The sequence below is a fragment of the Indicator indicator genome, chromosome 3, assembly GCF_027791375.1.
Source record: "Indicator indicator isolate 239-I01 chromosome 3, UM_Iind_1.1, whole genome shotgun sequence".
NCBI classification, from domain to species: domain Eukaryota; kingdom Metazoa; phylum Chordata; class Aves; order Piciformes; family Indicatoridae; genus Indicator; species Indicator indicator.
Genome location: NC_072012.1, coordinates 10,077,573 through 10,213,220, shown reverse-complemented (window position 1 = coordinate 10,213,220; position 135,648 = coordinate 10,077,573). Strand labels below are relative to the sequence as shown.

Below are 135,648 nucleotides of genomic sequence, written 5' to 3'. Positions count from 1 at the left end.
GCCAATCAGGAAGGAGCAAGGTGCCAATGGCTGCCCAGGCCTCACTGCCAGCCCTGATCCGCAAGAAGCGGGACGGGCACCGGCTGGAGGAGGCTGAGATCCAGAGCTTCGTGAGGGGCATCACCCAGGGCACCGCGCAGCAAGGACAGATCGGTGGGTGCCAACGGCTGGTGGGGCACGGGGTGGGTGGCACAGCCCAGGGACACAACACAGGGCAGGTGACAGAGCCCAGAGATGTGCCATGGGGTGGGTGGCACTGCCCAGGGATATGCCACAGGTGGGTGGCACAAAGACAGGCCAAAGGATGGGTGGCACAGCACAAAGGGCATGCCAAGAGGTGGGTGGCACAGCCCAGGGACATGGCACAGGGTGGGTGGCACAAAGACAGGTCACAGGGTGGGTGGCACAGCCTAGGGACACATCGAGGGCACAGGGAAGAGGCAGGAAGGGGAGGGTGGCAGTGGAACATGGCTGGGGGGCACAGAAGGGCACAACATGGCACAGGGGAGACACAGGTGGCACAGACTCAGGTAGAGGGGACATCACCAGGGGATCTGGCATGGGGACATGGCAAAGGCTGGCACAATGGGGACACACAGGGGAAGGTGGCCAGGGCAGGGTGGGCAACGGGACATGGCAGTGTCCTGAGCAGGGGACATGGCACAGGAAGCTGGCAGGTGACTCAGCCAGGGGCACCGCACAGGGACTGGCACAGAACATGCCATGGCAGGCACAGATCGGGGGGTGACATCGCAGGGGACCTGGCATGGGCACACTGCTAAGGCTGGCACAGCGGGGGCCACGCAAGAGCAGGGCGAGCAGCTGCGGTGTGCAGGGTGGCACCGCCAGCCCCGGGACGCGGCAGAGGGTCCCGGGCAGGACACGGCGGCAGGAAGGGGGAGATCGGAGCTGGCCGGGTGCCGCCACGGGCCGTGTCCCCAGGTGCCATGCTGATGGCCATCAGGCTGCGGGGCATGGACATGTGCGAGACCCTGGCACTGACGCGGGCGATGGCAGCCTCGGGGCGGGCACTGGCCTGGCCCCAAGCCTGGCACGGGCGCCTGGTGGACAAGCACTCGACGGGGGGCGTCGGGGACAAGGTCAGCCTGGTGCTGGCCCCCGCGCTGGCCGCCTGCGGCTGCAAGGTGAGGGGGGCACCGGGGCACGGCTGGGGGGCGCCGCCGTCGCCCCCTGCGCCGTGCCACCCTCCGTGCCCACCCTTGCTGTGCCCGCAGGTGCCTATGATCAGCGGGCGTGGGCTGGGGCACACGGGAGGGACACTGGACAAGCTGGAGGCCGTCCCCGGGTTCCGAGTCGGTCTGAGCCCTGAGGAGGTGAGGGATGGGCACCGCCACCCTGGCACCCGGCAACATTGGCACCTAGCCACGCTGCCGCCCACCCACGTTGTCACTCAGCTATGCTGTCACCATGCCGCAATGTCACCCAGCCACAATGTCACTTTGGCATGTTGTCGCCTTGTCACACTGTCACCTTGGCACACTGCCACCCCGCGGGTGTTCTGGGCTCGTAGGGACTGGGGAGCTCCGAGGGGGACAGGGGACACTGGTGGGTGCGGGATGGGACAGGGGATGGGACTCGGGAGGGGACATGGGATGGCAGAGAGGACAGAGGATGGGACACAGGAGGGACAGGCGGATGGCGGAGGGACCCGGGAGGGCACCTGGAGTGGCAGAGGGGACAGAGGATGGGACAAGGGATGGCAGAGGATGGGACAAGGGATGGCAGAGGGACCCGGGAGGGGACTTGGAGTGGCAGAGGGGACCCGAGAGAGAAGAAGGGATGGCAGAAGGCACCCGGAATGGGACAGGGATGGCATATGGACCCGGGCGGGGACGGGAGGTAGCACAGAGGACACGGGATGGGACTTGGGATGGCACAGGGGATGGCAGAGGGCACCCGCGCTGGGAGAGAAGATGGCAGAGGGGACGGGGATGCCACAGGGGACAGGGGATGGCAGAGAGCACTCGGGGTGGGACGGAAGACGGCAGAGGAGGCAGGGCTGGCAGCAGGCACCGGTGCCACGGCAGATGCGGGATGCCCTGGAGCGGGTCGGGTGCTGCATCGTGGGGCAGAGCGAGGAGCTGTGCCCGGCAGACCGGGTGCTGTACGCGCTGCGGGACGTGACGGCCACCGTGGACAGCCTGCCGCTCATCACCGGTACCGGGGGGGGGCACCGGGGAGGGCACCGGGGGCAGGGGACAAGGCAGTGACCGCTGGCACAGCCTCCATCCTCAGCAAGAAGGCGGCGGAGCGGCTCTCGGCGCTGGTGCTGGACGTCAAGTACGGGGATGCCGCGCTGTGCCCCACCAGGGACAATGCCCGGCAGCTGGCACGGAGCCTGGTGAGCCCCGGGCACCCATTCCTTTCCCTTCCCTTTTCCATCGCCTCTTCTCCTCTTTCTTTCACCTGCCCTTTCTTCCCGTCCCTTTCCCACCCCTATCCCAGTCTTATCCGTGCCCCTTCTCTTACTTTCCCCCCGACCCCTCCCCGGCCCTGGCCCATTCCCATTCCTTTCTCACCCGGTCCCTGCCCCCTTCCCATCCCTCCTGTGTCCTTCCCTTTTCCCTGTCCTTCTTCCTGTCCCTTTCTCTGTTCCTCTTTCATCCCTGTTCCTTCCCTTTCCCTTTCTCACCCCCGTCCTTTCCTTTTCCTTGTCCCATTCCCATCCCTATCCCTGTTCCTTCCCTTTCCCTGTCCCGTTCCCATCCCTGGCCATCCCATTCCCGCCCTCCCCCCCACTCTCGCTATCCGCAGGTGTGGGTTTGCTCCCAGCTGGGCTTCCAGGGCTCGGCGGTGCTGACGCCGATGTCGCAGCCCCTGGGCCGCCGCCTGGGGCACTCTCTGGAGGTGCTGGAGGCTCTGGAAGCGCTGCACGGGAGGGGGCCGCCCGACTTGCGCCATCTCGTCACCATGCTGGGTATGGGGGTGGAGGGACACACACAGCTGAGGAAGGGGGAGTCCCCCTGCACCCCCCCCCCCCCAAAGCCTCGGGGGGCTCTCTGCACCCTTGTCAACCCTAGACCCCCCAAAAGCCTCGGGTTCCCTGTGCCCCCCCCCAGCCCTGCACCGCACCAGGTCCCTGAGAACCTTCTCGGATTGCCCCCCAAGCCCTGAGTCCCTCATGGCTCTGGGGACTCTCCCTGTGCCCCCCCTCAGCCCAACACCCCCTATGGCACTTCCCTGTGACCCCCTTCACAGCCTTGGGGTCCCTATGCCCCCCAGCCCTGCATCCCTCCATGTCCCTAAGAACCTTTTCTGATGACACCCCTTCCCCCAAGCCCTGAGCCCCTCCATGGCCTTGGGGAACTTCCCTGTGCCCCTCCCCAGCCCCGAAGCCCCCCTGGAGCCTCAGGGTCCCTCTTCCCCCCCCAGCCCTGCACCCTTCATGGCTCTGAGGACCTTAACTGTGCCCCCCAGCCCCCAGTGCTCCCCTATGTACCTTCCTTGTGACGCTCCTCACAGCCTTGGGATCCCTGTTGTGTCCCACTCCCGACACTGAACCCTTCATGAGGACCTTCCCTGCCCCCCCCCAACACATGACCCCCACAAAATCCTCAGGTTCCCTGTCCCCCACCCCCCCAAACCCCTAATGGGCCTGGGGACTTTCCTTGTGCCCCCCAAACCCAGACACTGCCCCACAGCCTTGGGCCCCTGTGCCACCCCCTGCAACTCCAAGCCCCACCAAAGCCTTGGGGTCCATGTATGCCCCCAGCCCTGAGCCCCTCATGTCCTTGGGGACCATCCCTGTGTCCTCCTCCCCAGCCCTAGAGCCCTGAAAGCCTGGGGGTCCCTGTGGCACCCCCCACCCCTGAGGCCCTTCCCTGTCCTTGGTGACCCTTCCTGCGCCCCTCCTCAGCCGAGCATCCCACTATGGTCCTTTCCTGTGATCCCCCCCCAACCCCAACCCTAGACCCACCCCCAGTCTTGGGGTCCCTGCACCCCTCCCTGTCCCTTCCTTCTGACCCCAACCAATTCTGTCCCTACCCCAGACCCCTCCCAGTTCAAAACACCCCAACCCACCCCTGCCAAACTTGTCCCTGACCTCCAGCTCCCCCAATTACCACACCCCAAGTTGGGGCATTTTGGCATGCAAAGGGGGAGGGCTGTGTTTTGGCGTGCAGAGGGTTGTTGGGGTGCAAAAGGGGGCTGGGGTTCATTTTGGGATGCAGGGGGGAGGGCATTTAGGAGTGCATGGGGGGGGTGGGTTGAGGAGCAGGGGGGTGTTCTGGGGTGCAGGGGAGGTGAGGGAGCATTTTGAGGTGCAGAGATAGATGGGAAGCATTTTGGGGTGCAGATGAGGGGTGCCCAGGCCCTGGTACCAGCCAGTATCCTGCAGGTGGTCTGCTGCTGTGGCAGTGTGGCCTGGCGAGGAGCACTGAGCAGGGCCAGCAGCTCCTGGGGTCAGCACTGGACAGTGGCTCAGCCCTGGCCACTTTCAAGGCCATGCTGGAGGTCCAGGGAGTAGCCTCCAACATGGCCCAGCTCCTCTGCACTGGGACCCCTGCCCAGCGCTGGCAGGTCCTGGGCCAGGCCAGCATCCAGGAGGAGCTGAAGGCACTACAGGGAGGTAAGTGATGGGCTAGGGGGAGCACCCCAACTTCTACCCCTACCCTGTACCCCTTGTAAGCTTGAGGGGGTCCCACAGGACCCCCCAAACCTTCCTCAGGGCTGCCTGCTAATCTCCCCCCCACAAACCTCACTCCCTGAATGTGTCACCTTCTGGGGTGACCCTAGGGTCCCTACCTGCCCTTCTCCCCAGCAGCAAATCCCTCATACTTCAGGCTCCCTAAAACCCACCCACCTCTGACCTCCAACTCCCTGTCTGCACCCCCAGCCCGACATCCCCCATATTTGGAGTCCTCCAAATACCTCATACCCCTCAAGCTCCCTGCCCCCCACACCTCATTCCTACATCTGCTCACACCCCAAACTCTGTAGCCCTCCATCTCCCTGCCCCATTCCCAAAGCCAACTCCCCAAACTCTGCATACCTCAAGCTCTCTGCCCTACACCCCCATTCCCAAGGACCCTCAAGCTCCCTGTCCCATCCCTAAGGCTCCTCACCTCTCACCCCACTTTCACCCCCCCTTTATCCCAGGTTGGGTGCAGCAGATCGAGGCCCTGCCTCTCGCCCATGTCCTCCATCGCCTGGGAGCCGGCCGGGAACGGGCCGGAGACTCCATAAACCACCGGGTGGGAGCCGAGTTGCTAGTAACAGCGGGGCAGCGGCTGGAGGAAGGTAACGGAAAGGAGCCTTGTCGTTGTTGCGGGGGGGTGGAGGGTCGGGTCTCTGAAGGCTTCAACCCACAACGAGGCCTTTGCCCTCAGGCGACGCCTGGCTGCGGGTGCACCACGACGGAGGCCTGGATGAGGAAGGGCGCAAGGCCTTGCAGGCCGCGCTTTGCCTGACCCCGGAGCCTCCTTCTAGCCCTCCTGAGTTCATCACCGAAACCATTTTGCCCACTGGGTACATGCCCGAAAGCGAAGATATACACCCACTTCCGGTTTGATGAGCAGCCACTTCCGGTTGGGGTAATTGGCGCATGCGCAACTGGCGCACACAGGGAGAGCGCAGCACGTATGGTCACGTGCGCCTTAAACCCCACCCTGCCTGCGGCACTTCCGCTGCCGGCGCTGCCGGCCCCGCGGGCACCGGCGCTCGACGGGTAGGCCCCGGAAGGGTATAGGGAGGGAGTTAAAGGGAGCCTGGCACCGGGACGGCGGGGTCAGAGGGGAGAAGGCACCGGGGGCCTGCCATGAGGGATCGGAGGGCGCCGGGCAGCAGGGGCAGGGGTGCAAGCGCGCTGCGGGCTCTGGCGAGGTGTCAAAGGACACTAAGCGATCGGGTGGCACCAAGGGGTCAGGTGGCACTGGAGGACTGGCCTGAGGGGTCAGATGGCACCAGAGGGCTGGCACAAGGCCTCCAAATAACCCTTGTGCCCCTCTCCTCACCCCTTCTCCTTCCCCACAGCCCCACCATGTCGGTGCCCCGCCGCCCGCTTCCTCTTCGCCCTCTCCTCCTCCTCCCCACCACCCCGCGCCACCCTCTGCCACCCGCCCGCCGCCTTTCCAACCCCACCTCCACGCCGGGCGGAGGCCGGGTAATGCCATTTTGGGGCCGCGTAGGCGTGGTGGCAGCGGCGGGGACGGCGGCGGGGGCGGCCTGGTGGTACCTGAGGGAGGAGAAGGAGCGGCGGCGGCGGGCGCGGCGGCAGGAGGAGCTGCGGACGCTGGCACTGGGCCAGGGGGATTTCCAGTTGGTGGATCACACCGGCAGAGCCCGCCGCAAGTCAGACTTCCTGGGCCGCTGGGTGCTGCTCTACTTCGGCTTCACCCACTGCCCTGACGTGTGCCCGGAGGAACTGGAGAAACTGGGCAGGGTGGTGGAGCTGCTGGAGCAAGAGGATGTGCGGAAAGGCACCCAGAAAGGTACCCTTCCCCCCATCCAACCCCTCTTCATCACGGTGGATCCGGAACGGGACAGCGTGGAGGCCCTGGCCCGGTACCTCCGAGACTTCCACCCCCGCTTGCTGGGATTGACCGGGAGCGCCGAGGCAGTGCGGGCGGCGGGCAAAGCCTACAGGGTCTATGCCCAGGCAGGGCCCCCCGATGCCAGCGGGGAGTACTTGGTGGATCACAGCATCATCCTCTACCTGCTGGGCCCTGATGGGCTCCTCCTCGACTACTATGGCAGGGCCAAGAGTGAGGAGCACATCGCCCGCAGCGTGCGGCACCACATGGACACCTACCAGCCCCTCCCCATGCCCACCCAGGGGCAGAAAAAGTGATGGTTGGCACCTGATTGGCACTGCCTCGGGGCAATAAAGCTGCTTGGGACTCACCCCAGGGGCATTAAAACTGATTGGGATACCCCCAGGGCATTAAAACTGGTACTCCTCTGGGGCAGTAAAAGTGATTCACACCACATGGGCACCTACCAGCCCCTCCCCGTGCTCACCCAAGGGTAGAAAAAGTGATGACTGGCACCACCTCAGGGCAATAAAGCTGCTTGGGCTCTCCTTCCAAGGACAATAGTGATTGGTATCCCCCCCCCAGTGCCATTAAAACAGGCACTTCACCAGAGCAATGAAGCTGCTTGGCACCACATGGGCACCTACCAGCCCCTCCCCAAAATAACATCCCCCTCCCACCTAAACGGCTTGTGGCACGCCCTCAAAGCACCCCCTCTGGTTCTAGGGAGAGTGCCAACCTCAGAAACGACCCCCCCACGATGGTGCCAAGGGGCAGGATGTACCCAGTAGGTGGGTGAAGGGATACCCTGTGGTCCTCCCCAGGAGGGTCCTCTGGAGGGACACCTGTGCTGCTCCCCACCCCTTCTTCTCAGAACCATTGAATGGGGCAGGAGACCTCTGCCCACCCTGTGCCACCGCCTGTGCCCCCCAGGACCATTCCATGGGGCAGGAAGCCTCCTGCTTACCGGGCAGAGCCTTTCCCAATGTTTTTTTATTCCTGAGGTGGGGGCATTATTGTGGAAGGGTGGGCAGTGGAGGGGGCTGTGGAGCAGGCTGGTGGCAACTGGAGGTCCTGGAACCGCTGGAGGGGCTCCTGGTGGGGAGTCAGCGCCTTCAGCCGCAGTGTGTCCACAGCCTCCTCCAGCCCTGCCTCCTGTGCCAGCTCCACCACCGAGTCGTTGGCCTGGGGGGCAGAGAGGGCACCGTGAGGGGCACTGAGGGCTGGCAGAGCTGGGGGGGACATTAACAAAGCTTGGAGTACTGGGGGGGGTAAAAAGGGGCACGGGGAGGGGCACTGGAGAGGGGACGAAGGGGGCATGGTGAGGGGCACTGAGGGCTGGCAGAGCTGATAAAGCTTGGCGTCACTGAGGGAAGGGGCAAACGGGGCAGGGCAGAGCTCTGGGGGCACTGGGAATAGGGCAGAAAGGGGCACAGTGAAGGGCACTGGGAGATGGCAGCACTAGGGGGGCACTGGGTGGGGGGTGCTGGGAAGGGGGCATGGTGAGGGGCACTTGGGGGCTGGCAGGGCTTGGGGGGGGCACCCCCATACTCACCAGCTGCAGGGCAGCCAGCAGGTACCTGCTGACCTTGAAGGGGGGCATGCCGCGCACCAGGCTGGCAAAGGAGTGCCACTGCCCCAGGGGCTGGCACTTCTCTGCCAGTACCACCCCATAGCTGTGGATGTCGAAGTGGGCTCGCTCCTCCTGTGGGCACCAAGGGCTTAAGGGGGCACTAGGGGGGCACTTGGACCCCCCAAACCCCTGCCCATAAGGGTCCTTTACCCTCCCCAGCCCCTTACCCACTGATATCCTTTGCCCACAGGGATCCATGCCCACCCCTGCCCATTCTGTCCCAATCCCCCTGGCCACCCCAGACCCTTGTCCCCAGGGGGTCTTGCTCACTCCAGACCCCAGCCCCCTGCCCACAGGGGTCCTTGTCCACTGGGGCCCCCTTGCCCACCCCAGACCCTCAGCCCTCCTGCCATGGAGGGACCCCACCCCAACCCCAGCCCCAGGGGTCGCTGCCCACTTCAGCCCCTTACCCACTGTTGTCCCTCACCCATGAGGGGATCCCTGCCCACCCCAGCCCCCTGCCCATGGTGGGGAGGGGTCCCTTGCCTGTTCCTGCAACAGGGGCCTGATCCTGTCCTCCCAGCACCGCAGGTTCTGGGACAGCTCCGTCTCCTGCAGGTACTTCTGGGAGTTGGTGATGAAGAGCTCCTGTGGGAAGGGAGAGGCGGGGGGAGAAGGCAATGGGGATCAGTTGGGGGACACCCCTAAGCCCCCTGCTGTCCCCCCAACTCTTCCTGCTGCCCTCTCAGACCCTGCCCTGCAGCCCCCCAAGCCCCCAAACGGTACCCACCACGTTCCTGCGGACCAGCTCCTCGTAGCTCACGTCACGGGCCGGGGCTGTGGGAAGGCAAAGTGTCACCAAACAGGGGACAGGGGACAGCCCCAAGGACAGGGGGACAGGGCAGGAGGAGTTGAAGAAGGGGTAGAGCAGCTCCCCCCCCTCACCCAGGTCTTCTTTTGCCAGCTCCTCTGGCCTCTCAGGTGGGAGCATCTCATGCCCCAGGAAGTCACCTGTGGGGAGAGGACAATGTCTCAGTGCCACCCTCCTGGGGACAAACAGCACCCCCCCAACCCACTCAGGACCCCCAGTTTGGGGTGGGGGTGCAGATTTGGGCTGCCCAAGTTACCATTGTCCCCCTCACAGTCGAGCCCACGCTCCTCCTCGGGCAGCTCCAGCTCATCCTCAGCCTCCTCCAGCTCGTTCTCTGGTGGCCACAGTGACTCCTGGGGCACATCAACCCATGAGGACCTCCCCAGTGCCCAGGGAGGGGGCACAGAGGTGCCCAAGTGCCCCCTGGTGCCACCTCACCCGTGGGTGCTGCAGCTTCTTCCACACCGCCAACCGCTCCTTCTGCTCCTTCCAGTAGAACGTCTCCAGATCTGGGGGGACACTGGGGAAGTTGGGGACCCTCCAAGGCCCCCCCAGATGCCACCCAGGGAGGTTGTGGCCACCAATCAGGGCAGAAGGAGATGTCTGCAAGGTGTCCAACTCACCTGCAAAGGTTGGACCTTTCCTCTTGGTTCTTCTGCCATTGCTTCTGTCATGGTCTGGAAGAACCAGAGAGGGTTAAAGCCACCAAGGGTTAGAGGTGACAACCCCATGGGCCCTCCTGGGGACACCAACCAGGCTAGCAGCATTCTGGTGGCATCACCACAGCATGGTTATCACCTCTAGAGCCACCTCCAACCCCTCAAAGGGCCCCCTGGACAAGGGACAAAGCCAGGGGTGAGATCTGGGGACACCAACAAGGACAACAAGGAAATGAGCTGGCACCACTCCAGTGGCACCACCCTGTGGTGGTCACCTCCAGAGCCACCTCCCACCCACCAAAGGTGCCCTGGAGAAGGGACAGCCACGAGTGAGGAGATCTTGGGTCACTAAAGGTGTCCATCTCCTGCTTGGTGAAGGGCATGGAGCTTCTGGGTAAGCCCAGAAGGACCAGGATGGGGATGATGGTGGCCACGGGACCAAAGCAACCACTGAAGAGGGCCAGAAGTGGGACACCCATGGCAGAGGTGGGGATGGAGAAGGGGTTTCCCAGCTGGATCATGGGGGGGATCCCACAGGGTGCATCATGGCCAGGATACTCACAGGTTGCAGAGAACCACCTCATGAAGTCCTGGAGCTTCCTTGGGCCTTTCTTCTTCCTCTTATACCCAACCATGTCGTTCAGGCCAGGTGGCACCAGGAAAGGCCTCCCTGGAACCAAGCCCATGGTCAGAACCACCTCTTGATGCTGTTCCAACATCAACCTGGTCACCCCTGAAGGTCCTGGATTCTCTTCCCCAAGCTGCTTCTTTCCATCCCAAGGTTGGGACAGAGCCACCATGGCTCAGGGGACACTGAGGGACAACTGGGACCTTCCCAATCAGGCTGTGACCTGCCCCAGAGTAAACCCAACCCCGAGGAGCAGCCCCTTGGTGCCACCAGCACCATCACCTTTCTTGAAGGGCTTGTCCTCAGAGTCAGCAAAGGGATCCAGGCTCTGCCAAGGGTCCAGCTTCTCCTGGAAGAGGAACAAGTGGAGATGAAGCCACCAGAGGTCCTTGTGCCACCTCAGGGTGGGCACACAGGGGCCATTTGGCCCAAGGGGTCACCCCAACAGTGGCACAGGGGAGGACAGGGACATCTTAGGCAGGCATGGAGAAGCTCTGGACCTACTCCAGGTCCTCTCTACCTTGAGGTGGGTCTTGGGGTCCTGAGCAGGGGCTGGAACCTGCAGGGCATAGCCCTCGGGCTGGGGCAGGCTCTAGAAGCAATGGGACAAACTGGTGAGGTCCTGGGGAAGGAGGTGACACTGTCCCCAAGGGCCTGGCACTGTCCCCAAGGGCCTGGCACCCACCTTCTGTGCGTCCACGCGCTGGGAAACAGCTGGGGGCACCTCCATGGCATCATCCTCAGGGCTGATGTCATCTCTGATGTCATCATCAGGGTCTGGGGGGACATCAAATGGGCTCCAGTCTCTCCTCAGCCAGCCCTTCCCCATCCTCCCAGACCCTCCTCATCATCCCAGTTCCTCCCTGCCCCTCCCCATCCTCCCAGTCCTTCCCCATCCTCCCAGTTCCCCCTCACCCTCCCAGGCCCTCCTCACCTTCCCACTTTCTCACCTTCCCAGGCCTTCCACATCCTCCCAGTTCCTCCTCCCCCCCCCCAGTTCCTCCTCCTTCAGTCCCTGCTCACCTCTCCTCATCCTCCTAGTCCTTCCTCACACTCCCCCTCCCAGTTTCTCCCCACCTTCCCAGTTTGTCACCCTCCCAGCCCTTCCTCGTCCTCCCAGTTCCTCCCAGTCACACTCACCTGTCTCCCCAGAGAAGCCCAGAGCCTGGACAGCAGCTCCCAGTTGCTCCCTCACATCCCCAGGTCCACCAGTTGTTGACCCTGCTGTGAGGACAGAGGGACATCAGCAGCCACCCCACCCCCAAGCACACCTTCCCCACCCCCCAGACCAGTCTCTCCCAGTACCTTCCAGCCTGCAGGCTGGGGAGAGGCTGTAGGGCTCCAGCAGGAAGGCCCCAGAGGCATGGAGGGTGCAGGTGTTCATCCGGAAATCCCAGCGGCTGGCCAGCAGCTCCCCCTTACAGCTGGGAATGGTGGGGAACAGTCAGGGGAGGGGGGACCCCAAAACCAGGCCCACTGGGAGAGGGGCTCCAGGGCTCCCACTGGATCTTCTCTGCTTGGATTTCCCAGCACGGCCCCAGCTTGTCCTCTCCCACCAAGCCTCTTCTAGGCACCATTCCCAGTAGGATTCTCCCATGGAATGATGCATCCCTGCTGCTGCCCAGTCTGAACTGGGAGGCACTGGGAGGGCCCAGGGCTGTCACCTCAGCAGGGGGTTGTTCCTTTTCTCAGTGTCATCTGCTGGCACCAGGCACATGGGGGTCAGCGGCATCAGCTCCACTCTCTGCGGGCAAACTGGGATGGGGCCACTGGGAAAACTGGGATGGGGTATGGGGGGGTGCTGGGAAACTGGGATGGGGAACAGGAGGGTAGTGGGAAACTGGGATGAGGCATGGAAGGGTGCTGGGAAACTGGGATGGGGAACAGGAGGGCAGTGGGAAACTGGGATGAGGCATGGAAGGGTGCTGGGAAACTGGGGAGGGTGCTGGGAAACTGGGGAGGGTGCTGGGAAACTGGGATGGGGCACAGAGAGGCCACTGGGGTGGAGCCCGGGGAGGGAATTGGGAACACAGGATGGAGCCTGAGGAACTGGGATGGAGCCCAGGACGCTGGCATGAAGCCCAGGGAGAGAACTGGGAAACTAGGATGTAGCACAGGGAGGGAACTGGGAATGGAGCATGAAAAGAGGGCACTGGGAATATGGGATGGAGCCCAGGGAGTTGGGATGGGGCTCAGGGAGGACACTGGGAATATGGGATGGCACTACCCAGGTGCCCCCATGCCCCCAGAGCCCTGATCCCATGGGATTCGCCCTGGGAAAAGGGAAGCAGGGCCAGGAGAGGAGCTGGGCTCACGCTGGGCTGTTGGTCCCTCCTCAGGTCCACGCTGGCCTGGCTACTGTCCCCAATGTCATCCAAGGACAGGAACGCCTGCAAGAGACACACCACTGCCACCTGCCCCACTGCCACCACCCTGCTGCCACCAAGGGGTCCCAAGTAGGGGGCAGAGACCAGTTTGGGAGCTACTGGAGCAGGGCCAGGAGTGTAGGAGGGCAGGAAGGGAACAAGTGCCAGCCCTTAGGGACAGGGACCTTGGGGACACAGAGGCCTTAAGAGGACAGGGATCCTGGGGCACAGAAACCTTAGGGAACAGAGACCTGGGGGAACAGGGACCTGGGCCACCCCTCACCTCCTCCTGCTCAGTCCCACAGGTGATGTCGGCGTCCTTGCCATCAGGTCCCACGGAGCAGACCTGCTTCTGCCTCCTGGATCAGGGAGGAAAACCTTGGGATCAGGAGCAGCCCATGCTGGGAATGAGAAGCTGGAAGAGAAATGGAGCCAGGAGGCCTCCAACCCTGCCTCTTGCTGTGGTGGCTTCAAGTGGGACCAGCCATGGGCAGCAGAGAGCAGGGACACCATGGGCAGGCTTTGGGAACATCCATGGAGCTTCATGTTGCTCCAGCTCAAGAGGAGCTTCTTTCAGACCTTCATCCTTGACCTCTTCCAACAAAAGTGAAATGGTTCCACAAATCCCACTGTGGTAGGGTGGGAAGGGACTGCTAGAACTCATCCAGTCCAACCCCCCTGCTCCAGCAGGGTCACCAACAGCAGCTTGCCAGGAGCACAGTGTCCAGGTGGGTTTGGAAGCTCTCCAGAGGAGACAACTGCACAACCTTTCTGGGCAGCCTGCTCCAGGGCTCCACCACCCTCACAGCCAACAAGCTGCTCCTGATGGAACCTCCTGGGTTACAGCTGGTGCCCCTTGCCCTACCACTGGACACCACTGACAAGAGTCTGGCCACATCCTCTTGCCCCCTACCCTCTTGCTCTTGGTGAGCATTGCTCAGATCCCCTCTCAGGCTGCTCTGCTCCAGGCTCAACAGCCCCAGGTCCCTCAGCTGCTCTTCCCAAGTTCTCCAGACCATTCTCCTTCTTCAGAGCCTTCCCCCCAGCTTCGTTGTCCTTCTGTGGACCTGCTCCAGCCCCTCAATGTCCTTCTCAGAGTGAAGGGCCCAAAACTGACTCCAGGATTCAAGGTGTGGCCTCACCTCCCTTCCCCAGTCCCACTGGCCATGCAAGGCCCTTCCCACCACCTCAACAGAAAAGCAGCAAGACAGGGCTGGAGTCTCCCAGGTTCTTCTCCAAGCCTCAAGCCCCAAAAAGCTGCTTCTGGAATGTGTGTGAGGAGAACTCCACTCACTTTTTGTTGCAGATGAAGTCAAGGACTTGGCAGACCATCTGGTAGAGATGTTCCACCTGGAAAAGAACAACCAGAGCCTCAGTGAAGGAGGAATAGGTCCCAGAAGAGCTGCTCCAACTTCTTCAGCAGGGATGGGACAAGGGATGAGGGGGCTGAGCTGAGATTTAGATAGGAGAGAAAGGAGATGTTCTTCATTATGAGGACAGTGAGATGTTCTTTGTGATGAGAGGTTGGAGATGCCCCATTCCTGGAACCACTGCAGGTCAGGTTGGCTGGGGCTCTGAGATGGCCTTTGAAGGTCCCTCAACCCAACCAGTCTGCAACTCAGGAGGTAGAACCTCACATTCCTTCATTTCTAGCACTCATTGTTGTGTCCAAGTCATTCTGAGCCCCACGGTGCTCAGCTGAGGGCCAGCAGGACAGGGCAGGGTGACAAAGGAAACATGAAGTGGCTGTCACCTTCTTGCTGTAGATGGAAGCAGATCCCTGGATCACCAGAGCAGCCTCCACAAAGTTCATGGTGGTTTTGCCATTGTCAAAGGAGATGCAGATTTGCTCCAGCTGCAGAAGACACAGAAAAAGGAAAATGACCCAGCAAAGCCCAACTGGAGCATGGGGACAGGGAGAAGGTTGTCAGCCCACAACGTCCCCATCTGATGGGCTGTAGGACCCCTCCTCACCTCTTCCAGGTACTCCCCAAGCTGGGCAGCCACATCCACCTCCCAGTTCTTGGTGAGGTCCCGAATGGGCTGCAGGAGGTGCAGGAAGCGTGACTCCACCTCCTCCATGGTTGGGAGCCCAGCTTTGGCCAGGGAGAGGCCCACAGGTGGAATCCAAGGGTGCAGGAGACCCAGAGCCAGGCACAGCCGAGGTGGGGTTGAGCTCAGCTGGACATCCGCAGAAAGGGAAGATGGCAGCCGTCAGGGGACCCTGAATGGAGTTGGTTGGAGGAGAACTTTGAGATCATCCAGTCCAACCAGCAACCCAGCAGGTCACTACTGAACCAGGCCCACGCCCCAGACCCAGCCTGAGATCCAGACCCTAAACCCAGTTGCCAGGCCAAGACCAAGACCCCAGACTCAGATCAAGATTCAGGCCAAGACCTGGACACCAGACCCCTGGCTAAGATCCAGCCCCCAGGCCAAAATCCACACCCAGGCTGAGATGTAGAGCCCAGACCCATCTCAAGTTGAAATCCAGACCTGAGGTTGAGGTCCAGACTCCAGACTAAGACCCAGCTGGAAATTGAGATCCAGATCCTAGACCGAGATCCAGACCCCAGACTGTGAGATCTGAACATGTAGTGGTTTGAGCTAGTCCCTAGCTTAAGGTACTAAATACTGGGGGGATCTAATTCAACCCAAAACAAAACCCCAGAGCCAGACCCTCAAAAAGAGACCGAGACCCCCAACCCGAAGCTCCCAGCCCCAAGACCCCCCGACCCTAAGGCGGGATCCTCCCAGCCCGCCCCGCGCCCCCAGCGCGTCTCTCACCAGCCACTGCTGTCGCCTTCGCTTCCTGCCGCCATTTTGTTTTTCCCGCCCGACGCGACGCGCGGGGGGCGGGGCGCGGTGGCGTCATTCCGCACTGGGGGGGGCGTGCTGACGTCACGATGCACCCGCGGAGAGGGGTCCTTAGCGTGGCGCCGCCGCCGCCCCGTGCTAAGGCTTTGACGTGCGGACGCAGCGTACGTGCTGACGTCGGCGCTCGCTGGCGGGGGTCTGCGGCGCTGCTGCTGCTGCTGCTGCTACCGGTGCCATGAGGGTCCCTCCGGTGCGGCCGCGCTCCCTCTTCCTCACCGGGCTGGCTGCCGTTTATCTCGCTGCCTTCGCCTCGCTTTACGTCCAGATTCCCGGTAACGGCAGCAGGGAGGGGTTGGGGATGCGCTGCGAGGCCGCTAGGCCGCTAGGTACTGGTGGTGTGGGGCGGGGGGGGGTAGGCCGCACCGGGGGCAGACCCTAGCGGGGGCAGGCCTCATTAGAGCACCTCAAACCCAGCCTGTCCGCCCGGTTTTCCCCGTTATCCCCTTGAGTGGCTTGGCCCGGCTCCACCTGGGTTTCTGCCTATGGGTTCTGCCCATGGGGCTGCCTTCCCAGTTGGCTGGTGAAACTGGGAAGTTGGAGTGGGTGGGGGCCAGCTGGAGCCTCCTCGGCTGGTGCCTGAGTAAGTGTGAGAAGGGAGAGGGGCATCCCTGTGGGGCGCGAAGGGATGCAGAGGGGGTTCTCAGTTAAGGGTGAGGGAGAGGGAGGAGGTCGGGGTGGCTCCCCAGTTCTGCTCCCCATCCTTACTGGTCTGTACTGTGTTTGCCACGCCCCAGGGCTGTATGGCAGAGCCGGGATCCTGCCTGCCCGAAAGCTGCTCCGGCTCACTGGGAAGGGGTTCTGGGAGCAGCTGCGGGATTTTCCCACCCTGCTCTGGCTCAGTCCCTACCTGGGCTTGGATACTGAGCTGGGAATGGAGCTGCTGTGCTTACTGGGTGTACTGATGTCACTGGGAGCTGTGCTGCTGGAGCCACTAAGGGACTGTCTGCTCTTTGCCCTGCTCAGGATGTGCTATCTCTCCCTCTACCAGGTAGGAAAGTTGGGAATGGGGCTTGCAGGAGGGGATCTCAGGGCAAGGGATTTGAGATATTTGGGATGGGGTGAGGGTGAGATCCCTAATTTGCAATCTTCCCACAGCCTCCCAGTGCTCACGTTTCCCCTGTGGAGCTGGGGGAAGACACTGGCAACTCCCTCACTCATCTTGAGGGGGGTAAAATTCCAGCCCTATCCCATTTTTCCTGGGATAACTCCTCATTGATAAACACGTGGAGCTAATTCCCAGATTTCTGAGGACCCTTTTCCTGCTTCCCATGAGGATTCTTTTCCCCTGCCCAGCCCCAATTACCCCCTCCCATGCCCTTTCCCCCATCTCATGAGGATTCTGTGACCCTGCAACCCACAGCTGCCTTTTTCTACCTCCAGGTTCCCTCCCTAAACTCAAACCAGGCTCTAGGAGGGATCTGTAACCACCTCTCAGCCCCTTTTTCCATGGGATAGGTGTTGGGAAAAGGCCCCTGTCACCTCTGCTCTCTCTCCCCACAGGTGGGACAGGTCTTTCTCTACTTCCAGTGGTGAGTCAGCCCCACACTGACCCTTCTGGGGTGGGTTTTCGTGTCCTGGGAGCCATCCTGAGCCAGCTTGCCACCCTCAGGAGCTTGGTGCTGGTCATACTGGGGTAGAACTGGGTGAAGAATAGAGCTCAGAGGGATGTGAGCAGTGGGACAGGGTCTAGTTAGAGACCTGGAGCTTGCAGTGCTCCTCAGGGGTCAGGACTGGGTATAGTCTTGGTCAATGTCTTCATCAATGACCTGGGTGAAGGAACACTGTGGGCCCTCAGCCAGTTTGCTGATGGTGCCAAACTAGGAGGAGTGGTGACACCCCATCAGGTCTCTAGTGGGACCTGGCCAGGCTCATGAGTTGGAGAGAGGAACCTAATGAAGCTCACCCAGAGCAAGGGTAGGGTCCTATCCCTGGGGAGGAACAACCCCCTGCAGCAGTGCAGGTGAGGGGTGACCTGCTGGGAAGCAGCTCCATGCAGAAGGAATTAGGAGTGCTGGTGGACAAGAAGTTGCCTTTGAGGCAGCAGTGTGTCCTGGGGGGTGTGAAGAAGAGTGTGGCCAGCAGGTCAAGAGAGGTTCTCCTGCCTCTCTACTCTGCCCTGGTGAGGCCACACCTGGAGAACTGGGTCCAGTTCTGGGCTCCCCAGTTCCAGAAGGATTGGGCCCTACTGGAGAGAGTCCAGTGGAGGCTGGGAAGCTGCTGAGAGGCCAGGAGCACCTCTGTGAGGAGGAAAGGCTGAGAGCCCTGGGGCTGTTGAGTCTGGAGAAGAGCAGCCTGGGAGGGCATCTGAGCAATGCTCAGCAAGAGCTGAAGGAGATGTGGGGGGAGCAAGAGGATGTGGCCAGACTCTTGTCAGTGGTGCCCAGGGACAGGACAAGGGGTAAGGGGCACCAACTGGAAGGCAGGAGAAACATCTTGGCTTTGAGGTGGTGAGAAGACCACAGAGGTCTTGGAGTCTGCTTCTGTGGAGAGCTTCCAACCCCACCTGGCTGTTGTAGTCCTGGGCAAGCTGCTGTGGGTGCCCCTGCTGGATGGACTGGGTGAGCTTCAGAGATCCCTTCCCACCCCAGGGACAGTCTCCTGCTGGAAGCAGGGTTCCTGGCTGTGCTGGTGGCCCCCCTGCACCTGCTGAAGTGGAAGTCCACGAGCTGGCGTCCCCACGACGGGGTCACCTTCTGGCTGGTCCGCTGGCTCCTCTTCCGTCTCATGTTCTCCTCTGGGGTGGTGAAGCTGACCAGTCGCTGCCCCACGTGGTGGGGGCTTACTGGTAGGTGTGGGGGGGTCACTGGGAGGTTTTGGGGGCATCTTGAACCTCAGAGTGGGTTGGGAAGGGCTTGGTGGTAGGACTGCGAAGGGGTCAGGACTGGGAAGGTGTTGGGCTTGGGAGGGAATTGGGGAGGGCCTGGGAAGCTTTGTCACCTCTCTGCCACTTCTGCTCACCCTCAACCTCATTCCTCTTTGCCCCCAGCCCTCACCTACCACTACCAGTCCCAGTGCATCCCCACCCCAGTGGCCTGGTTTGCCCACCAGCTGCCCAGCTGGTTCCAGAAGCTCAGTGTGGTGGCCACCTACGTCATCGAGGTGCCCATCCCCATCCTCTTCTTCGCCCCCATCCGACGCCTGCGCCTCTTTGCCTTCTACTGCCAGGTGGGTGAGCACACAGGGACCTCCACCACCACTTTTGGGTGCTTTGAGACCCCTGGGTGCCCAAGTGTTGAGGGTGGTGGGGACCAGAGAGGTTTTGGAGTCTCCTCCTTTGGAGAGCCTCTGAATTCACTTGGACATTGTGCTGCTGGGCAAGCTGCTATGGGTGACCCTGCTGGAGCAGTTGACTGGAGGAGCTCCAGAGGTCCCCTGGCTCCCACCCACACTTCCTCTGGGTTCCCTGGGATGCCCCCCTCACCCTTCTTTGGGTGCCTTGGAATGCTCCTCCACCCCGTCCCAGGAACCACCCTCAAGATGCCCTCCTCACTTTGGGTGCTCTGGGACCCACCTACCCCTACCACCTGCCTTCCTTGGGGTGCCCTGGGACTGCACACACAACCCCCCCAACTTCCTTGGGGTGCCCTGGGACTGCACACACATCCCCCCAACTTCCTTGGGGTGCCCTGGGACTGCACACACAACCCCTCAACTTCCTTGGGGTGCTCTGGGACTGCACACACAACCCCCCCAACTTCCTTGGGGTGCCCTGGGACTGCACACACAACCCCCCCAACTTCCTTGGGGTGCCCTGGGACTGCACACACATCCCCCCAACTTCCTTGGGGTGCCCTGGGACTGCACACACAACCCCTCAACTTCCTTGGGGTGCCCTGGGACTGCACACACATCCCCCCAACTTCCTTGGGGTGCCCTGGGACTGCACACACAACCCCCCCAACTTCCTTGGGGTGCCCTGGGACTGCACACACAACCCCCCCAACTTCCTTGGGGTGCCCTGGGACTGCACACACATCCCCCCAACTTCCTTGGGGTGCCCTGGGACCCCCTCCCACACCCAGCCCTTTTTTGGGTGCCCTGGGCCCCCCCAGCTCCTCTTTGTGCACCCTGGGATCCCCACAGACTCGCCCCAGGACCCACTGGGCTAACTGGTGGTACTGGTTTGGTACTGGTGGCAGTGGGGGGGTTACCTGATGTCCTTTGCACCTACCCCCCCCCCAGCCCTGCCTTCGCTCCTCGCCAGGTCCTGCTGCAGCTCCTCATCATCCTCACTGGCAACTACAACTTCTTCAACATCCTCACCATCACCTTGGCCTTCTCCTTGCTGGACCAGGAGCACTTGGGGGGCTCAGGAAGCCCCAGCAAGAAGAAACAGAGCAATGGTGAGACCCCCAGGGGACAGATTTGGGGCAGGGGGGGATGGACAGCCCCTTTCTACCCTCCCTCAGGAAGGGAGGGGACAGGCTGCCACCTCTGGGTGGTTCTGGTTGCCCCCCCAGTTAGGTGCTGGTGGCTTGGCCATCTTGCCCAGCTCTAGGGTATGGAGGTCAAGTTGAGGGAGACCCCCAAACCCCCTTCCCCCCAGTGTTTAATGACTCCTCTTTGCCTCCAGCTTGGCCCCCAAGCTTCTTCTCTTTCTTCTCCACCTTGCTGGAGTTGACCACCTACGGTTTTCTCATCTACTGGACCACCCAGTACTTTGGTCTGGAGATCAACTGGGAGAAAAAGCTGCTGGACTCTAAAGTGGGTAGGTCCCAGCTGAACACCCCCTGCCCTCCTTGGTGGCTCCTTGCACCAGGAGAAGGTTCCTGTCCAACCTCCTGGGTCTCTTCCTGCTCCAGCCTTCACCTACCATGAGTTCACCACCTGGCTGGGGACGGTGACACTCCCACTGGTGGGACTGGGATTCCTCTCCCTGTCCTGGGAGATCCTCTTGGCCCTCTACAGGTGGGTGATGGGGGTGGTGGTGGAGGGGCCTGGGGTGCCCTAGGTACCACCCAGAGCCCCAAACCGCTGGTCCTGGCAGCCCTGATGGGTGTCACCCCTCACCCCTGGCAGGTCCCTCAGTGTCCCTGGGTGCTGCTGGAAGCTGTGGGCCACCCTCCAGTGGGGCATCTTCACCTGTGCAACCCTGGGGGTCTTTGCCATCAGCTTGGTGAGATGAGGGACATCTGGGGGCAAGGGGACAGCATGGGCACAGCTGGGCTGGGAGAGGGACACAGGGATGGCCTCATCCTGTTGAGGACAGCGAGATGGGGACGTGAGCATGGGGACAGAGACCCCATTCAGTGATGGATATGGGCTGGGGACACCTCATCCTGGTGAGGATGTGAGGATGGGGACCTTCTGGGGGACGTGGGATGGGGACACCTCATCCTGGTGAGGATATGAGGATGGGGACCTTCTGGGGGACGTGGGATGGGGACACCTCATCCTGGTGAGGATATGAGGATGGGGACCTTCTGGGGGACGTGGGATGGGGACACCTCATCCTGGTGAGGATGTGAGGATGGGGACCTTCTGGGGGACGTGGGATGGGGACACCTCATCCTGGTGAGGATGTGAGGATGGGGACCTTCTGGGGGACGTGGGATGGGGACACCTCATCCTGGTGAGGATGTGAGGATGGGGACCTTCTGGGGGACGTGGGATGGGGACACCTCATCCTGGTGAGGATGTGAGGATGGGGACCTTCTGGGGGACGTGGGATGGGGACACCTCATCCTGGTGAGGATGTGAGGATGGGGACCTTCTGGGGGACATGGGATGGGGACACCTCATCCTGGTGAGGATTTGCCTATAGGGACATGGGGATGGAGACCTTCTGGGACCATGGGATGGAGATGCTCCAGTTGGGAGAGGGGCATGGGGCAAGGGACAGTACCCAGTGGGGCTGGGGGTGACCTAGGGAACAAAGTGGGTGGATAATGAAGCTGGAGGTGACGCAAGGGGACAAAATGGGTGGGGGGCACAGGGGACAATGGGGCTAGGGGTGACCCCAGGGGCCAAGAGGGGGCACCTGTGGGTATGAGGAGCTGGAGGTTTGGCTGAGGTTGTGCCAGGCCGTAGTGACAAACCCCCTTTGCCCCCCAACGCCGCGGTGCCCCCCGACGCCGCGGTGTCCCGTCCCACCCCGTGCCCCCCGACGCCGCGGTGTCCCGTCCCCCCCCCGTGCCCCCCGACGCCGCGGTGTCCCGTCCCCTCCCCGTGCCCCCCGACGCCGCGGTGTCCCGTCCCCTCCCCGTGCCCCCCGACGCCGCGGTGTCCCGTCCCCTCCCCGTGCCCCCCGACCGCCGCGCGGGTGTCCCCGTCCCCCCCCGTGCCCCCCGACGCCGCGGTGTCCCGTCCCCCCCCGTGCCCCCCACAGTGCGGTGTGTCCCCCCGGCAGGTCCCCTTCACGTCCCTCGACGCCCCCTCCAGCCGGCAGCTGTGGCCGGGGCTGCGGCAGCTGTTTGGGGCGGTGGAGCGGTTCCAGGTGGTGTCCTCCTACGGGCTGTTCCGCAGGATGACCGGCGTGGGGGGGCGGCCCGAGGTGGTGCTGGAGGGCAGCCTGGATGGGCACAGCTGGACGGTGAGTGACCGCTGCCTGCGCCTCTGGGGGCTGCGGGAACCCAACCCCTGCCAGGGCACCGCCCGGCCATGGCCCCCAGCGCCACAGCTCCAGGGCTCTGGAACCCCTCCAGGGATGGGGGCTCCACCGCTGCCCTGGCCAGCCCTTTCTGTGAACAGCTTGGGCCCCCCTGCCCAGCCCCTGGGGCAACTCGAGGTCCTTTTCTCTTCTCCCGTCACTTAGGAGGAGACTTGGATGCCCACCTCACTCCAAGCTCCTTTCAGGGAGTTGTAGAGAGACAGGAGGTCTCCCCTCAGTCTCCTTTTCTCCAGAGTGAGCTCCCTTTAGCTTCCTCAGCTGCTCCTCAAAGGTTCTCCAGCCCCTTCCCCTCCTCCTCCAGCCCCTTCCCCTCCTCCTCCAGCCCCTTCCCCTCCTCCTCCAGCCCCTTCCCCTCCTCCTCCTCCAGCCCCTTCCCCTCCTCCTCCTCCTCCTCCAGCCCCTTCCCCTCCTCCTCCTTACTCCTCCTCCAGCCCCTTCCCCTCCTCCTCCTTTCTCCTCCTCCAGCCCCGTCCCCTCCTCCTCCTTTCTCCTCCTCCAGCCCCTTCCCCTCCTCCTCCTTTCTCCTCCTCCAGCCCCTTCCCCTCCTCCTCCTTTCTCCTCCTCCAGCCCCTTCCCCTCCTCCTCCAGCCCCTTCCCCTCCTCTCCTCCAGCCCCTTCCCCTCCCTCCTCCAGCCCCTTCCCCTCTTCCTCCTCCTCCAGCCCTTTCCCCTCCTCCTCCTCCTCCTCCAACCCCTTCCCCTCCTCCTCCTTTCTCCTCCTCCAGCCCCTTCCCCTCCTCCTCCTTTCTCCTCCTCCAGCCCCTCAATGCTCTTCTTGTGGTGAATGATCCATAGCTGACCCCAGTATCCAAGGTGTGGCCTCACCAGTGTGCCCCAGTCCAGAGGGACAATCCCTGCCCTGCTCCTGCTGGCCATGCTATTGCAGATCCAGGCCAGGCTGCTGGTGGCCTTCCTGGCCACCTGGGCACACCCTGGCTCATCTCCACCCACTGCCACCAACCCTTCCAGGTCCTCTCCTGCCCACTTTGTCAGCAAGCTGGCCCCTTCATGGGCTCAGTGTCACCCAAGGGCATCACCTAACCTTTTGGCCTTAGTGGTTGAAGTCCAGCAGTGGTGTCCCCAAAGCCCCCTTGGTGTCCTCTGTGGGCTGTGTCCCCACCAGAAGGCGCTGATCACCCTAGGAGGTGCAAGGTGCTGAGGTGGTGGAGGCCCTGCAAGCCCTCTCCTGTGCCACCCTTCAGGAGATTGAGTTCCTGTACAAGCCAGGGAACCTCAGCAGGGCCCCCCCAGTGGTGGCCCCCCACCAGCCACGCCTGGACTGGCAGATGTGGTTTGCAGCCTTGGACCACCACAGCTCCAGTCCCTGGTTCACCAGCTTCGTCCACCGCCTGCTGCAGGGCCAGGAGGATGGTGAGAGGACCTTGGGGGGGGTTTTGGGGTGCCCTCATGGGGGTTTAGGTCCTTCCTGGGGGAGTTTGGGGGTGCCCTCATGGGGATATGGGTCCTTCCTGTAGTGGTTTGAGGTGGCCCCATGGGGGTTTGGGTCCTTCCTGTAGGGGTTTGGGGCCTTCCTCATGGGTCTTTGGGTCCTTTCTTGGTGGGGGGTTTGGGGGTGTCCTTCCTGTGGTGGTTTGGGGCTGTCCTCATAGGGTTTTGGGTCCTCTCTGGGAAAGTTTGGGGGTGCCTTCGTTGGGGGTATGGTGGTTTTGGTTCTTCCTGTGGGGTTTGGAGGTGCCCTCATGAGGGTTTAGGTCTTTCCTGTGGTGGTTTGGGGGGGCTTTCATGGGGGTAGGGGGTTTTGGGTCCTTCCTGTGGGGGTTTGGGGGGGCTTTCATGGGGGTAGGGGGTTTTGGGCCCTTCCTGTGGGGGTTTGGGTCCCCCCTGTGGTGGATTGAGGTGGCCCCAGGCGGTTTTGGGGACGTCCCCATAGGTTATTTGGTGTCCACTTGGAGTTTGGGGCTGTCCCCAGAGGGTTCTTAAGTGTTCCTGTGAGGGATTCAGTCCTTCCTGTGGTTTTGAGGGTGTCCCCATGGGTTTGGGGGTGCCCCCAGCCCTTGGTGCCACAGGGGTGCCTTTGCTGTCCCCACAGTGGTGGCCCTGCTGGAGGGGGGAGGCTCCCAGTACCCCTTCCGTGCCCGCCCCCCCCGGTACCTCCGTGCCCAGCTCTACCGTTACTACTTCACCCCCCCGGGCAGGTCAGTGGCACCCCAAAACCTCCCCTGCACCCCAAAGTGCCTCCTGCACCCCCAGCTCTTGGCCTCAGGGTGGGGGTCACAGGGGCTGTGCCAATGTCCCCTTTTTGTGTGTCCTTCCCTCCCCCTCAGCTCGGGGCTGTGGTGGCAGCGGCAGCTGGTGGGGGAGTTCTACCCTGCCGTGGCGTTGGGGGACCCCATGCTGGAGACCCTCCTGGAGCAGCTGGGGATGAAGGTAGGAGACCCCAAGACCTCAGCCCCGCAAGAATCCCATCTGACCCCCCTGACCTTCCCCTGTCACCCTGAACCACCCAATGTCACCCTGAGACCCCTCTTGTCACCCTGACCCCCACCCAATGTCACCCTGACCCCCTCCCTGGCCCCAGACTGAGGGGCACCTCTGCTGTCCCCCTGCTGCCCACCCAAACTGGGGGTGTCCTTCCTAACCCCCTCCTCTCTTTTTTTCTTTTGTTTTCTTCTCTCCCCCCCAGGAGCAGACCCCCCCCAGACCCACCCCTAAGGCTGCACTGCCCCAGCTGCTGCTGTTCCTGCGCCAGCTGTGCCAGCCTGTGCCAGCCCCAGTCCTGCTCTGGAGCCTCTACCTGCTGCTGGGGTCCGCCCTGGCGCTGCGGGCACTGCGGGCACCCTCCCGGCCCGGCGGGGGAGGCACAGCCCCCACACGCCACAAAGGTGCCCCCAGGAGAGGAGGGGAGCCTGGCATGGCAGGGGGCGAGAGGAACGGGCACAGGAACGGGCAGCCCAGGAGGAGAGAGGAGGAGGAGAGGGCAGAGGGGCACGGGGACAGGCAAGGCGATGGGCACGGGGACAGGCTGAGGGCAGCCAGGAGGAGGAAGTGATCCTCTCAGGTGCCAGCCTGGGTACCCCTCTGAAATGCCAGCCCCTTGAGATGCCAGCTTGGAGCCCCTCCTTGAGAGGCCATGCCCTTGAGATGCCACCCTAGGCACCCCTGAGACACCAGCTTCAGTCACACCCATCTGGTAGTGTGTGCCCAGAGATGGGCACCCACCCCTGAGACACCAACCTGGTGTCCCACTAAGATGCCAGCCTGGGCACCCCCTTCAGACAGCGTGCTGGCTCCCCATGCCATACCAACCTCGACCTCCCTGAGGTGCTACCACCAAGATGCTGGCATGGGCACCTTCCCTGAGATGCTGGCCTGGGTCTCCATGAAGATGCCAACCTGGACCTTCCTGAGGGCACCCTGGAGATGCCAACCCAGGTTCTACCAAGGCACCAACTTGGACACCTCCAAAAGGCCAAATTGGACATCCCACTGAAATGCCAACCTGGACCTCCCTGAGATGCCAGCCTGGGTCCCACCACGATGCCAGCCTGAGCTCCCACCTCTGAGATGTCAAACAGGACCTCCCTGCTCTGGCAGCCTGGGCACCCACTGATCACTCCACAGGCTTGGCACTGCTTGGCTGCCCCCCACTCCTGCCTGCCTTGGTGCTGTGGCACTTGCAGGTGGCAGTGCCAGGCAGCACAGGGCACCCCTGGAGCCCATGGGGGGCACTGTACCAGGGTGAGCTGGCAGGGGGGTGCTTGGCCGCTGGCACAGGCTGGGGCTCAAAACTGACAGGGGCTTCAGTACTGGTGGGAGGGTGCCTGGCACCAGTGGGCAGATGGGTGGCAGGGGGATGGTTGGCAGTGGGGAGGGTTTCCCTGGCACCAGTTAAGGGGTGTGCCTGGCACTGGGGGGATGAGAGTTGGCATTGATGGGGGTGTGCCTGGCACCATCCCCATACCAGTCAGCCCAGTTCTCCTGGCTGCCCATAGTGGGCATGGAGGGGAGGAGGAGTGAGGGAGGGCACATTTATTGGGGTGATGCTCACCCCAGCCCCCCCAGCTTGCCCTGGCATTTTGAAGGGGGTGGCACAGCTATGCCAGGGCCTGCACCTGGCCTTTTCTAAATAAACCTTGCACAGTCCAGGGGCTCCTCACAGGGGGGAGATTTGGGGGAGGAGGGAGGGGTCCCTGAAATGGGGGGGGGCAGGTGCTAAAGGGGCTGATGAGGGGTGGGGAACAGGTCTCAAGAGGACAAAGGCACTTGGGGGTCCCCCTCCCCCAGTAGATTTATTGCTTGGGGAGGGGCTTCTGGGTGACATTGGGGGGGTCATAATGGGCATTGTGGCATATGGGGGGGGGGGGGTCAGGTTTTGCTCCCCCTGCCCAGCAGAGCTGCTCAAATCCCTCATGAGCTCAGGGCGTGGGGGGTCTGGGTGCTATGAGGGGGTCCCAAGGTGACTGGAGGGGGGTCTTGAGGGGACAAGAGGAGTGCCACCCAAGTGCCTCACAAGCTGTGTGTGGGGACAGGGTGGGATGTGGGGGGTTCTGGCTGCTATGAGGAGGGGTCCTCAAGTGATTTGAGGGGACGAAGTGACTTGGGGGGGGGGGAGCCACAGGGGGTGTCCATTTGCTGCCCCCTCCCCAGCAGAACTTCCTTGGCCACATGAGAAGTGAATTTATTGCTGAGACACGGTGCCTCCTGTGGGGGACTCCCGGGGGGACGAGTTGGTGAGGTGGGGGTGGGGGCGGTCCCAAGGGGACAGAGTGACTTGGAGGGGGTCCCTGCGTGGCCCCTCCCTCACCAGCAGAGCTGCCCGGGGCAGTATTTGTCGATCAGGCTCTGGTAGTACCCCCGGAGCTGCTCCACCTCGGGCAGCTCCTCCTGCTTGGTGTAGAGATCGAATTTGCTGTAATAGAAGGGGGAGGGAGGGGGCACGTCAGTAGGACCCCTGCCCCAGTATTTTTGTTAACCCCCACCCCCCGTTTGAGTCACTCACTTGAGCTCCTGGACCCAGGGCAGCATCTGGAGGTCGTGGGGGGTGCAGAGGTGCCGGTAGTCACCGTGGGTGTGCCAGGGGTAGAAGGAGTGGAACCGGATCATGTAGAAAGCCTGGGGCGGGGGGGGACACGCACGACGTAATGGAGGGAGGGGTCCTGAGGCATCAGGGTGCTGGGGGTGGTGGTCCTGTGGGCCCAGGATGGGTTTGTGTGGGTCCTGAGTAACCTTTGGGTCCTGAGGAGAGTATGGTGGCACCAGGACAGGCAGGGGGGGAAGGTTCCTGTGGCAGCAGGATGGGGGTTGAGAGGGTCCTGAGTAACCTTTGGGTCCTGGGGAGAGTCTGGTGGCACCAGGATGGGGGCTGCAAGGGTCCTGAGTAATCTTTGGGTCCTGGGTATCTCCCCCAGTGCCCCCTCCTGAACTCTTACCTCCTCGGGCAGGGTGAACTTGTTGAACTTCATGACCCTGTACATGTATTCTGTGGGGACAGGAGATGGCTTTGGGGGACAGAGGGGACACTCCCCTGCCCCCCCCACCACCACCTGGGGAACAGTCCCCAACCCTCCTCCCCTCTCCTCGACCCTCCCCCTCTCCTCGACCCTCCATGCCCCCCACCTTTGTGTTCCCAGGACATTTTGGGGGGGTCCTTTTCACCCCTCCCTGTCCCTTGTGTCCCCATCCCTCACCATGGTGTCCCCAGGACCTCAGGCTGTTCTGGTGGCCCTTGTGTACCCCTCAACCCCATCCCTCATTGTCCCCTTCCATGGTGCCCCCAGGACATTTGGTGGGGCATTTGTCACCCCCTGTCCCTTACTGTCATGTCCTTCCTCCATGTCCTTTTCCATCCTGTCTCTGGCACGTTTTGGGGGACATTTATCACCCCCTGTCCCTTACCATGGTGCTCCCAGGACGTTCTGGTGGCTCTTGTGTACCCTTCACTCCCATCCCATCCCTTACTGTCCCCCCCTATGCCCCTTTCCTTCGTGTCCCCAGGACATTCTGGGGGACGTTTATCACCCCCTGTCCCTCACCATTGTGCTCCCAGGATGTTCTGGTGGCCCTTGTGTACCACTCACCCCTGTCCCATCCCTTACTGTCTCCCCCATGCCCCTTTCCATCGTCTCCCCAGGACCTTTTGGGGGACATTTATCACCCCCTGTCCCTCACCGTCGTGTTCCCCTCCATCTCCTTTTCCATCGTGTCCTCAGGACACTTTGGGGGGCGTTTATCATCCCCTGTCCCTCACCATGGTGCCCCCCGGACGTCAGGACATTCCGGTGGCCGCTGTGCCCTCTCCCCTTCGTGCCCTGCTGTCCCCTCCCGGTGTCCCTTGTGTCCCCGCCCTCGTCGCTCACCGTCGTGTCCCCAGGACATGAGGACGTTCTCCAGCCCGCAGCCAGGTTGGTACATCCCACACTCCGTACTGGGAACAAAACCAGTTTGGGGGGGGGAGGGGGCTCAGACCTCAACCCCCTCCCTATACCCCCTTGGCGAAGGGGCGGGGGGCTGTGGGGGTGTCCCTCCTGACCTGTACCGCGGGTCTTTGGTGTCAGGGTTGTCCTCAAAAGTGGTGTCCCCAAAGACCACCGACTTCTGCACCTTGCAGCCCACCGGGTAGGTGTCCCCCACCACTGCCCACTGCAGGGGGGGACACAGGCAGGCAGCCCACAACCCTTAGAACTGGGGGGGGGAGGGAATCTCCCAAAAATAAGGACACACCCCCCCCTCCCCGATTTTCCTTCTTGTCCCCCACTCTCACCTGGGGCTCCCCGAACAGGACCAAGACCTTGCCCAGGTCATGCAACAACCCAACCAGGTGGAACCAGTCTGCAAGGGAAGGGGCGTGGGGGACACACACAGAGGGTGAGGGGTCCCTTCCCCAAGAACAAAGCGAATTTTCGGGGGGGGGGGGGGGGGGGGTGTCCCCAGGGCGGACCTTTGTCGGGGTGGGCGCGGCGGATGCCCTCTGCTGTTTGGTAGGCGTGGAGAGAGTTGGGGAAGTCCACGTCGGGGTCTGATTCGTCCACCAGCTGGTCCAGCAGCTCCAGGACTTCCATCACCCCCATTTTACGTAGGGAGCAGGAGCCATACTGGGCTAACTGCGGGGGGGCACGACGTAAAGTTATGACCTCCCCCCCAGACCATAATCTCCCCTGGAGGACGCGGGAAGGGTGGGTGAGAGGGATCTAGAACCTTCTTTTGGACAAAGTCCACGGTCTGGTTCGTGTGCATCAGCTTGTAGGTGCCATAGACTCGCTCCAGAAGCTTCCCCTCCTGCCGAGGGGGGTGGGAGATAGGAGACAAGGGGGGGAGGAAGGAGGGGGTTCTGGGGAGGGGGCTTGGAGAGCTGGGGTTAGGAGCCCCCTCACTCCCATCCCACTCTCCCCCCCCCCCCCCCACCCCGGAAAGAACTTCCCCATGCCAGCAAGGGGCTGGACTCAGCGTTAGTAAGAGAGAAAGCTTCAGCAGCCAGGCTGGTGTGGGGGCACCCATCCTGATGCCACGAGACCCCACCCCAGAACCCAACCTGGTGGCTTAAGACCTCCCCTCCCCACCCAACACCCAGGGGACCCTCCAGCACCCAGACTGGTGATTCAGGACAGGCTCCTGGCCTCCCCCACCCCCCCCCGCCCAGCACCCATCCTGATGCCACAATCCTCCTCTCCCCCCACCCAGCACCCATCCTGATGCCACAATCCTCCTCTCCCCCCCCCCGGCACCCATCCTGATGCCACAATGCTCCTCTCCTCCCCGCCCAGCACCCATCTTGATGACACAATCCTCCCCCCCCCCCAGCACTCATCCTGATGCCACAAGACCCCACCCCAGAACCCAAACTGGTGATTTAAGACTTCCCCTCCCCACCCAACGCTCAAAGGATCCTCCAGCATCCAGAGCATCCAGACTGGTGACTCAAGACACGCTCCTCCCCCCACTCCCAGCACCCATCCTGATGCCACAACCCCCCCACCCCTCCCCACCATCAGCTAAAGCGGTTACTCAGGACCCCCGCTCCCAGAACCCTCCCCAAACCCAAATTGGTGTCACAGGACCCCCCCACCCCCCTCCCACCCTAGTGCCTCAGCACCCCACCCTCCCCCAGCACTCAGGTTGCTGCCTCAGGGCCACCCCCACCCCCCAGCACCCATGTTGGTGCCTCAAGACCCCTCCAGCACCCGAAGGACGCTCCCGAACCAAGCTGCTGCCACAGGACCCCCCACCGGCACCCAAAGGACCCCCCCCCCCCCGTCCCCCGCCCCGAGCACCGGAACCGGTTCCTCAGGACCATCCCCCCGCTCCCCAGCACTCAGACTGGTGCCTCAAGACACCTCCCCCCCACCCAGCACCTAAACTGGTGTCACGGGACAGCCAACCCCCCCCCCCCCAACCCCCGGACTGGTTACTCAGGATCCCCCCAGCATCCATCCTGGTGCCTCACGACCCACGCCCAGCACCCAGACTGGTGCCTCAAGACCCCTCCATCACCCACAGGACCCCCCAGGACCCAAACTGATGCTACAGGACCTACCCCTGCCCCAGCACGCAAAGGACCCATCCCCACCCCCCGGCGCCTCAGGGTCCCCCGCCAGCACCCGGTCTGCTGACTCAGGACCCCTCCCAGCACGCAAACTGGTGACTCAGGACCCCTCTGTACTCAACCCGGTGCTTCAAGACCCCCGCCCCAGTACCCAAAGGACCCTCTCAACCCCCCCCTCACGCTGTAGTTCCGCAGCCCGGCTCTGGACTCTCCGGTCCCGGGGTCCTGGGGAGGGGGTCAGGGGAGGTCGAGTCAGGGAGGGCACATCCTGCGGCCCCCCCACCTCCCCCTGCAGTGGGGCAGAGGGGGCTGGAGGGGCCGGGGGGTCTGACCCCCAAAACTGGGAGGGAGACAAAGGAGGCGGGGGGGTCTGACCCTAAAGCTGGGCGAGAGACAAGCAGAGAGGGTCCGAGCCCGAAGTGTGCATGGGGGTGCAAGGGAGGGGGGCGGGGAGGGCGACCCCAACGCTGGGGGGGAGTACAAGGAGGGGATCCGATCCCAAAGTTGGGGGGGAGTGCAGGGAGGGGAGACCGACCCCAAAACTGGGGGAGAGACAAGGAGGGAGTTCCGGCCCCAAAGTGGAGGAGAGTGCAAGAGGGGGACCGACCCTAAAATGGGAGGGGGGGGGGGCGATGTACAGGGGGAGGTCCGACCCCAAACTGGGGAAGAGGGGAGGGAAAATGGGGAGCCCGACCCCAAAATGTAGGGGGGGACAAGGGTGGGGGTCTGACCTTAAAGTGGGGAGGGGTGGCCGAGGTGGGGGGTCCCAGGGGGGGTACTCACTGCGCGGGGGCTGCTCATGGCCGGCGCTGCGCAGAGCTGGGGGGCGGCCGCGGGATCCCCCCGGGTTTTATCCCCCTGGCGTGGGGGGGGCGCGGGGCCATCGGTCACAGCCCGGCCCCGGTTAATCATTGAGCGGCCGCGGCACCGGGAGGGGGGGCGCTGCGGGAACCCGGGCTGCGACACCCCCAAAATCGACCCCCGGCTTCGAAACCCTCGACCTTGACCCCTAAACTGGGGGCTCCGAAATCTGACCCCTGAACTGGGACCTCCAAAACCAACCCCCGGGGTGGGGACCTCCGACTGTGACCCGCGGGTTGGGCACCCCAAATTGTGACGCCTGAACTGGGACCCCCAAAAACCAAACCCTGGGCTAGGGCCTCCCGACCGTGACCCCTAAGCTGGGGACCTCAAACTGGCTCCCGAGTTCCTGACCCCTGAATTCGGGACTCCGAAATCTGACCCCTGAACTGGGACCCCCAAAACCAACCCCTGGGCTGGAAACCCCCGACCGTGACCCCTAAACTGGGTGCACCAAACTGGGTTCCGAGTTCCTGACCCCTGAATTCGGGACCCCCAGATCTGACCCCTGAATTGGGACCCCCAAAACCAATCCCCGAGCTGGGCACCGCTGACTGTGACCCCTAAACTGGGGACATCAAACTGGGTTCCGAGTTCCTGACCCCTGATTTGGGATCCCCAAAATCAACCCTCGAGCTGAGGACCCCCAAGTTGGGCACCCCAAATTGTGATGGCTGAACTGGGACCCCAAAATCAACCCTCAGGATGGGGACTCCAAAATCTGACCCTTGAACTGGGACCCCCAAAAGCAACCCCCGGGGTGGAGACCCCCGACTGTGACCCCTAAACTGAGGACTCCAAACTTGCTCCTGAGTTCCTGACCCCTCAATTTGGGACCCCAAAAGCTGCCCCCTGAATTTGGAGCCCCCAAAATCAACCCTCGGGCTGGGGATCCCCAAGTTGGGGACCCTGAATTGTGTCCTCCCCCGACTCGAGACACCTAACCCCGAGCTCTGAATTGGGGACCTCCAACGTTGACCCTCGAGCTGGAGACCCCCCCCCAAAACTGATCCCTGAGCTGAGGACCCCAAATCTAGAGAGGCATCACGGGAGGCACAAGGTCCTGCCAGGTTGTGCCAGGTCACTGCTGTGCCCCTCCAGCTACCGTAGACACAGTGCCCAAGGGCAGACATTGGCACTGGGGGGCCCCCAGGCACTACCCCTGTACCCCCCTCTCCAAACCCTTCATCTTCCTCCTCCTCACCCCCAGAGCTTGGGAGGTGCCAGGTGGTTGTGCCCACTGGGCCGGGCACTGGAAACTGCTGGTTCCAGTCACCGTGTGCCAGTAGGGTGCCCACCTCCTGCCACCCAACAAGTGCCTCACCCCCAGTGCCAGCCGTGCCAGCTCCTCAAACATTTTATTTGACACAAACCCATCCAATTTGCACCCAAAATGCCACGCGGTGCCCCCCTCCCCCCCGAAGTGCCAACCTGGGGCACCCACAGCCTGAGAGGCACCCGAGGGTGGTGGAGGACACACACAAGCCAGTGCCCACATGGGGGCTGCACCCTTCAGCCAAAGCACTGGGCACTGGAGGGGGTGGGCACAGGGCAAAGCACCCCCCACCCTCAATGTGCCAGCCTGGAACCCCCATGGGTGCCCTTCACCTGCTGCTGGGTGCTCTGGGGCGGGGTGGGGAAGTTGTGCCACCCTGAGTTGGCACAGGATGGGGCTGGGGTGTGGATAAGGGGTGCTGTGGGGTGCCATGAGGTGCTATGGGGTGCTCAGTGTGTGCCATAGGGTGCCACAGGGTGTTGGGGGTGCTCTGGGGGTGCCCTGGGTGTACCATATGGTGCCAGAGGGTGCCATGGTGTCCACTGAAGTGTCTTAAGGGTGCCAGGAGGTGCCATGTTGTGCAGTGGGGTGCCCTGGGTGCACCATTGGGTGCTGTAGGGTGCCCTGGAGTCCACTGAGGTGTCTTGGGGGTGCCCTGGCTATGCCCTGGGGTGCCCTGATGCCTAGCAGGCTGTTGAGTCAGGCTGCTTGGTGCCCAGGGCCTGTGTTCACACCTCTTGTACCAGCCCCTGGCGCTGCTGCCATCAGCACAGGTGCCAGTCCCACATCCCCCAGTGCCCCTTGGACCCATCGCCAGCTCTAGCCGGACCAGGCACAAAGGGCCACCTCGGGTCACCAAGCCAGCCCTGTGCTCCCCTCGGTGCCCTGCTGGCACTGGGCTCATCCCACAGCCCTGGCATGAGGTGCCCACCCTGTGCCCCCTGTCCCCTCATCTTGGGGACCCCCTGATGAAGGTGCCTGCCCTGTGCCCCCTGCCCCCTCATCCTGGCAATGCCCTGAAGCCACAATGCAGGTGCCCACGCTGTGCCTGCTGTCCCCTGTCCCCTCCTCCTAGGGACCCCCCAGTGCCCTCCTACAGCCATGACTCGAGGTACCCACCCTGTGCCCACTGTTCCCTGATCCTGGGGACCTCTTGATGCCATCCCACAGCTGTGGCACAAAGCGCTCACCCTTTGCCCACTGTCCCCTCACCCTGAGGATGTCCTGATGCCATCCCACAGCCATGGCACAAGGTGCCCACCCTGTGCCCAGTGTCACCCTGGGCCACACGTCCCTGGTGGGGCCACCAGAACTGCAGAGTGGCACCCGGGCACCCCCTCAAAAGGTGCTGAGGGGACCCTGGGCACATCCGGCAGCGGCTGAGCCGGGGGTGCCCGGCGAGGTGCCCACCCTGCTGCCCTCAGCCGTAGCTGTGGGGGCTGTTGGGGTTGACGGGGGCCACATCGCGGTGCCCGGGGTGCCCCATCAGCTGCCACAGGCGGTGGCTCAGGTTCTGCACCTGGCACGTGCCCAGCACACAGCCCACCCGCACCAGGTGCCCTCCAGCGTGCCGCCGGCTGCGGGCACCACGGGGTGCGGCCAGGGGGGTGGCATGGCGGGCACCGAGATGAGCACTGAGGTGGGGTGGAGGCTTTGGGATGAATCTTTTGCGCTGGGGTGCCAGGTGGGCACCGAGCTGAGGTGCCAGCTTCGGGGTCAGCAGTCTGTGCCGTGGGACAAGCTTTGAGGTGAGCTGGTTGTGCCAGGGTGCCAAGTGGGCACCGAGCTGAGGTGCCAGCTTTGGAGTGAGCAGTCTGTGCCGTGGGGCAAGCTTTGAGGTGAGCTGGTTGTACCAGGGTGCCAAGTGGGCACCAAGCCGAGGTGCCAGCTTTGGAGTGAGCAGTCTGTGCTGGCGTGCCAGGCGGGCAGCAAGCTGAGGTGCCAGCTTTGGAGTGAGCAGTCTGTGCTGGCGTGCCAGGCGGGCACCAAGCTGAGGTTCCAGCTTTGGGGTGATCACCCTGTGCCGTGGGCTGCCCATGGGTTGTGCCAGGGTGGGTGGCACCATGCCAGGGTGGTCCTCAAGGAGTGAGGGCAGGGGAGGTGCCTGCTCCAGGGGGTCCCTGAAAGAGAGTGACAGGAGTCAGAAGGAGCAGGCAAGAACCCTGGCACCACCCCAGCAACCCGGCAGAGGGGTACAGGGGGGCTGGCAGTGCCCAGGGTGCCACCTCACTTGTCCCCTCCCAGCTTCTCTGCTCAGCCCAGGGGGAGGAGGAAGAGGAGGAGGCAGCAGGGGGAAGATGGTGCTTGCACCCCCACCTGTACTGTGTGCTTGGCACAGCTGGCACAGCTGCCTGGCCCAGCCCCTTCGCCCCGCACCAGTAGCACTGGGACACCCCCATGCCTCCCACTGGTCTCCCCCAGGCAAAGGACACCCCACAGGTCCCCCCCGCCCCGTGGCACTCTGTGAGCCCTGTGTCAGCCCCATGCCAACTCTGATGCCAACCCACCTGGCACTGCCAGGGTGCCCAAGCTCCTGGGGGACACTGACACTACTCCACCCCACCCCACCCCCCAGTCATCCCCCAGGGTGGTAAATGGGGGCACCCTTGCATGCTGCCATGCTGGATCTGGCAGGTGGCATCCACGGGGCTCTGCTACCCACTGCCACTCCAGGTCGGTGCTCAGGAGGAATCCCTGGCACCCAGGTGACTCTGGCAGTGGTGGCTCATGGTGGTGGCACAGGGTGGTGGCACCAGACACGTGGTGGTGGCATGTGGTGTCACAGGGCACATGGCTCCGCTGCCACATTGGCACAGCTGTGGCAAGCAGGTGCCCACCCTGTGCCCAATTGTCCCCTGTCTTCCCCATTCTGGGGCTTCCCCAATGCCATCCCACAGCTGTGTCAGGAGGTGCCTGCCCTCTGCCCATTGTTCCCTGTTTCTCCCAGTCTGGGGACCCCCCAGTGCCATCCCACAGCCCTGGCAGGAGGTGCCCACTCTGTGCCCAGTGTCCCCCGTTCCCCACAGGCAGGGGATGGGCAGGGCAGGGGGGGAACAGAGATGCCTTGGGAAGGGGGTGCAGGCAGGGGTATGGGCAAGGCACAGGCAGAGGATGCAGGCAGGGGTACGGGCAGAGGTACCAGCAGGGGGTGCAGGAGTGCAGGCAGGGGCAGGGAGGCACAGAGCTGGCATGGGCAGGAGTATAGGCAGGGGTGCAGGCAGGGGCAGGGGGGCACAGAGCTGGCATGGGCAGGAGTATAGGCAGGGGTGCAGGCAGGGGTGCAAGCAGGGCACAGGCAAGGGATCCAGGCAGGGGTAGGGTTGCAGGCAGGGGTGCAGGCAGATACAGGCAGGGTACAGGCAGAGGTACCAGCAGGGGTGCAGGCAGGAATTGCAGGCAGGAATTGCAGGCAGGGGGCGCAGGAGCACAGGCAGGGTACAGGCAGGGAGTGCAAGCAGGGATAAAGACAGGATGCAGGCAGGGGTAGAGGCACGGGCAGGGGATAGGCAGGTACAGGCAGGAGGTACAGGCAGGGTACAGGGAGGGGTAAGGGGTGCAGGCAGAGATACCGGCAGGGGGGGCAGGCAGGGGCACAAACAGGACACAGGCAGGGCAGGGGGTACTGGCAGGGGCACAGGCAAGGTACAGGCAGGCGGTACCGGCAGGGTGCAGGCAAAGGCAGGGTGCCCAGGCAGGGTGTAGGCAGGGTCTAGACGGGGCAGAAGGTACAGGCAGGTAAAGGCAAGATCCAGGCAGAGCACAGGCAGGGGTAGGGGTACGGGCAGGGCGCAGGCTGGGGCGCAGGCAGGGCAGGGGGTGCAGGCAGAGGGCACAGGCAGGATCCAGGCAGGGCACAGACAGGGGTAGGGGTACGGGCAGGGTGCAGGCAGGGGCAGGCAGCTGCCGTCTCACCTGGCGCGGGCGCCGCGGGGCAGCTCCAGCATTCCCAGTATGAAGCTGACGCAACAGCCCAGCGCCAGCTGGGCTCTCATGGCGGGGGCGGCACCGGGGGGCTGCAGGGATCAAAGAAGGGCTGGGCTGGGTCCGAACCCCCCATTGCAGCCCCCCCCGCCCCGGCCTTCCCAGTGCCTCCCAGTCCGTCCCAGTACTTCCCAATTTATCCCAGTACTTCCCAGTGCCTCTCAGTCCCTCCCCGCCTCGCAGCCCCGGGGGGTTCCGGGGAGGGGGTCCCGGGGGTACCTGCGCTGGGGAGGGGGTGTCGTGGACGAGTCCCGGGGTTGCCGGCCGCTCCGTGCCCAGCTCGCTGCTGCCGCTCCCAGTCCCGCTCCCAGTTAAATACGGATAGGAGAGGCGGGAGGGGCCGCAGGAGGAGCTACTGGGGGAACTGGGGGGGACTGGGAGGGGACGGGGATGGGGGAGGGGGGAGCACCCCATAATGGCTTCCCCCACCCAGCTTCACTTACCGGCACCCGACTGGGAATTCACCCGGAGAGGCATTGGGATGGGACTGGGACTGGGAAGGGAATAGGGCTGGGATAGGAAGCCTCCAGTGCAGCCCAGTGCCCCATGTGCCCTCAGTGCCCTCAGTGCCCCCCGTACCCTCAGTGCCCCCAGAGCAGCCCAGTACTGCAGCCCAGGGAATAGGGCTGCAGGGAATAAGGCTGGGATGGTAAGCCTCCAGTGCAGCCCTGTGCCTCCTGTGCCTTAGTGCTCCCAGTGCCCCCAGTGCTCCCAGTGACCCCTAGTGCCCCTAATGCCTCTCTAGTGCTCCCAGTGCAGCCCAGTACTGAAGCCCAGTGCCCCCTGTGCTATTACTGCTCCCAGTGCCCCCAGTGCTACCAGAGCATACCAGTTCAGCCCAGAGCTGTCTGATGCAGCCCAGTGCCCCCAGTGTTCCCAGTGCAGCCCGGTATAGCCCAATATCCCAGTGCTCCCACTCCTCCCAGTGCCCCCAGTGCTCCCATTACAGTCCAGAGCAGCCCAGTGCCCTCAGTACAGCCTAGTCCAGCCCAATCTTCTCCCCAGTGCTCCCCAGTGCTCCCCAGTACTCCTGTGGGATGTGCCCCTGCTCATACAGGGCCAAGTCAGGTCGATGCTGTTCCCATCACATGGGACCTTCCCAAACCAGTAAGGACCAGTCCCAGCCTTCCCCCTCTCCACCCCCATTCCCGACGCCTCCAGGAAGCTGTTGGGCCAAACTGGGAGCTGTGGGAAGTGCTGCTGGCAGGGAAGCACTGGTGAGATGCCAGGCTGTGGGGTGCCCCTGGGTGCTGGGCGCTTGAGAGGTCCCCACCCTCAATGACCTGCTCTGTGCCCCTCATGCCCATGGTGCCAGGGTGGGGATGAGGCAAGGAGTTCCAGTACCCCAGGGTGCCCAAACTGGGTGCTGTGCCCCATGGTGGGGGTACCCATACCCCATCCCCTCCCTGCTACCCCCATGCCCACGGTGCCAGGATGGGGTGAGGAGCCCCCAACACCCCAGGGTGGCCAGGCTGGTGTCTGTGTCCCATGGTGAAGGTACATACACCTCATCCTGGAAGGAGAAGGAGAAGGAGAAGGAGAAGGAGAAGGAGAAGGAGAAGGAGAAGGAGAAGGAGAAGGAGAAGGAGAAGGAGAAGGAGAAGGAGAAGGAGAAGGAGAAGGAGAAGGAGAAGGAGAAGGAGAAGGAGAAGGAACAGATCAGGAACAGGAACAGTAGGAGCAAGAGAGGAGCAGAAGCAGGAGCAGAAGAAGCAGGATTGGGAGCAGGAGCAGATTAGGAAAAGAAGAAAGATAAGGAGCAGGAGCAAAAAAAAAAAGAAGAGGGACAAATAGCAAGGGAAGGGAAGCAGGAGCAAGAACAGGAGCAGAAATTGGAGCAGGAACAGATCAGGAGCAGGAGGAGGTCAAACGGTAGCAGGAGCGAAGCAGAAGCAGGAGGACAAGCAGGAGGAGGACAAGCAGGAGGAGGACAAGCAGGAGGAGGACAAGCAGGAGCAGGTCAGAAGCAGGAGCAGACCAGGAGCAGGAGCAGAGTAGGACAAGGGGAAGGAGCAGGAGCAGTCCTGGCATGCCATATCCCTGAGGAGCTGCCAGATCCAGCCCTGGCACCCCTCTCCCAAGGGATCCCATGGGATCTAGGCCAGTCCTGTCACCTCCTGCCTGTGGGATCCTGCAGATCCAGCCCTGGCACTCCCTTCCCAAGGGATCCAGCCCTGGCACCTCCTGCCCAAGGGCTCCCATGGGATCCAGCTGAGCCCTGGCACTGCCCATTCCCTGCCCCCTGGCATTCCCAGCTCCAGTGCCCATCAGTGTGCCCAGGTTGGAGCTGCCCCCCCATTCCACACGCTCCCCACGTCCTGTTCCCGCGTGGGAGTGGGAAGTGAAATCGGCTCCGGTGACTCATTCCCGGCGCTGGCAGCGGCTATGCCATGGCCTGTGCCTGCTGGGCCTGATCTCATGGGCATCTGGGCACAGACCCCAGCCCTGGCACTGGGATGGGATGAGGAGGGATGGAAAGGGGTGGGAGTGGGGATGGGAATGGGGTGGGAATGGGATGAGGCTGGGATGGGGATGGAACAGGAATGGGGCAGGAATGGAATGGGAATGGGATGAGATGGAAGGGGGTGGGAATGGGATGGAACTGGGGTGGGAGTGGGATGAGGCTGTGATGGGGATGGAATGCCAATGGGATGGGAACGAAATGTGAATGGGGTAGGAATGGGATGGGATTTGAATTGATGGGATGGGGTGGATAGGGTGTTTGGGATGAGATGGGATGAAATGGGATGGATGGGATGGGGTAGAATGGATGCACACTGTTGGGCTGTGCCAGGGCATGATGCCAGTGTTACCAGTGCCATCAGTGTCACCATTGCCACCAGTGTGCCCCTAGCCCTGTCCCCACACTTGAGGGTGGCTTGTGATGGGGTGACAGTGATGGGACATGGGTGCTGGGTGCCAGTGGATGCCTGCAGGGACAGCCAGGGTGTGAACATCTGGAGGGGGCTGTGCCTCTTGGAGCAGGGGGGGCTGTGAACATCTGGAGGGTTGCACATATCTGGGGGGCTATAAACACGATGGGGTGGGGTACCTATCTAGGGAGGCTGTAAGCACCTGAGGGGTGGTCTGCACACATCTGGAGGTTAGCAGGAGGGGTTGCATGTATTGGGGAGCTGTACACCTTCGGGGGGCTGTGTGTAATGGAGGGGGTCATGAACATCTGGAGAGGGGGGCGGCTGTACACATCTGGGGGGACCGTGTGCACTCAGACATCTGGGGAGGGGGTTGGGCTTGTACTTCCCAGCAAGGCTATGCAAGATGGGGTAGGGGGGGTGCATGCACATTTGGGGGGGGGGGGAGTTCCACGTGCAATGGCGGGGGTGGGGTGGGTCTCTGCACACCAGTGTCTGCTTATACTGGGGGTCCCTCCACGGAGCAGGGACTTCCCCCCATGGACTGGGGGGAAGGTTGGTCTCCTCACATGGGAGGGCTCCCACATGCCCATATCCCAGCACACGGAAGGGGGTTCCCACACACTAGGGAGGTGCTCACGGACGGGGGGTGTCCGCACACACCCATAGCCCAGCACACAGTGGGGGTCCCACGCACCTGAGGGTCCCCATAGCCCCCTACCCCACCACGTGGTGGGGGTGCGTGTGTGTGTGTGGGGGGGTGTCCTCTCACACACACTCGGGAGGTGCCTTCCCACCGCGTCCCCATACTTTCCAGTTCCGCGCCCCCCTACTCCCACCTCCCAGTCCCATCCTGGGGAACCCCCTCGCCGCGGCCCCTCCCTGCTGAAAGCCACGCCCTCTTCCACCGAACCACGCCCATCCACAACAAACCCCGCCTCCGCCCCGTGCCCCCCCGCCCCTTCCCCGCACCGCCCCGCCCCTCAGCGCCGCTCCTGGCCAATAGGAGGCCTCCCCACGCCGGTCTCAGGGCCCCCGCGCGTGCGCATTGAGCCCGGCTCGCTCCGGCCGCGCTCGGAGCCAAGATGGCGGCGGTCGGCGGGCGGTGCGGGCGGGTGGGGAGCGTAGCGGCGGCGGTAGCGGGGCTGTGAGCGGAGCTTCCGCCGCTCTCCTCCCCTCCCGGCCCGGCCCGGCCCGGCCCCGCCCCGCCATGGCTCGCCTGGCCGATTACTTCGTCCTCGTAGGCTACGACCCCGGCAAACGCGGTGAGAAGCCGTGGCGGCGGCGGCGGTGGTGGGGCCCGGCGGGAGGAGCGCGATCGCTGTCACTTGTGGCGGGGTGGGGGATGGAGGGAACGGGCAGGGGGCACACACCGGGGAACGGGGCCTGTGCCGGGGCTGGAGGGGCAAGAGGAGAGGCCTAGAGGTGAGGGCCGCGCCTGAGCGACGTGGCGGGTGCTTGGCTGGCGCCGCGGGTGGGACTGCAGCCGGTACCGGAGGTGGGGAAGGACCGGCCTGGACACCCAGGGGGGACTGGCGGAGTGCTTTAACCGGTCGGGGTTGCGAGGAGGCCTGGGCTGGGGTGTGGGAACGCGGGCGAGGCCTGGCAGCACTGGGCAGGGCTGGAGCAGCTGAGGGCAGGGCCTGGCAGCACCGGGCCAAGCTGTCAGCGGGGGCTGGGCTGTCACCGGACCCCCTGCGCCGGGCACTCGGTAGCCAGGTCTATGCCGGGCGGGGGGGGTTGAAGCTGTTGCCGTGGCGGGTCCAGGCCCGTGGGCATCGTCCCTCCGTCCTCAGTCCCTGTCTGGTGTCGTGTTCAGGTGGTGAAGGGGCTGTCATGGGAGGTCCAGCTGGGAGCAGCTGCAGCAGCCTCTCAGGAACTGAGGGCAGGGGTGGTGCTGTCACCTCGCTCTTGGCTGCTGTCCTTGGGGTCTGAGCGTTTCTTCTGGACTGTCTTGCTCCCCTCACCCTCCCTCAGCTGACGTTTGCAGGCTGGAAGTGGTGGTGGTGGTTGGTAACTGCTGGGGTCTGGCAGGGCTGATGGAGCAGGGAAGCATTCCCTGGAGCGTTCTCTTCTCCAGGCTGAAGAACTCCACCTCTCTCAGCCCTCAGTTCTTCATGTGAGATCTTACCTGCAGCACACAGGCCACAGAGCTGGGCTGATCTCACCATGGTTGGGTGGTACCAACCTTGATAGATCACCCAGCTGTGGCTTGGAAGCCATCAGCAGGGTTTGGGTGGGATGGAAACCCACCAGAAGCTACAACACTTGGTCTAGTGGTGGATGTCCCCAGGGCAATGTGGCTGGATCTGGCCTGGAGCTCCCAGCCTGTGGTCCTCTTTCATTAGTGGTGGAGTTGTGATGTCCCAGCTGTTCCCAAGGTGGTATCTTGACTGGGTGGGGCTTCCACTTCCTCTTGACCATGGATGGAGACATTGGCACTGCCTTGGGGACTTCGTGGTCACCCCACAACCGAGGATTTGTGTCTGTGGTGGGAATCTGCTCTCATCTGCTCTGCTTTGTACAACTTGGGCAGGCTTTTGGGCCCTGGCTGCTGGTGGGGCACCTCTGGTGGAGTTGGTGGCAGGGGATGGGATTCTGATGGAGAAGTGGGGATGGAGATGTGTCCAGGACCCCATGAGGACCTCCTGCTATGGAGACTGCTGAGATATCCCAGTCATGGAGGACTTCACTGCAGCGAGGTACCAGGACTGGGGGCAACCTCTTCCCAGATGTGCACTGAGGAGTGATGGGGACATTCCACCTGCAGACAAGAGGAACCTTCTTCATCACAAGGACAGTCAGCCACTGGAATGATCATAGAATAGAATCATAGAACGCTCCAGGCTGGAAGGGACCTCCAGAGGTCATCCAGTCCGACCTCCCCACAGTCAGCAGGGACATCCCCAACTAGATCAGGCTGCCCAAAGCCTTGTTGTGCCTTACCTTGAGTATCTCCAGGGAGGGGGCCTCAACCACCTCCCTGGGTAACCTGTTCCAGTGTTCCACTGCCCTCACAGTAAAGAGCCTGTTCCTAACATCCAATCTAAATCTGCTCTTCTCCAGCTTCCAGCCATGTCCCCTCATCACACCACAGGCCTTTGCAAACAGTCTCTCTCCAGCCTTCCTGTAGCCCCCTTCAGCTACTGACAGGCTGCTGTTAGGTTTCCCTGGAGCCTCCTCTTCTGCAGGCTGAACACCCCCAGCTCCCTCAGCCTGTCCTCGCAGCAGAGCTGCTCCAACCCCCTGATGATTTTCGTGGCCTTCCTCTGGACCTGCTCTGTCAGGTCCATGTCCTTCCTTGTATTGAGGGCTCCAGAGCTGGACCCAGTACTGCAGGAGAGGTCTCACCAGAGCAGAGTAAAGTGGCAGAATCACCTCTCCTCAGGGAAGTGGTGGACACCATCACTGGACACTTCAGAGGTTCAGCTGGCACAGAAGCTAAGCCATCTTGTCTAGACCAAGCTTTGTCCAAGAAGGGTTGGACCTGATGATCTTTGAGGGCCTTCCAAGCTGATGTTCTGGCATTCTCTTGTTGGATGACCTTGCCCAGCAGCACCTCAGTGAGCTGGAGTCAGGGCCACCTATCCCAGACTGCATCTTCTGGGCCCTCCCAACCTGTGATGGGTGGTTTGAGGCCAGACCCATGTCCAGGTGATGTGCCAACCTCTCCTGGGCATCACCAGGCATCTTTCACTTGAGGATGTGGAGATGGTCCCATGGATTTGGGGGTATCAGTGTGGCTTGTTCCCCATGTCATGCCCTGTCTTCTCCTTCCCCACCCCACAGGGAACTGAGATGTTTGGAGGAAGTGCCACCTTCATCTGCAGGTGACTAATTGCTGGGCAGGTTGGGTTGGTCTCCGTGGGGCTGGAGCTGGGGTGGCCGTGGCTGTGCCATGCTGAGCTGTGCCACCATCTCCCTGCCAACAGAATGCAACCAGGGCTGAGGAACCCTCACAGCACCCAGGAGGGGCTGGATGGGACCTTCTGTGAGGGCAGAGAGGGGGCTGCAGAGGAAGGAGGTGGTGGGACCTCAGCTTTCTGTTGTCTGCAGAGGTGGAATCCCAGACTGGTTTGAGTGGGAAGGGACCCTCAAAGCTCTCCTGGACACTGCTGGGTGGTGGCCTTGTGGAAAGGGACCTTCAAAGGTCATCTGGTTCAACACCCCTGCAGTCAACAGGAGCATCTGCAACTAGAGCTCAAAAAGTCCCTCTGGAGCTTTCCTGTAGACCCTCTTTAAGTCCTGAAAGGTCACCAAGAGGTCTCCCTGGAGCCTTCTCTTTTCCAGGTTGAACAACCCCAACTCTCTCAGGATCTCTCCATGGTTTGGTGAGAACACAACTGAGAGCAAAGAGAGAGGAGCTGGAGCAGGGTGTGGTGGGGCTGGCTGGAGGTGCTGGGATGGTGGGATCCATGGTATCTGCTGGGGTTTACAGCTGGCATCTACTGAGGTAATCATCCTGAAGGTACCTGGTCCTCCTGGTCACATGAAGCATCGTGGTGACCTTCAGCTCATCTGGAAGGATGAGAGAAAGGACCAGAAATCTTGAAGACAGCTTCTGTCTGGCTGTGAAGGTGTTCTCCTCGTGGTGGAGCATGAGATCCTCCAGCTGGACGGTGGGACCATGAGCTTGGCCAGTGTCCCATGGGGGAGTTTGCTGTCTGGGGGCCCCTTCCACCAGGAACTGGAGAAGCAACTGACAAAACTCAAGGGGAGTTTGGAACCCCCAAGGCTCTGACTGAGCCATGGAGGCTCTGCTGGTCTTCACCACTGGTCTTCACTGGTGCTGCTGGGACCAGCCAAACCTCTCTAGAGGAACCTCATGAAGTTCAACCAGGGCAAGTGTAGGGTCCTGCACCCAGAGAGGAGTAACCCCTGCAGCAGTACTGGTGAGGGGTGACCTGCTGGGAAGCAGCTCCACAGAGAGGAATCTGAGAGAGCTGGGGGACAACAAGGTCATCATGAGCCAGCAATGTGCCCTGGTGGCCAAGAAGGCCAAGGGTCTCCTGGGGGGCACGAAGAAGAGTGTGGCCAGCAGGTCAAGGGAGGTTCTCCTGCCTCTCTACTCTGCCCTGGTGAGGCCACATCTGGAGAACTGGGTCCAGTTCTGGACTCCCCAGTTCAAGAGAGCTACTGGAGGGAGTCCGTGCTCTGACAGGTCCATGCCTCTCCAGAGCTGAGGACTCCAGAACTGGCCCCAGCACTGCAGGTGGGGTCTCAGCAGAGCAGATAGTCTGCAGATGGTCACCTCCCTTGGTTTGATGGCTTCTTGTGCTTGCAGGCTCTGGTGGCCCTGTTGCTGGCTCCTTCACCAGCTGTGGTTGCACCCATGGCATGCAAGGTGACATCAGGTCAGGTTTGGGTGCCTGCTCCCTGCCAGAGCAAGGTCTGTGGAGAAGCTGTGAGGTCCCTCACCACTTCTTCTTGCCTTCTGCATCTTTGGGTGGCTGCTTCCTGTGGCTGCTGGAGCTCAGCTGGGCTGCACCTCCTCCTGCCAGCCACTCACTGCTGGGGCTGCTGGGGTGGCTGGAAGCCCTGCAGATCTTTCATGTGGTTGACAGGTCCCAAAGGTCACTGAGTGGGATGATAGCTTTGAAAGGGTCTAAATATGGCACAAGGAACATCTTGTTGTGAAGTTCTCCGTGGGCTCACCTCCACCAGGTGGAAACCTGAGTAGGACATGGTGGAAAGTTCCCTCAGCCCCATCATGGTGGGGTCCAACCTTTGTCAGGTTGGCTTGGCCAACCCAAGAGGTTCCATCAAGAGAAAACTGTTGGCTGTGAGGGTGGTGGAGCCCTGGAGCAGGCTGCCCAGAGAGGTTGTGGAGTCTCCTTGTCTGGAGAGCTTCCAACCCCACCTGGCCATTGTGATCCTGGGCAACCTGCTGGCTTGAGCAGGGGGGTTGGACTGGATGAGCTCCAGAGGTCTCTTCCCACCACCACCACCATGCTGGTATTCTGGAATCCTCCTGTCTCTAGGAGTCCACCTTTCTGGTGTCCAAAGGACTTCATCCAACCCAGTTTTGCAGCTGGGAAGTTTGGGGGAGGTGGGATGGGATGGATGGTGGAGATGAGACCTGAGGAAGAGCATCATGGAGAAGTCCTGCAGGTTGTTGTTGTGTTTTTGAACCCTTTTTGGATGAAGATGATGCAGCAGGAAGTTCTTTGGGGTGGAGAACTTGAGTCTTGTTGGTTGAGGTGAGGTTGGGTTGTGGGCAGCCGTAGGAAGTGGAGCAGAGAGCTGCTCATGGTGCTCATCTCCTCTCTCTCTGCAGCATCTTCCTCCCCAGAGCAGAAGGCTCCAGCATCAGTTGGTTGCCCCAAGAGCGTTGGGTTTTCATGGCCAGGTTGAGTCCTAATCCCTTCCAAAGATGAACCATGCTGGCATCCAAGCCAGGAGGAGGTTCAGTGTCCTTCTGCAGGTGCTGAGCTTGAACAACTTAGCCTTGTGGTGAATTACTGCAAGATGTCCTGGTTAGGCTGTTGAGGAGTGCTGGCTCCATAGGGCATCCTCATGTCCAACCTCAGCCTCCCCTGAGCCAACCTGAGGTCTTTTCCTCGTGTTCCATCACTTGGGAGAAGACCTTGATGCCTACCTGGCTCCAAGCTCCTTTCAGGGAGTTGTAGAGAGCCAGAAGGTCTCCCCTCAGCTTCCTTTTCTCCAGGCTCAACAAGCCCAGGTCTCTCAGCTGTTCCTCACAAGTTCTCCAGACCCTTCTCCAGACCCTTCTCTGAACCTACTCCATCCCCTCAATGTCCTTCCTGGAGTGAGGGGCCGAAAACTGACCCCAGGCTTCCAGGTGTGGCCTCATCCATGCCCAGTCCAGAGGGACAATCCCTGCCCTGCTCCTGCTGGCCACAACATTGCTGATCCAAGGCAGGCTTCTGGTGGCCTTCTTGGCCATCTGGGCACCCTCCATGGCCTGTGTCTCACCCTGATGGTCTGTGGGAGCCCTAGGGTGGGTGGAGAGTGTCTGAGTGGAGAGTGTGAGGCAAGTGTGCTGCAGTCACCCCCAAACAGAACATCTCTGAGGAGTGAGTGAAGCTGGAGGACAATGTTTAGCTTCAGCTTCTTCTGGAAGGAGTGGCTGTGGTGCCATCAGAGGTCCCAGTGAGGAGATGGCTCAGGAGTTGTGCTTAGAGAGGAGCTGAAATGGGGTTCTGGTGGGTTTGGGCATCATCAGAGTCAGTGGGATGGGTGTTGGGGAGGAAGCTGGAGGCCACTTTGGACCTGGCTGGCAGCTGCCCTTGGTTGCTGCTGTGCAGGTGATTAGAAGCCAGGAGAGATAAGCTGCTGGATGAGCTCAATGAACTTAGGAGACCCAGTTAGGAAGGAGGTCAGGCACTGCGTGGTGGAGCCTGTGTCTGCCAAAGATAGACTGCTCCAGGTCACCTTCTGGAGGAGAAGGAGGGACCTGTGCTGGTGATCATCACCAGGAGTGGTCATCAAGCAGCTCAGGGGCTGCTTCTGGTGATGTGTCAGATGTTTGTGTGGGTGAGGAGAGCTTAGGGGAGGAGGAGGACCTGCCCCACCACCCGGAGGAAGCAACAGACAGATGGGAGTGAGCTTCAGAGCAGGCTCCAGCAGATCCATCCACATGTCCTGCTGCTTGGCCCCTGCTGCAGGAGAAACTGAGGCACCTCAGCTGTTGTGGTGGATCAGAGAGTCATGGAATTGTGGTGGTTTGGGTTGGAAGGGACCTTCAAAGGTCATCCAGTCCAACCCCCACTGCAGGGACATCTGCAGCTAGAGCAGGCTGCTCAGAGCCCCACACAACCTGACCTGGAATGGTTCTGGGGATGGAGCATCTCCCTCCTCCCTGGGCAACCTGGGACAGGGTCTCACCACCCTCATGGTGGAGAACATCCTCTCTCCAGTCTGAATCTCCTCATTGTTCAAGCCATTGCCCCTTGTCCTGTCCCAACACACCCTGCTCAAAAGTCTGTCCCCATCATTCTTCCAAGCACTGAAAGGCCACCAGAAGGTCTCCCCTGAGCCTTCTCCTCTCCAGGTTGAACAATTCAAACCCTCTCAGCCTGGCCTCACAGCAGAGGGCTTCTATCCTCTGAGGGTTGTCCAGGCCTGGCCCAGGCTGCCCAGGGCAGTGGTGGAGTCCCCGTCCCTGGAGGGGTTTCGAAGCTGTGGAGATGTGGTGCTGAGGGCCATGGTTTGGTGGTGCCCTGGCAGTGCTGGGTTGAGGGTTAGACTCTGTGATCTTAAAGGTCTCCTCCCACTCAACCCATCCTGTGATTTCATGATCACAGTGGTAAGGCTGTCCAGGTCCTATCACCACCCAGGTTAGGTGGACCTCCCCAGGCCAAGTGTCCTAACCACTGCGTGATTCATGGCCTTTTCGGAGGAGGTTTTGCTCCAGAAGTTGGCTACTCTTTGCTAAAGCCCCTACAGAAGCCTCTGTGGGCACATCTTGGCTCTTTATTCTGCAGATGGAAGATCTCAGGTGGCATCATGCCAAGGAGAGTCACTCTGCCATGGACTCATCCTGGTGGGATGAAGGGGGCCCTGCTGTTTCTCCTGAAATGGAGAGGCCGTGGAGTTGTTGTTGTTGGGCAGAGTCATGAGACCAGCGTTTGATGGGAGCTCAGGAGCCTCACTCCTCTGAGTCACTCATTGGAGACATCTGTTCCCAGTTAGGATGTGGTGGGAAGTGCTGGAGAAGCTGCTGCTGCTGCTCTTCAGTCGTGGAGCAGCTGAGAAGCCCTGCCAAGTGCTGAAGGAATCATGGTGTCACCTGCTCTCCCAGGCTCCTCCAGCTAGGGTCTTCTGGTCCTCACCATCAAAGTGCTGTTTGTGGGGTCAGTTTTGGGTCCTTCAGCCAAGGAGCACAAACTGGAGGCCAGGAGGTTCCATCAGGAGAAGCTTGTTGGCTGTGAGGGTGGTGGAGCCCTGGAGCAGGCTGCTCAGAGAGGTTGTGGAGTCTCCTTGTCTGGAGAGCTTCCAACCCCACCTGGCCATTGTGACCCTGGGCAAGCTGCTGTGGGTGACTGCTTGAGATCTGGATGAGCTCCAGGGGTCTCTTCCCTCCCCAACCCCCCATGCTGGAATTGTCTGTGGTCATCCTGTGTCCACAAGCTTGGAGCTCAGCAGGAGCAGATCCATAGGTGACCCCTTTTGGCTGAACAGCACATGAGGACCAGGATGAGCTTTCCAGCTCAGATGGATCCAGAGTGGGTTCCATGGTGTGGGCATTGGTGATGGGACCTGGGCTTCCGGAGCTCTTCCTTATCCAAGCTGGTGTAGACCTACCCATGGAGGTGGCTGGATCAGGTTGGAGATTTCCAAGCTGGGTCTTCATAAAGGGTGGGACTCTGCTGTGAGGACAACAGCAGGACTTCTCTGGAGCACGGTGGCTGTCACATTGCTGTGGTGAAGGGCTCAGTGATGAAGCTCTCTTGGGTTTGGTTGGCTCTGGGGGTAGATAGCAGTAGGGACCTCTCATTCCTGGAGCTCCCCCATCCCTACTGTCTCCCTGTCTTGATGATCCTGGCAGGATCCAACCTTAATGATGATTCTGTGATCAGGGAGTGGAGAAGGTCTAGGAGATGACAGGAAGAGGTTCTCTAGTTTTAGACTGCTTATGGAGTGTGTCCAGCACATCCAGGTAGGTTCTCCTCCCTCTCTACTCTGTTCCAGGTGAGACTTCACCTGGAATACTCTGTCCAGTTCTGGGCTCCCCAGTTCAGGAGGGACAGGGATCTACTGGAGAGAGTCCAACAGAGAGCTACCAGGATGAGGAAGGGACTGGAGGCCTTCTGAGGAGAGGCTGAGAGCCCTGGGGCTGCTTAGTCTGGAGAGGAGAAGACTGAGAGGGGATTTAATAAACGTTTATAAATATCTGAGGGCTGGGGGTCAAGAGGGAGGGACAGGCTGTGCTCACTTGCACCCTGTGATAGGACAAGGGGCAATGGATAGAAACTCCAGCACAGGAGGTTCCACCTCAACATGAGAGGAACTTCTTCACTGTGAGGGTCACAGAGCACTGGCACAGGCTGCCCAGAGAGGTTGTGGAGTCTCCTTCTCTGGAGACTTTCAAGCCCCACCTGGATGCATTCCTGTGTGACCTGTGCTGGATTCTGTGGTCCTGCTCTGGCAGGGGGGTTGGACTCCATGATCTCCAGAGGTCCCTTCCAACCCCTAACATCCTGGGGTCCCGTGAGAGGAGCCCTGAGCTGAGGGACATGCTGAGGTCACACATTGCTTCTGCCTGGGCCAGCTCCTTGTGCTGTGGCCCAAAGTCTTGTTCCTGGTCTTGTTTGCTGTTGCCACTCTGAAAAAAGCCCAACTTGTGTGGGTTGAAGAGGCCTGAAGAGGAAGCTGGGGTTTTCTGGGTGGCTTTGTAGACCTTCAGCTGCCTTCCCTTATATGGACACAAGCTTTGTCCTCACCTGACCACCATGGAGATCGATGTGGTGGTGCGAGGAGGATGTGAGAGAGCTTCGCCAGTGCTGGCTGGACCAGGAGGAACCACCATGACTGGTGGGCTCTTGATGGTGTCTCCACCCTGCTCAGTGAGGTGGTGGAGTCACCCTCCTTGGAGGGGGTTCAAAAACCAAGTAGATGTGGCACTTGGGGACATGGTTTAGTAGACATGGTGGTGCTGTGTTGATGGTTGGACTTGATGTTCTCATGGTTTAGTGGACATGGTGGTGCTGTGTTGATGCTTGGACTTGATGTTCTCATGGTTTAGTGGACATGGTGGTGCTGTGTTGATGCTTGGACTTGATGTTCTCATGGTTTAGTGGACATGGTGGTGCTGGGTTGGTGGTTGGATTTGATGTTCTCATGGTTTAGTAGACATGGTGGTGCTGGGTTGATGGTTGGACTTGATGTTCTCATGGTTTAGTGGACATGGTGGTGCTGGGTGGATGGTTGGACTTGATGTTCTCATGGTTTAGTGGACATGGTGGTGCTGTGTTGATGCTTGGACTTGATGTTCTCATGGTTTAGTGGACATGGTGGTGCTGGGTGGATGGTTGGACTTGATGTTCTCATGGTTTAGTGGACATGGTGGTGCTGTGTTGATGCTTGGACTTGATGTTCTCATGGTTTAGTGGACATGGTGGTGCTGGGTGGATGGTTGGACTTGATGTTCTCATGGTTTAGTAGACATGGTGGTGCTGTGTTGATGCTTGGACTTGATGTTCTCATGGTTTAGTGGACATGGTGGTGTTGTGTTGATGGTTGGACTTGATGTTCTCATGGTTTAGTGGACATGGTGGTGCTGTGTTGATGCTTGGACTTGATGTTCTCATGGTTTAGTGGACATGGTGGTGCTGGGTTGATGGTTGGACTTGATGACCTCATGGTTTAGTGGACATGGTGATGCTGGGTGGATGGTTGGACTTGATGACCTCATGGTTTAGTGGACATGGTGGTGCTGGGTTGATGGTTGGACTTGATGACCTCATGGTTTAGTGGACATGGTGGTGCTGGGTGGATGGTTGGACTTGATGTTCTCATGGTTTAGTGGACATGGTGGTGCTGGGTTGATGGTTGGACTTGATGTTCTCATGGTTTAGTGGACATGGTGGTGCTGGGTGGATGGTTGGACTTGATGTTCTCATGGTTTAGTGGACATGGGGTGCTGGGTGGATGGTTGGACTTGATGTTCTCATGGTTTAGTGGACATGGTGGTGTGGGTTGATGGTTGGACTTGATGTTCTCATGGTTTAGTGGACATGGTGGTGCTGGGTTGATGGTTGGACTTGATGTTCTCATGGTTTAGTGGACATGGTGGTGCTGGGTGGTGGTTGGACTTGATGTTCTCATGGTTTAGTGGACATGGTGGTGTTGGGTTGGTGGTTGGACTTGATGTTCTCATGGTTTAGTGGACATGGCGGTGTTGTGTTGATGGTTGGACTTGATGTTCTCATGGTTTAGTGGGCATGGTGGTGTTGTGTTGATGGTTGGACTTGATGTTCTCATGGTTTAGTGGACATGGTGATGCTGGGTGGATGGTTGGACTTGATGTTCTCATGGTTTAGTGGACATGGTGGTGTTGTGTTGATGGTTGGACTTGATGTTCTCATGGTTTAGTGGGCATGGTGGTGCTGGGTGGATGGTTGGACTTGATGTTCTCATGGTTTAGTGGGCATGGCGGTGCTGGGTTGGTGGTTGGACTTGATGTTCTCATGGTTTAGTGGACATGGTGGTGCTGGGTGGATGGTTGGACTTGATGTTCTCATGGTTTAGTGGACATGGCGGTGCTGGGTGGATGGTTGGACTTGATGTTCTCATGGTTTAGTGGACATGGCGGTGCTGGGTGGATGCTTGGACTTGATGTTCTCATGGTTTAGTGGACATGGTGGTGTTGGGTTGATGGTTGGACTTGATGTTCTCATGGTTTAGTGGACATGGCGGTGCTGGGTTGATGGTTGGACTTGATGTTCTCATGGTTTAGTGGGCATGGTGGTGCTGGGTGGTTGGACTTGATGTTCTCATGGTTTAGTGGACATGGTGGTGCTGGGTTGGTGGTTGGACTTGATGTTCTCATGGTTTAGTGGACATGGTGGTGTTGGGTTGGTGGTTGGACTTGATGTTCTCATGGTTTAGTGGACATGGCGGTGCTGGGTGGATGGTTGGACTTGATGTTCTCATGGTTTAGTGGACATGGCGGTGCTGGGTGGATGGTTGGACTTGATGTTCTCATGGTTTAGTGGACATGGTGGTGTTGGGTTGATGGTTGGACTTGATGTTCTCATGGTTTAGTGGACATGGTGGTGCTGGGTGGATGGTTGGACTTGATGTTCTCATGGTTTAGTGGACATGGCGGTGCTGGGTGGATGGTTGGACTTGATGTTCTCATGGTTTAGTGGACATGGCGGTGCTGGGTTGATGGTTGGACTTGATGTTCTCATGGTTTAGTGGGCATGGTGGTGCTGGGTGGATGGTTGGACTTGATGTTCTCATGGTTTAGTGGACATGGTGGTGCTGGGTGGATGGTTGGACTTGATGTTCTCATGGTTTAGTGGACATGGCGGTGCTGGGTGGATGGTTGGACTTGATGTTCTCATGGTTTAGTGGACATGGTGGTGTTGGGTGGTGGTTGGACTTGATGTTCTCATGGTTTAGTGGACATGGCGGTGTTGGGTGGATGGTTGGACTTGATGTTCTCATGGTTTAGTGGACATGGTGGTGTTGGGTTGGTGGTTGGACTTGATGTTCTCATGGTTTAGTGGACATTATGGTGTTGGGTTGGTGGTTGGACTTGATGTTCTCATGGTTTAGTGGACATGGCGGTGCTGGGTTGATGGTTGGACTTGATGTTCTCATGGTTTAGTGGACATGGCGGTGTTGGGTGGATGGTTGGACTTGATGTTCTCATGGTTTAGTGGACATGGTGGTGCTGGGTGGATGGTTGGACTTGATGTTCTCATGGTTTAGTGGACATGGTGGTGCTGGGTTGGTGGTTGGACTTGATGTTCTCATGGTTTAGTGGACATGGCGGTGCTGGGTGGATGGTTGGACTTGATGTTCTCATGGTTTAGTGGACATGGCGGTGTTGGGTTGGTGGTTGGACTTGATGTTCTCATGGTTTAGTGGACATGGCGGTGCTGGGTTGATGGTTGGACTTGATGTTCTCATGGTTTAGTGGGCATGGTGGTGCTGGGTGGTTGGACTTGATGTTCTCATGGTTTAGTGGACATGGTGGTGCTGGGTTGGTGGTTGGACTTGATGTTCTCATGGTTTAGTGGACATGGTGGTGTTGGGTTGGTGGTTGGACTTGATGTTCTCATGGTTTAGTGGACATGGCGGTGCTGGGTGGATGCTTGGACTTGATGTTCTCATGGTTTAGTGGACATGGCGGTGCTGGGTGGATGCTTGGACTTGATGTTCTCATGGTTTAGTGGACATGGTGGTGTTGGGTTGATGGTTGGACTTGATGTTCTCATGGTTTAGTGGGCATGGTGGTGCTGGGTGGATGGTTGGACTTGATGTTCTCATGGTTTAGTGGACATGGCGGTGCTGGGTGGATGCTTGGACTTGATGTTCTCATGGTTTAGTGGACATGGCGGTGCTGGGTTGATGGTTGGACTTGATGTTCTCATGGTTTAGTGGGCATGGTGGTGCTGGGTGGATGGTTGGACTTGATGTTCTCATGGTTTAGTGGACATGGTGGTGCTGGGTGGATGGTTGGACTTGATGTTCTCATGGTTTAGTGGGCATGGCGGTGCTGGGTGGATGGTTGGACTTGATGTTCTCATGGTTTAGTGGACATGGTGGTGTTGGGTTGGTGGTTGGACTTGATGTTCTCATGGTTTAGTGGACATGGCGGTGTTGGGTGGATGGTTGGACTTGATGTTCTCATGGTTTAGTGGACATGGTGGTGCTGGGTGGATGGTTGGACTTGATGTTCTCATGGTTTAGTGGACATGGTGGTGTTGGGTTGGTGGTTGGATTTGATGTTCTCATGGTTTAGTGGACATGGTGGTGTTGGGTTGGTGGTTGGACTTGATGTTCTCATGGTTTAGTGGACATGGCGGTGTTGGGTTGGTGGTTGGACTTGATGTTCTCATGGTTTAGTGGACATGGCGGTGTTGGGTGGATGGTTGGACTTGATGTTCTCATGGTTTAGTGGGCATGGTGGTGCTGGGTGGATGGTTGGACTTGATGTTCTCATGGTTTAGTGGACATGGTGGTGTTGGGTTGGTGGTTGGACTTGATGTTCTCATGGTTTAGTGGACATGGCGGTGCTGGGTTGATGGTTGGACTTGATGTTCTCATGGTTTAGTGGACATGGCGGTGCTGGGTGGATGGTTGGACTTGATGTTCTCATGGTTTAGTGGACATGGCGGTGCTGGGTTGGTGGTTGGACTTGATGTTCTCATGGTTTAGTGGACATGGCGGTGCTGGGTGGATGGTTGGACTTGATGTTCTCATGGTTTAGTGGACATGGTGGTGCTGGATGTCTTGGAGGTCTTTTCCAGCCTTCCTGAAGGTCCTTCCAGGAGCTGCCCACCCAGCAGTCAGGTCCTGGCTCTCCACAGCTGCCTCCGCGTTGAGTGTTGGGATCCATCCATAGGGAACTGGACAAGTTAGTCTATGTGAATCTCAGGAGGTTCAACCAGGCCAAGTGCAAGGTTCTGCAGCTGGATTGGAGCAACCCTTGGTACCAATGCAGGCTGGGGATGAAGGGCTGGAGAGCAGCTCTGTGGAGAAGGACCTCAGGGTGCTGTGGATGAGAAGCTCAGCTGAAAGAGGGAGATTGAGACTGGATGTAGGATCACAGTATGGGTTGGGAGAGACCTTGAAGGTCATGGAGTCCAACCCTTACCAACCTTTAGCCAGGGCACCCCCAAACCATGGCCCTCAGCACCACATCTCCAGGGCTTTGAAAGCCCTCTGGGGATGGGGACTCCACCACTGCCCTGGGCAGCCTGGGCCAGGCCTGGACAACCCTCAAGCGGCAGAAATTGTTCCTCCTGTCCAACCTTAACCTCCCCTGGAGCAACTTGAGGCTATTTCTTCTCGCTTGTCGCTTGGAGAAGACCTTGATACCCACCTGGCTCCAGCCTCCTTCCAGGGAGTGGTAGAGAGGCAGAAGGTCTCTCCTCAGCCTCCTTTTCTCCAGGCTTAACACCCAGAGATCCCTCAGCTGCTCCTCACAAGTTCTGCAGACCCTCCCCCCAGCTTCGTTGCCCTCCTCTGGACCTGCTCCAGCCTCTCAGTGTCCTGCTTGGAGTGCAGAAGCACCTCAGTGTCCTTCTGTGGATACAGAAGCTGAAGGCTGGAGGACAGCTGTTGCTTCTCCACCCTGCTGGTGCTTTCAGTTCTCAGCACCAACCTCTTCCTGCTGCAGGCTGGGCCGTGCCTGGCTCATACCAGGAGGAGCCACACTGCTGAACTTCTCCTCAACCTTCCAGCCCTTGCTGAGTTACCCATGAGCTGGCTTCTGCTTCTTGAGGGTCTTCCTTCTGCTGGCATGGAAACCTGGAGGTGAGGTTGAGTGAGCTGCAGGTCTTCCCCTTGAGCATCTTCAGCTGGAACAGGTTACTCAGAGCCCCAACCAACCTGACCTGGAATGGTTCCAAGTATGGGGCATCTCCCACCTCTCTGGGCAACCTGGGACAGGGCCTCACCACCCTCATCATGAAGAACAGCTTCCTTTTCTCCAGTCTGACTCTCTCCTTTAGTTTCAAACCATCACCCTTTGTCCTGTCACCACAGATCCTCCTCAAAACTCTGTCCTCATCCTTCTTCCAAGTCCTGAAAGGTCACCAGAAGGTCTCCCTGGAGCCATCTCTCCTCTAGGCTGAAGAGCCCTAACTCTCCCAGCATGTCCTCATGGCAGAGATGTTCCATCTTTCGCTTTCCACCCCCATGGACAGCAGGAGCTGTGTTCTCCTTTGTTGTGGCACTCTGGTGATGGTCATCCCAACATCTCCCAGGTCTGGGAAGAGGAGGAAGGGATTAGGAGGAATGGGGTGGTCATCTTCATGACCATGAAGAACTGGGTGAATCTGGAAGGAACTGCAGTTGAAGGAAGTCCTCAGTCTTTGGTTGCTGTCTTTTGGGCTGGTGGATGTTGAGTTCCTTCTTGAGCCTCCTGACTTTAGAGAAGAGAATCAGTCACAGAATGGTTTGGGTTGGAGAAGACCTTGAAGATCGTGAAGTCCAGCCCTCACCCCAGCAGTGCTAGGTCTGTGGTGGGGCAGGAGGGGCCACCATGGGGCTGTTTTTAGACCTCAAGTAAATGGTGGTGTCCTAACCCTGTAATTATGGGGACTGGGATCCAGAGCTCCACTGGGAGGCAGCTAGAATTTGCCACCACGTAAAAATAGAGCAGGTTCCTCCCCAGAGCTCCTCTGCTGTCTCCACACATGGCCACAGAGCCACCAGTGGGCCACTGTGTGGGACAGCCACCAACATCCTGCCTTATGTCACCGGTGGTGTGGCCAGCAGGAGCAGGGCAGGGATTGTCCCTCTGGAATGGGCACAGATGAAGTCACACCTGGAAGCCTGGCATCAGTTTTGGGCTCCTCACTCCAAGAAGGACATTGAGAGGCTGGAGAGGGTCCAGAGAAGGGCAACAAAGCTGGGGAAGGGTCTGGAGAAGAAGGAGAAAGGTCTGGAGAAGTTGTGAGGAGCAGCGGAAGGATGTGGGGTTGTTGAGCCTGGAGAAAAGGAGGCTGAGGAGAGACCTTCTGGCTCTCTACCACTCCCTGAAAGGAGGCTGGAGCCAGGTGGGCATCAAGGGCTCCTCCTAAGTGATGGGACAAGAAGAAATGGCCTCCAGTTGGACCAGGGGAGGTTTAGTTGGCACATGAGGAACCATTTCTGCCCCTCGAGGGTTGTCCAGGCCTAGCCCAGGCTGTGCAGGGCAGTGGAATTTCAGCCTGGGCTCACAGCTTCCAACCCTTGGATCACCTCCACGGCCCCCTCTGGCGCTGCTCTGACAGCTGCCAGCACTGCAGGTGGGGGTCTCTCCAGGGTTGCTCTCCAGCCTGCATTGCCAGCAGTGGTGGCCCCAACCCATGTGCAGGACCCTGCTCTTGGGCCTTCTTAAGCCTCCTGAGCTCTTCTAAGCTGTGACATCTCAGGTCCATTGTGATGGAGGCCTCCTCTGAAGCTGCCTGGACTGGGAGGGGACGTTGGGTGCTCACTTAGCAGGTGGTAGTGACCACGATTTGGTGTCTGGGGTGGTTTGGGGTGGTGCTGCAGGCCCTGTGGAGGCTTTGAGGGTTGAGTCAAGCCCAGAGATGGTTCTGAAAGGCTTGGCAGGAGGACTTCCAGCCCTGGCAGCTGCAGGTCCTTTATCTCTGTCTCTGTGCCAGGAACCTTCTGGCCCCACCAGCCCTTTCCTGGGCCCAGCTCTTGGAGGCAGCTGGAGAGGTCTTTTTTTTCTTTTTTGTTTTGTTTAATGACTTCCTCTTCTGCCTGAGGTGTTCCTCAAGAGAAACACAACTTCTGCTGGCATCTGCTCCAGGAACTAGAGACCTTCCTGACACAGGGACCTGCCCCATCAGCCTGGGCCCTGCCCAGCCTTCTCCAGAGCTGCTGTTTGGTTCTATGCTGAATCTCCTCTGCAGATCTGTGCCCAGGAGGGTTGGTTCTGTGCTGAATCTCCTCTGCAGATCTGTGCTCAGGAGGGTTTGGTCCATGGGGATTTATTCCATGGGTCAGTTTTGGGCCCCTCACTGGTGGAAAGACATTGAGGGGCTGGAGCAGGTCCAGAGAAGGGCAGTGAAGCTGGGGAAGGGCCTGGAGAACTTGTGAGGAGCAGCTGAAGGATGTGGGGTTGTTAAGCCTGGAGAAAAGGAGGCTGAGAGGAGACCTTGTAGCTCTCTACAACTCCCTGTAAGAGGAGGCTGGAGCCAGGTGGGCATCAAGGTCTCCTCCTAAGTGATGGTACAAGAGAAGATTGCCTCAAGTCGCCCCAGGAGAGGTTGAGGTTGGACATAAGGAACAATTTCTGCCCCCTGAGGAGGGTTTTCCAGGCCTGGCCCAGGCTGCCTAGGGCAGTGGTGGAGTCCCCATCCCTGGAGGGCTTTCAAAGCCCTGGAGATGTGGTGCTAAGGGCCATGGTTTGCTGGTGACCTGGCAGTTAACTGCTGGGTTTGGTGATCTTGAAGGTCTCTCCCAACCAAAACCCTTCTGTGCTGTGACTCCTTGGTTCTGTTCTGTGTTGTCCTGGAGCTGAGGTGTCTCACCCAGATGAGACATTCTGACCTCAGTTTGGGAATGAGTCAGAAGAGGTTTGAAGGAGGTGATGACACCCTGGGGACAGCAGCAGGACCTGGAGAAGAACTTGGGTGAAAACAGACCAGCAGTGAGCTCTGAGGGAGGTCAACTCCATCTCCTCCTTCTCCAGAGCCTTTCATTTTAGCTCTTCTGTAAACATTTCCCTACCAAGTGGCTCCTTCAGATGCTGCTCCAGAAGTGGAAGGGCTGTGTTGGGAAAGCTCAAGTGGGTCCCCACCACCAGCACTGGTGACTTCTCTTCTAGGATGGTTTATCTGACCCAAGCAGGGACTATTTTGTCTTCTTCTAGGAGATGTTTCATCACCTTGAGAGACTTTCCCAACATCAAGTTGGTCCTGCTCTGACCCATGGTTGCATGTAGACAACTTGCTTCGTCACCCAGTTGTACCTTCAGACCCATCTCAAACTGTTTGTCCTCCTGATGGTTATCTTCTGGTGTTTACAGAGTCAGATGTGCCCTTCAAACATCTCCAGGGTGATCACCAAACACACAGTGAGGTCATTTTTTCCCCTAAGATGTTTGGTTTATGAAAGCTAGGAGAAGGATGTGGGTCTTCTGGGTGGGACTTGGTCTTTTTGTAGTCTTCTGCCTTAAATTCATCAAAAAGACCTTTGGAAGAGGTGGGACTCTTCTCCATCAGCCTTCTCTTGTCCTGTGGGGCTTGCTGCTGGCTGCATGTTCTAGGATTTAGAATCATAGAATTCATAGAATTGTTAGGGTTGGAAGGGACCTCAAGGATCATCTAGTTCCAACTCCCCTGCCATGAGGGGGTTCAAACCTGGTTCAGATGTGGTTCAAACCTGGGCCACGTGTAAGGCTTTGGTGATGGAGCTACTGTGTGGACATCTGGCGGTCCTTCAGTTGAAGGCAGGGTTGAGCTTTGACTCTTCCCAAGTGTCTTCTCCTGACAGGTTGCACCACCTGGTGAAGGCAAAGGTGTGGATGAGCTGTCTGGAGAAGGTGTGGGTGGGCTGTCTGTCTGGAGAAGGGGTGTGTGGGTGGGCTGTCTGTCTGGAGAAGGGGTGTGTGGGTGGGCTGTCTGTCTGGAGAAGGGGTGTGTGGGTGGGCTGTCTGTCTGGAGAAGGGGTGTGTGGGTGGGCTGTCTGTCTGGAGAAGGGGTGTGTGGTGGTGGGGGTGTGGCTGTCTGTCTGGAGAAGGGGTGTGTGGGTGGGCTGTCTGTCTGGAGAAGGGGTGTGTGGGTGGGCTGTCTGTCTGGAGAAGGGGTGTGTGGGTGGGCTGTCTGTCTGGAGAAGGGGTGTGTGGGTGGGCTGTCTGTCTGGAGAAGGGTGTGTGGGTGGGCTGTCTGTCTGGAGAAGGGGTGTGTGGGTGGGCTGTCTGTCTGGAGAAGGGGTGTGTGGGTGGGCTGTCTGTCTGGAGAAGGGGTGTGTGGGTGGGCTGTCTGTCTGGAGAAGGGGTGTGTGGGTGGGCTGTCTGTCTGGAGAAGGGGTGTGTGGGTGGGCTGTCTGTCTGGAGAAGGGGTGTGTGGGTGGGCTGTCTGTCTGGAGAAGGGGTGTGTGGGTGGGCTGTCTGTCTGGAGAAGGGGGGGGTGGGCTGTCTGTCTGGAGAAGGGGTGTGTGGGTGGGCTGTCTGTCTGGAGAAGGGGTGTGTGGGTGGGCTGTCTGTCTGGAGAAGGGGTGTGTGGGTGGGCTGTCTGTCTGGAGAAGGGGTGTGTGGGTGGGCTGTCTGTCTGGAGAAGGGGTGTGTGGGTGGGCTGTCTGTCTGGAGAAGGGGTGTGTGGGTGGGCTGTCTGTCTGGAGAAGGGGTGTGGTGGGGTGTGGGGTGGGCTGTCTGTCTGGAGAAGGGGTGGTGGGTGGGCTGTCTGTCTGGAGAAGGGGTGTGTGGGTGGGCTGTCTGTCTGGAGAAGGGGTGTGTGGGTGGGCTGTCTGTCTGGAGAAGGGGTGTGTGGGTGGGCTGTCTGTCTGGAGAAGGGGTGTGTGGGTGGGCTGTCTGTCTGGAGAAGGGGTGTGTGGGTGGGCTGTCTGTCTGGAGAAGGGGTGTGTGGGTGGGCTGGCTGTCTGGAGAAGGGGTGTGTGGGTGGGCTGTCTGTCTGGAGAAGGGGTGTGGGGGTGGGCTGTCTGTCTGGAGAAGGCAAAGGTGTGGGTGGGCTGTCTGTCTGGAGAAGGGGTGTGGGGGTGGGCTGTCTGTCTGGAGAAGGGGTGTGTGGGTGGGCTGTCTGTCTGAAGAAGGGGGGTGTGGGGGGGCTGTCTGTCTGGAGAAGGGGTGTGGGGGGGGGCTGTCTGTCTGGAGAAGGGGTGTGTGGGTGGGCTGTCTGTCTGGAGAAGGGGGTGGTGGGTGGGCTGTCTGTCTGGAGAAGGGGGGGTGTGGGGGGGCTGTCTGTCTGGAGAAGGGGTGTGTGGGTGGGCTGTCTGTCTGGAGAAGGGGTGTGTGGGTGGGCTGTCTGTCTGGAGAAGGGGTGGGTAGGAGGGCTGTCTGGAGAAGGTGTGGCTGAGTTGTTTGTCTGGGTGATGTCTGCCTGTTGCTGGTGGCCGTGGGATGAGGCTCTGGAGCAGGTTGATCTTTCCGCAGGGAACAAGGCCTAGGCTGGTGGCTGCTGTGGTGGCCTGGGAGGAGACATCCAACCCCCAGCCCAGCCCCCTACACACAGCCTCTTTGTTCTCCTCCATAGGCAATCCATTCTTGGTGCTTCTCATGAGGAGGGAACAGAGGGGGCATTGTCCTCCCAGCAGACACTGGTGGTGTTGTTCTGGGGTTGCTTTGGTGGGACAGGATGAGGATGGGCTTGCTGGGGTCACTTTTGAGACCCTACTCCTGCCTTCTGTCCACTCCTTGATGTTTAGCCTCCCTGAACTTCTCCATGTTCTTGAGGCCAGATCATCCCAACTTCTCCACTCCTGTGGGTGGTGACTTCCAAGTTGTTTCTCAGCAGGACAATGTGGTAAGTCCTCTCTTAGCAAGATTTGAGGCTGGTGGGATGGACGCAGAAGCCTCCATGTGGAGGTCACTCAAGTAGGGAAGATCTCAAAGGTGTTTCTCATAGTGAGAATGGCGAAGGAGAAGGGGTAGGGTCTGGAAGGTGGCCCTGAAATTGCTCTGCTGGGATGAGGTGGGATGGGCAGAACAGGACAAGTAAGAGCCAGTAGTGACTTGGCCTGATCTGGGTCTGGCCAGGAGTGGACCTGCAGAAGAAGTGAAAAGGTAAGTTGGATCTTCTGGTTGAGGAGCTCCAGAGGAGCCCTGAGAGATTGGTGGAGCTCTGGCATGTGGACAAGTGGCCAACACACAAGGATGGGACAAAGTAGGAGCCAGGGGAGGCGTTCCCGGTCTGGAGCCGGGTGAGGCGTTCCCAGTCTGGAGCCGGGTGAGGCGGTCCCGGTCTGGAGCCAGGTGAGGCGGTCCCAGTCTGGAGCCAGGTGAGGCGTTCCCGGTGTGGAGCCGGGTGAGGCGTTCCCGGTCTGGAGCCGGGTGAGGCGGTCCCGGTGCGGAGCCGGGTGAGGCGGCCCCGGTGCGGAGCCGGGTGAGGCGGCCCCAGTGCGGAGCCGGGTGAGGCGTTCCCGGTGCGGAGCCGGGTGAGGCGGTCCCAGTCTGGAGCCAGGTGAGGCGGTCCCAGTCTGGAGCCGGGTGAGGCGTTCCCGGTCTGGAGCCGGGTGAGGCGGTCCCGGTGCGGAGCCGAGTGAGGCGGTCCCAGTCTGGAGCCGGGTGAGGCGGCACCGGTGCGGAGCCGGGTGAGGCGGCCCCGGTCTGGAGCCGGGTGAGGCGGCCCCGGTCTGGAGCCGGGTGAGGCGTTCCCGGTCTGGAGCCGGGTGAGGCGGTCCCGGTCTGGAGCCGGGTGAGGCGTTCCCGGTGCGGAGCCGGGTGAGGCGGCCCCCCACAGCTGTTTGAGAGAGCTGGAGGTTGTTGTCTGGAGCTGTGGTCCCTTTTTCCTTCTTGAAGGAACATCTCCCTACAAAACGGATTCCACCACAGGGAGGAGGAGGAGTGGAGGTGAGGGAGAAGGAGTGGTGACTTCTCCACCACTGGATGACTGGAAGAGCTCTGAGGAGCAAAGGCTGGGAGCCCCGGGGCTGTTGGGTCTGGAGAAGAGCAGCCCGAGAGAGGATCTGATCAGTATCCATCAATATCTAAAAGGTTCTGGGGCAAGAGGATGGGGCCAGACTCTTCCCAGTGGTGCCCAGTGACAGTGCAAAGCCCAAACTGGAAGCCAGGAGGTCTCTCCTGAAGGACACCTGGCTGAGGGCAGTGCTGGCAGCTCCATCAGGCCAGGTTGATGCAACACCTCCTGCGTCTTGCGGGGTGGATGTTGCCTTACCGCTCCTTGGACCTTTCAGGGGTTACATGGATGGCTGCTTGTTCCAAGAGCACCATTAGTGACCTCCAGAGTCCAGGTGCTTGATCTGCATCTGCTGGAGAAGGCTTCGGGTAGGGTTTGGCTAGGTTCCATCTCTGACCACAGAGCTGAGCGCTGAGTGCTCTTGGCAGAAGGTCCAACCTCTGGAACACAACCTCTGGCAGGTTGTGTTCTATGGCTTTGTGCCTTGTGGGTTGGAGCTGTTGTGCTTGAGGCCAGCTCAGGAACTCTGCTGAGTGCTTTGGAGCATGAAGTGGTTGATGATGCTTGAAACCACCTCAACATGGAAATCATTTCTGCTTGGCCCCAGGCAGCTCTTGGAGGCACCCAGGCAGCTCTTGGAGGCCTCTACTAAGAGCTCTCCAAAGCCATGCTGAAGTTGAGGTTCATCTGGAGTGAGTAACCAAACCATTTCTATCTCTGTAGTGATCTCTTTGCTCCCTTCCAGAAGAGCTGGACAACCCCCAGGGTTGTCACCTCTGGAGGCTGTTGGTGAAGGAAAGCTGGAGAACCTCTTGCTTGTGTGTGGAGTGCTTCCACGCTTTGTGTTCCCCTCAGTTTTGGAGGTTTGAGGGTGTGGAAGGTGTGGCAGATCCTACAGGAGGGCTGAGGTTTGGACTGTGTTGTGCAGAGAAACATCTTTTGTGTTGTCAGGGGCCTGAGAATGGAGCTTCTGGCTCCACAGAGAAGGTCCAGCTCCTGGAATCATCCAGCCATGGATGATTGGAAGAGACCTTTGGTTGGAAGAGACCTTTACGATCATGGAGCCCAACCATTAACCCAGCACTGCCAAGAGCTGTGAGAAGCAGTTGCAGAAGCTGCTGCAGGGTTGGGTTCCACGTTGGACAATCTCTGTGGAGTGGTGTCCCTGGAGTGGGAGCAGCAGCTGTGGTGGTGCTTGTTCTGCAGCTGCAGTGAAGCTGGGGAAGGGTCTGGAGGAGGAGAAGGGTCTGCAGAACTTGTGAGGAGCAGCTGAGGGACCTGGGGGTGTTGAGCCTGGAGAAAAGGAGGCTGAGGGGAGACCTTCTGGCTCTCTGCAGCTCCCTGAAAGGAGGCTGGGGGTCAAGGTCTAGTCCCAAGTGACAGGAGAGGAAGTGGCCTCAAGTTGTCCCAGGGGAGGTTTAGGTTGGCCATGAGGAACACTTTCTGTCCTTGAGGGGTTGTCCATGCCTGTCCCAGGCTGCCCAGGGCAGTGATGGAGCCCTCATCCCCTGAGGGCTTTCAAAGCCCTGGAGATGTGGTGCTGAGGGCCATGGATTGATGGTGCCCTGGCAGTGCTGGGTTGATGGTTGGCTTCCGTGAACTCTAAGGTGTCTTCCAACCAGAACAGTCCCATGGTTCCAGGAGTTGTGGACAGCAGCTGGGTGAAGTTCCCAGGACACCTCTCTGCAGGAGATGGGAACCATCCTGGACATGTGGCTGTGGTGGGGTTGAGGAGATGGAATCCTGGCTCAGTCTTTCTCCAGGACATTCACTCCAAGCTCCTCCTGTCCCATCACTGAGGGAACACAGAGAGGGAGGGCAGCAGTGTTCCACTTGACCATGACCCCACTGGCTGGAGGAGAGACTGTTCTAGGAGACCATCCCCAGTGCTTGCCCAAGAGTTGAGGTCATCTGCTGGGGTCGTGTCAGCTGAGTGTTGACTTGTGGCTTATTTAGAGTTTCCTGCCTGGTGATAACATCTCATGAACTTCCAAATATAGCCTGAGGCCAACTGGGGACCATCCCAGCAGTGACCAGGTGTCACCTCCCACCCTGCTGGCAGGGAGACAGGAAGGAAGAAGTCAGGAGAAGCTGCTGAGATAAGGTCCATGCTCCCAGGCACACATGGCAGGCAGGGATGTGCTGGTGGGACACAGCCAACCAGGGGCTTGGATACTGCTGGGGTCGATGGTGGGAAGTTGGAAGGCGAGGAGGAGGACACCTAAAGGAGAAAAGATCAAGTGAATTTGAGGTGGCCAGAGTTGCTCAGGGTGGACATAGCTTGTGGACCACTAAATAGCATGGCTTGGAGAAAGGCCAGGTGAAAGGTTTCCTCGTGATCTAAACAGCTCCTGGAGTGGTTGTGATGGTTGGGTTGAGGGCAGTCTAGGGCTGGGATGCTGCTGAGAGGCCTGGAGCATCTCTGTGAGGAGCAAAGGCTGAAGAACCTGGGGCTGTTGAGCCTGGAGAAGAGCAGCCTGAGAGGGGATCTGAGCAATGCTCAGCAAGAGCTGAAGGGTGAAGGTCATAAAGATGTGGCCAGACACCTGTCAGTGGTGCCCAGCAACAGGACAAGGGGCAATGGGCACCAACTGGACCCCAGGAGGTTCCAGCAGGAGCAATTTGTTGGCTGTGAGGGTGGTGGAGCCCTGGAGCAGGCTGCCCAGAGAGGTTGTGGAGTCTCTGTGGCTGGAGAGCTTCCAGCCCCACCTGGCCATTGTGATCCTAGGCAAGCTGCTGTGGGTGCCCTGCTGGAGCAGGGAGTTGGACTGGATAAGCTCCAGAGGTCTCTTCCCACTCCCACCACCACGCTGGGATTGTCTTTGGTCTGTATCTTGCAACCAAGAGAGTGTGAGTGAAGACTGGTTTGGGGTGAGGGCACTTTCCAAGGTCATCTGTGGTCAGCAGGGACACCTGCAACTAGAGCAGGTTGCTCAGAGCCCCAGACAACCTGACCTGGAGTGTTCCAGGGCTGGGGCACCTCCCATCTCTCTGGGCAACCTGAGACAGGTCTCACCACCCTCACAGTGAAGAACATCTTCTCTCTGTTCTGAAACTCCCTCTTTGTGTTCCAGCCATCAGCCCTCGTCCTGTCACAACAGGCCCTGCTCAAAAGTCTCTCCCCAGTTTTCCCATTGACCCTTTGATGTGCTGAAAGGCCACCAGAAGGTCTCTCCTTTCAGCCTTTCCTCCTCACAGAGATGCTGCAGGCCCTTCAGCATCTTCCCAGCCTCCACCAGACTCGCTCCAGTAGCTCTCAGTCTCTCTGGAACAGGGGAGCCCAGAACTGGACCCAGTTCTCCACCCGCAGCCTCCCTCGAGCAGAGTAGAGGACGAAAAGATTCTCCCTTGACCTTGCTGGCCACACTCTTCTTCAAGCCTCACCAGGAGACCCTTGGTGTTCTTGGCCACCAGAACACTTTGCTGGCTCATGGGCAACTTCTTGTCTAGCAGCACTGCCAGGTCCTTCTCTGTTGAGCTGATTCCTAGCAGTCACCCCTCACTGTCCTGGTGCAGAGGGTAGAACTCAAAACCAGAAAGAGGAACTGAAGGAATCACCTCCTCTTCTGAGATGTCCTGGATCTCAAGTCCTTGAGGCTGCTGAAAGCAAACCCTCCCCAACATCACCTTCCCTCACAGATGTGAGGCCAACCCATCTAGGAGGACTTCTCCTGTCTATGAAGTTGCAGCCACCTTGGCTGTGCTCAGAGGAGGAAGATCTGACTCAAGAGGTCTGACCATGAGTGCCTGGGACCTGTCCACGGGGGTGAGTTAGTCCACTTGACTCTATTTTTGGTCAACCTGACTCTTATTTTTGGTCAGCCTGACACTATTTTGGTCAGCTTGGTCGCCTTTTCTCTATTTTCTTCACAGTTCAGCCCTGACCTTTCCATTTTGGTCCTCAAACTATAAGTGGCATCTTCTCTGCTGCTGCCTTCTGCTAAATCCAGCTGTGGTTGGCTGGTGGTGAGCAGAGCAGTGGGAAGAGGTCCTGGATGCTCAAAATAGTCCTTGAGTGGTGCATGCTTGTTTCTGGTGAGGTTCTTTCTTCCTGTTTCTCCACTCCATCAGCAGTCCCAGGGCTGATGCAGGAGGGGAGACTGGTGGCTTTTGTGTTTGGGGACATCAGGCATCACTTTGGAATGATCTAGGAATCTGCTCAGGAGGTCTGACAGGGACTGAGATGGTCCCACCTCGCTGGTGCTGCTGGTCCTTGGCCTGTGGTGTGGGCAAAATGATGGAATCAGAAAGGGTTAGCTTGGGAGGCACCAGAAAGAACGTTCTGCAGATCTCTCAAACTCCAGCATGATCCACTGGAGCAGGGCTTCAGCATTGAAGGATGTGGCCAACGTTGAGGTGCTCCTCCAGCCTTGCAGGGTGTGAATGTGGCAGGAGCTACGGTTGGAGCTTGTTCAGAGAGGAGGAACAGGGCTGGTGAAGGGTCTGGAGAGCAAGGAGAAGGGTCTGGAGAGCTGGTGAAGTCCAGCTCTTGAGTCCTGGGCTCCGTTTCAGGCCCCTCACTTCAAGAAGGACATTGAGGTGCTGCAGCAGGTCCAGGGAAGGGCAATGAAGCTGGGGAAGGGTCTGGAGAACTTGTGAGGAGCAGCTGAGGGACCTGGGGTTGTTTAGCCTGGAGAAAAGGAGGCAGAGCAGGCTTCTGCTGGTCTTGGTGTGGCTGGAAGTTCTCCAGCTGTGGGCCACGCTCCAGGTGGTGGAGGCCATGTGGAAGCAGAAGCTGAAAGTAAAACCAAGCTGTGATGTCATTCTTCTGGGAAAGCATCGAGTGAAGCTTACGAGCAGTGGCCTCAATATTTGCTGTTCTGTGACCTTCTGGGTGTCACACAAGGAAGGAAACTTGGGCTTGAGCAGAGACCTGCCCCACCTCCTGCTTGTCCTGTTACCTTCAGATGGCTGGGAGGTGGTGGTGGGATGTTGGCTGGGAGGTGGTAGTGAGGTGCTCCTGAGACGTTTGCTCTTTGCCTTGACCATTTTCCCCTCTGGTGGGAGGGGGGGAAGGGGTGTGTGTGTGTCTGGAAGGTGATGGAGCCCCTGGGAGGGGCTGGCAGAGTGCTGGAGCCATCCTGGTGTGGTGGAGATGTTGGCCAGGTTCCTCCTCTGACCCCTCTCTTCTCTCTGCAGGGAGCGGGGATGGCCAGGGACAGATCCTGCAGCGCTTCCCAGAGAAGGATTGGGAGGACAACCCCTTTCCACAGGGCATTGAGCTGGTGAGTGAGCTGCCCCTTGCCATGGGGACACCAGGGAGGTGGCACCACCACCTGGGCTTGGTGACACCATGGGACTGTGGAGTCTGACCGGGGGACATCATGCCAGAGGCTTTCCACCTGACCTTCAGTGCATCTCCAGCTAAGGAGAACCGTGGGACCCTGATTGTCCTGGTGCTGACAAAGGTTCCTCTCGTGTCCAGGTGGAATCTTCTCAGGTGTCCCTATCACCCCTTGACTTTTCCAGGTGACTCCTGGTCCAAAGGGAGTCTCCAGCTTCTTTGGAGCCACCTTTTAGATATTGGGTCATAAGCAGTCAACCCCAGCATGGTGGGGTGGGAAGGGAGCTCTGGAGGTGATGCAGTCCCCAGGAGGGTGACCCACAGCAGGTTGCCCAGGTTCCCCATGTCCAGGTGGGGTTGGAAGCTCTCCAGAAGAGGAGACTCCACAGCCTCTGTAGGCAGCCTGCTCCAGGGCTCCACCATCCTTAAAGCCAAGGTGTTTCTCCTCATGTTCAGATGGAACTTCTGATGGTGAGAAGGTCTCCCCTGAGCCTTCTTTTCTCCAGGCTGAACAAACCCACTTCTGTCAGCCTTGGACCCCAACCCTTGGATCATCTTTTTGGCCCTTTTCTGGACTTTCTCCAGCCTTGTCCACATCTTTGGCTGCTGGAACCCTTCCTGGAAGGGCCACACGGATGCAACCTCAGTAGAAATAGCTCCACCATGACGAAGAGCAGGACTTGGACCTCTCCCAAGTGCTCCCTGGGGCAAGTCTGGGCGTGCTCTGTTTGCATCCACCCAGTCAGGAGGTTCCTGGGCTCTCAGGTCCCTACTCCACCCCTCTGGACACATCTGCCTGCTGCTGGGAAGCCTTTGAGGTTGGGGCTCCTTGCTGGGTCAAACACCACACCCAAGCTCCTCAGGCTCCGGGTGGCTTCTTCCCAAACCAGCCTTTAACTAGTTGTGGCCAAGAGAATTGTCCCCCTCCAGGTGGAAGTTCTCAAACCCTTCCCTGCTGCTGCTGAAGAGCACTGAAGGAGCTGAGTTGATGCTCCCCTGGCAGCCAAGTTGGGTGGGTTGGGCTGATGTCCACACCACTTTGTCACAACTCAACTTGAGCCCTCTCCTGGGTTGCTCTCCTCCTCCTGAAGTTCTTCCCAGCTAATAGGATTCCAGGTGTGGCCTCTTGTCCCGAGGTAATTTTTGGGCTCCTCACTCCAAGAACATTGAGGGGCTGGAGCAGGTCCAGAGAAGCACAACAAAACTGGGAAAGGGTCTGGAGAACTTGTGAGGAGCAGCTGAGGGACCTGGGGATGTTGAGCCTGGAGGAAAGGAGGCTGAGGGGAGACCTTCTGGCTCTCTACAACTCCCTGAAAGAAGCTTGGAGCCAGGTGGGCATCAAGGTCTTTCCCTGAGTGATGGGACAAGAGGAACCAGCTGCAAGTTGCCCCAGGGGAGGTTCAGGATGGACGTGAGGAGCAATTTCGTCATGGAAAGGGTTGTCCAGGGCTGCCCAGGGCAGTGGTGGAGTCCCTGTCCCTGTCCCTGTCCCTGGAGGAGTTTGAAAGCCCTGGAGCTGTGGTGCTGAGGGTCATGGTTTGGTGGTGCCCTGGCAGTCAGCTGTTGGACTGTGATCTTGAAGGTCTCTTCTGACCAAAACCATTCTGTGATACAAAACCTGGAGACAGATGAGGCTTTAGAGGTTCCTCACCGTGGTGCTGGGACCATCCTCACCATGCTCCTCAAGGCCTTGCAGGTACTTTTGCTGTGCTGGGAGGTGTTGGTGACTCCCAAGGCCAGTGTGTGGTGGTCAGTGTGGGGACATCAGCCAGCTAAGAACCCCTGTCCTCTCCTGGAGAGGAGGAGATGGAAGCAACCAACCCTTTCCCTTTCTGCTTCTCTTGGTGTGCTCAGAGGGATTGCAGCTCCCCATCCAGAGTCAGCTGCCACCAGGACTCACTGGAGGACATTTGTGCTTCTGTGACAAGGGCATTTCATTTGGCCAAGGTGTCCAGAGGGACCTGGTGTAGCAAAGGCTGTTCCAGGTTCTTCCTCTTCTTCAGGGCTTTGATGTATCATGGAATAGACTCATAGAGCATCTCAACTTGGAAGGGACCTGTCAGGATCATCCATAGAGTCCAACTGAGAGCCTGGCCTTGGGAGCAGAAGTGTCCTGGGCCCTTAGGACACCGTGTAATGGGATCTTGAACTTAATCTCTATCCATGTGCAGGCCTCTGGGTAGGTGAGAGTGTTGGTGGCCCTGGTAACACCTTGGTGAACCTGGGTGAGCTCCACGTGCTCTTACTGCATCCAGCTCTGGAGTCCTCAGCCCAGAGGAAGACATGGACCTGTTGGAGCAGGTCCAGAGGAAGTCACAGAGATAATCCAAGGGCTGGAAGGCCTCTGCGGTGAGGCCAGGCTGGGAGAGTTGGGGTTGTTCAGCCTGGAGAAGCCTCCAGGGAGACCTTCTGGTAGCAATTCAGTGCTTAAAGAAAGCAGAGGACAGACTTTTGAGCAGGGTGTGTTGGGACAGGACAAGGGGTGATGGCTTGAACTCAGTGAGGAGATTCAGACTGGAGAGAAGATGTTCTCAACCATGAGGGTGGTGAGACCCTGTCCCAGGTTGCCCAGGGAGGAGGGAGATGCTCCATCCCCAGAACCATTCCAGGGCAGGTTGTGTGGGGCTCTGAGCAGCCTGCTCTAGCTGCAGATGTCCCTGCAGTGGGGGGTTGGACTAGGTGACCCTTGAAGGTTCCCTTCCAAGCTAACCTATCCTTGATTCCACAATTCCATGCCCCAGCTCCCCCTAGGCTTGAGGGCTGCTGTAGAAGACATCTGTGGCCCGGGAGGGGAGGCCACTGCAGGAGGAGCCACGCTGACATCCTGTCTCCTTCCATCAACCCCAGATGTTTGTCTCTGGAGTCACTGGAGGGCAGAAGCTACAAATTCCAGCTCCTTGAAGCCACCACAAACCTTCTCCTCCCACCCCCACACTCCCCCCCCCAAAAAAAAAAGCTGTTGAGCAGAAACATATCGACAGCGTCCAGGTCCCACCAGAGTGGGCTTCATCTGAAGCTGTCTTGGTGTCAATCAGTTCTTCCTGAGAACTTGTGGGATGGCTGGGAAAAAAAAAAAAACAAACCACCAGCAGGACCTCAGGGGCTTCCATTGTTTAAATTCCAGGGATGTTTTTGGTCAGAGCAGCAGGGGTTTGACCCTTCAGGAGGTCACCAAAAGAAAAAAAAAAAAAAAAAAAAAAAAAAAAAAAGGCAGCTGTCCTCTTTATTGTTTGGGCCACTTGCCAAAGTCCTCTGCAGCCAAACAGGAAACACAAGCAGAAGACACACACACACACACACACAAAAAAAATGATGTCTCAAAATGGAGCTCTGAGGAGCACGTGATGGGACGAGGAACCAGCCACCACCATCTGGTGGTGGCTGGTTCCTCGTCCCATCGCGTGCTCATCCTGGTGGTCAACCTCACTGGAGGGTGCCTACCTCCCACAGCTTGCTGGCCAGGCACCCAGGAGAAAGAAGAAGGAATGAGGGTGGCCATCAGAGAGATGAGTCCAGCTCCACGAGATGGTGGCTGCTGGTTGGGTAAAAAGGAGGACGTCAGCGTGAGTTCTGGAGGAGAGGTCTCGTGAGGAGCCGTCTGAGGGACCTGGGCTTGTTGAACCTGGAGGAAAGGAGGTTGAGGGGAGACCACCTGGCTCTGAGCAACCTGTTCCAGGTGCAGATGACCTTTGAAGGTCCATTCCAACCCAAAGCAGGCTGAGCAGTGGGTTTGGGGCCACCTCCAGCTGCTCGTTTGGACTGCCCACGTTTCATGGCCTCATCCGGAGCTGGTGTCACCTCCATCCTGGTGTGTGCTGGTGCTGGAGAATTTCCATCTGAGCTGTGGATGTTGGAGGTTGACCATGGGATACCCCATGTGGTGTTCCCAGCAAAGGTCAGGATAACCCAGCAGTCAGGAGCTCTGCTGGCACTTGGACATCAGGGAATCATGGAATGGGTTGGGTTGGGAGAGACCTTGAAGGTCATGGAGTCCAACCCTTAACCCAGCACTTCCAGGGCACCCCCAAACCATGGCCCTCAGCACCACATCTCCACAGCTTTGAAACCCCTCCAGGTTTGGGAACTCCACCACTGCCCTGGGCAGCCTGGACCAGGCCCCTCAAGGGGCAGAAAGTGTTCCTCGTGTCCAGCCCGAACCTCCCCTGGGGCACTTTGAGGCAATTTTCTTGTCCTGTCACTCAGGAGAAGATCTTGATGCCCACCTGGCTCCAAGCTCCTTTCAGGGAGCTGCAGAGAGCCAGAAGGTCTCCCCTCAGCCTCCTTTTCTCCAGGCTCAACAATCTCAGGTCCGTCAGGTCCTCACAAGTTCTCCAGACCCTTCACCAGCTTCATGTCCCTTTTCTGGACCTGCTCCAGCACCTCAATGTCCTTCCTAGAGTGAGGGACCCAAAACTGACTCCAGGATTCCAGGTGTGGCCTCAGGAGGGGGACAGGAGGACCATCCCTGCCCTGCTCCTGCTGGCCACACCATTGCTGATCCAAGCCAGGCTGCTGGTGGCCTTCTTGGCCACCTGGGCACATCCTGCCTCATCTCCAGCTGCTGTCACCAGCCTCCACCAAGTCCTTTTCCAGCCTTTCTGCTCCCAGCCTGGAGCCTTCACAGGGTTGGTGTGACCCAAAAGCAGGACCTAGAAGTTGGCCTTGGTGATCCTCCTCCTGTTGGCCTTGACCTCTGTGTCTGAGCCTGGTTTGGAAATGTCACTAGGAAGGAGACACCTTGGGAAGGTCCCTCTTAGGAGGGCAGCAAAGTCAGACCCATGGATCATGAGGCTGGCCATGGAGAGCAGCTGGAAAGTGTCAGCAGGTTGAAGCCAGCTGGGTTTGGAGCTGGTGTTTCTCCAGCTTTGTGGTGTCCTCTCCTTCAGCCCTGTTGCCACCTTATTCTCATCCTTGGTTTTTGCTCAAGCTGCATCTTCAGAACGTGTGAGGTCTGCCAGCCCCAGGAGGAGCCAAGCTCCTGCTGGTGGTGAGCTTCCCCCCAGAGCATTGGGACTTTTCCACCAGCCAGCTGCAGATGGTGAGGAAATGAAGGAAAAGAAACAACAAAAAACCTTTGAGATGTGGAAACCTGGCAGGAGATCCTGTGGCCACCAGCTGGAATTACCCACCAGGCTCTTTGGAAAGTCCCCAGGAACCACCAGTAGAAGCATGGGGTGGTTGGCACAGCCCAGGCTGGTGGTTTCCAGTGGAGCAGTGCCACCTCCTGGGGCACACACAGGTGCCAGAACCCAACCCTGCCTTGCCAGGACCTCACCCTGCTCCTCTCAGCGTGAAGGTTGCCCACCTGTGGCTTCCTTGCACCTTGAGGGGCTGCAGGAACTTTGCAGGGCTTGGTGCCAACCTTACAGGCTTGGTGCCAACCTCACAGGCATGGTGCCAACTGCTCAACGATGGGTGCAGGGTGGTGGTGCTCAGCTCAACTCTGGTGTCTTGCCACCCTTCCTTCCAGCTTGGGTTTGACCCTGTGGAGAAGGTCTCTGCCCAGTTCTCCACCACTGGAGGGGCTGAAGGCTCTGGCCAATGCTGTCTCCTTGGTGGGACATCTACATCCCCTATGGGCAATTCTCCAACCTGGAGCTGCTGCAGACAGCAGAAACTTGGGGCTTCACCACCTTAAACCACATCTCACCGAGCTTGGAGGCACCTCTGGAGGTCTGTACTGAAAGCCCTGCTGGAGCAGACTGTCCCTGGGTTTCATAGGGTGAGAGAACGGTTGGAAGAGACCTCAAGGCTCATAGGTGATGTTCCACCATGCCAAGCTCCCTTCTCCAGAAGCTGATAAGCTGGTGGTGGTGGTCCTCAGGTGATGGTGGTGGGACCTGATGGTGATGGTGCTTGGTGGTGGTGGTGGTGCCTGGTGGTGATGGTGCTAGGTGGTGGTGGTGGGACCTGATTGTGATGGTGCTAGGTGGTGGTGGTGGGTCCTGATTGTGATGGTGCTAGGTGGTGGTGGTGGTGCCTGGTGGTGGTGCTTGGTGCTGGGACCTGATTGTGATGGTGCTTGGTGGTGGTGGTGCCTGGTGGTGGTGGTGGTGCCTGGTGGTGGTGGTGGTGCCTGGTGGTGGTGCCTGGTGGTGGTGGTGGTACCTGGTCGTGGTGGTGGTGGTACCTGGTCGTGGTGGTGGTGGTGCCGGTGGTACCTGGTGGTGGTGGTGGTGGTGCGTGGTGGTGGTGGTGGTGGTGCGTGGTGGTGGTGGTGGTGGTGCCTGGTGGTGGTGGTGGTGGTGCCTGGTGGTGGTGGTGCCTGGTGGTGGTGGTGGTGGTGGTGCCTGGTGGTGGTGGTGGTGGTGGTGCCTGGTGGTGGCGGTGGTGCCTGGTGGTGGCGGTGGTGCCTGGTGGTGGTGGTGCCTGGTGGTGGCGGTGGTGCCTGGTGGTGGCGGTGGTGCCTGGTGGTGGTGGTGCCTGGTGGTGGTGGTACCTGCCGGTAGTGGTACCTGCTGGGGATGACACTTGGTGCTGGTAGCTGGCGGTGGTAGCACCTGGTGGTTTGCTCCCACGTCAGCCATCCCAGCAGGCTCCTGCTGCTGCAGCTGTTGGGTGGTGCCAGGGGCAGGAGGACCTCCCTGAGCGCCCCCTGCCCCCTCTGTGCTGTGTTGCAGTTCTGCCAGCCCAGCGGCTGGCAGCTGTTCCCCGAGATGAACCCTCCCAGCTTCTTCGTGGCCGTGCTGACCGACATCAACTCCGAGCGCCACTACTGCGCCTGCTTCACCTTCTGGGAGCCCCTGGACACCACGCAGGTACCACCAGCTCGGCTTGGGAAGGGTCTTCCCTGCTTGCCTTTGCAGCACTGGTGAGGAAGCACCTGCCCACCTTCGGCTTTGGTTGCTCCTTCCTGCTCGGTCCCTGTCAGGTCTGGGCGAGGGAGGAGCAGCCTCTGTCACTGGATCCCAGCGTGGGGGGTGGGACCTCCAGGGGCAAGGGACCTCTGGAGCTCACCCAGTCCAACCCCCCTGCTAAGGAGAACCATAGGACCCAATGTGGCCACCTCCCAGCAGAGCTGGCCTGGGGATGGTCCTCTTCCTGGCCACTTTGGTCCCCATCCTTGTCCTCCAGGATGAGTTGTTCAGGGTCTCATAATCCCATCTTGGAAGGAGCTCAAGGATCATCTGGTCCAAGCTTTCTTGGCCAAAGCCTGCTCTAGACAAGCTGGCCCAGTCCCTGTCCAAGCTGACCCTTGAAAGTGCCTGGGTTGGTGTCCACCACTTCCCTGGGGAGATCATTCCAGTGGTGACTGATTGTCCTGGTGCTGACAAAGGTTCCTCTCGTGTCCAGGTGGAATCTTCTCAGGTGTCCCTATCACCCCTTGACTTTTTCAGGTGACCCCTGGTCCAAAGGGAGTCTCCAGCTTCTTTGGAGCCACCTTTTAGATATTGGGTCATAAGCAGTCAACCCCAGCATGGTGGGGTGGGAAGGGATCTCTGGAGGTGGTGCAGTCCCCAGGAGGGTGACCCACAGCAGGTTGCCCAGGTTCCCCATGTCCAGGTGGGGTTGGAAGCTCTCCAGAGAAGGAGACTCCACAGCCTCTGTAGGCTCCAGGGCTCCACCATCCTCAAAGCCAGTACATTCTCCTGATGGAACCTCCTCAGCACCTTCCCAGCCTCCCCTGGACTCTCTCCAGAACTGGGGAGCCCAGAATTTTGGTAACCCTGGGATATGTTGTCTCCCCAGGCTCAAAGCCACCCCAGGAATGGTGAGGAGGAGGAGGAAGAGGAGGAACCATCATCTCCTGTTCAACCCACACAGCTCTTTGCTCCCAAAAGCTTGGTGCTGGTGTCACGCTTGGACCATGCTGAGGTGTTCAGGGTAAGTCCAGACGGTGGTGGGGCAGGAGGAGCAGGACCTCTGCACAGGAAGGAGATGTAAAGAGCCTGGAGGTCTCCCCATAGCCTCCTGGGGCTATGTGAGGCTATTTCTGCTTGTCCCATCACTTGGGAGGTCATCTTGATGCCCACCTGGTTCCTCTGAGGAGTTGTAGAGAGCCAGGTCTCTCCTCAGCTTCCTTTTCTCCAGGCTCAACATCCCCAGGTCCCTCAGCTGCTCCTCACAACTTCTCCAGACCTTTCCCCAGCTTTGTTACCCTTTCCTGGACCTGCTCCAGCCTCTCAATGTCCTTCTTGGAGTGAGGAGCCCAAAACTGACCCCAGGATTGCAGGTGTGGCCTCAGCAGTGCCCTGTCCAGGGGGAAAATCCCTGCCCTGCTCCTGCTGGCCACACCATTGTTGACCCAAGCCAGGATTCTGGTGGCCCCCAGGACCTTCTGGGTGCAACCAGGAGCTGTAGTGGCTGCCAGGTGGCACTGTGGGAGAGCAGCTTGGCCCAACCCACTCTTGGCACTGTGGTGAAGCTCCAGGAGCATGGTCAGAAGCTGCAGGTGGAACCCAAAGTGTTGGTTGCAGAACAGCCACCCAAGGACACAACCAGCTGGTGGCCTTGACCCAGATTGTTCCTAAGGCAGCAGCAAGGAACAGCCTGTTCCTGGGAACCTTGATCTCCATCAGCCTTGGATTCCTCAGAGCTGCTGCATTGTGTGGCTGGGAGAGGCTTGGGAGGGCGTGGGCTGGCGAGGTGACAACCTGGCTCCACCTCTGAGGTGTCCTCAGCAGCATGGCAGGGTTGGAGCTCTTTCCAGAGGAGGAATCCCAACGGCATTCCCACTGCCTGGTGGAGCCACAGAATGGCTTTGGTTGGAGATCAAAGATCATGGAATCCAACCCTTACCCCAGCACTGCCAGGGCACCACCAAACCATGGCCCTCAGCACCACATCTCCACAGCTTTGAAACCCCTCCTGGGACAGGAACTCCAGCACTGCCCTGGGTAACCCTTGACAACCCTTTCCATGAAGAACTTGTCCCTCATGTCCAGCCTGAACCTCTCCTGGGGCAATTTGAGGCCATTTCCTCTTTTCTGTCACTTAGGAGAAGACCTTGATGCCTGCCTGGCTCCAAGCTCCTTTTAGGGAGATGTAGAGAGCCACAAGGTCTCCCCTCAGCCTCCTTTTCTGGAGGTTCAACAAGCCCAGGTCCCTCAGCTGCTCCTCACAAGTTCTCCAGACTCTTCACCACCTTCCCTGACTGGTTGGGTTCCCACCACACTTTCAGGTCCCTGATCTTCTTGCTCAGTTGCTTCCATTTTCTGCCTGGGTGGTTTCTGAGGAACAAGGAGTCCTAAGAGCCCTCCAGCTTTGATCTTCTGCTCCTTGGCTTTGTTCCCTCTTGGCTGTGACACAAACCCAGAAAGGTTATTCTGTGTTCCCAGAAGGTCTCTCAGTGTGGTGGCTCTGCAGCAGCCAGTGCCTCCAGTTCATGGCCACCAAAGCTCAGATCATGGCAGGGTATGACCTCCACCACCCTCACAGCCAACAAGCTTCTCCTGATGGAACCTCCTGGGTTCCAGTTTGTGCCTGGTGGTCCTGTTGACCACCATGATGATGTTGAGAGCTCTCTGAAGCTCAAGATCTGGAGCTGTTGGTCCTCTTGGTCACCACAGTGCTGGTGAGAGGTCTCTGTAGGCCATGATTTGGAGCTGTTGGTCCTCTTGGTCACCACAGTGCTGGTGAGAGGTCTCTGTAGGCCAAGATCTGGACCTGTTGGTCCTCTTGCTCACCACAGTGCTGGTGAGAGGTTGCTGTAGGCCAAGACTTGGACCTATTGGTCCACTTGGTCGACCAAGTTGCTCTAGGAGCCTTCACCACATGCAGGAGCATAAGCTTGCTCTTCACCCAGTTGGTCCAGCATGGGATGGACCTGAACCCCTGTCTCCAAAGCCCCCTTGCTGGTGTTTTCTCTTCTCCTCAGGGTTGTGGGGAGATGTTTTGAGGTTAAAAAAAGCCACCCAGAAGGTTCCTCGAGGACAAATCCTTCAAGTTCTCGATTCTTCTGTGAGTTGTGGACATGTTAAGCACTGTCCCCACAAGCTCCTCCATGGTGGAGCTGAGATTGCTTCCCAAAGCAGATCAAGACCTGGAGATGTTCCTTGGCCAGCTCTTGGTGAAGAAGTGGTTCTCCTGGAGTGGAGTTTTTGAGAAGCTTGATGCTCATCTGCATCTTGGAGAGATGCTGGAGAGTTCCAGCGGTTCTCAGTCACCTCTGAAGAGGGACTTTTGAACCTTCTCCATGCTGCTCCTGCTGAGCTCCAGCCCAGGGCCATGTGTGGTGGGATCAGTGGTGGGATGAGGAGGTGCTGCTGGCTGGAAGCAAGCTGAGCAAGGCTGAAGATCCCATCCCTGCCGCTGAGGACTTCGTGTGAGAGGTCTGAGGGAGAAGACCTCAAAGCACTGCACCCAAGAATTGGTTGTCACAGGGAGTGCTTCTGACTGGAGAAAAAGCTCCTGTTGCTCCTCCATGTGATGTTCTCCAAACTGGAGCCTCCCCAGCTTGCTCCTTTGTGCCCTGGTGCTCAGTTGGTGCCCTCTTGTCCTCTCCAGAACAGCCTGGGCTTGATCTACACCATCTACGTGGACGGGATGAGCGTGGCCTTGGAGAGCGTGGTGGGCAACCTCCTCACCTGCACCATCCCCATCACTGGAGGAGCTCAGGTGGGTCACCAGCCCCTTCCCTCCTTCCTCCCCATCTTCCTGCTTCCTCAGCAGCTCCACCAGAAGCAGGGTGGTCTTTTCCTCCTGCTTCCTCAGCAGCTCCACCAGAAGCAGGGTGGACTTTTCCTCCTGCTTCCTCAGCAGCTCCACCAGGAGCAGGGTGGACTTTTCCTCCTGCTTCCTCAGCAGCTCCACCAGAAGCAGGGTGGACTTTTCCTCCTGCTTCCTCAGCAGCTCCACCAGAAGCAGGGTGGACTTTTCCTCCTGCTTCCTCAGCAGCTCCACCAGGAGCAGGGTGGACTTTTCCTCCTGCTTCCTCAGCAGCTCCACCAGGAGCAGGGTGGACTTTTCCTCCTGCTTCCTCAGCAGCTCCACCAGAAGCAGGGTGGACTTTTCCTCCTGCTTCCTCAGCAGCTCCACCAGGAGCAGGGTGGACTTTTCCTCCTGCTTCCTCAGCAGCTCCACCAGAAGCAGGGTGGACTTTTCCTCCTGCTTCCTCAGCAGCTCCACCAGAAGCAGGGTGGACTTTTCCTCCTGCTTCCTCAGCAGCTCCACCAGAAGCAGGGTGGACTTTTCCTCCTGCTTCCTCAGCAGCTCCACCAGAAGCAGGGTGGACTTTTCCTCCTGCTTCCTCAGCAGCTCCACCAGGAGCAGGGTGGACTTTTGCTCCACTGGATCCTGTGCTGGGATGACCTGCATGAGACTGGTTGGTCTGGTGGGCAGGGTCTGGTTGGTAGAGCTGCCAGCTGAGGACCTACTGCCACGGAGAGCTGCTGGCAAGGTGCAGGTGGCACCTTCTCAAGTGCTTGAGAGCAGAACTCTGTGGCTTGGAGCTGCTCAACCCCTAGGTGAGCTGAGATCTTGCTGCTTCGCTTGGCTGTGGCTTGCCTTGACCAGGCAGTGTGGTCTTGGCTCCTTGGTCCTTCAAGGAGGGACTTTGGGGTGGCTTGGCCACCAGTTGCTTTCTGTGGCCACCACCCATGGAGCTGTGCAAACAGTTGCCATGCTTTCTTGGTCACTGCTGTCTCAAGGAGGTCTTGTTCCTCCACTCAACCCTATCTGGAGAGCTGCTCCACAAGCCAAATGGTCATGGGGACGAGGCAGCTCTTGGGCTCTTGGCCAAGCAAGGCCCAGATGAGGCTTGGGGCTCAATGTTTGCCAGATGAGCAGCTTGGAGCTCTCCTCCACCCCCTGCCTTGGCTGGCTGCTCTGATGGACAGGGCTGAGGAGCAACAGCCTTGCTCATACCCAGAGCTGAAGCCATCAAACATGACCCTCCTGGTCCCCCCCGCCCAGAGCCATGTGTCCCTCCAGCAGAGCTTCTTCTGCTCCAGGAGGTCCCAGCTGGGCTCTGTGTGGTGCATGTGAGCAGCAGATGGGTAAGGAAGGGTTGATTGAAGCTGACCTGGAGATGACAGAAGGGGAGGGTGGGCCCAGCTGCACCTTCTGGCAGGAGGGGTTTGGAGGTAGCAGCCCTGGAGCTCTTCTACCATGGCAACTCCTGGAACATAGCCATGGACATGGAGTGGTCTCATGCAGTGGCTTCAGCTGAGCCCTATGTCCCCCAGCCAAAAGCTGTTGAGTTCCCTCAGACCCCAGCAGAGGAACCTTGGTGAGCCTGGGACAGCCCTGCAGGTCCCTGCTGACAGGGGTATCATGGCTGGGTTGGGTTGGAAGGGACCTTCAAAGGTCATCCAGTCCAACCTCCCTGCAGTCAGCAGGGACATCTGCAACTAGAGCAGGTTGCTCAGAGCCCCAACCAACCCGACCTGGAGTGGTTGCAGGGATGAAGCATCTCCCTCCTCTCTGGGCAACCTGGGACAGGGTTGGACCACTCTCATGGTGAAGAACATCTTCCTTCTCTCTTCTAAATGTCCCTCTTTTGGTTCAAACCATCACCTCTTGTCCTGTCCCAACAGCCCCTGCTCAAAAGCCTGCCCCCTGCTTTCTTCTAAGTCCTGAAAGGCCACCAGAAGGTCTCCCTGGAGCCTTCTCCAGGCTGAAGAACTCCAACTCTCAGCCTGTCCTTACGCAGAGGTGTGCTCCAGCCCCCCAGGGGAGGACTCTCCCACCAGTGCACCCCCAGACCACAAGGGGAAGCTGCTGCCTTCAACCCCTGCGTCTGTGGAGGCCTCCTGGGGGGCTGCTTTCTGCTGGTGGCCCTTGGGCTGCTTTCGTGGTGGGTTTGGTGCTTCTTTTGGTGCTGCAGATCCTGGGAGTGGTGCTTGCAGGAGAGGGCTGGGTGCCAGCCACACCTGAGTCCTCCAATGGAGAAGACAAGGTGCTGCCCACACCCTGCCCATGCCAGGCCTCCCAGATCTGCTCTGGGTGAGGGCCACAATGGTCCTGCACCTTCTAACAGGATCCAGCCACTTCCGTCTGGTTCCTCGGTGGTGGTGACCTCTGGAGTGCCTATGGCTCACCAAGCAGAGCTTTTTGGCACCATCACCACCACCTCCCAGCTCCTGCAGGACCAGTCTGGGCTGTGGGAACCTGTGGTGTGCTCCAGGAAGGACAATGTTGGTGGCACCTCCCTTCCTCTGCTTTGCTCCTTCTCCTGCTGTGTCCCAATGCCTTCTCCAGTGCCTGTAGCCATTGCTTGTGCTCCGTGTGTGTTGGGTGGCTTGTCCTCACCGTGAGCTCTGGTCCCTCCTTGGTCTTGGTTGGTGTCCCACCCCCGCCATGTCCTCATTGTCCTGCTGTCCTTCTAACTGACTGTGCTGTCTCTGTCTGTCTCCACCTCAGCCTGACCTGGAGGACGAAGCAGCGGTATGCAAACCTCTCCTCTCCTCAACCTGGGGTGGTTCCTCCTCATCTTCTCCCTCTAATTCTTCTTCAGGGGGTTCACAGGTGGTGGCCTGGGGCAGGGGTGTGAGTGGCACTGGTGGGCAGCAGGGAGTCAGGGAACCATGGAATCAAAGAGTGGCTTTGGTTGGGAAAGGCCTTGAAGGTCATAAAAGCATCAAGGTTGGAAATGCCCTCAAAGATCATCAAGTCCAACCATCAACCCAAGACCCACCAAGCCATGGCCCTCAGCACCACACCTCCATGGCTTTGAAAGCCCTCCGGGGATGGGGACTCCACCACTGCCCTGGGCAGCCTGGGCCAGGCCTGGACAACCCTCCTCAAGGGGCAGAAATTAGTCCTCCTGTCCAACCTGATCCTGCCCTGGAGCAACTTGAGGTCAGGACCATGTGTGTGAGCATTGTTTCCAGCAAGAGCTTTTCCTCCTGGCTGTGAGATGCTCTTCTAGAATCACAGGACAGAATCCTGGAATCATTTAGGTTAGAGAAGACCTTGAAGACCATCGAGTCCAACCTTTAACCCAGCATTGCAAGAGCACCACCAAATTGTGGCCCTCAGCACCACATCTCCAAGGCTTTGAAACCCTTCCAGGGATGGGATCTCCAGGGAACATCTACCTGGCTTTAGGACATCTACCTGGCTTTTCTGTGCTCATGCTGGTGGCATCTCATGGAGCTTGTGAAAATGTGGTGGCCTGGTCTGGAAGACCAGGTCAAGGGTGCTGACTGGTGACATCCAGAAGCAGGTTTCCATAGAGGCATGGAATGGTTTTGGTTGAAGGGACCTTTCAAGGTCAGCCAGTCCAACCCCACTGTGACCAGCAGGGACATCTGCAACTAGAGCAGGTTGCTCAGAGCCCCAGACAGCCCAAACTGGGGATGGTCCCAGGGATGAGACATTTCTGGTCCTGTTGGTGTGGTTTGAGTTCCTGGGCTGAGTGAGGAAGTGGGTTGATGGTGAGAGCACTGGTGCAGAGCTTAGGGACTCCTGAAGACATGGAGAAGGAGGAGAAGGTGGTTCATAATTTGTGTCAGCCATCTGGTTCTGCTCCAACCCTTATGGCCTACAAAGAGGGTGGGGACCTGTGGGCTTCTCTGTGCCACTGGGAGCAAGCTTAGGTCTTGGAGAAGAAGACCTGAGGCTGTGGCCAGCATGTCCATCCCCAGCCCTTCCACCAGAAGCCATCAGAGTGCTGCTGCCTTGTCCTACAGGAGGGGCTGCAGAGCACTGGCTGGAGGTGGCACCGTTGAGATGTTCCCTCCTGGTGCCAGGTCCTGGAGATCCTTCATGTGCTACATGCAGGTCTTGAGATCCACAGCCACCTTCTGCCAGGGGCTGAGGAGCTGGTTGTCTGGCTGGACCTGCTGGAAGGTCTCCTTCCCCCTTGTAGCTCATGGTGGGTGTTGCTGCAAGGTCCTCTTCTTGCTCCTGCTATCCCCATGGACACCTCAAACGGTTGCTTGACAGTACCAGGTTGTGTTGAAGTCACAATCACCCAAATGTGGTGGGATTTGGGTTGCCACCAGGTTGTCCTGTATGCTTGTGTTGATGCCTTCCTTGGTGGTCAGCTGGTGAGGAGATGTTTTGTCTTGCAGAGGACCATCTGCCTAGGAGCAGGGGACAGGCAGGTCATCCAGACCCCCATCAACGACTCCTTGCCCGTCAGTAGCTGCAGTGTGGCCCTGCTCTTCCGACAGCTTGGTGAGACCTCTTCACACCTCCAACATCATCTCCTCACACCTCCAGCATCATCTCCCCAGCCTCCTGTACCAAGTCTGGCTGGACAAGTTCTGTGTGGACTTTCCTCCATGTCCCTTCCCACCACGTTCCTCAGCTTGGCTTGATTGGCTCAGGGCGCTCTGCCAGCTGCAGCCACCTCAGACCAAGCCCTCTCCAGTTCCACGTTGTCCCAGGAGGGCAGGAGCCTGGCAGCTTGCCCCAGCTTGGCCATAGAAGTGTGGTCAGATCTCCTGAGGAGCAGCCTGGGTGGGAGAAGCTGTGCCCAGAAGGGCTGCCTCTGCTTGAGGGACACCAGAAGTTCACCAGAGCTCTCAGGGTCTCTCAGGAGACAGGCTTCCTTGGGGGACCACAAACCTGGGTGACCCCAAAGTGGCTTTTTGGGAGGATGTTGAACCCCATTGTGCAGAATCCTGGCACAGTGGGGTGGGAAGGGACCTCTGCAGATCATCCAGTTCACAGCAAGGTCATCCACAGAAGCTTGCCCAGGTTCCCAGTGTCCAGGTGGGTTTGGAATCTCTCCAGAGAAGGAGACTCCACAACCTCTCTAGGTAGTCTGCTCCAGGGCTCCACCACCCTCAAAGCCAAGGTGTTTGTCCTCATGATCAGATGGTGAGAAGGTCTTCCCTGAGCCTTCTTCTCTCCAAGCTGAACAAACCCACTTCTGTCAGCCTTGGATCCCAACCCTTGGATCATCTTTTTGGCCCTTTTCTGGACCTTCTCCAGCCTTGTCCACGTCTTTGGCTGCTGGAACCCTTCCTGGAAGAGCCTCAAAGCCAACAAGTTTCTCCTGGTGGAACCTCTAGGTTCCAGTTTCTGCCAATTGCCCCTTGACCTGTCCCTGAGCACCACTGACAAGAGCTGAGCTCTGTCTTCATGACCTCCACCCTTTAGCTCTTGCTGAGCACTGAGCAGATCCCCTCTCAGGCTGCTCTTCTCCAGGCTCAACAGCCCCAGGGCTCTCACAGAGATGCTTCAGGCCCACCAACATCTTTCCAAACGTGGAGATGGGGCCTGGGAACCCAGCTGGGCTGGGGTTGAGTGGTCTGTCTGGTGGGGTGGCAAGAGGAGAAGCCTCCTTCCTGAGGCCCCTGTCTCCCCAGGCATCACCAACGTGCTGTACCTCTTCTGCGCGGCGCTGACGGAGCACAAGATCCTCTTCCTCTCCAGCAGCTACCAGCGGCTGACCGACGCCTGCCGCGCTCTCCTGGCCCTGATGTTTCCCCTCAAGTACAGGTGAGGAAACATCTCCAGAACCTCAGACCCGCCCCCATAAATGTCACTCACAACCTCCTGGTTTGGTTGCTGGTCCAACTAGAAGGTCACTGGGTTGGGTGCTGAAGGCAAAGAGGAATATGGCCCCCAGGTGTTGGGTCTGCTGGGAGAACCTTTCTTGGGTTGGAGGAGACCTTAAGGATCATCTGGTCCAACCTCCTACCATGAGCAGGGACATCTGCAACTGGAGCAGGTTGCTCAGAGCTCCAAACAGCCTGGCGTTGAACCTTCCTTGAAGCATGGAATCACAGAATGGGTTTGGTTGGAGAAGACCTTTAAGCTCATGGCGTCCAACCCTTAACCCAGCACTGCCAAGGTGCCATCAAACCATGTCCCTCAGCACCATATCACCACAGCTTTGAAACCCTTCCAGGGCTGGGGACTCAACCACTGCCCTGGGCAGCCTGAGCCAGGAATTGACAGCCCTCAAGTGGTAGAAATTGTTCCTTATGTCCAACCTGAACCTCCCCTGGAGCAATTTGAGGCCATTTCTTTTTGCCTGTCACTTGGGAGAAGACCTTGCTGCCCACCTGGCTCCAAGCTCCTTTCAGGGAGTTGTAGAGAGTCAGAAGGTCTCCTCTCGGCCTCCTTTTCTCCAGGCTCAACACCCAGAGATCCCTCAGCTGTTCCTCACTAGTTCTCCAGATGCTTTCCCTTCTTCTCCAGACCCTTCCCTATCTTCCTTGTCCATCTTCAGTGTCCACAAGCCCTCAGACACCTTGCAGAGCTGTGTGGGACATGCACTGTCTGAAGGGTTAAGAGGGTGAGGAGGAAGCTGCCTTGCTGGAGACATGGTCAGCCCAGAAGCTCTGGAGCTGGGAGCTGGGCTCCACTGGCTGCAGTGATGCTCTTCTCTTGGTTACAGCTTCACCTACGTGCCCATCTTGCCTGCACAGCTCCTGGAGGTCCTGAGCACTCCAACACCCTTCATCATTGGGGTCCACTCCATCTTCCAGTCGGAGACCCAAGAACTGGTGAGACTCCATGAAGCCCATCCTGTGGGCCAGGGAAAGAGGGACAGAGGGTTCTCACAGAACCAATCAATGGGTTGGGTTGGAAATGACCTTGAAGATCATCCAGTTCCAACCTCCTGCCATGGCCAAGGACACCTTCTACTAGACCAGGTTGCTCAAGGCTTTCTCCAGCCTGGCTTTGACACCTCCAGGGAGGGGGCAGATGGTTCAGAGAGCAGTAAAACCTGTCCTGGAGGTACTCATGGCAGGTGTCTGCTGAGCAAGGCTGTGTCCTGCTCCTGCCAAGTTGGCCTACCTCTGCCATCTTCATAGTAGGGAGTGGTGGGGTCCATTGAGAGCTTCTGTGTTGTGAAGTACTTGGATTTGGTGACAATGGGCAAGAGAAGATAACTGCTGAGGACAAGAGTGCTCCTAAAAGATCCCAGAATCCCAGCATGGTGGAGTGGGAAAGGACCTCTGGAGGTCATCCAATGCAACCCCCTGCTCCAGCAGGGTCACCCACAGCAGCTTGCACAGGGTCATAGTGGCCAAGTGGGGTTGGAATCTCTCCAGAGAAGGAGACTCCACTACCTCTCTGTGCAGCCTGCTCCAGGGCTCTACCATCCTTACAGCCAACAAACTGCTCCTGATGGAACCTCCTGGGTTGCAGTTTGTGTCCATTGTCCCTTGTCCAGTCCCTGGCCAGCAGAGAAGAGTTGAGGTCCATCTTCATGACCATCACCCTTTAGCTCTTGCTGAGCATGGAGAAGAACCCCTCTCAGGCTGCTCTTCTCCAGGCTCAACAGAGGAGACAGCCACCATTCCCAAGCTCTCCTCTCCTGAGCCCCCTGACAGGTGCTGGGGAGGTGTTGGGTGGCTTGGCCTTGTCTCATGCCTGTCCTGCCCCTTCCAGCTGGATGTGGTCATTGCAGACCTGGATGGTGGGACTGTCAATGTCCCCGAGTGTGTCCACATCTCCCTGCTGCCTGAACCTCTGCTCCAGCAGACCCGGGAAGCCCTCTCCATGGTGAGTGCCTCAACCTTCTCCTTGTCTGCAGGGTGTGGACACCTTGGGAGTACCCCAGGTTGTCCCAGGAAGCTGGGAAAGGAGCAGCAGGTCCATAGCTCAGGGTCTTGTTGGCAATCTTGTAGGCTCACTGAAAGGCTTTGGTTGGAGGAGACCTTTCAGTTCATCAAGTCCAACCTTGGGCCACCATGGGAGCTGCCCTCAAAGTTCCTACCCATGCCGCTCCCCAGAGCTGTCCTCCTGCTCTGAGGCTGCTCTCCTGAGGAGAATTGGTCTCCCTGTTGTTCCTCAGGACCTTCATAAATGGAAGGAAACCTGCTCAAGCAGGGCACAGACCTGGGACAGCCAGGGAGGACCTTCTCTCCTCCAAACCTCTTGAGAATGGTTAAGAAATCCACCAAGCTTTATCATAGGAGAAAGTTTGACCCTCATCCTTCTCCAGTGTGTCTCCAGATGCTCCATGCAGCCCCTTCCCTGCCAGCATGGGATGCTCCATGCAGCGCCTTCCCTGCCAGCATGGGATGCTCCATGCAGCGCCTTCCCTGCCAGCATGAGATGCTCCATGCAGCCCCTTCCTTCCCAGCATGAGATGCTCCATGCAGCCCCTTCCTTCCCAGCATGAGATGCTCCATGCAGCCCCTTCCTTCCCAGCATGAGATGCTCCATGCAGCCCCTTCCTTCCCAGCATGGGATGCTCCATGCAGCCCCTTCCTTCCCAGCATGAGATGCTCCATGCAGCCCCTTCCCTGCCAGCATAGGATGCTCCATGCAGCCCCTTCCCTGCCAGCATGGGATGCTCCATGCAGCCCCTTCCCAGCATGAGATGTTCCATGCAGCCCCTTCCCAGCATGAGATGTTCCATGCAGCCCCTTCCCAGCATGAGATGTTCCATGCAGCCCCTTCCCTGCCAGCATGGGATGCTCCATGCAGCCCCTTCCTTCCCAGCATGAGATGCTCCATGCAGCCCCTTCCCTGCCAGCATGGGATGCTCCATGCAGCCCCTTCCTTCCCAGCATGAGATGCTCCATGCAGCCCCTTCCTTCCCAGCATGAGATGCTCCATGCAGCCCCTTCCTTCCCAGCATGAGATGCTCCATGCAGCCCCTTCCTTCCCAGCATGAGATGCTCCATGCAGCCCCTTCCTTCCCAGCATGAGATGCTCCATGCAGCCCCTTCCTTCCCAGCATGAGATGCTCCATGCAGCCCCTTCCTTCCCAGCATGAGATGCTCCATGCAGCCCCTTCCTTCCCAGCATGAGATGCTCCATGCAGCCCCTTCCTTCCCAGCATGGGATGCTCCATGCAGCCCCTTCCTTCCCAGCATGAGATGCTCCATGCAGCCCCTTCCATGCCAGCATGAGATGCTCCATCAAGCCTCTTCCTTCCCAGCATGACTTTTAAGCTCATCCAGTCTGATCCTTGACTCAGCACTGCCAGGGCACCACCAGACAATGGCCCTTAGCACCACATCTCCACAGCTTTGAAACCCCTCCAGAGATGGAGACTCTACCACTGCCCTGAGCAGCCTGGGCAACCCTTTCTATGAAGAACTTGTCCCTCCTGTCCAACCTAAATGATTCTTGGCACAAAAAACTGTGTCAGAAGAGACCTTTCCTGGTCCCCATTGTCTCTGGTGGAGCTAGAGGGGGTGTTCCTCTGCCCAAGGTTTCTGGGAACCGTGGTTGGCTCCAGGCCCTGGAGCAGGAAGCAGCTGTAGCTCTGGAGATGTTCCCAGAGGACCCTTCCGGCCACCTGGGAACGTGCCCAAGGCCCCTGGTGCCAAACAAATGCTGCAGAACTTGGCTGCTGCTCCTCAGCTTTGGCTGGGGGGAGGGGTTGGTTCTGCCATGACCCCCTTCCCACCACTCTCAGCCCACTGAGATGTCCCCTGTGGTCCAGCCACATGTGGCTTCAGGAGGTAAGAAGTCAGAGGCTGAGCTTCTCCTCACACCACACAGTGTTGTCTGCTCCCTGGTGGTTGGTTCCAGCTCTGTGGGTTTGCTTCTGAGCTCCTTAGACCTTCTCTGTGGGTGCTGGTGGTACTCTGGGGAGTTTCCATCATCGTGGGGTGGGAAAGGACCTCTGGAGATCATCCAATCCAACCCCCCTGCTCAGAGGTACCCATAGCAGCTTGCCCAGGGTCACAATGGCCAGGTGGGTTTGGAAGCTCTCCAGAGGAGACTCCACAACCTGTCCAGACAGCCTGCTTCAGGGATCCACCACCCTCCAAGCCAACAAGGTTCTCCTGGTGGAATCTCCTGGGTTCAGTCCCCTCAGCAGCTTCCCAGCCTCCACTGGAATCTCTCCAGTAGCTCCTAGTCCCTCTTGAACTGGGGAACCAGGAACTGGACCTAAGACTCCAGATGTGGCCTCAGGAAGGAAAAGTTGAGGAAGAGAACTTCCCTTGACCTGTTGGCCACACTCTTCTTCACACCTTCCAGGAGACCATTGGACTTCTTGGCCTTCAGGACAGCCCAGCACTGCTTCTCCCTGCTCAGCTGTAGAGTTGGAGATGTCCTTGGGCCATCTCCTCAACGTTCTTTGTGTCTTCTCCACGCAGGTCCTGGACCCAGAGCTGGAAGTGGCTGACCTTGCCTTCCCCCCCTCAACCATCTCTGCCTCTTCTCTCAAAATGCAGGTGGGTGGCACCAGGGGACCCTCCAGGGGGCTGCCAACCCTGCTGGACCCCACAGCTCACAGCTATGGAGCTGGTTGGGTGTGGTTTGGATGTTGTTGAGGTTCAGGTGTCCTCATGACAAGGAGGACACAGCTCCAAGCTGTGTCCTGAAAGCAAGCAGGGCTCTTCCAGTCCAGCCAACCCTTGGGCTGCTGGAGCAGAAGCTGGAGGTAGATGTGGGACCTTTGGGGCCTTCAACAAGCCCTGGGTGTGCAGGAGATCCCTCATCACCAGGGAGGCACCACCATGGATCCATCCTGCCAGGTCCCTTTGCCCTGGAAGCTCTGCTGAGCTGCATGCCCTGCCCAGCAGGTTACAACGATGTGTGGTTAGATACCACCAGCTCCCTGTTGGGTGGGAACCCTGTCCTCAGGAGCACCTTCTGACTGACCGTGCTGTGACCAGGCTATGACCACGTTGTACCCAAATTATGACTAGGCTGTGACCATGCTGTGACTCCACTGTGACCACACTGTGACCGTGGTGTGACCCCACTATGACCACGTTGTTACCATGCTGTGACGATGGTGTGACTCCACGGTGACCATGCTGTGACGATGGTGTGACTCCACTGTCACCATGCTGTGACCACACTGTGACCATTCTATGACTACGCTGTGACCTTGCTGTGACCGCTCTGACCACGCTGTGACCCCACTGTGACCATGCTGTGATCATTCTATGACTACACTGTGACCTTGCTGTCACCATGCTATGACCACACTGTGACCCTGGTGTGACCCCACTATGACCACACTGTGACTATGCTGTGACCATTCTATGACTACACTGTGACCTTGCTGTGACCACTGATCATGCTGTGACCCCACTACGGCCACACTGTGACCCCACTGTGACCATTCTATGACTACGCTGTGACCTTGCTGTGACCACTGATCATGCTGTGACCATTCAATGACCATACTATGACCATGCTATGACCACAGTATGACCATCCTGTGACCATTCTATGACTGTGTTGTGACTGTATTATGACCACTCTATGACCATACCATGACTATGCTGCAACCATGCTATGACCGTGCTGTGACCATGTTGTGGCCATTCTATGAGTGTGTTGTGACCACGTTGTGACCCCACTATGACCACGCTGTGAGCATGCTGTGACCACGCTGTGCCCTCCTCTGGCAGGACAAGGAGATCCGCGCCGTCTTCCTGCGGCTGTTTGCTCAGCTGCTGCAGGGCTATCGCTGGTGCCTGCACATCATCCGCATCCACCCCGAGCCTGTCATCCGCTTCCACAAGGTGAGCACCTCCCATGGCCCATCCCTAGGGACCAGCCCTGGCATTCTGGGGGGGCTGGAGGTTGGGATGAGTTGATTGTGAGCAGCTTTGCATCAGTACAGCTGTGTCTGGAAGACAGGTCAGTGTTTCCTGTGAGTGACCTCTCTCGACATCTTCTCCCTGGCCCATCTGTGTCCCTTCTTTGTTCTTGCCCATGCCAAGGTCTTGTGGGTCAGGTTGTGCTTCCTTGTTTACACCCAGCTGTGGTGGGATGCAGCTGGTGTCCACCCTCTCATGTGTCAGGAAGCCTTTCGGGGTCCTGGAAGGTGTCAGGAAGCCTTTGAGGCTCACAGGCAGCCTCAAGAAGCCTTGTTGAGGCTCACAGAAGGTCTCAAGCAGCCTAGTTGAGTCTGACAGAAGGTCTCAGGCAGACTTTGAGGCTCACAGAAGGAAGGTCTCAGGCAGCCTTTTGAGGCTCACAGAAGGAAGGTCTCAGGCAGCCTTTTGAGGCTCACAGAAGGTCTCAGCAGCTTTTGAGGCTCACGAGGAAGGTCTCAGGCAGCCTTTTGAGGCTCACAGAAGGAAGGTCTCAGGCAGCCTTTTGAGGCTCACAGAAGGAAGGTCTCAGGCAGCCTTTTGAGGCTCACAGAAGGAAGGTCTCAGGCAGCCTTTTGAGGCTCACAGAAGGAAGGTCTCAGGCAGCCTTTTGAGGCTCACAGGAGGAAGGTCTCAGGCAGCCTTTTGAGGCTCACAGAAGGAAGGTCTCAGGCAGCCTTTTGAGGCTCACAGAAGGAAGGTCTCAGGCAGCCTTTTGAGGCTCACAGGAGGAAGGTCTCAGGCAGCCTTTTGAGGCTCACAGGAGGAAGGTCTCAGGCAGCCTTTTGAGGCTCACAGAAGGAAGGTCTCAGGCAGCCTTTTGAGGCTCACAGAAGGAAGGTCTCAAGCAGCCATTTTGAGGCTCACAGGAGGAAGGTCTCAAGCAGCCATTTTGAGGCTCACAGAAGGAAGGTCTCAAGCAGCCATTCTGAGGCTCACAGAAGGAAGGTCTCAAGCAGCAATTTTGTGGCTGACGGAAGGTCTCAAGCAGCAATTTTGTGGCTGACGGAAGGTCTCAAGCAGCCTTTTGAGGCTGACGGAAGGTCTCAAGCAGCCTTTTGAGGCTGACAGGAGGTCTCAAGCCACCTTTTGAGGCTGACAGGAGGTCTCAAGCCACCTTTTGAGGCTGACAGGAGGTCTCAAGCAGCCATTTTGTGGCTGACGGAAGGTCTCAAGCAGCCTTTTGAGGCTGACAGGAGGTCTCAAGCAGCCTTTTGAGGCTGACAGGAGGTCTCAAGCAGCCTTTTGAGGCTGACAGGAGGTCTCAAGCAGCCTTTTGAGGCTGACAGGAGGTCTCAAGCAACCTTTTGAGGCTGACAGGAGGTCTCAGGCAGCCATTTTGAGGCTGACGGAAGGTCTCAGGCAGCCATTTTGAGGCTGACGGAAGGTCTCAGGCAGCCATTTTGAGGCTGACGGAAGGTCTCAGGCAGCCATTTTGAGGCTCACAGGAGGAAGGTCTCAGGCAGCCATTTTGAGGCTCACAGGAGGAAGGTCTCAGGCAGCCATTTTGAGGCTCACAGGAGGAAGGTCTCAAGCAGCCATTTTGAGGCTCACAGGAGGAAGGTCTCAAGCAGCCATTTTGAGGCTCACAGGAGGAAGGTCTCAAGCAGCCATTTTGAGGCTCACAGGAGGAAGGTCTCAAGCAGCCATTTTGAGGCTCACAGAAGGAAGGTCTCAAGCAGCCATTTTGAGGCTCACAGGAGGAAGGTCTCAAGCAGCCATTTTGAGGCTCACAGGAGGAAGGTCTCAAGCAGCCATTTTGAGGCTCACAGGAGGAAGGTCTCAAGCAGCCATTTTGAGGCTCACAGGAGGAAGGTCTCAAGCAGCCATTTTGAGGCTCACAGGAGGAAGGTCTCAAGCAGCCATTTTGAGGCTCACAGGAGGAAGGTCTCAAGCAGCCATTTTGAGGCTCACAGGAGGAAGGTCTCAAGCAGCCATTTTGAGGCTCACAGGAGGAAGGTCTCAAGCAGCCATTTTGAGGCTCACAGAGTCCTCAAACAGGCTTTCTGAGGCTATTGGAAGGTCTCATGTTGATTTTGAGGCTGACAGATCACCTGAGGCATACTTTTTGAGGCTCATGACGTTCTCAAGCAGCTTTGAGGCTGATAGAAGCTCTCAAGCAGCCTTTGAGGAACAAGGAGCAAGCAACAGGATGAGAGGAAATGGCCTCAGGTTGCACAAGGGGAGATTTGTTTGGACACAAGGAGAACCTTTTTGACTGAAAGGGTTCAACCCACCACAGCTGGAACATGCTGCCCAGGGAGATGGTGGAGTTCCCATCCCTGGAAGGGTTTCAGAGATGCAGAGATGTGGTGTTGAAGTGCCATGGGTTAGCAGGAGCCTTGGCAGAGTTAGAGAATGCTTGGAATGGATGATCTTGAAGGTCATGAAGGTCTTGATGATCTTGAAGATCTTTTCCATCCAAAATGATTCTGTGACCTGGTCCCACCAGCCTGTGGGCACCTGATTCTTCGCTGTGGTCACCCCCACAGCCAGGAGGGCTGATGGCAGGGCAGTGCTGGTGACCTGGTGCACCTTCTCCTCTTGCAGGCAGCCTTCCTGGGGCAGAGGGGGCTGACAGAAGATGACTTCCTCACCAAGGTGCTGGAGGGCATGGCCTTCGCCGGCTTCGTCACAGAGCGGGGTGCCCCCTACCGCGCCATTGACCTATTCGATGAGGTAGGAGGACATCTGGAACTTCACCCCCTTGCCCAACCACCCCCAGGTGTCCTTGCTCTCCTCAGCTCTCCCTGTCCCTCAGGGGTCTAAGCTGGGGACCTGCTGGGATGCTTTGTGCTGTTGATCTTCAACGTTGCACCTAGGGATGGAGCTTGGGGTATGGGCAGGGTGGTCAGATCCTGGCCAGCTCCTCTCACCTGTGTCTTCTTCTCCCAGCTTGTGGCTTATGAAGTGAAGCGCATGAAGGCAGAAGAGGGGAACAAGCAGAAGATCCTAAGGCACATCAAGGAACTGGCAGAGAAGCTGTACAAAAATGTGAGTCCTGGAGACCCAACAGCAGGAGAAGGGATGAGGCAAGGAGAGCTGGGTCAGAGCCCTGGTCCATCTGTTCAGCCTCTGTAAGGAATGATGCTTGTGGTGACTTCAAGGGAAGTTCAGGTTGGACATAAAGACCAATTTCTGCCCCTTGAGGGCGGTCCAGGTGTAGCCCAGGCTGCTCAGGGCAGTGGTGGAGTCCCCATCCCTGGAGGGCTTTCAAAGCCCTGGAGATGTGGTGCTGAGGGCCATGGTTTGGTGGTGGCATGGCAGTGCTGGGTTGATGGTTGGACTTGATGGTCTTAAAGGTCTTCTCCAACCAAAACCATTCTGTGATTCACACAATCTCACCATGGTGGGGTGGGAAGGGACCTTTGAAGCTCATTCAGTCCAGCCCCCCTGCTCCAGCAGGGACACCCACAGCAGCTTGCCCAGGATCACAATGGTCAGGTGGGGTTGGAAGCTCTCCACAGAAGGAGACTCCAAGACCTCTCTGGGCAGCCTGCTCCAGGGTTCCACCACCTTCCAAGCCAACCAGTTGCTCCTGATGGAACCTCCTGGGTTGCAGTTTGTGCCCATTGTCCCCTGTCCTGTCACTGGGCACCGCTGGCAAGGGACTGGCCACATCCTCTTGCCCCCACCTCCCTTTAGCTCTTGCTGAGCAATGAGAAGATTCCCTCTCAGGCTGGTCTTGTGTCCCTGGGCACCACTGAAGTCTCTGGTCCTGTCCCACCCTCTGCTGACCCCTGCTGATGGTTCCAGAAGTCTCTGAGCTGCTCCAAGAGCAGAATTCCTTGGATTCATGGCATTGAACACTCCATGTCTTGGCCCTGTCCTCATTGCTGGCCAACAAAGATCTTCTGAAAGCACATCAGCCCTGCAGGGCCTTCAGGCATCTTGAAGTGGAGCTCCTGGATGGAGCTTTGTTCTCTTGCTGTGTCTAGATCCCAAACAAGTTGTCCTCACAGCTCCTGGGAGCAGAGTGTGATGCCACCACTGCCTGGACACCCTAACCAGAAGAGCTTTGGGTGCTCCTGGGCTGGAGATCTGGGCTGGAGAGGGTTTGGGCCTCAGAGCTGCAGAAGTTGCTGAAGACCTTGGTGGTGTTTCTGGCCTGGGAGAGGGCATGTGATGTCCTCAGGCCTGAGAAGAGGCTGTGCTGTGGCAGGGTTGTGGTGGTGGACTTGGGAGGGTTGGTTTGATGGTTGGACACCATGATCTCAAAGGACTTTCCCAACCCAAACCCTTGTGTGATTCCATGGTTGCAGGAGAACCCCTACCCAGCAGTGACCATGCACACAGTGAAGAAGCCCAAGGAAGGCCACCACTTGCGGGTCCAGCAGAAGCCTTTCCCCAGGCTGGATGAGGGCTTGGTGCAGTGGATCATCGACCAGGCCACCGCCAAGCTGCAGACAGCTCCTCCAGCTGTGAAGGCTGAGGTGAAGTGCATGGTGCCATCAGGACCTCCCATCGGTAGGTGTGAGCAGAGGACCTTGCCCTCTGGCCAGATACCTCAAGAAGGAGCTTCACCCTGGTGTTCCTGGCTTCCTTGCACACCACGGTGTGTCCAAGGGTCCCAGGAGGCAAAACGGGGCACAGTGCCACCAGCTTGGACTGTCCTCACCAATTTCTGCTCCTTGGGTAGCTTGGAGTTCCCTGGAGTTTGTCAGCAGCATGAGGAGATAGCTGGAGACCTCATAGTGTTCCTCCAGGTGGAGACCTCATAGTGCTCCTCCAGGTGGAGACCTCATAGTGTTCCTCCAGATGGAGACCTCATAGTGTTCCTCCAGGTGGAGACCTCATAGTGTTCCTCCAGGTGGAGGTCTCATAGTGTTCCTCCAGCTGGAGACCTCATAGTGTTCCTCCAGCTGGAGGCCTCATAGTGTTCCTCCAGGTGGAGGCCTCATAGTGTTCCTCCAGCTGGAGGCCTCATAGTGTTCCTCCAGCTGGAGGCCTCATAGTGTTCCTCCAGGTGGAGCCTCATAGTGTTCCTCCAGGTGGAGCCTCATAGTGTTCCTCCAGGTGGAGGCCTCATAGTGTTCCTCCAGGTGGAGGCCTCATAGTGTTCCTCCAGCTGGAGACCTCATAGTGTTCCTCCAGCTGGAGGCCTCATAGTGTTCCTCCAGCTGGAGGCCTCATAGTGTTCCTCCAGGTGGAGGCCTCATAGTGTTCCTCCAGCTGGAGACCTCATAGTGTTCCTCCAGCTGGAGGCCTCATAGTGTTCCTCCAGCTGGAGGCCTCATAGTGTTCCTCCAGCTGGAGGCCTCATAGTGTTCCTCCAGGTGGAGGCCTCATAGTGTTCCTCCAGGTGGAGGCCTCATAGTGTTCCTCTAGGTGGAGGCCTCATAGTGTTCCTCCAGGTGGAGGCCTCATAGTGTTCCTCTAGGTGGAGACCTCATAGTGTTCCTCCAGGTGGAGGCCTCATAGTGTTCCTCTAGGTGGAGGCCTCATAGTGTTCCTCCAGGTGGAGGCCTCATAGTGTTCCTCTAGGTGGAGGCCTCATAGTGTTCCTCCAGGTGGAGGCCTCATAGTGTTCCTCTAGGTGGAGGCCTCATAGTGTTCCTCCAGGTGGAGGCCTCATAGTGTTCCTCTAGGTGGAGGCCTCATAGTGTTCCTCCAGCTGGAGACCTCATAGTGTTCCTCTAGGTGGAGGCCTCATAGTGTTCCTCCAGGTGGAGACCTCATAGTGTTCCTCTAGGTGGAGGCCTCATAGTGTTCCTCCAGGTGGAGGCCTCATAGTGTTCCTCCAGGTGGAGGCCTCATGGTGTTCTTCCATTATGAGCTCTTGGAGCTCAGAGCCTTGCCCACATGGTGCCAGGGAGGAGACACCCATCCCACCCTACCCCAGCCCAGGGTGAAAGTCCTGCCCTGAAGGCCCCAGCAGGTGATTCTCTCCTCAGCTGCCATCATGGAGCGCAACGGCAATGCCATGGCCAACAGCGCCCGGCGCCTGGAGGTGGTCAGGAACTGCATCTCCTACGTCTTTGAGAACAAGATGTTGGAAGCCAAAAAGGTGAGAATCACAGAATCACAGAAACATTCAGGTTGGAAAAGACCCTCAGGATCACCGAGTCCAATCAACCCTACTCTGCAAGGTTCGCCCCTAAACCATATCCCCAAGCACCACATCCAAACCACCTTTAAGCACATCCAGGCTTGGTGACTCAACCACCTCCCTGGGCAGCACATTCCAATCCCTGACCACTCAGTGAAGCCTAAACCTACCCAGTCGCAGCTTGAGGCTGTTCCCTCTTGTTCTATCACTAATAATCTGTGAGAAGAGACCAGCACCAACCCCTCCACAAACCTCCTCTCACGTAGTTGTGGAGAGCAATGAGGTCTCCCCTCAGCCTCTTCCTTTTCAACTGAACAGCCCCAGCTCCTTCAGTTGCTCCTCACAGGATTTATTCTCCAGGCCCTTCCCCAGCTTCCTTGCCCTCCTTTGCACTCACTCAGGTGACTCCTGAGGAGCTGGTGGTTGAGGGTGGAAGAGGAGAGGTTGTTCTGGCTCTTTTTGGTGGCAGGGTGGAGAGGGCAATCCCTGCCCATGTCCACATCTCTGCTGGCCAGCTCCTTGTCCTGATGTTCACATGGTGCCTTCAGCAGTTCCTCCTTGTCTCTCTGGACTTCTGGCTGGTCCCTGCATCAGCTGCATGGTTGCTGTGTGTCCTGGTGTCCTCCTGGGTCTTTCTCGTGGAGGTGACCAGGTTGGGGCCCTATAGGGACCAGCATGGGTTTTGCTCTGGTTCAACTGCAGCTGACATTCTGTAAATACCTTGGTGTCACCTCACACAGACAGAGTGTGAAGCTCCTGTTGCACCTTCTGGTTGTGGGCTGCCCTTGAACTTGCATAGACTCATGGGATGGGTTGGGTTGGGAAAGACCTTTGAGGTCATGGAGTCCAACCATCAATCCAGCACTGCCAGGGCACCACCAGACCATGGCCCTCAGCTCCACATCTCCATGGCTTTGAAAGCCCTCCAGGGATGGGGACTCCACCACTGTCCTGGGCAGCCTGGGCCAGGTCTGGACAATCCTCAAGGGGCAGAAATTGTTCCTTATGGCCAACCTGAATCTCCCCTGGGCAAACTTGAGGCCATTTTCTCTTCTCCTCTCACTTCTTCCTTGGGAGAAGAGACCAACCCCTCCTAGCTCCAAGCTCTTTTCAGGGAGTTGTAGAGAGCCAGACGGTCTCTTCTCAGCCTCCTTTTCTCCAGTTTCAACAACCTCAGTCCCTCAGCTGCTCCTCACAAGTTCTCCAGACCCTTCCCCAGTTTTTTGCCCTTCTCTGGACCTGCTCCAACCTTAATGTCCTTGGAGTGAGGAGCCCAAAACTGACCCCAGGATTCCAGGTGTGGCCTCACCAGTACCCAGTCCAGGGGGACAATCCTTGCCCTTCTCTTTAAGGCCACCCCATTGGCGATGGACCATCAGGGCAGAGCCTTGCTGGCCCCATCTTTCTCCTCCATGATCTCCTGTCTCTCCTGCAGCTGTTCCCAGCTGTGCTGCGGGCCATGAAGGGCCGAGCAGCTCGGCAGTGCCTGACCCAGGAGCTGAACCTCCATGTCCAGCAGAACAGGGCCGTGCTGGACCACCAGCAGTTCGACTTCGTCATCCGCATGATGAACTGCTGCCTGCAGGTAGGACAGGGCTGGGGACAGCCTGCTCCTCTCACCATGGACCTTCTCCCGTTTCCCTGGGAGATGGATTGATGTAAATCTGGGAGATCTTGAAGTGAGCCTTCTTGGAATGTCCTGCTGTCTTCTCCAGGACTGCACAGCCATGGACGAGCATGGGATCGCGGCAGCGCTCCTGCCGCTAGTCACCGCCTTCTGCCGGGTGAGTCCCTCCAGAGTCCCCATCCCCACCACCTCACAGCTTCTTAGAGGGCACAGAGGTTGGAAGGCTGAAGGACTGAGACCCAGCACTGCAGGGAAGTTGTCCCCTTGGTGCTTCTTGGAGGTCCTGTTCAGTAGAATCAAGGAATCAGAGAATGGGTTTGGTTGAAAGAGACCTTTGAGATCATGGAGTCCAACCCTTAACCCTGCACTGCCAGAGCACCACCAAAACATGGCCCTCAGCACCACTTGTACCTTGGGAGATGAGACCAACCCCCACCTGGTTCCAGCCTCCTTTCAGGGAGCTGTAGGGAGCAAGAAGGTCTCCCCTGAGCCTCCTTTTCTCCAGGCTCAACAACCTCAGGTCCCTCAGCTGCTCCTCACAAGTTCTGCAGACCCCTCTCCTTCTCCAGACCCTCCCCCAGCTTTGTTGCCATTCTCTGGACCTGCTCCAGCCCCTCAAGGTCCTTGGAGTGAGGGTCCCAAAACTGACCCCAGGATTTGAGCTGTGACCTCACCATTGCAAAACCCTCAGGGACAGTCCCTGCCCTGCTCCTTGCTGGCCACACCATTGCTGATCCAAGCTAGGATGCTGGTGGCCTTCTTGGCCACCTGGGCACACCCTGGCTCATCTCCAGTCACTGTCACCAACCCCACCAGGTTCACCAGGCAGTTTCCATCCACTCTGCCCCAAGCCTGGAACAGTCCATGGAGCTCCCAGCCACTCTCTTGGGTCTCTGGACCTGCGTCTGGGACACCTGTGGAAGGGTGCTCAGAACCTAGGGCTGCTCTGAAGTGCCACCTGGATCTGTTGGTCAAGCTGAGCTGCGATAAAATTTTACCTTTTCCCTACCACCCACCCAGATCTGGTGTCTATGGGCCTTAGGGACAGCCACCTTCTCACGTGGAGGATGATGGTAGCATGGTGCTTCAGCAGCAGCTCCTAGTCAGTGTTTAACATCTGGTGGAACATCTTCACGCTTCCCTGGAGGTGTTCAAGGCCAGGCTGGATGAGACTTTGACCAACCTGGTCTAGTGGGAGGTGTCCCTACTCATGGCAGAAGGTTGGAACTAGATGATCTTCAAGGTCTCTTCCAACCCAACCCATTCTGTGATTCCATAATGTATGGAATAAACCTTGTGGGGAGATCTGAGAAGTGTTTGGAGGAGCTCTGCTGGATCTAGATCTAGATCCCCAGGGGTCTCCTGGACAGGGGAGCTTGGCACAAAGACCATGTTAGCATGAAGCCCTCTTCCCTCTTCTTCTCCCTCAGAAACTGAGCCCAGGCATCACGCAGTTTGCCTACAGCTGCGTGCAGGAGCACGTGGTGTGGACCAACATCCAGTTCTGGGAGGCCATGTTCTACTGCGATGTCCAGAACCACATCCGGGCCTTGTACCTTGACAGCACTGAGGAGAACCACATGGAGGAGGTGAGGAAGTGACACCAGGGCTTGGTGTCCACCAGCTGGGGCTGTCCAAGGCCAGGTTGGATGGGAATTTGACCAGCCTGGTCTCTTGGAAGGTGTCCCTGCCTGTGGTGGGGTGGTTGGAACTAGATGATCTTTTGGGTCCCTTCCAACCCAACCCATTCCATGATGATCTAGTTCCAACACTAACCTGCCTCCTGGTTCTGAGAGGTTCCTCTGGGAGCAGTGGGGTGGAGGTTAAAGGTCTCCTGTCCATGCAGACACCGTTTCACAGAATCACAGAAACGTTCAGGTTGGAAAAGACCCTCAGGATCACCAAGTCCAACCCCTAACTCTGCTCTACAAGGTTGACCCCTAAACCATGTCCCCAAGGACCATATCCAAACTATCTTTAAACACATCCAGGCTTGGTGACTCAACCACCTCCCTGGGCAGCACATTCCAATCCCTGACCACTTGTGCTGTGAAAGTTTTTTTTGCTGATGTCCAGTCTAAACCTGCTCAGTCACTGGCAGCTTGAGGCCATTCCCTCTTGTTTCCTTCCAACTCCTTCAGGAGGAAAGCCAAGAAGCCAAGTCTGCCCTGGAGATAGCATCTGAGCAGTTGAGGTTGTGGCCCACCATGAGCAAGGAGAAGCAGCAGGAGCTGATCCAGAAGGAGGAGAGCACAGTCTTCAGCCAGGCCATCCACTACGCCAACCGCATGAGCTACCTTCTGCTGCCCCTGGACACCAGCAAGAACCGACTGCTCCGCAGCTCAGGACTGGGAGACGTGGAGAGTGTCAGCAACAGCTTCGTCACCAACAGGTAACCAGGCCTGGAGACCAGGGCAGGGCCGTGCTGTGGGGACACCAGAGCAACCTCAGCTGGGGTGGGAGCTCCCTAGGGTGATACCTGAGGCATTGTGGAATCTCAGGTAGAGGTTGGAAGGGAGCTCTGGAGATTGAGTCTGACCTCAGTGGTCATTCAGGTGCCATCAGGGTTGGTGGAGGTTGCAGTGTTCAGGGATGAAAGCTCTTTAGAAGCCCTCTGCTGTGAGGCCAGGCTGAGAGAGTTGGGGTTGTTCCGTCTGGAGAAGAGAAGGCTCCAGGGGAACCTTCTGGTGGCCTTTCAGGACTTAAAGAGGGTCTACAAGAAAGCTCCAGAGGGACTTCTGAGCAGAGCCTGTTGTGACAGGACAAGGGGTGATAGGTTCTACCTAAAAAGAGAGACATTTAGACTGGATGGCAAGAAGATGTTCTTCACTGTGAAGGTGGTCCCAGGTTGCCCAGAGAGGTGGTAGATGTCCCATCCCTGGAACCATTCCAGGTCAGGTTGTTTCAGGCTCTGAGCAACCTGCTGTAGTTACAGATGTCCCTGCTGACTGCAGGGGTGGTTGGACTGGCTAACCGTGAAAGGTCCCTTCCCACCCAACCCTTTTGATGATTCTCACTCTCTATAACTCCTTGAAAGGAGCTTGGAGCCAGGTGGGCATCAAGGTTGCCCCAGAGTTGGTTCAGGCTGGATATGATAATCACAGAATCATGGAATGTTAGAGACTGGAAGGAACCTCCAGAGATCATCAAGTCCAACCTCCCTGCCAAAAGCAGGATCACCCAGAGTAGTCCACGCAGGAATGCATTCAGGTGGCTTTTGAGGGCCTCCAGAGAAGGAGACTCCACAATCTCTCTGGTCTGCCTGTTCCAGCATGGAACAATTTCTGCCCCTTGAGGGTCGTCAAGGCCTGGCCCAGGCTGCCCAGTACAGTGGAGCAGTCCCCATCCTTGGAGGGCTCTTAAAGCCATGGAGATGTGGTGCTGAGGGCCATGTTTGGTGGTGCCCTGGCTGTGCTGGATTGGCCTCCATGATCTTAAAGATCTCTTCCAACCCAACCCATTCCACGATCCATACGAAGGTCCCTCAGGCCCTATCTGTGGGGGCTGCAGCAGGAGGGGAGGGCTAACTCTTTTCCCCCCCACTGGGCGGCAGCATCGCCGGCAGCGTGGCCGAGAGCTACGACACAGAGAGCGGCTTCGAGGACGCCGAGAGCTCGGACGTGGCCAACTACGTGGTGAGGTTCATCAACCGCTTCGTGGACAAGGTCTGCACCGAGAGCGGCGTCACCAACGAGCACCTCAAGGGGCTGCACGTCATGATCCCAGGTAGGACTGCCCTGCAGGTCCGGCTGGCGCTCCCTCCGGGTCATCTCAGGGGGTTCTGCTCAGGAGATGGGTCTGGAGGAGGTGGTGGGAGGGCCAGGAGAAGACCAGCTCAGTCTTCAACTCCATGCTCCGTGTTTGCCCACAGATATCGTGCAGATGCACATAGAGACCTTGGATGCTGTCCACAGGGAGAGCAAGAGGCTTCCTCCCATCCAGAAGGTACAGACCTGACCTGCTGCACCAGGTCAAGACCCCTTCCACCCTCAACAGGGACCTCAACCTCTTGTGGTACCTCCCCATAGCCAAAGCTGTCCCAGGTCCTGGTGTTGTTGGGATCTATCAAGACCCCTTCCACCCTCAACATGGACCTGAAGTTCTTCTTGTGCCTCCTTGTAGCCCAAGCTGCTGCGGCCCAACCTGCTGGTGGGTGAGGAGTGTGTGATGGAGGGGCTCCGTGTGTACCTCATGCCTGATGGGCGGGAGGAAGCTGCTGGAGGAAATATTGGTGGTCCACCTCTGCTCCCTGCAGAAGGAGCCATCTTCCTCACCACCTACCGCATCATCTTCAAAGGGACACCCACAGACCCACTGGGTAAGGACCTGGTCTTCTCCACACACCTTCTGTCTCCAAGAGGTTGATCATGCATGGGGAAGAAGTGGCCAGAAGCTCTCCTGGAGCAGTTGGTGCTGCTCAATTTGCTGCAGGAGTTGCTTCAGGGATGGAGACTCCACCCACTGCTCTGGGCAGCCTGGGCCAGGCCTGGACAACCTTCAAGGAGAAGAAATTGCTCCTCATGTCCAACCTCAAGCTCACCTGGGGCAAATTTGGGCTTTGTCCTCTTGTCCTGTCCCTTGTTCCTTGGGAGACCAACTCACAGCTGGCTCCAACCTTGACAGGAAGAAGTTCTTCCTGACAAAACCTTGGGTTGGTTGCCTTGGGTGAGCAACCAGCCAGCACTGGGCCTTGCTGGAGGTGGCTGCAACCATCACAAACCTGGTGATTGCTCCCAGTGCTACAAAAGAGATGGTTGCTCTTGCTTTCCACCCTTGGTAGATGATGAATTACTTGTGTCCATCCTTGGCATCATCTACAAGTCACCATGGTGGGGCTGTAGTAGGTCCAGCCTGCTTCTGGCTGCTTGACACTATGGGGCTCTCTGAGGTGACAGCCACCAAGGGTGGTCCAGCACAGCCTGGTGATGGCCACCAAGGGTGGTCCAGCACAAGCTGGTGATGGCCACCAGGGGTGGTGCAGTGTGGCCTGCTGTGGTTAACCTGTGCCATCCTTGGGGGCAGTGGGGGAGCAGGTGGTGATCAGATCCTTCCCCATCGCCTCGCTGACCAAAGAGAAGAAGATCAGCATCCAGGCCCAGGTGGATCAGTTCATCCAGGAGGGCTTGCAGCTCCGCTCCTGCACATTCCAGGTAAGGACAGCTCAGCCTGGGAGCTGCACCTGGCCATGGTGCTCCCAGCTGAGGAGCATGTCACTGGTGAGACCCAGCAGGGACAGGTGGCCGTGGTTTTCACCATCCCTGGGACAGGGCTGATGTGGTTTGGGGGTGGTTTTCCTGAGAGGACCAAAGACAATCTCTGTAGAAGGTGTCAAGGGGACAAAGCTGGAGGCACCTGGCAGAGGAAGGAGTAGACCATGGTCCACAAACTCACAGGATGGTTTAGGTTGTAAGGGACCTTCAAAGTCATCCAGTCCAACCCCTCTGCCATCAGCAGGGACATCTGCAGCTAGAGCAGGTTGCTCAGAGCCCAAAACAACCTGAGCTGGAATGGTTTTGGGGATGAGACATCTCCCACCTCTCTGGACAGTCTGGGCCAGGGTCTCACCACCCTCACAGTGGAGAACATCATCTTCCAGCCAGTCTAAATCTCCTCTTCCAGTTTGAAGCCATCACCTCTTGTCCTGTCACTACATGTCCTTCTCCTCAGCTTTCCTGTAGTCCCTTTTAAATCCTGAAAAGCCACCGGAAGGTCTCCTTGGAGCCTTCCCTTCTCCAGGCTGACCAATCCCAACTCTCAGCCTGGCCTCACAGGGAAGGTCCTCCAGTTGCAATCCTGTTGTCCACAGCAGCAACTTCTTGCTCATCATCTCAGGTCTCCTTCCTAACTTCTCCTGTGGCTTCTGGAGCACGGAGAAGGTGTGAAATGTCCCTCTCCTCAAGGTGGTTCTGCACAACCTTGGAGAAGGTCTTGGGGGAGAGAACTAGAGCAGGGAGTTGTCCCACCAGGAGTAGTAGTTACATTGTGTGGGAGGAGAACATCTAAAATGTGCTGTCTTCTCCTTCCTCTCCATCCTGCCTGGGTCAGAGCTGCAGTGACCAGGCACTGGGGACATCCCAGGAGCAGCAGAGCTGGGCATGGAGTGATCTCCAGGAGGAAGGGGTGTAGGCTGGAGTAGCTGGGCCAGACAAGTTCAAGGCCAGGTTGGATGAGACCTTGAGAGCCTGGTCTAGTGGGAGTGTCTGGTTGATTAGTTAGGGTTGGGTGATTGGTTGGACTTGATGATCTTGGAGGTCTCTTCCAACCTGGTTGATTCTGTGATTTCTGTCCTTGCCCATGGGAAGGTTGGAAGTGGATGATTGCCAAGATCCTTTCCAACCCAACCCATTCTATGAAGCTATAACACGGTGGCCTCCTGGTCTTGCCCTTGAGCAGGGCCTGAGCTCTGTGAGAAGAGCTGTTGAGAAGATACCTTCCTAGGTCCTCTGAGCCTTCAAGCTCTGCCCTCCCTGCAGCTTCTGAAGATTGCCTTCGACGAGGAGGTGGCTTCGGAGAGTGCCGAGATCTTCCGGAAGCACCTCCACAAGCTGCGCTACCCCCAGCACGTGCGTGGCACCTTCGCCTTCACCGTGGGCCAGGCCCCCAAGCAGGCCATGCAGCCCAAGCCCAAGGAGAAGAACCCTTCCCTCAGGTACCTGGGCCAAGCTCATGGGCTGTGCTTGACCCTCGGGGGCGCTGCAGGGACGTTCTCTTCCACCTCCTCCTCCGGTCCGCCCAGTAGAGCTGCTGAGCTGGGGGCACTCACAGAATTGTTGGGTTGGGAGAGGCCTCCAAGACTGCAGCCATTGACCCAGCACTACCAGGGCACCACCAAACCGTGGCCCTCAGCACCACATCTGCATAACTTTGAAAGCTCTCCAGGGATGGGGAATCCACCACTGCCCTGGGCAGCCTGAGCCTGGTCTGGACAGCCCTAAAGCAGCAGAAATTGTTCCTCATGTCCAGTCTGAACCTCCCCTGGGGCAATCTGAGGCCATTTCCTCTTCTTCCATCACTTGGGAGAAGACCTTGATGCCCACCTGGCTCCACACTCTTTTTCAGGAAGTGGTAGAGAACCAGAAGGTCTCTTCTCAGCCTCCTTTTCTCCAGGCTAAACAACCACAGCTCCCTCAGCTGCTCCTCACAAGTTCTCCAGACCCTTTCTGTTCTTCTCCAGACCCTTCTCTGTTGCCCTTCTCTGGACCTGCTCTAGACCCTCAATGTCCTTCTTGGAGTGAGGAGACCAAAACTGACCCCAGGATTCCAGGTGTGGCCTCACCAGTGCCTAGTCCAGAGGGACAATCCCTGCCCTGCTCCTGCTGGCCACACCATTGCTGATCCAAGTCAGGCTGCTGGTGGCCTTCTTGGCCGCCTGGGCACACCCTGGCTCATCTCCACCCACTGTCACCAACCTGCCAGGTCCTTCTCCACCGTTTTCCTGCCACTCTGCCTCCAACCTGGAGCCTTCATGGGGTTGATGAGATCCAAAAGTGGGACCCAGCAGTTGACCTTGTAGACCCTCATTCCATTGGCCTCAGCCCATGGATCCAGCCTGGCCAGACCCCTCTGTAGATCCTTCAACCTTTCAACAGATCAACATCTCACCCATCTTGGTGTTGCCCTCCAACCCCTCATCCAGATCATGGATGAAGATGCTGAATAGAACTGGTCCCACCATTAATCACTGAAGAAGAACTGGGCCACAGGCTCCTGAGCTGGAGATCAGGTCCCTGAGACTGCTTTTTTCAGACCTCTCCACTTCTCTTTGAGGTGGGACCTGCTGCACTGGCAGCAGTCTCCTAACCCCACCCAGAGGACTGGTCAGACTGGGGAGGCAGGATGAAGCTCCACCAGCATCCCAGGTCCTGCTACTTGGGCCAAATGACGCAAGCCCCAATAAGGTTTTGAATCAGAGAAGGTTTTTGATTGGGAGAGACCTTTAAGGATGATGTATCAAATCCAACCAATGACCCAGCACTGCCAGGGCACCACCAATCCATGGCCCTCTGCACCACACCTTTATGGCTTTGAAACCCCTCCTGGAATGGGGACTCCAGCACTGCCCTGGGCAGCCTGGATCAGGCCTGGACAACCCTCAAGGGGCAGAAATTGTTCCTCATGTCCAAACTAAACTTTCCCAGGGGCAACTTGAGGCCATTTCCTCTTGCCCCATCACTTGGGAGACAACCTTGATGGTCACCTGGCTTCAGCTTCCTTTCAGGGTTCCTCTTGTCCCATCCCTTGTTCCTGGGGAGCAGCTTCTCCTAGGAGAGGTTCTGGTGGGTACCAGAGGTCAGGCTGGAGGAGGGGGATTGTGGTGGGACAGTGGCAAAGTTCTCCACTTGGTGCTGACCTGCAACCAGCTTGGGGCTGGGTCAAGCTGGGCTCTGGTGGCTGCTGTGTCCGTGCTTGGTGTCCCCTAAGCTTCTGTCCCATGTCTCTTTGTGACTCAGCTCCCAGCAGGTGACCGATATCTTCCAGGGCCTGACAGTGGGGGTCTTGTCCCTTGGGCACCTTGGCCACTCAACCACGTAAGATGCCTTCAGCCTGGGTGGGAGCTTGTCTGGTGACCTTGGCTCAGCCTTCACTGCTCCCAGGGTTTCTTCTCACTTGCTCTGCATGTCCTGGCCTCTGGGGGCTTCTCACCTGGGGTCATCCCACCCTTTTCCAAGGCTGCTGGTGTGAAGGTCAGGGTTGGGGTAGTGCTCTCACCATCGTAGCGCTGCGGTCCCCCACTCGGTCACCCAAGGGGCTTCTTGGTGCTTTGGTGATCTCAGGTCATGCTGAGGGAGATGACCCTCTGCCACTAACCTCTAGAGACCTCTCAAGACCTTCAGTCTTGTGAGGTGGCCTTTGTCACCTTCTCCAAGTTGGCTTGCAGTGCCCCACGCTGTCTGCAGACTTTCTTCCTCCTGTTCCTCACCTCCAGACCCAAGTGTGTGTCCTCAGGACAATGCTCTTGTGTCCTCAGTACAGTGCTCTTCCTCCATCCCAAGGCCTTCCCTCCTTTGGCAGATGTAGGGGGCAGTTGGATTCCATCACCAGCTGCTTTCCAAAGCAGATTGAGGCACCTCCTGGTCTCCCCGACCCTGAGAAGTTTTGGATTTCTAGGAGTCTTTGCACCATGTATGTGTCCTCCTGGGTTGAGCCCTTCCCTGGCTGATGGACATCCCACCTCTCCTCAATTTATTCCCCTTTGGGTCCTGGAGCTCACCAAGATGGTGGTGAGCATGAGGTCCTGCTGTGAGCAGGCCATTCCTGCCTTCTTCTGGAGCTCCATCATGTGGAGCCTGTTCTGATCACGCAGCCCGGTACCCTGTGGGTTTTGGAAGGTCTTCCATGGGCTGCCCTGGTGGCATCTGTCCCTTAGGTGGCATCAAGCAGGTCACCTTCTGTCCCTCAGCCCAGGGACAGTGTTCAAGCTGGGCTGGCTGCAGTGGATCCCCAAGTCCTTATCATGAGCTGGAGCCCACCTCTAACTTGAGGGACAAGCTGTTGGGAGCTCCAGTGTGGCCCTAGAGGCTGATGTGCCGTTAGGCTGGGAGCTTGGGACACCTATGCAACCTGACTGCCCCATCCAGCCTCCCTGGGTCCTTCCAGGGAAGACCTCTGTCTTGCTGCCCTCCTAGGGTTGAGGAACCAGCAGGTGCCACTTCCGCTTCTGTGGTGGCAGTGCCACGGACCCAGCTGCAGTAGTGGGGGACACGCTCCTGTCTCTGCTTTGCTCTAGGTGTGACTGAGGTTGGGCGTCTCTGAAGGGTTCTTCTCTTCTGGGACTGTGGTCACACCAGCCTGGGAGGGGTTGGCCTCAAGCTCTTCTCTGGTTGCAGGACGCTGTCCAAGAACCTGGTGAAGAACGCCAAGAAGACCATCGGCCGGCAGTATGTGACCAGGAAGAAATACACCCCACCCACCTGGGACCAGAGGAGCAGCCAGCACTTCCCAGAGGACAACGAGGATGAGATCTCAGGTTGGGAGAACCTTCACCAGAGGGCAGGGAGGCTGTGGGGAGCAGGATGTTGGCTGGAGCAGGAACATCTTCCAGTTGGGAGAGGTCTTGGCCATTGCTTGCATCAGGAGCTTTGCCACCATGGTTGGTTCTGGAGCACCATGGTTGCATCTGGAACAGGTTGCCCAGGGAGTTTGTGGATGTCCACTCCCTGGAGGTGTTGAAGGCCAGGTTGGATGAGGCCTTGAGCAGCCTGGTTTAGTGGGAGGTGTCCCTGCCAATGCCAGGGCATTGGAACTGGGTGATCTTCAAGGTCCCTTCCAACCTAAACTATTCCAAGATTCGATGATTCTCCCAGTTCATGATGACCCACCAGGTCTTGTCTGCTGGTGGTGGCCACTCAGCAGCTGAGTGCTGTGGAGAAGAGGAAGTTCTTGGTCTATAGTCTCAGCTCAGGTGGGAGGTCAGAGCTCCAAGCTGTAGCAGGCTGTCTGAGGTGAGACATGAGAAGAACTGGAAGGCACAAGAGATCTCCATATTGAGGATCATGACCTTCCCAGGTGGGAAGATGATCTGGAAATGTGGTGGATGGGATTTAGGGTGTTGGGAGGAAGTGGTGTCCCACTGCTGGTCTAGCTGATTTTGGATCTTCTGTCCTCCAAGGTACTTTGGGTTCTGTTCCTTTTGGTCACTCCCCAGTTTGGTTGCAGAGCTTTCCAGCTCAAGCTCTACCACCAAAGTCACAAACGTCCATGGTGGCCATCATCTAAGTTGGTACTAACACACCAGCTGCCTTCAGGCCTAGAAGAGATGCCCTTGAGATCCCTTGTTGCCCATATCTGATGTTAGGAGGTGCATTAGGAGAGCAGCCCTCAAAGGCTGTGTCCACCTGCGAGTGGTTTTGTCCAGGTTGGAGCTGAGATCCTGAAGCCCATCACTTCAGGGAGGGAGCAGCTGAGGCCTTCAGATGAAGGTGGTGGGAGGTTGCTCCTGCCTTGTCCTCTCTGCTGGAGTGGAGATGCCTCCAGCCCCACCATCTCCTCCAGCTGATGGCCTTCAGACCCCTCCTTGGGTCCAACCCCGCACATCCTGTGCTCCTGGGATCTCCTCCAGCTTGCCCGTGGGATCTCCATGCGTGAGCCCAGCCTCCCTTCGTTTTTTCCCCAGTGTCTGAAGAGATGGACAGAAGCACTTTGACCCCCAGCACCACCATCAGACCTTCAGACAAGATGACCATCAACCACCTGGTGGAGCGAGCCTGCTGCAGGGACTACCAGCGGCTGGGGCTGGGCACCCTCAGCAGCAGCCTGACGCGCTCCAAGAACGAACCCTTCCGCATCTCCACCGTCAACCGCATGTACGCCATCTGCCGCAGGTCAGCCCCACCACCGCCCTCCAGGGGCCTCTGGAGGCTCTGCTGCAGCCCTGGGAGGGTCCACAGAGGGCTCTGGATAGGTTGGGTCCATGGGACCAGTTGTGTTCAATGTCTTTGTCCATAATCTGGATGGGAGGATGAAGGGCAACCTCAGTGTGTTTGCAGACAGCACCAAGATGTTGAACTTCTTGAGGGTTGAAGGTGGGATGTTGATCTCCTTGAGGGTTGAAGGATCTACAGAGTGGTCTGTCCAGGCTGGATCCATGGGACCAGTTGTGTTCAGTGTCTTCATCCATAATCTGGATGGGAGCATGGAGGGAACCTCAGTGTGTGCAGACAACATCAAGTTGGGTGACAGTGAAGATCTCCTTGAGAGTTGTAGGATTTACATTGGGGTCTGGCCAGGCCAGATGCGCAGGACCAGTTGTGTTCAGTGTCTGCATCCATAATGTGGATGGGACCACAGAGGGCAACCTCAACGTGTTTGCAGACAACACCAAGTTGGGTGGGATGTTGATCTGCTGGAGGGTTGAAGGATCTACAGAGGGGTCTGGTCAGGCTGGATCCATGGGCTGAGGCCAATGGAGTGAAGGTCACCAAGGCCAACTGCTAAGTCCTGCTCTTGAGTCACACCAATCCCATGAAGGCTCTAGGCTGGAGGCAGAGTGGCTGGAAAGAGTGGAGAAGGACCTGGCAGGTTGGTGACAGTGGCTGGAGATGAGCCAGGGTGTTCCCAGGTGGCCAAGAAGGCCACCAGCAACCTGGCTTGGATCAGCAATGGTGTGGCCAGCAGGAGCAGGGCAGGGATTGTTCTCCTGGACTGGGCACTGCTGAGGCCACACCTGGAATCCTGGGGTCAGTTTTGGTCTCCTCACTCCAAGAATGGCATTGAGAGGCTGGAGCAGGTCCAGAGAAGGGCAACAAAGCTGGGGAAGGGCCTGGAGGACTTGTGAGCAGCAGCTGAGGGAGCTGTGGTTGTTGAGCCTGGAGAAAAGGAGGCTGAGGGGAGATCTTCTGTCTCTCTACAACTCCTGAAAGGAGGCTGGGGACAGATGGCCATCAAGGTCTTCTCTTAAGTGATGGAAGAAGAGGAAATGGCCTGAAGTTGCCCCAGGGGAGGTTTAGGTTGGACATGAAGAACAATTTCTGCTGCTTGAGGGCTGTCCAGGCCTGGCCCAGGCTGCCCAGGGTAGTGGTGGAGTCCCCATCCCTGGAGAGGGCTTCAAAACCATGGAGCTGTGGTGCTGAGGGCTATGGTTTGGTGGTGCCCTGGTTGTGCTCCATGACCTTCAAGACCTCTTCTAACCCAAACCCATTCCCATGACTCCAGGAGAGGCCCAGGCTCTCTCTCCCTGCTGCTCCATGTGGGTGGTTCCATGTGCTGAAGCTCTGCTCCGTGTGTCCCCTGTAGCTACCCCGGGCTGCTGATCGTGCCGCAGAGCATCCAGGACAACACCATCCAGCGGATCTCGCGCTGCTACCGCCAGAGCCGCTTCCCGGTGGTCTGCTGGCGCAACGCCCGCACCAAGGCCGTGCTGCTGCGCTCCGGGGGCCTCCACGGCAAGGGCGTCGTGGGGCTCTTCAAGTCCCAGAACGCTCCCACCCCAGGTACCTACCCCCACCCCTGGACACAGCCCTGGCAGCTGGTGCAGACCTTCTTGGGTCTGGTGGTGGCCTTCAGATCCTTCCTTGGGTCTGTCGATGGCCTTCGGATCCTTCCTTGGGTCTGTCGGTGGCCTTCGGATCCTTCCTTGGGTCTGTCGGTGGCCTTCGGATCCTTCCTTGGGTCTGTCGGTGGCCTTCGGATCCTTCCTTGGGTCTGTCGGTGGCCTTCGGATCCTTCCTTGGGTCTGTCGGTGGCCTTCGGATCCTTCCTTGGGTCTGTCGATGGCCTTCGGATCCTTCCTTGGGTCTGTCGATGGCCTTCGGATCCTTCCTTGGGTCTGTCGATGGCTTTGATACCTCTCCTTGGGTATGGTGCTGGTGGCAGAAGGGTGCAGCTGGTGGTTGTGTCCCCCCAGGCCCCTCTCAGACGGACTCCACCAGCCTAGAGCAGGAGAAGTATCTGCAGGCTGTCATCAACTCCATGCCTCACTACGCCGATGCTGGTGGCCGCAACACCTTGAGTGGCTTCACCTCGGCCCACATGAGCAGCACCGGTGAGGAGCTCCAGGGTGGGCTGGTGGCATCATGATGGGGTGCAGGAGGGCTGGTGGTGGCCCACCAACCAGCCCTGATGGGGTTTGTGGTCAATCATGGCACAGCCTGGGCTGCCGTCCCTGGTTCTCCACATTGGAAGAGGCAGCAGAACCTTCTCAAGGTGCTCTCCAGAGCTACCAGCACTGGTTGGGTCTCCATGGGTGGGGAAGATGGGCTTTGGGGAAACCCAATGGCTATGGGACTGGGAGCACTAGGAGCTCCAGGCTGGGCTTGGATCTGGGTGGGAATAGACCTCATGGGCTGAGGTCCCAGAACCATCCGTGGTTGGGGTCTGCTGGAAGCCTTGGTAAGTCTCTGCCTCCATCCCATTTCAACCATCCCATCTCATCCCAATCATCCCATCCCTGCTGTGGAGGTGACCAAGAGGGATCAGGGAGGAACTCAGCCAGGTGCTTCCCACATCCTGGGGAGGAGAGGACTTGCCCCAGTCCCTTCAGAACCTCTCCCTTGATGTTGATGGACATCTCTGCAGCTCCAGCTGAAGGAGGGAGGCTCAGACCAGCAGTGGGGTGGCAGAGGAGTGACCTGCTGTGGTGGCAGAACCTCAGAACAGGGAGCTACTGATGCTTGGGTGATGTCCACCTTGGAGGGTCAACCCCCCTCTCCTTAGCTACCTTCTTACCATGGCTCCAACTGGAAGGTGTCTCCTGCACATTGACCTCCTGCTCCCAGCCCTGGGTTCTGCTTGCTGCTGCTTTCTCTCTCTGTCCTTTGTGGTCCCTTCCTGTCCCTCCTGAGTGGTTTTGGGGAGGTCCATGGTGGGAGGACCTCCCTGGAGCAGCATGGTGAGGCCAACCAAGAGCTGACCTTCTGTTGGTGCCACAGATCTGTCCGACAGGAGACAACCCAAGCTGGGATCCCTCATGAAGCAGGTGATGGGAGGGAAGGACGATGGGCCCGGGACAATTAGCCGTGGAGGTGAGGACCTACGAGTGGACACCTGCCTCAAGGGGGTCTGGCTAAGACCTCCCCACCCCACCAAAACCTTGGGTCTTGTAGAGTAGATGCGTCCACCATGTTCCACCCCAAGGTTCTCCAGCCTTGGGGCAGCAGCAGGGAAGGCAGGGAGGGACCCACCACCACAGAACCTCCCAGAGACATCTCCTTCATCTCACCCATCATTGTCATCATCACTCCATGGCTCCATCCCAGGTGGCCAAGTGCCTTGTTCCACCTCGGGTCCACCTCAACCTTGGTGTGCAGCTTGAGGTTGCTGTCATTCCACCTTGGGTCCTCCTCAACCTGGTATCCACCTTCCCCTGGTGTCCCCCCCTGGGGTTGCTCTCATCCTATCTGGTGTCTCCCTCAACCTGGTGTCTTCCCTGAGGCTGCTCTCCTTCTACCTTGGGTCCCCCTCAACCTGGTGTCCACCTGCCCCTGGTGTCCCCTCTGAAGTTGCTCTCACACTTTCTTGGGTCCCCCTCAACCTAATGTGCCTTCTGAGGTTGTTCTTATCCCGCTATGGGTCCAGCCCGGATCCAGTTGAGAACTGACCCCATGGGCTGAAGTCTACCTGGTGTCTACCTTGAGGTTGCTTTCATCCCATCTTGGGTCTTCCTCAACCTGGTGTCCACCTCCCCCTGATGTCCCTGCTGAGGTCACTCTCATTCCACCTTGGGTCCCCCTCAAGCTGGTATCCACCTCCCCTAGTGTCCCCCCCCTGAGATTGCGCTTATCCCACCTTGGGTCCACTTCAGCCTGGTGTCCTCCCTGAGGTTGCTCTTATCCCACCATGGGTCCAGCTTGGATCCAGGTGAGAGCGGACTGCATAGGCTGAGGTCTACCTGGTGTCCTCCCTGAGGCTGCTTTGATCCCACCTTGGGTCCCCTTCAACCTGGTATCCCCCCTGAGGTTGCTGTCACCCTATCTTGGGTTCACCTCAGCCTGGTACCAGCCCCAGCTTGGTGTGCCTGCTGAGGCTGCTCTCACCCAAGGGTCCACCTGAACCTGCTGTCCACCTCGCTGTGGTGTGCCCCCTGAGTTGTCTCCTCCTGTGCCCCCAGGGCTCGCTCACCGAGCTCGTGTCATCACCCTGTCCACCCCCAAGTGCGTGTCTCCAAAGGGCCGTGAGACCCCCCGAGGTACAGTGCCACCACCCCCAACTTGAGTGCTAACCTCACCTGTCCCACCACACACACACTCCCACCAGCCCCACCACTAACCTCCCAGTAACACCCACCTCAGCCCACTAATGTCTCCACCAAGCATGTCCCTGGCTTGGGCCAGCTCCTGCCGGCTGTGGTAAGTACCAGGCTTGGCCCCAGCACCTCCACAACCTCCTGCCAGGTTTGCTTTGGGCTCCTTCTGCATCTGCTAGGGCTTGGTGGGGGGTAATGGGGGTAGTGTCACCATCATGATGGTGGTGGTGTTGATGGTGTCACTAGAGATGGTGTTGCTGGTGGTGATGTTGCTGGTGATGATAATGGTGGTGATGATGACAGTGATGGTGATGGTGGTGATGATGATAATGGTGGTGATGATGACAGTGATGGTGGTGGTGGTGACAGTGATGGTGTGTCCAGAGGTGATGACATTGCTGCTGGTGATGTTGCCACCATTGTGATGGTAGTGATGCTGATGATACTGGTAGTGATGATAGTGGTAGTGATGGTGTCACAATCATGATAATGGTGGTGATGGTGTCATAGTCATGATGATGGTGTGGTGGTGGGGGTGATGGTGTCACAATCGGTGGTGGGGGTGATGGTGTCACAATCGGTGGTGGTGGTGATGGTGTCACTATTATGGTGGTGGTGATGGAGATGGTAGTGATGGTGATGATGGCAGTGGTGATGATGGTGGTGTCACTATCATCATGATGATGTGGTGGTGATGATGGTGGTCAGGACTCAGATCTGGTTGGCAGGGAAAGGGCAGCTTCTGGTGGTTTGTGTGCAGGTGTTGGGCACTGTGGTTGCACAGATTGCTGGACCATGGAGTCAGTCTCCATATCCACTAGGCAGAAGGTCCTACAGCACCCAGCAAGGAGAAGGAGCCCAAGCAAAGCTGGGTCCCGGCACGTTCCCAGCATGTTCTTGTGGGGCACTGGGTGGGGGCGGCTGGCGGTGAGCCGCTCGTGGCCGGGTGGGGTGGTCACAGCTGCCAGCAGAAGCCATGGCTCGGTTGGAGACCCCCATCCTGCTGTCTTGCAGGGAAGTGGGGCAGCATCCGGGCCAGCGGCCGCATGAGCAGCTACGCCCTCAACGTGGACATCGGGTCCCGGCTGGCCGGGAAGGACCTCCTGGGGACCCAGCACAACGGCACCCCCTCGGAGGCCACCTTCCTGCGGCCACACCGCGCCTCCCTTTACATCATCGGGGACAAGTCCCAGCTGAAGGTATCTGCGGGACTGGAAGCCACCTCCTGGGTGGTAGTCAGGGTGTCCCCATCATCCTGGTGGTGGTGGTGGTGATGTTAATGGGTCTGTTTGGGGTGTTACTGGGACCTGGGGGTACTGGTTGACTGTAGGCTGAACATGAGCCAGCAGTGTGCCCAGGTGGTCAAGAAGGCCAATGGCACCCAGGCCTGTATCAGGAATAGTGTGGCCAGCAGGAGCTGGGAAGTCATTCTGCCCTGTGCTCAGCACTGGTTAGGCCACACCTTGAGTGCGGTGTCCAGTTCTGGGGCCCTCAGCTCAAGAAGGATGTTGAGGTGCTGGAATGTATCCAGAGAAGGGCAACGAAGCTGGTGAGGAGTCTGGAGCAGAAGCCCTATGAGAAGAGGCTGAGGGAGCTGGGGTTGTTTAGCCTGGAGAAGAGGAGGCTCAGGGGAGACCTTATTGCCATCTACAACTACCTGAAGGGTGGCTGTAGCCAGGTGGGGGTTGGTCTCTTCTCCCAGGCAACCAGCAGCAGAACAAGAGGACACAGTCTCAAGCTGTGCAGGGGGAAGTTTAGGTTTGATCTTATAAAGAAGCTCTTCACAGAAAGAGATTGCTCATTGGAATGTGCTGCCCAGGGAGGGGGTGGGGTTGACGTCCCTGAAGGTGTTTAAGAAGAGACTGGGTGAGGCACTTGGTGCCATGGTCTAGTTGATTAGTTAGGGTTGGGTGATCAGTTGGACTTGATGATCTTCCAACCTGGTTGATTGATTCTGTGACCTCTTTTTCCTCCTGCCCCAGGGGGTGAAGCCAGACCCGCTGCAGCACTGGGAGGTGGTGCCCATCGAGGTCTTCGATGTCAGGCAGGTGAAAGCCAGCTTCAAGAAATTGATGAAGGCCTGCGTGCCAGGCTGCCCTTACATTGATCCCAGCGTCACCTACTTGAGGTCTTTGGAGGAGTCTGAATGGTTGTCCCAGGTCAGTTGTCACACAAAGGGTTGGGGGGAGCCTGGCTTGGCCCCACACATGGATGTTGTGGAAGGACACATGCTCTTATGTCTAACAAAGTGACCATGGGGCTCTAGATGCCATCTCCAGAGCTTTGCTTTGGGGTGGAGGACACCAAGGGAGCAAGGTTGGTGTGAGGGACAAGGATGGAACAGTCTAGAGTCCTGCTTGGTGGCTCTGGACATGAACTGGCACTGTGCAGCTGGGGAAGCAGGACAGGACCTGCAAGACAGAAGGACGTTGTAGAGGCTTGGTCCAGTGACAGTAAACTGGGAAGAGTGGTTGATCCCTCATCAGGCTGATGCCATCCAGCCAGACCTGGCCAGGCTGGAGAGCTGGGGGAGAGGAACCTCATGAAGTTCAACCAGGGCAAGTGGAGGGTCTTGCCCCTGGGAGAGAACAACCCCCTGCAGCAGTACAGGTGAGGGGTGACCTGCTGAAAAGCAGCTTCATGAAGAAGGACCTGGGAATGCTGGTGGACAGCAAGCTCACCATGAGCCAGCAATATACCAGAGTGGCCAAGAAGGCCAAGGGTCTCCTGGGCAGCATGAAGAGGATTCCAACCCCACTTGGCTATTGTGATCCTGGGCAAGCTGCTGTGGGTGATCCTGCTTGAGCAGGGGGGTTGGACTGGATGATCTCCAGAGACCCCTTTCCACCCAACATGATGGGATTCACCCATTGCCAGGAGAAGAGGTCACAACCTTTGCCCAAGGAGTAACTCTCAACCCTTCCTTTGGCAGATCCACAAGATCCTGCAGATTTCAGTGTTGGTAGTGGAGCTCCTGGACACGGGTTCCTCTGTGCTCGTCAGTCTGGAGGACGGCTGGGACATCACCACACAGGTAGGAGCCTTAAACCTACCCAACACCACATCTACCCATGGTCAGCCATGTCTACTTATGGCCCAACACATCTGTTTGTGGCCCACCACGTCTACTCATGGCCAGCTGTGTCTACTCATCGCCAACCACGTCTGCCTGTGGCAAACCACCTCTACCCATGGTCATTCCCCCAAGAGCATCTCCAGACCCTGCTGTCCTCCTAGGTGGTGTCCTTGGTGCAGCTGCTGTCAGACCCCTACTACCGGACGCTGGAGGGCTTTCGCCTGCTGGTGGAGAAGGAGTGGTTGTCCTTTGGCCACCGCTTCAGCCACCGTGGAGCCCAGACGTTGGCCGGCCAGAGCAGTGGCTTCGCCCCCATCTTTCTGCAGTTCCTGGACTGTGTCCACCAGGTGAGCTCCAAGCTGGCCAGGCCTGGGCAGCTTCTTCTCGAGTGGACAACCCAGCTGGTGGTTCCTTGGGAGGTCTCACCACCTTGCCCCTTGCAGATCCACCTGCAGTTCCCCATGGAGTTTGAGTTCAGCCAATACTACCTGAAGTTCCTCAGCTACCACTACATCTCCAACCGCTTCCGGACTTTCCTGCTGGACTCGGACTACGAGCGCATCGAATTGGGTGAGGGCTGGTGGGACCCACGGCCAACAGCAGCCCCCCAGAACCTTTCCACAAATGATTCCACCTTCTCTGCTGTCTTCTTCTCCCCAGGTCTCCTGTACGAGGAGAAGGGTGAGAAGAAGAGCCAGCAGGTCTGCAAGTCCATCTGGGACTACATCGAGCGGCTGAACAAGAAGGCTCCTGTCTTCTTCAACTACATGTATGCTCCTGAGGACGGGGAGGTGAGAGCTCTGCAGCTGCCTGCTGGACCAGGACCTGGGGGGTTGGTCAACAGTGGCTGGAGATGAGCCAGGGTGTGCCCAGGTGGCCAAGAAGGCCACCAGCAGCCTGGCTTGGATCAGCAATGGTGTGGCCAGCAGGAGCAGGGCAGGGATTGTCCCCCTGGACTGGGCACTCGTGAGGCCGCACTTGGAATCCTGGGATCAGATCCTCACTCTCAAGAAGGACATTGAGAGGCTGGAGCAGGTCCAGAGAAGGGCAGCAAAGCTGGGGAAGGGTCTGGAGAAGAAGGATCTGGAGAACTTGTGAGAAGCAGCTGAGGGAGCTGAGGTTGTTGAGTCTGGAGAAAAGGAGGCTGAGGGGAGACCTTCTTGCTCTCTACAACTCCGTGAAAGAAGGCTGGAGCCAGGTGGGTGTCAAGATCTTCTGCCAAGTGACAGAACAAGAGGAAATGGCCTCAAGTTGGAGCAGAGGAGGTTCAGGTTGGCCATGAGGAACAATTTCAGCTCCTTGAGGGTTGTCCAGGCCTGGCCCAGGCTGCCCAGGGCAGTGGTGGAATCCCCATGCCTGGGGGGTTTTCAAAGCCATGGAGATGTGGTGCTGAGAGTCATGGTTTGGTGGTGACCTGGCAGTGCTGGGTTGGTGGTTGGACTCCATGACCTACAAGCTCTCTCCCAACCCATCTATGATTCCATGAGTTGATGATTCCTAGGGGCACTCCAGGTTCTCCTTACCCCTGGTGTTTGCTCACCTGGGTGGCCTTGCCCACCTGCCACAGCAGGTCCCAGTTCATGGTGTCTACCACCTGGAGATGACCCCAGCAGAGCCAGAGCCATGAGGAGTTGGGAGAACCCTGGCTACAGAGGTTTGGGAGACTCCAAGCTGGACTTGCCAGGGTCTTGTTTTGGGCTCTTCACTACCACAAGCTGGGGACATCTTGGGGAGAGGAAGCAGCAGCTTCCCTTCTTGTGATTTTCCATGATCAGAAGATCATGATGGACCTCCAGATCCTGGGAGACCTTCTGGTGGCCTTTCAGGACCATGCTGTGGGGCCACTAGCAACTTCAGCTGAGATGGGAGCTCCATTGTGTGGTACCTGCAGCATTAGGGTCATAGAATCACAGGTAGGTAGTAGAAGAGACCTCTGGAGATGATTAGGTCCAGCCTCAGTGGTCATTCAGGTGCTATCAGGGTTGATGGAGGTTGCAGTGGCCAGGGGTGGAAGCTCTCCTGGGTTGCTCATTCTTTGGAAGCCCTCTGCTGTGAGGCCAGGCTGAGAGAGTTGGGGTTGTTCATCCTGGAGAAGAGAAGGCTTCAGGGAGAGCTTCTGGTGACCTTTCAGCACTTAGAAGAAAGTTGGGGAACAGACCTTTGAGCAGCACCTGTGGTGACAGGACAAGGGGTGATGGTTGGAACTCAGAGGAAGATTTAGATGGGATGCAAGGGAGATGTTCTCCATGCTGAGGGTGGTGAGACAGGAACAGGAGCAGGTTGGAAGAGGTTGCCCAGAGCAGTGGGAGATGCCCCATCCCTGGAACCATTCCAGGTCAGGTTGTTTGCTGCTCTGAGCAGCCTGCTCCGGTTGCAGATGTCCCTGCTGCCTGCAGGGCGGTTAGACTGGATGACCTTGAAAGGTCTTTCACCCCCACCCAGCTGATGGTTCTCTTCCATGACCCTCCTGCAGGTGCTGAGGCCGTACAGCAACATCTCCAACCTGAAGGTGTGGGACTACTACACGGAGGAAACCCTTTCTGAGGGCCCTTCCTACGACTGGGAGCTGACTCAGGGGCAGGTGGAGCAGGTGGAGGAGGACAGGCAGGACACCAGCGCTCCCCAGACCAAGCGCAGGATCATCTGGCCCTGCTATGACAACCGTGGCCGCACGGAGCCCGATGCCATCTCCAAGCTGCTGGAGGTCAGCTGGCTGCTGCTGCTGCCACCACCAGCACCTCACCCATGGCTTTGGTGGCCCCAGGGGTGGGACACTGCCCCATGCACGCTTGGACACCTGGGTGGAGTTGGCACCACCATCATGTTGGCACCGTCAGCACCAAAATCTTCTGGGTTTGGGTTCCTCCTGGTGTCACCAGGGTGGGACGCACCTCAGGGACACACGGGTGGAGTTGGCACCATCAGCACCCAAATCTTCTGGGTTTTGGGTCCTCGTAGTGTCACAAGGCACAGGGACACATGGTTGGAGTTGGCACTATCACCCCCTCACTTCTGGGTTTGGGTTCCTCATGGTGTGACCAGGGTGGGATATGGCACAAGCATACATGGTTGGAGCTGGTTGACCTCTGGGACAGGGACATTGATTCCGTGGATCTTCTCCCTCCTTTCCAGGAGCTGCAGAACCTGGAGATGGAGCTGGGGCAGGTCCCAGAGCGCTGGAAGGAGACCTGGGACAAGGTGAAAGCCTCGCAGCGCAGCGAGGCGCGGCAGGAGGGCAGCAGGGTAGGTTGGTCGGGGCTGAGGGCTTGGGTGACCTTCTCCAAGGCTATCCCAAGCCCAGCAAGCTTTGGTCCTACAGCCTGGGGCCAGGGAGAGCAGCTAGAGCTGTGCCCCTGGGATGTGGGGACAGCCTTCTCACGCCGTGTCCTCTGCTCCCCACAGACCCCCAGCTCCCTGCTAATGTCCTCTGGCCTGTCCCACCACCGGCGCTCCCTGGGGGTCTACCTGCAGGAGAGCGGAGTGGGCTCCAGCCTGAACCTGAGCCTGGACAGCGACACCAGCAGCACCTCCACTCCCTCCAGTGGCAAGCAGGGTGGCCGCAGGAGCACCTCCACCCTCTACAGCCACTTCCAGATGTCCGAGAGCGAGAACAGGCAAGGCCCAGGGCTGTGGGCTGGGCAGGGCCTGCTGGAGCAGACCCAGAGGAAGCCACAGCGATGGTGGGAAGGCTGGAAGCCTTCTGCTGTAAGGCCAGGCTGAGGGAGTTGGGGTTGTTCAGCCTGGAGAAGAGAAGGCTCCAGGGAGACCTTCTGGTGGCCTTTTAGGGCTTAAAGAGGGTCTGCGGGAAAGCTCCAGAGGGGCTTCTGAGCAGGACCTGTTGTGACAGGACAAGGGGTGCTGGGCTGAAGCTAGAAGAGGGACATTTAGACTGGCAAGAACATGTTCTTCACTTCTCCTGTCCCAGGTGGTCCAGGGAGGTGGTTGATGCCTCATCCCTGGAACCATTCCAGGTCAGGTTTTTTGGGGCTCTGAGCAACCTGCTCTAGTTGTAGATGTCCCTGCTGGCTGTAGGGGGTTGAGCTGGATGACCTGTGAAGGTCTTTTCCAAGCCAACCCATTCTATGATCCTGGCTCAGTACAAATCCTGTAAGGGAGCCTGGAGCCAGGTGGCCATCCAGATCTTCTCCTAGGTGATGGGACAAGAGGAAAAAGCCTCAGGTTGTCCCAGGGGAGGTTCAGGTTGGACATGAGGAACAATTTCTACCCCTTGAGGGTTGTCCAAGCTTGATCCATGCTGCCCAGGGCAGCAGTGGAGTCCTCATCTCTAGAGATGTGGTGCTGAGGGCCATGGTTTGGTGGTGCCCTGGCACTGCTGGGTTCAGCGGTTGGACTCCCTGACCTCTCTTCCAAGCCAAACCCAGCCTGCGTTTCTCTGAGGTGTGAAGATGTTTGGGTTCTGCAGCGTGTGTACCCCAATATCTTCTTGTCCCCAGTGCCCCTGGGGTGCAACAGCTGAACTTCATCCCTGTCTCCTTCCCACCTTAACCCCTGCCTGGTCCATGCAGGTCCTATGAGGGGTCTCTCTACAAGAAAGGAGCCTTCATGAAGCCCTGGAAGCCTCGCTGGTTCGTGCTGGATAAAACCAAACATCAGGTACTGGGTGTGGGGGTGACCCCGGGGGCTGTCCTTCAGCCCTTTGTCCTCCCCATTGTCTCTGCTCTGTGTGGGGCCAGGAAGGCCAAGGGGCTCCTGGGGAGCATGAAGAAGAGTGTGGCCAGCAGATCAAGGGAGGTTCTTCTCCACCTCTACTCTGACCTAGGGAGGCCACAAACTGGAGAACTGGGCTCCCCAGTTCAAGAGAGATTGGGAGCTACTGGAGAGGGTCCACAGGAGGCTGGGAAGCTGCGGAGGGCAGGAGAATGGCAATGAAGCTGTTGAAGGGTCTGGGGAAGAAGAAGGGTCTGGAGAACTTGTGAGGAGCAGTTGAGGGCTCTGGGGCTGTTGAGCCCGGAGAAGAGCAGCCTGAGAGGGGATCTGAGCAAGGCTCTGCAAGAGCTAAAGGTGGGGGCCAAGAGGGGTGGGGCAGACTCTTGTCAATGGTGCCCAGGAACAGGACAAGGGGCAATGGGCACAAACTGGAACCTCAGGAGCAATTTGTTGGCTGTGAGGGTGCTGGAGCCCTGGAGCAGGCTGCTCAGAGAGGTTGTGGAGTCTCCTTGTCTGGAGAGCTTCCAGCCCCACCTGGCCATTGTGATCCTGGGCAAGCTGCTGCGGGTGCCCTGCTGGAGCAGGGAGGGAGCTTGGGCTGGATGAGCTCCAGAGCTCCCTTCCCACCCCACCACCATGCTGGGATTGTCCCCACAGCTGCGGTACTACGACAGCCGGATGGACACGGAGTGCAAAGGGGTCATCGACCTGGCCGAGGTGGAGTCCATCACCCCAGGAACCCCCACCATGGGAGCTCCCAAGACCGTGGATGAGAAAGCCTTCTTTGATGTGAGTGTAGACAGCAGCTCATGGCTGCCACCACGGTGCTGAAAGAGATGGGCTTGGGGAGCCTGGAGGAGAGGAGGCTCCAAGGAGACCAGCTGGTGGACTTTCAACATGTGAAGGAGACCTACAGGGAGTCTGGGGAAGGAGTTTTAGAAGGACCTGTGGTGATAGAAATGGGAGCAGTGGTTTGAAGCTAGAGAAGGTTTTGGTTGGACAACTTGAACATAGATTTAGGTTGGACGTTAGGAGGAAGCTCTTCACCATGAGGGTGGTGAAACACTAGAAGAGGGTGCCCAGAGGCCTGGTGGAGGCTCCAAGGTCAGATTTGATGTGGCTCTGAACAAGCTGCTCTAGTTGGAGATACCCCTGCTGACGAGATGAGCTGGGAGGGTCTCTGATCTCTGGGGGTTGTGATGGTGGTGCCTCAGGCATGTCCCCTGATCTCCTGTGTCCTCCTGCTGCAGCTGAAGACCACGAAACGCGTTTACAACTTCTGCGCCCAGGACGTGCAGGTGGCCCAGCAGTGGATCGACCGCATCCAGAGCTGCCTGTCGGACGCCTGAGCAGAGCCTCCCGAGGAGCCTCACAACTCCCTGCACAGACACCTCCCGGGCCCTGACCCCGCGGAGCACAGGCAGTTGCCCAGGCTGGTGTCCCGGCCGGGGCTGGGACTGATGGAGAAGAAGATGGAAGATGAGGATGCTGAGGAGAAGACCTTCCTTCCCATCTGCCGCGCGCCGGCGGTGCCAGCGCAGCCCGGTGTGACACGGTGGTTGGTAGGACTGTGGTGGAGGAGTTCCTGGCCTTCAAGCAGGCTGAGGGGGCTGGCAGGAGTCTGTCCCCCACCCCACCCATGTCCCCTCATCCTGTCCCGCTACAGCCTGTCTGAGCCCTGTCGTTAGTGTGTCCTCCACAGCCCCACCTGCCCTGCACCATCTGGAGAAGGTGCCAGGGTGTCCCTCACCTCCACCCCACCCCAAGCTGCTGGAGAAAGGCAGGAGCTGCCACCTCCCTTGTCCTGCCACAGCTGCCAAAGCCCCTGCTGAGGGGACAGCCAACCCTGCTCCCCGCTGGGTGCCACCACCCTGGAGGGCAGCACCAGGGCTTTGCTGCAGCTCAGGCTGGTGGCGCTGGTGGAGGGGATCCAGTTGTGGCACTGGGACCATCCTGCCCTGGGGGCGACCTGTCTCAGTCCTTCAGGAACTTGGCCATGCTGCCACTGACTGCCCCAGGATGGTGGCAGGTGGCACCTCAGGCTTTGTAGCTCAGGAGGGGACACGGACATGGCTACTCTGCTGCCAGGTGACAAAGGTGACATAGGGTGGTGGGCACAGGTTGTTGTTGGTGGTGGGCACATCCCCCGTGGGAGATGCCAAGCTGGGTGTTCTGGTTTGCTGCCCTGGCTGTGGTGGTGATAATAGTGGCGGGGGGGGGGTGGGGAGGGACACAGTGACAAGGGTCCTGCTGAGTGTCCCCAACAGCTGGCACAGGGCTGGGCACAGCAGCAGTGGCAGGTGCCACCTGCTCTCTTTGCACAGGTCACCCCCCCCAGCCCCAACCCCCAGATCCCTCAGTTCCACCCCCATTTCCCCCTCATTGCCCCCCAGCCCACCACTGGCCCCGGGGGTCCCACAGGACACCTCCCCGGCCCCCAAGCCCAACTTCACCCTGGGGTGGATGTGGGGGGTGGTCACCACCTGCCCCACCCCCCCCCCCCAAGGCCACCTCCCATCTCATCCCCTTGTCACTACCCAGGGGTCTGGGGGGTGGGGTGGTGGTGGAAATATCTCGGTACAGAACCAGCTCCTGCAGCACCTCAACCCCACCCCCTGCACCGTCCCCAGGGGGTGTCCTCCCCACCCCCCAGGATGTCCCTCTGGTGTCCACCCCAGCTCCAGCTTCTCCTCCCCCCCTTGTTTTTAAGGAGGACAATGTTATATTGCAGAGATCTTTGTACAGTCTTAAACCCCCCCTTGAACCCAACCCAACCCAACCTTTGCCTGGTTTCACCCAACGGTTACGACTGTGGCAGGTCACTCGGTGGGACCACAGGAAGGGTTCTTGTGGTCCTACCTGAAGCAGGTGTAGATGATGGAAGTTCTTGTACATTGTGTCCACCACCCCCCACCCCCAGAGTCCTTGTATTGTATTGTGCCTAGAGAGGAAAGGGTTAAATTCTATACAGAGAAACTAACGGTTTAATAAAAAAAAGTCATGGGACAGCTGCCAGCTCCCAGGGCCTTCTGTGTCATGGTGCTACCACAACCTCAGGACCTGACCTCAGCTCTTGGGCCGAGAAGATGGAGTTGGTCCCAGCTTGGTGAATAGTGCAGCAGCAGGATCAAGAGCAAGAGGAGGTGGTGGTGGTCTCCAGCTCCTCCATGGCCAATGGAGACCTTGGTTGGTCTGGTCTCCCAGTTCCTCCATTGCCAATGGGGACCTTGGTTGGGCTGGGCTCCCAAATAAGTTCTTTAGACCTTGGTTGCATCGGTCCCTCTGTCCCTCATGGGCAGTGGGGACTTAGGACAGTGCAGCCTTGAAGGACAAAACTCCTCCATCTTGCTCCAGCAAGTTTTTGTTCTCTCCAAGGAAAAGTGGTTTGATGGGCCCAGTGCCACCATGGCTGTGCTGGTTTGATGGGCCCAGTACCACCACAGTTCAGCTGTGTTCAATCCCAAACCTGCCTCTGAAGCAGCCAACCTGAAAGCTTCCCACAATCCAGCAGCAGTGACCTCCTGGAGTTGCTCCTGTCCACAGCCACCAAGTTGGGGACACCTTGAAAAAGTCAACATCAAGTAAGGAGGCTCCAGCAGCACCGAAGTCTTCAGAGGTGCATCAGGGACCAAACTGAGATGCCACCAGGGAAGTTGGTGCCATCAGGCCAGCCCTGCTCCACCTCACCTCCTGCCTGTCCTCACCTTCTCCCTACCCTCACCTCATGCCTGACCTCTCCTCCCACCTGCCTTCACCTTCTCCATGTTCTCCTCCCTGTCCTCAACTCTTGCCTGTCTTTTCTTCTTCCCCTCACTTCTTGCCTGTATTCATCTCCTGCCCTCAGCTCCTGTCTTCTCCTGCCTGTCCTCCCCTCTTGCCCTTACCTCCTGCCTGTCTTCACCTCCTGCCAGTCCTCTCCTCCCTGTCCCCACCTCTCTGCTCTCACCTTCTCCCTGCCTTCACCATGCCCCTCCTCCTCCTTAACTCCTGCCTGTCTTCTGCCCTCATCTCGTGCCTGCCTTCTCCACCCTGCCCTCACCTCCTGCCCTGCCATGTGGGAGCCAGGGTGGGATTCAGGCTGCAGGAAGGGGGCAGGATGGAAGAAGCCACCACAGGGACCTGGAGGGTTGGAGCTTTTTTTTTTATTGATAGTTGGAATTTTTACAGCCTAGAATTTGACAACAGAGAGAGAGAGAGGCAGAGTGGAGGGGGAGGAAGGAGTTGTAGTTTGCTTTGTTGTTTTTCTTTTTTTTGGTCTTTTTTTTTTCTCTTTTTTAGAAAAAAAGGGGAGGAGGGAAAGGGAAAAAAACTAAAAAAAGGAAAAAAACCAAAACCAACAAAAAGAAAAAAAAATCCCCAAACCCCCCAAATGCCCCAAAGCCACCAGCAGCTGATTTCCAATAGAAAAATTGAGGGGGGGGTTGTGGTTTGGTTTGTTTTGGAATTCCTTCAGGACTAAACCCAGAATTGGGGCAAAAAAAAAATAAAAGGCAGTAAAGGTAAAACCTGTCCCCTCCTAGCCACAAAGGTGCACAGTCAGGGCTCACAAAGACCTGCAGGCAACAGGTAAGGGCAGTGGGCAGCATGAGAGGAAGGCTTCTCTACCTCATGGCATTCTAAGCCACCACCCCCAGGTGGGTGCCACTGGCATCTCCCCTTGCCAGCCAAGAGGAAAAGCCACGGGAAGTGAACCCAGGGGATGGATGATGCCAAGGAACCACCCCAACAAAACGTGTCCTCGGCCCTTAGGTATGTCCCTCAGAAGTGGGATGAGCCCAGGGGGTGATCCCAGAATCCCACCACACCAAGCCCTGTTCTCATCCCTTATGTCCCTGAGAAGTGGAATGATGCCAGGGGATGATCCCACCCCATCAAGCCACATTCTCATCCCCTATGTCCTTCAGAAGTGGGATGATCCCAGGATCCCACCCCACCAGCCACGTTCTCACCTCTTACGTCCCTCAGAATGTCTTATTGCTACCAGAGGGGACCTCACCTCCTGGCCACCTCTCCATGGGTTGGTTGAGTTGTGTCAAGGTATTGATTCAGCCCCTCAATGCTCCACCTCAGTTTTCCACCTGGGATCCTGCCTGGAAAACCTGCCCCAAGCTGCTCCTCCAGGGAGGAGGAGCCAGAAGGGCAGATTTTTGAGGTGAAACTTGGGCTCCTGGGGACACCTGGACATGAAACAAGGGGAAAGAGCAGAGGAAAATCTGGCATCTGGGTGGGGTTGGATATGGAGCTGCAAAATCCAGCTAGGATCCATCTGGATTTAGAGGATCTCCTGCCCTCAGCAGCCCAGGAAGGTCTCAGCCCACCTCCCCCCCAGCCAAGCCTTCAGCTCTACCTTGGTTGTGACACAGGGACTGCAGAGGTGACCATCTCCATGGTCTTCTCCATACAGCAGCCTCCAGAAGCAGAACATAGCCCCAGGATGGTTCCTCACCCCCCTAAAGATGCCTGGAGGAACCTGCCCAGCACCACCACAGCCATTCCAGCCTCCCCTTCTCCTGGAGGGAAGCAAATCCCCAGCTCTTGGGATTTTCAGTTAAAGTGAACACTTTGAGGTCCCTCAGCCCAAGGTGGCAGCTGGTGGATGTGGAAGGGTGGAAGTGATTTGTGCCAGCAGTCAAACAGCCAACCATGTCCCATCACCTCAAATCCAAACTGCAGCCAAAGGGGAAAGCAACTGATGGAGGATACAGAAATGCCCTGGAGATGCACCTCCAGAAGCTCCAGGTCAACAGATCTTGGGCCAAGAGGAAGGTGGCCAAGGAAAATCTGGAATAGTCTGAAGGCTTCAAAGATGCCATGTGCAAAATAAGGGGTGGAGGAAGGGTGGTGGCCTGGTGAGGTGGGAGAAGCAGAGCCTGCAATGAAGCTTCTGTTTGCTACAAGCTCTAGTACAAAGCATGGTTAGAACCAGGGATCATCAATTGTACCCTCTCCATGGACACATCAGATTACCTCCAGCACTGAGCTAGTGCCACTCCACAGGCTGGGTTGAAGAAAAGCTTCCCCAAACCCCAACTGGTGACCCAAAGGTAGCCACAGAACTTCCAAGGTTCAGTTGAAGCTGCTGCTCCCACTTGGTTTGGACAGAAAAGACAAGACAAAGGAACCCCAAGTCACAACTCAACCACCTCTGCCGTGAGCCTCGTCAAGGAAAAGGCCAAATGACCAACAGAAGGGGGCCAGAATGACCAGAAAAAGGCCAAAACCACCTGAAAAAAAGGCCAAAATTACCAGAAAGAGGCTAATACAACCAACCGAAGGGGATCAGAACAACCAAAAAAGGCCAGAACCACCTGAAAAAGGCCAAAATGACCAACAGATAAAGGCCACAGTGACCAAAAAAAGGCCAAATCCACCAGAAAAAGGCCCAAGTGACCATGAGAAAAAGCCACAATGACCAGAAAAAGGCCAAAACAACCAAGAGAAAAAGACCAGAAGGACCAAACCAGGCCAAATCCACCAGAAATCAAGGCCAAGATGACCAACTGATAAAGGCCAGAAGGCCCCAAAGAGGCCAAATCTCCAGAAAAAGGCCAAAATGACCACCAGAAAAAGTCCAGAGGGCCCAAAAAAGGCCAAACCCATCCCAAAAGACCAAAACAAAGGCCCAAAACACGTCCTTGAGGACTTTTTGTGTTCACCCTGAAAACTGCTTCATCTACCACGAGAAAACACCAACTGGGATGAAAAGAAAAGCTCCAAGACCCATCAGGAACTGTGACCTTCTCTCACCTCAGCCTAATGGAAGCCAATCCCCAGCAGGTCCCAACCCTTCCCAGTACCTTGGATGGTTGGCTTTGTCCCAAGGATGGAGCCATTTCAGAAGGTGCACCTTAACCAACCCAGAAGTCATCTTCAACCCCAAAAAAGCTCTGAGAACAACAGATTTCAGGTGAAGTTAGAAATACAGACCTCTCTAGAAACAGTCCCTGTTTACATTAACCACTGCTGATGGACATCTCAGTTCAGGGTAAGGGCAGCTGAGGACCTAACCCATGTCCCCTTTCCCATGATCTGCAGGATCCCACCAAAGAAGAACCCACCAGTACAACCCCACAGGGAACAGCAGGTTTGTGATGGAGCCAACAGCTGGAGCATGACCCAGCTCCAGCCATGCTGACCTCCCATGGCATGTTCTTGTGCCACCCTTGGTTTGAGGGGGGTTGGCATTGGGCTGCTCCCAAAAGTAGGAGGAACTTAACCAGAAGCAGCTTGTTGGTAGCTTCTCAAGTGACTTTTTGGAGGTAGAACCCAATTTCTTAGGTGATTTCTTTAACACTTGGAGCACAAACAGGTGGCCACCAACGAAACCTTCTGTGTCCCAGGAGGTAGATCAGATTTACCTGCACTACTCCAGAGCCAGTGTTCTGCTGCACCAGCCCCCACCACAAAAGCTCCTTTAGAAGGAACCTGCTCTCCTCCCCCAGCCCCATCCTCAACAGCAAGCCATGGACCTCTGCTTGGAGATAACCATCCCCAAAGCCATGGCTTCTGTGGAATACTGAGGTCTGAGCTGGTGAGGAGGCAACACAGACCACAGCACAGCATCTCCTGGTTCTCCATGTACCACCACTCAACAGGTTCTGCTTGTGATGGTCCCCAAACCATCTTCACACACTGACTCCTGCTCAAAGACCAGGGGAGGAGGAGGAGGAGGAGGAAGGAAGGGGGGGGGAGGAGGAGGAAGAAGGAAGGGGGGGGGAGGAGGAGGAAGAAGGAAGGGGGGGGGAGGAGGAGGAAGAAGGAAGGGGGGGGGAGGAGGAGGAAGAAGGAAGGGGGGGGGAGGAGGAGGAAGAAGGAAGGGGGGGGGAGGAGGAGGAAGAAGGAAGGGGGGGGGGAGGAGGAGGAAGAAGGAAGGGGGGGGGAGGAGGAGGAAGAAGGAAGGGGGGGGGAGGAGGAGGAAGAAGGAAGGGGGGGGGAGGAGGAGGAAGAAGGAAGGGGGGGGGAGGAGGAGGAAGAAGGAAGGGGGGGGGAGGAGGAGGAAGAAGGAAGGGGGGGGGAGGAGGAGGAAGAAGGAAGGGGGGGGGAGGAGGAGGAAGAAGGAAGGGGGGGGGAGGAGGAGGAAGAAGGAAGGGGGGGGAGGAGGAGGAAGAAGGAAGGGGGGGGGAGGAGGAGGAAGAAGGAAGGGGGGGGAGGAGGAGGAAGAAGGAAGGGGGGGGAGGAGGAGGAAGAAGGAAGGGGGGGGGAGGAGGAGGAAGAAGGAAGGGGGGGGAGGAGGAGGAAGAAGGAAGGGGGGGGAGGAGGAGGAAGAAGGAAGGGGGGGGAGGAGGAGGAAGAAGGAAGGGGGGGGGAGGAGGAGGAAGAAGAAAGGGGGGGGGAGGAGGAGGAAGAAGGAAGGGGGGGGAGGAGGAGGAAGAAGAAAGGGGGGGAGGAGGAGGAAGAAGGAAGGGGGGGGAGGAGGAGGAAGAAGAAAGGGGGGGGAGGAGGAGGAAGAAGGAAAGGGGGGGGAGGAGGAGGAAGAAGGAAGGGGGGGGAGGAGGAGGAAGAAGAAAGGGGGGGGAGGAGGAGGAAGAAGAAAGGGGGGGGGAGGAGGAGGAAGAAGAAAGGGGGGGGGAGGAGGAGGAGGAAGAAGAAGGGGGGGGGGAGGAGGAGGAAGAAGAAAGGGGGGGGGAGGAGGAGGAAGAAGAAAGGGGGGGGGAGGAGGAGGAAGAAGGAAGGGGGGGGGAGGAGGAGGAAGAAGAAAGGGGGGGGAGGAGGAGGAAGAAGGAAAGGGGGGGGAGGAGGAGGAAGAAGAGAAGGGGGGGGAGGAGGAGGAAGAAGGAAGGGGGGGGAGGAGGAGGAAGAAGAAAGGGGGGGGAGGAGGAGGAAGAAGAAAGGGGGGGGGAGGAGGAGGAAGAAGGAAAGGGGGGGGAGGAGGAGGAAGAAGGAAAGGGGGGGGAGGAGGAGGAAGAAGAAAGGGGGGGGAGGAGGAGGAAGAAGAAAGGGGGGGGAGGAGGAGGAAGAAGAAAGGGGGGGGAGGAGGAGGAAGAAGAAAGGGGGGGGAGGAGGAGGAAGAAGAAAGGGGGGGGAGGAGGAGGAAGAAGAAAGGGGGGGGAGGAGGAGGAAGAAGAAAGGGGGGGGAGGAGGAGGAAGAAGAAAGGGGGGGGAGGAGGAGGAAGAAGAAAGGGGGGGGAGGAGGAGGAAGAAGAAAGGGGGGGGAGGAGGAGGAAGAAGAAAGGGGGGGGAGGAGGAGGAAGAAGAAAGGGGGGGGAGGAGGAGGAAGAAGAAAGGGGGGGGAGGAGGAGGAAGAAGAAAGGGGGGGGAGGAGGAGGAAGAAGAAAGGGGGGGGAGGAGGAGGAAGAAGAAAGGGGGGGGAGGAGGAGGAAGAAGAAAGGGGGGGAGGAGGAGGAAGAGAAAGGGAGGGGGAGGAGAGGAAGGAAAGGGAGGAGGAAGAGGAAGAAAGGGAGGAGGAGGAGGAGAAGAAAGGGGAGGAGGAAGAGGAAGAAAGGGAGGAGGAAGAGGAGGAGAGGTGATGGTTTGGTGTTTAAGCCTTGGCCTGAAGATGAGCAGGAAAAGAGGTAAAGTTTCAGAGCAAAGTCACTGCCACGTGGGGAAGAGCACTGAAGAGCAGCACCCCAGGAGGTGAGAAGCCCTGACCATGAGGAGCACCAACCACTGGGGTAGGCACCCAAGGTGAGGAGCCCTGAACTCGGGACCATGGCCATGCCCCCACACGCTCTAGGACACACCCAGACAAACAAAGAGCAAGATGAGGACCAACAGCTGGAGATTCCTTACAGCACTCCTAGGAAAGTTCTGGAAAACCAAACTGTGAGCATCAAAATGAGGTGGGCTTCCATAGTTTACATCTGTCCAAACCACTGGAGAAAAGAAACAATAGATGAGGAAGGATCTGCCCTTGATAAAAACTCCTCAAGCTTCATGGAGAGAAGGGTTCTTCTCTCCAGGAAGCTTGAGGAGCTTCATGGAGACTTTCTCTCCTCATCAGCACCAGATAAGAGGCAAAAGTCACTAATGGTTTCATTCTTCCATGGTGGAAGGTGACAGGTAAATGCAAGATTCCTGCTCAGGTTCTCCAGACACCTCCCACCAGCCAGCAGCTCCATGGAACAAAACCACCCAAAATCACTTCCTCACCTAAACAAAACCATTCCCTGTCAAGCTGCAAACTTCAGCCAGGAAGAAAACAACAGGAGCCCAAACCCACTTCCAAAGAACCTTCAGCCTTTACTGAGATGAGCTTCAGACTGGGGTAATGCTCTGTGTACCTCCAAGGTGTCCTTAAGTATCTCCAAGATGTCCTTAGTACCTCCAAGGTGTTGTTAACTCCAGTGTCCTTAAATACCTCCAAGGTGCTCTTGAGTACCTCCAAGGTGTCTTTAACTACTACCAAGGTGTCCTTAATGCCTCCAAGGTGTTCTTAGTAACTCCAAAATGTCCTTAAATACCTCCAAGGCGTCCTCAATAGCTCTAAGGTCTCCTTAAATATCTCCCAAGTGTCCTCAATAGTTCTAAGGTTTCCTTAAATACCTGCCAGGTGTCCTTAATTACCTCCAAATTGTCCTTAAATACCTTCAAGGTGTCCTTGGGTACCTCCATGCTGTCCATATTTGCTACCCAAGGCCTCTAAGTGTCAGAAGCTAAGGCACTGTCCAGAACTTCATGGAACCTACCCAGGTTCCTTGACCAGAAGGACTTCTTTTTCTCAAGCTGTCACAAAAACCTGAAATGAAAACTTCATCTTGAGTTGTCTTAGTGATGAATGGAATTGTGTGCTTGGGTGGCCAAGCTGGAGACAGGACAGTGTTCTGAAGAAGAAGAGCAAATGGCCTCAAGCTGCACCAGGAGAGGTTTAGGTTGGACATCGGCAGAAACTTCTCCACTGAAAGGGTTCTCAAAGACTGGAGGGAGGTGGTTGAGTCCCCGTCCCTGGAGGGGTTTCAAAGCTGAGGAGATGTGGTGCTGAGGGCCATGGGTTAGCCCCAGCCTTGGCAGGGTCACAGAGTGGTTGGAGTGGATGACCTTCGAGGTCTTTCCCAACCCGTGGTGCGATTCCCTGACTGGAAGGTGCTTCGTGGCTGGAAGGACTAAGCTGAGACGGGGCAGTAAGGAGGACACACCGTGGTGTAACCCTTCAGTGACTGGCACTGGCTGGACTAGATGATCTCCAGAGGTCACTTCCAACCCCAACCATTGTGTCCCTTCAGCTCCTTGGCTAATTTTCAGGTGATTCTGGGATCCCACCAGGCAACAACAAAACCACTCGTCCTTTAGCTATGTTGGTTAGGAATGTTCTTCATCCACCTCACCCAAACCCATCCACTGCTCAAACTGGGATGGCTAAGCCTTGTTGACCAACCATTCTGTGGAGGTTTCTTCCTCTCCTCCTTCTTGTTTTCCAACCTCTGCGCTCATGGCTCCTCTATTCTGCTGCCAGCTGCACCTCTCTAGACACCAGAAGGGCAGGGCAAAGCCTTTGAGATGCTCATGAATTTCCACCAGGCTTTGTTGAGGACATCATCCAGATAAACAGCTTGGGATGTTGCCTCCATAACTGTTAAGACTGAAGAGAATCAGCAGGAAGATGAAGAGAAAAAGAAGATAGGTTGAGGACAATTTTGTTTTGCAGGGATCAATTTCTGGCAGAACTGCTGAACCACAACCAAGGACTACCCCACCTAACCCTCAAAGCATCTCATAAACTACTTGTCAGTTGGACCTGATGACCTTAGAGTCTTTTGCAATCCAAAGATGATCTTAGAGGTCTTCTCTAACCAAAACAGTTCCATGATTCTCTGGTAACCCTTCCATTTGAAGCTGGTGGATCACCTTTCAAGAGGACCTCATCTCTTTGGGCACTTGAAGCCACAAACTTAACTCCAGATCTCCTTTGATGTGAAGAGGGTTATGAAACCACCTGCCTGCCCAGGTGCTGCTGGCATCTCCAGAAATAATTAGTAGTTAATTAATCCAAACCACTTGACATTCATCTGCCATGGGTTCCTATCTCCATGGCTCCAGATACTCTTGGTTCCTCTGCATCAGAAGATTCTTCTGCCTACAAGCATGCTCCCTACCCAAGCTGAAGACCCAGCTGCTGAAGACAAGAGTTGGGACACCCAGCAACAGGCAACCTGACATGAGGGTGGCATCACCCGATGGCCACAACATCTACAGGAGCACATTCTTCCCACAGTCCAGCCAGAGGATGGACATGCCATGGTCCTTCACTTACTGTTGGCTGAACTCATCACTTTTTAACCACTAATGGTGCAGAGAAGGCTCTCTCCTCTCCCAGCATGACAAGGTTCTGCAGCAGCAGGGATGACACGGACAAGAGTGGTGGGATCACTCGACTCCCTCATGGGCCACCACATCAACACCCAGCTGGGTGAAGCACTGAAGCAGGACCTTCTAGCTGAACCATTTCCCACCCCACTAAGGTGCGCCCTGCACGTTTGGGTCTCCTACAACAAACGGTGATGACTTTGCTGTTGACCATGGAGCTGTGTCCAGACAAAAAGTAGGCTGGTGGTGCTCTGAGAAGCTGCTTCAGCAGGTGCCACAGCAGATCCAGAGATGGAAAAAACTGCACAAACTGCACAAACTGCAAGTATTTGGTATCTACAGACAGGTTCAGCAGCCTCCAGATCGAACCTAAAGTAGTAGACACCATGGTGACATTAAAATACAGTGCTGGATGCAAGCTTGGTTTGGTCTCCACCACCTTCTGACCATGGGTCAAAACAAGCCAAGGGACAGCTGGACACAGAAAGCAGACAGAGAGCCCTGCTGCCCTGCAGAGCATCTGGGAAGGCAAGAAGGAAAGCTCAAGACCAGGACCAAGACAGGCCCACAGAGAACAGGCAGTAGGACCTTCCAACCTCTACAGATCTACTGTGACCCCAGGGAGGTGAGGAGCTCAGGCTTGAGAGTAAATCTCTGCATGATTTACCTGTAACAAGGAAGCCATCATTTGACCCCTGACCTGTCTTCAACTGCCAAGTCCAACCCACCAAGCATGGGGAACATTTTCAAGGCCAGTTTGTTGGCTGGGATGAAGAACTGGGAGTGAAGAATAGGAGCCATGAGGAGTTCAGAGCTTAGATCTCACAGGTGGAGAAGTTATTCACTGCAAAAAGGAAGAGAGCTTGAGCAGCTCTGCAGAAGCCCAGTATGGTGGGGTGGGAAGGGACCTCTGGAGCTCAGCCAGTCCAACCTCCCTGCTCCAACTGGGTCACCCACAGCAGCTTGCCCAGGATCACAACAGCTAGGTGGGTTTGGAAACTCTCCAGAGAGGGAGAATCCACAACCTCTCTGGGCAGCCTGCTCCAGGCCTCGACCACTTTCACAGCCAACAAGTTGCTCCTAATGGAACCCCCTGGGTTCAAGTTTGCCCCTGTTGCCCCTTGTCCTGTCCCTGGCCACCACTGACAAGAGTCTGGCCACATCCCCTCCCCTTCCCTTCAGCTCTTGCTGAGCATTGCTCAGATCCCCCCTCAGGCTGCTCTTCTCCAGGCTCAACAGCCCCAGGGCTCTCAGCCTTTCCTTCTCCAGAGATGCTCCAGACCTCTCTGTATCTTCAAAGACTCCACAGGATGCTCTCCAGTAGCTGCCAGTCTCTCTGGAACTGGAGAGTCCAGAACTGGACCCAGTTCTCCAGCTGTGGCCTCAGTAGGGCAGAAAAGAGCAGAACCACCTCCCTTGACCTGCTGGCCACTCTCCACCTCATGCACTTGGGGGTGGGGAGTTAGATCATCCAGAGGGATCAAATTGTGTCTGTTGTGGGCACTTCATCTCATGATCCTAAATGGACTTGGTCCTAATTGTGGTGTGGTGAGACCCACAAGCACCATGAAGAACCATGAATAAGGACAGACTGGAAGAGAACTGGAATCATCACCTGGAATTTTAACAGGACTGAAGCCCAACCATGGTCCTCAATGAGTTGTGCCGATGTTGGGTAGATGAAGGACTTCCCAGGTTTCAGAGCATCCTTTTGGGCTGCTCAAGGAATGCCAAGGAGAACCTGATTTGCATCAAAGCTCTAGCACCAATCCTCTAAGAATTAAGACTTGAATGTGTCTCCAAGGAGGAACCCAAACCCACTGGGGCCACTTCTGATTGTCCTGGCTAAGAGTGGGATCCATCTCCAAGATAGTCCAAAGCAGAAGGTGGAGATGTTTTGACCTCCCACAGCTCAACACAACTTTTGTCTACTTTAAATCAGGAGGAAGTGAGAAGACTTCCGAACCAACCACCTGCTTCCTGAGGACCTACAGCTGAGAGACACCTCAGCTAGGGCAACAGCACCCAAGGGGTACACCACTCTAGAGGTGGAGAAGCTGTGGCTTCTGAGGAGCACCCAGTAATCTCACCCTGATTCCTCAACACCCCAATAAAGCAAACCCATTCTCTCTGGGCACACCAGGATGACCTCATTCTCCAAGGACCTCGCCACCAGACTCTGATCCAGCACTGAAGATGTTGTGATGACCTCATTGTTCTTCCCACACCACATCTCAAAGTGGTTATGAAGGTTCCACCTTGCACCACGCACCTATCCACATTAAAAAGAAAGGATTTGGGAGAAGGCTGGAACCTGGTGAGGATGTCTGTGATGGGAACACCAGATTTGGTCA

The 135,648-nt window shown here is 58.1% G+C and overlaps 6 protein-coding genes across 6 annotated transcripts; 4 read left to right on the top strand and 2 right to left on the bottom strand.

Moving 5' to 3' along the window:
* Positions 1–26: 26 nt before the first annotated feature.
* Positions 27–5,690, top strand: TYMP (thymidine phosphorylase). The gene is made up of 10 exons (XM_054399747.1): positions 27–153; positions 943–1,145; positions 1,236–1,334; positions 2,049–2,178; positions 2,244–2,362; positions 2,776–2,938; positions 4,358–4,588; positions 5,119–5,259; positions 5,349–5,487; positions 5,585–5,690. The coding sequence occupies exons 1-10, from the start codon at positions 27–29 to the stop codon at positions 5,688–5,690; spliced, it is 1,458 nt and encodes a 485-aa protein (XP_054255722.1).
* A 434-nt stretch (positions 5,691–6,124) lies between these two features.
* On the top strand, positions 6,125–7,029 carry LOC128981092 (protein SCO2 homolog, mitochondrial). The gene has a single exon (XM_054399746.1). It carries the CDS (start codon positions 6,125–6,127, stop codon positions 6,806–6,808), a length of 684 nt encoding a protein of 227 aa, XP_054255721.1. The 3' UTR covers positions 6,809–7,029.
* Positions 7,030–7,484: 455 nt separating this feature from the next.
* NCAPH2 (non-SMC condensin II complex subunit H2) lies at positions 7,485–14,670 on the bottom strand. The gene is made up of 20 exons (XM_054399745.1): positions 14,563–14,670; positions 14,342–14,443; positions 13,883–13,938; positions 12,872–12,947; positions 12,538–12,612; positions 11,887–11,966; positions 11,528–11,646; positions 11,363–11,443; positions 10,908–10,999; positions 10,743–10,814; positions 10,505–10,571; positions 10,157–10,264; positions 9,559–9,612; positions 9,348–9,444; positions 9,192–9,313; positions 9,010–9,075; positions 8,855–8,901; positions 8,611–8,712; positions 8,047–8,196; positions 7,485–7,676 (listed from the first exon to the last, which is right to left on the bottom strand). The coding sequence occupies exons 1-20, from the start codon at positions 14,668–14,670 to the stop codon at positions 7,485–7,487; spliced, it is 1,866 nt and encodes a 621-aa protein (XP_054255720.1).
* A 970-nt stretch (positions 14,671–15,640) lies between these two features.
* On the top strand, positions 15,641–25,084 carry LMF2 (lipase maturation factor 2). Its single transcript, XM_054399743.1, has 14 exons — positions 15,641–15,737; positions 16,200–16,453; positions 16,966–16,994; positions 18,054–18,250; positions 18,452–18,630; positions 19,670–19,808; positions 20,039–20,173; positions 20,268–20,373; positions 20,485–20,581; positions 21,815–21,997; positions 23,277–23,445; positions 24,125–24,230; positions 24,360–24,462; positions 24,719–25,084. The coding sequence occupies exons 1-14, from the start codon at positions 15,641–15,643 to the stop codon at positions 25,082–25,084; spliced, it is 2,160 nt and encodes a 719-aa protein (XP_054255718.1).
* A 1,751-nt stretch (positions 25,085–26,835) lies between these two features.
* MIOX (myo-inositol oxygenase) lies at positions 26,836–31,486 on the bottom strand. The gene is made up of 10 exons (XM_054399742.1): positions 31,358–31,486; positions 30,755–30,799; positions 29,230–29,310; positions 28,973–29,135; positions 28,796–28,863; positions 28,565–28,674; positions 28,392–28,459; positions 27,465–27,514; positions 27,035–27,147; positions 26,836–26,944 (listed from the first exon to the last, which is right to left on the bottom strand). Exons 1-10 carry the CDS (start codon positions 31,484–31,486, stop codon positions 26,836–26,838), a joined length of 936 nt encoding a protein of 311 aa, XP_054255717.1.
* Positions 31,487–40,775: 9,289 nt separating this feature from the next.
* On the top strand, positions 40,776–122,465 carry SBF1 (SET binding factor 1). The gene is made up of 43 exons (XM_054399662.1): positions 40,776–40,830; positions 67,438–67,523; positions 74,203–74,340; positions 75,272–75,406; positions 78,029–78,139; positions 80,885–80,908; positions 82,540–82,645; positions 83,785–83,917; positions 84,822–84,930; positions 85,823–85,936; positions 88,495–88,572; positions 89,764–89,877; positions 92,503–92,631; positions 92,848–92,946; positions 94,215–94,419; positions 95,847–95,959; positions 97,437–97,586; positions 97,717–97,785; positions 99,059–99,217; positions 99,770–100,020; positions 101,182–101,354; positions 101,500–101,573; positions 101,751–101,946; positions 102,651–102,778; positions 104,102–104,277; positions 107,456–107,595; positions 108,742–108,949; positions 110,361–110,557; positions 110,971–111,108; positions 111,995–112,087; positions 113,173–113,250; positions 114,322–114,506; positions 115,290–115,466; positions 116,240–116,341; positions 116,545–116,730; positions 116,827–116,953; positions 117,044–117,174; positions 118,857–119,087; positions 119,516–119,626; positions 119,786–119,997; positions 120,910–120,997; positions 121,709–121,840; positions 122,302–122,465. Exons 1-43 carry the CDS (start codon positions 40,776–40,778, stop codon positions 122,398–122,400), a joined length of 5,760 nt encoding a protein of 1,919 aa, XP_054255637.1. The 3' UTR covers positions 122,401–122,465.
* Positions 122,466–135,648: the final 13,183 nt, after the last annotated feature.

What these genes read in the sequence shown, in the direction of transcription:
- TYMP (XM_054399747.1), top strand. Translation starts at nt 27, where the DNA reads ATGGCTGCCCAGGCCTCACTGCCAGCCCTGATCCGCAAGAAGCGGGAC. An exon ending in CCATCTCGTCACCATGCTGG is followed by an intron (nt 2,939 to 4,357) that starts GTATGGGGGTGG and finishes AGTATCCTGCAG; the next exon opens with GTGGTCTGCTGCTGTGGCAG. An exon ending in GGGGCAGCGGCTGGAGGAAG is followed by an intron (nt 5,260 to 5,348) that starts GTAACGGAAAGG and finishes CTTTGCCCTCAG; the next exon opens with GCGACGCCTGGCTGCGGGTG.
- LOC128981092 (XM_054399746.1), top strand. Translation starts at nt 6,125, where the DNA reads ATGCCATTTTGGGGCCGCGTAGGCGTGGTGGCAGCGGCGGGGACGGCG.
- NCAPH2 (XM_054399745.1), bottom strand. Translation starts at nt 14,670, where the DNA reads ATGGAGGAGGTGGAGTCACGCTTCCTGCACCTCCTGCAGCCCATTCGG. An exon ending in TTGGGGAGTACCTGGAAGAG is followed by an intron (nt 14,444 to 14,562) that starts GTGAGGAGGGGT and finishes TGTCTTCTGCAG; the next exon opens with CTGGAGCAAATCTGCATCTC. An exon ending in GCTGGCAAAAGAAGACCTGG is followed by an intron (nt 8,902 to 9,009) that starts GTGAGGGGGGGG and finishes GCCTTCCCACAG; the next exon opens with CCCCGGCCCGTGACGTGAGC.
- LMF2 (XM_054399743.1), top strand. Translation starts at nt 15,641, where the DNA reads ATGAGGGTCCCTCCGGTGCGGCCGCGCTCCCTCTTCCTCACCGGGCTG. An exon ending in GCTATCTCTCCCTCTACCAG is followed by an intron (nt 16,454 to 16,965) that starts GTAGGAAAGTTG and finishes CTCTCCCCACAG; the next exon opens with GTGGGACAGGTCTTTCTCTA. An exon ending in TGGATGGGCACAGCTGGACG is followed by an intron (nt 21,998 to 23,276) that starts GTGAGTGACCGC and finishes GCCACCCTTCAG; the next exon opens with GAGATTGAGTTCCTGTACAA.
- MIOX (XM_054399742.1), bottom strand. Translation starts at nt 31,486, where the DNA reads ATGATTAACCGGGGCCGGGCTGTGACCGATGGCCCCGCGCCCCCCCCA. An exon ending in CCGGGCTGCGGAACTACAGC is followed by an intron (nt 29,311 to 30,754) that starts GTGAGGGGGGGG and finishes CCCCCTCGGCAG; the next exon opens with GAGGGGAAGCTTCTGGAGCG. An exon ending in CCGCGCCCACCCCGACAAAG is followed by an intron (nt 28,864 to 28,972) that starts GTCCGCCCTGGG and finishes CTTCCCTTGCAG; the next exon opens with ACTGGTTCCACCTGGTTGGG.
- SBF1 (XM_054399662.1), top strand. Translation starts at nt 40,776, where the DNA reads ATGGCTCGCCTGGCCGATTACTTCGTCCTCGTAGGCTACGACCCCGGC. An exon ending in ATGTTTCCCCTCAAGTACAG is followed by an intron (nt 83,918 to 84,821) that starts GTGAGGAAACAT and finishes TCTTGGTTACAG; the next exon opens with CTTCACCTACGTGCCCATCT. An exon ending in GCTGGGACATCACCACACAG is followed by an intron (nt 116,342 to 116,544) that starts GTAGGAGCCTTA and finishes CTGTCCTCCTAG; the next exon opens with GTGGTGTCCTTGGTGCAGCT.